Source organism: Phyllostomus hastatus, unplaced genomic scaffold (assembly GCF_019186645.2).
Source record: "Phyllostomus hastatus isolate PE091 unplaced genomic scaffold, TTU_PhHast_1.1 phas_contig_38, whole genome shotgun sequence".
Lineage (NCBI taxonomy): Eukaryota > Metazoa > Chordata > Mammalia > Chiroptera > Phyllostomidae > Phyllostomus > Phyllostomus hastatus.
Window position 1 is genome coordinate 26463315 of NW_025333869.1, and position 129669 is coordinate 26592983.

Genomic DNA, 129669 nt, shown 5'->3' on the forward strand with positions numbered 1-129669 from the left:
CTGATGGGTTTATCTGGTGCCACCGGGGCTTCTGTTGATCTCCGCAGATACTGCCTGAGAGGGCTGGGTACTTCTTGGTAGAGGAGGGATGTGGGGGTCCCCAGCTGGTCCCCCCAACCCACCTCACTACCCTAGTGTCTCTGGATGGGAGAGGAGAATCTTAGGTTGAAGGAATGAAGTCAGTCCTTCCTGAGTCAGTCCACCCGTTATTGCTGGATTTCTCCCCAGGCTCAGCCCACCCCCCACCTAGGTGACTCGTGGAAAAGGGCAGTCTCTGGCTTGTGGGGAAGGAGAGTGCCTCCCCTGGTGGCTTATTTCTGGCTGGGCTCCCAAGGATTCCTCTTGCCAGGTGGTGGCATGTTCACCAGAGGGACCCCCGTTCTATACAGGGGAGGTATAAGCCTGTCTGGGCTGCCTCGTCTTGCTAGGTCAGGGGTTGGAAGGACTCCCCTCCTTATGTTGGGGGGTAGGGCACGTCCCCTGCCACTCTGCTGTACTCTGGTCTGGAGGTCCCAAACCAGATCACCTTCTTACCATCTTTCAGAGTTCTCCTTTGCTTGTCTCTTGCCATTTCCTTGTGCATCATAGCAGTGTGCAGCCCAGAGAAGCAGGGAAAAAGGGTCTATGCCATCTTGGCTGGACTTTGAACCAAAGGGTTGCTGGTTCAATTCCCAGTTGAGGCACATGCCTGAGTTGTGAGCTGGGTCCCTGGGTGGGGGCATGCAAGAGGCAACCCACCAATGTTTCTCTACCTCTGTCTGTTCCACTGTCTAAAAATAAATAATTTTTTTCAAAAGAAAAGAAATGTCACCATTCAGATTTTAGTAATATTTCTCATTCCTTTTGTAAGTCCTATTTTTAAATGCCGCCTTGGTCATTGTAATGTGAGTTTTTTCTGTTGTATTTATTGGGGTGACATTGGTCAATAAAATCATACCGGTTTCAGGTATTGGATTGTCTCCAATCCGGAGACAAGTCACACCGGATTAGGGCCCGCTACTCCGGTGTGATCTCATCTGGAGTAACTATACCGATGGTGGCCCTGTTTCCACAGGAGGCCATGCCCTGAGGGCGGCGGGGGGGGGGGGTGGCGGGGGGTCAGGTTTAAGACTTCAACGTATGAATTGTTGTGGGACACAGCTCAACCTGTAACAGCTCCCAAGGAGAAGCTTTGCGTATTTAGAAAGCTCTCTGCTTTATCGATGCTGAATTGAATTTGCACGTGAAAGCTGAAAAGAAATCCTATCCCTGAAGACAACAGCCGTTCTACAAACATTTCATGAGATTTGACCTTGTGCCAGGCACTCTTTCAGATGCTGGGGGCAGTGTTGGGCAGACGAGGTTGCTCTAATAGGCTCACTATGCCCATTATGTTCGGCAAAGCCCAAACCTCAATGGCTTAAAGAAAGTCTACTCCTCACTCACACAGAGTTGGCAGCCGCCCTGCCCTCCATGTGGTAGCTCAGCACGGTGCCTCCATATTAGTGGGCTTTCTCATGCTGTCGCCACATTAGAAGAATGTGTTAGAGTCTTGTACTAGTGATGACATGCTCCTGCCAGAAGTGACATACGTCATAGATGCTTTCATTTCATCGGCTAACATGAGCCTTGTGGCCATGTCTGACCATGAGGTGAAGCCCTACCACTTACATTTAATGGGAATACCAAGTACTTCGAAACATTGTCTAATTTAATACACAGAAGAGTAATATATCTTCTTTCTCTATCTGTCCCCTTAATGAGAAGAGATTTGGAGGACCTACATAACTTGCCCAAGGTCTCTCAGATAGTAAGGGGCAGGGTAGGACTTAAACCTAGTCATCTAGCTTTAAAACTGAGGGTTTATCCATTTTACATTGCTTCTTAGTCTTCGCAATCATTATTAATGGGTACTTAATAATTCATCAAACTGATTATTTAATTATACCTCTTTGGTTAAACTTTGTCGTTTCTAATGTTTAGCTCTTTGTTATCTTTGGGCATAGCCTTTTTCCTTTGGGGTAATTTTCTAAAGATACATTTTCCAGGGTAATTGCAAGGTCATGTAATATAAACATCATTGTTCCTCTTATTTTCTGCAAGGTTTTTTGTTTCTTTGTTTTGGTTTTTTGCCAGTTTTTGAGGCAACATATGATTGTATTTGTTTGCCCAGGGGTTTGGAAGATACACAGAGCTGACTATTTTACCATGGTTAAATTACTATTTGAGCACTAACTTTCCCATCTGCAAGATGGTGCTAATATCATCAGAAGGTGGAGGGGATGTAGGTGAGGGGCTCGGCCCCGAGCCAGGCTCAGAGCAGGGGCCTGGTGAAGGCTGTTTGTTCACAACTGCAGTCTCAACAACACTGAGTGTGACCGGTGCATTTTTTCAGGAATGTGGAGTGCTGGCCCAGCTGTGTCAAGGCTCCGAGCGAGAACTCAGACTGGAAATTCAGAACTAGCTTTCGCCACCACCGAGCCCTGGCCCGCAGGTGCTGCAGCCACAGTGGCTGCTACGTCCTGACGACCCGCATGTTTGCTGTGCAGGGGGTTCCACTGTGCTTTTGCACGGAGTGTTCTTTAGATTTAGAAACAGCCGCCCCTGCTGCTTTCTGGGAGTCTAGGCAGAAGGGAATTTGCTTTTATGCTGACAAATGTTCTGTGCAAGTTGCTTCCTGGTGGACAACTATTTATTGAAAAGTTAAACTTCAGTTAGCTGTCACAAGTTCATTGCTTCCCCTATTGGTCTTTGGGATCTTTCCCTTAGTTATTATAAAACCTTTAAATTAATAGAAAACGTTCACCAGGAGTAAGACTAAGCAATGAAAATCACAAGGTTGTGACTATCTGAATTTAAAAAGAAGTGAGAGTAACTTGGTGATCTCTGTCAAAATATTAATACTTACCCTTTGAGTCAACAATTCAGCTCTAAGAATTCATTCCAGTCAACTAAGAATAGTCAGTCAACCAGGCATACAATATATGGCAGCTTTGTTTAACATAGCAAACCTGGAAAAATACTTAACTAGCCAATTGAGGAATGGCTAATGATATTATCTCTACCATGTAGCAGTTGAAGAATGAAGTCACTGCATGGGCTGATATGGAAAAGAGGTTCAACATATAGAAGTGGTAGCACTCCATAGTAATCAGCTACAGCTTGTGGGCCAACCCTAGCCTGCTGCCTGTTTGGTAATAAAATTTCATAGGGACATGGCCACACCCACTCATTTATGAATTGCTGTGGCTGCTTTCAAGCTAGATGGATAATTTAGTAAGCCCACATAGCTGAAAATATTTACAATTTGATCCTTCACTGAAAATGTTTGCCAAACCCTGTCCTATCCACAATTCTATTTGTGTTTTTCACAAAGGGAGCATTGAGGGGAGAGAGATGCATTAATGGACATGTTTGTTATGGGCATAGGCAATTCTGGAAACAAACAAAAACAAACCACAGCCAACCATGACTATCTCAGGGGGGCAGGAATATAGCATTAAGCGTGGGAGAAGTGGGGTCCAGGGAGTTTCCTTTCGTGTTGTAAGCCCTGTGCTCTGAATAGTTTTCCTAAAAGCACGCATGACTGGTTTTAAAGTGGGGTAGGAGGAGGCCAATGGATGGTGCTCAGCACAGCTGGTGGCAGAGGCCTGCCTTGGCTCAAGGCGGCCTCCCTCCCTGTGGCCCCTTACCCAGAACACTGAATCACTTGAGGTATCTGTGTGAAAAAAATAAAATAAAATTATATATCTATATCTATATCTACTTATATCTATCATCTTCTGAATTAGAACTGGGAGGGGTTGGGCCCTGAAATCTGATTTTTAACCAAGGGAGGGAGACGGAGAGAAACAGAGCTGTGAGACAGAAACATCCACTGGTTGCCCCTCCCAGTGCTGAACCGGGCCCAAACCCACAACCCAGACAAGTGCACTGACAGGGAATCGAATCCTCAGCCTTTCGGTCTGTGGGACAACACCCAACCAAGCCACACCAACCAGGGTCCCAGGTGATTTTAACAATGATGTTTGAAACCACTGCCCCAGTCATAAATCTCAGACATCAGCGGAAAATTTCTCAGGGGGTGTAATGTGCTCAGTTTGAACGTCCACCACAGCAGCAGCAGCAGCAGTAATGGCTCCCATTTTGGAGCGCTTCCTACGTGCTGGGCCCTGCACCACAGGCCTTACGCGCTTCATCTCACTTAATTCTGCAACCCTGAGCGAGGGAGACTCAGTGACCTGCCCGAGGTCTCCGAGCGCCCTGCTGCCGGGTGGAGAATGGGGAGAAAGAAACACCATCCCAGCTCCACTGCCCTCCCCGCAGGATGAGTTAGTTTTGTCTTTCACCTGGCAGGCCATGGAATGCTGGATACACTTCATGAGATGGTCTTGAGCCTAACCAGCTTGGTCGCCTTCGGCACACAACGTTCACACTCACAAAATGAGGAGCTTGACCTGGGCCCCCTGGAAGGCTTCTTCCAGCTCTGACACCCATGCCTCCAGCTTAAAGCAGCCCTGTTGCTCTCCACAGTGAGAGTGTTCCACTGTGACCTGCGGTTCCTTGCTGTTGCACCCCTGACCCCAGGCCCTCCTCCTCCGGCAGGCCCTCGTGGCCCTCACTGTGGAAGCAGATGGGGTCCCTGTCCTGCATCCTGCTCCATGCCTATTTCCCTGGCATGGCTGTCTCCTCCCAGCTTATACATGGTGAGCAGGGAACTTGGGTCCCTAAACAGCCTGCCAGCTCCTCACTGGCAGAGGCCTGGCCACAGTCATGTTTATACCGTTGTCCAGCATAGCACTGAGTCCATAGCAGGAGTTCAGTGAATAACTTTTGATGGCTTCTCAAACAGTCAGAAAAGTGACTGTGCTGCCCTCCTCAAGGGGACAGAGCCAGCACCTAGTGACTGCCTGCTTCTACTAAGAAGACGTCAAGTGTGCGCCATTGTGGAGTGAGGTGTGCTCTCCACGCAGACTCCACACCCCACAGGGACACAGTGTGTGCCAGGGGGTACTAAGGCCACAGGGCAGAGCCTGAGCAGAACCCTGAGGCTTCTGTTCTACCAGAGAGTGAATAATCACAAGGTTACACTATTCTGGGACAAATTACTATTTGTGGCTTCCATCTTAGGGCTGCACCACCAGATCCCCAGAGTCAACGTTGAGTCTCTTGATTTCAAAGTAAATTCAAAGTGTAAGGAAACAGCTCTATTCAGGGAGTCATGCCTCCAGCTCTGTGTGACGTGAGCAGATCTTTACACCTTTTGGGGCCTCATCTGTGCACTAAGGTAGGGGGCTCCCACCTTGAGCATGTACTTTAAGATGGAAGATGTAATGTCTCTATGATTCTGATATAGTCCAGTTGAGCAGGGATGAGGTAGAGAATCATCCTCTCCGTGACTGAAGGGAACAAGGTGGGCAGCTGGGGGACTGATATTAAGGCTCAAGTCTCATGGGCATGATTCTGAACTTGAACCTGCAGACCACAAAGAATGGTCATGACTGTTTGCTGTGTCAGGATGTATTCACAGCTTCTCTTGGAGGATGTGGCACGACACCTTGGAACCCGAGGTGTGTCTTGTTAAGATGAAGTGCTGTGGTCGGCTTTGGCATCCCCTCCCAGCTTCCTGCCAGGGTGGTAATGTGCAGTGACGGGAAGTTAAAGATTGTGGTTGAAGTCACAAGAATGAGAACTTCAGGGTGAGGAGGGCACCTTTAGGGACCCACTCGGCTCGGGCTTTAACCTCAGTTGCCTTCTGTGCAGCCTCTCTTAGGAACAGAGAAGGAATCTACCAGAAGGATTTGAGTAGGGTGTAACAGGGAGAATTGAGCTCCCTTATTTATGAAAAAAATCCTGTTCCTAAGGAACAATGGAGGGAAGTGGGAGGTCCAGGGGATTACCAAGAGTGATATGGATCTGTTTCCCCTTCACTTCAAAGCTTCACATGAGTGCTGCGTGCCAGGCGCTGACGTCCTAGGGATGCAGCCAGGAAGATGATGGTGAACTTTCTGTTATACACGATGTTCTGTATTTGTGGGCAAGCAACACGTTCAAAACATAGATTTCAAAAAAATAATAGATAAGCTCCCCCCCGCCGTTGGTAATGGTGGTGCAGTAGTTAGAGAAAGAGGATTCCATAAGTAGTACTTACTTATTTTACAAAAATTGAAAAACACACACAAAACAAATAAATATGATGATTGCATGTGCTTCAGCAGAAAAGGACCTGTATGTACTGTGTACATGCAGACACATATATACATATACACACCTACACACATATATATGTAATAAATAGCCAATCCTCATCATCTCTCATTATTCACAGATTCCAAATTGACTAATTTGCCTACTCCTTACAATTTATCTGTAACCCAAAACTCAATACTTGCAGTGTTTTCATGGTCATTTACAGACGTGCAGAGGGGTGAAAATTTGAGTCACCTGATAGGCACGTTTGCAGCCGAGGTCAAATGGAGACAGTCTGCTTTCTTGTTTCAGCTCTCACATTGTGAACAGGGTCCTTCTGTGGCCTGGTTAGTGCGTGGTTTTGCATTTGTGTGCTTTTTGTTGGTGACTCTGCTGCTTAAAGTAGTTCCCAGGTGTAGTGTGGTGCTCAGCGCTCCCTAATGTTCCTGACAAAGACTGTGGGGTTGGCGCGTTTGAGGGAGGAGACGCAGGCACCAGGTGAGCTTTGCTCAGGTGTGAGTTCCACTGCTGCTGGCCATGAGTCCGATATGAACGAACCAACAAACCATGTTAAAGAAGTTGTATCTAAGCAGAAACACACATAAAGTTATGTGTTGACCAGTTGGTGTACTGAAAATGTGAACAGAGGATTGCAAGAACCTGGTTCTTTATTTCCCCTAGGAGATGTGGTTCGGTACATGCTAGTTCAGTGTTTGAGGTGACTTTATAGAACAGAACTGCTGTGAATAATGAGAATTGCCTGAATATAGATACACACACGTGTGTGTATATGTGTGTGTGTGTGTATTTACTGATGAAACAAAATCGGGAAGTTAATTTATGCCTTTGTAATCTGTTATTTCAGCTTAATATGATGTAAGCTTTTCTCCATTTATAAAGACATTCAACACTATAGAAAGTGACTTAGACAATGAATTAGTTACATAATGAAGATATAGAATAGTTCACTTAACCAATCTCCTATGATTCGACTTTTGGTTTATTTCCAATTTCTTTTGGTTTTAAATAATTGCTACAATGAATAAACATTTTCATAAATAAAGCTCAAGAACTATCTGATTTTTCCTGAGGATGAATTCCAGAAAGTGGGGCTACAGGGCCACTGCATGTGCAGATTTACAAGGATTTTTGATGTGAGCTCAGGGGCCCTCCAGAAACATCTTACCAGTTTGCCTTCTTCCAAGCTGCTTACGAAAGCGCCTCAAATCTCAGGGTTTTGAACGCAATAAAAATATCTCTTAGTTAATTAAATGTACTTTCTCTTTCCTCCTCGTAATTTCTAACTAAGGCTCAAAAGAATGCTCTAACCTTGTGTGTTTCTAACTTCAGGGAACATCACGATCGCCTTGGGGGCTTGTTAAAACCAATCGCTGGCCCCACCCCAGGGAGCCTGCTGGCTCGCATCTGTGGTGGAACCTGAATGTTCAGGTTTCTCTGCTGGTCTGCAGACTGTGCTTGGAGAGCACTGCGTTGGGGAGATGCTGTCTTGATTCACGGGGAAAGCCAAGTTTTTCCTACAGGTCCTGCCTTATGCTGTCCTGTGGACTGTGCTAAGCATTGTCTGACTCTGTATTTGCTTCTTACAATATCACCCGGGGAATATGAACTTCGTACGCTTGCTAATGTCTGATAAGTGTGTGTTGCGAGTCGACCCAGTGGTGGCACTGAGCTATGGGACTAAGAGACAGGCTGACAGAATACCATAATTTCATGCTCTTTGCCTTCAAGAAGTCCACTGACAAGAAGACACATAAAAACTTTTTATAGATGAGGAGAAATTGGATCCCCTTGTACACTGCTGGTGGGATCGTAAAATGGTGCAGCCACTTGGAAAACAGGTAGGCAGTTCCTTAAAAAGCTAAAAACATGGAGTCACCCTATCATCCAGAAATTCCACTCCTAGGAAAATACCCAGGAGAACATATGTCTGCTCAAAAAATTGTACAAAAATATTCATAGCAGCATTATTCCTGATAGCCAAAAAATGTAAATTCTCCAAAAGCCCATCAACTGATGAATGGATACACAAAATGTGGTATAGCCATAAAGTGGGGTGTTTCTTCGCCAGGAAAGGGAACAAAGTACTGCTCCACGCCACAGCGCGGATGGGCCTCGAAAACATCATGCTAAGTGAAAGGAGCCAGACACAAAATGCCAAATATTGTACGATTTCTATTCACATGAAAGTCTAGAATAGGCAAATCCATAAACAAAGAAAGTAGATCAGTGGTTGCCAGAGGCTGAGGGATGAGGAGGAGGAAAGGATAGAGAGTGAAGCTACTGGGTTTGGGGTTTCTTTTTGGGATAGTGCAAAATTTCTAAAATTGGGGTGATGCTTGCCCAGCTCTGTGAATATACTGAAAACCACTAAATTATGCACTTTCAGTGGGTGAATTTTATGCAATTAGAATTATACCTCATTGAAGCCATAGCCCCAAAATGAGATGCTGTAATGGTAGAAATGAAGCAGAGGGACCAAGGGTGGGGGCCTACCTGGGAAAGGCTGACTAGGGAGCCTGCTTCACCTGAATCCTGAGCTACAAGGCACAGTAGAGACCAAAGGGTGTTCTAGGTAGAGGGAGTGGCCCCCGCAAAGGCTCAGAGACAAGAAGGGTCCCGTGGCTGAAGAGGATGTTGATGATAATACTTGACATTTGTTGAATGTTTGGATTATGCTACAAACTAAAAGTAAATAATCTTATTTAATCTTCATAAAAACCATTTCTTCATTCACCTGGTTAGTTTCTGAACAAATTTCACAGGAGTAACAACTACATGCCAGGCACTGTGCTAGCCGCCGCAGGCCCTGTAATGAGGTAGACACTATTATCTATTTTCTGCGTATTGAGGCTAAATAAGTTACTCAAAGTTACAGAGCAGTTAAGTGGGAGAATTGGGATTCAAATCCAGGCCATCTGACTACAGAGCCTGTTTCCAAAAAACATTATAATCTTATACACACCCATAAATACTCATAATTCAACTCAAATGCATAAATACCATCATACTTTTCTCTCTCTCCCCACCTTCTCTCTTTCTCTCACTTTCTTTCCATCTTTTTTTTCCAGCTTTGGGATAACACTGACATGTAAAGTGGTATAAGATTAAGGCATACCACATGTTGACGTGATATATTTATATATTGTAAAATTATTACCACCACAGTGTTAGCTAACACCTCCATCAAATCACATAATCACTGTTTCCTTTTTTGTGGTGAGAACATTTAGATCTACTCTCTTAGCAACTTTCAAGTATACAATACAGTACTTTTAACTAGAGTTACTATGCTGCACATTAGATCCCCAGAACTCAATCATCTTATAACTAGAAGTTCGTACCCCTTGATCAATAACTCCCTATTTTCCTCACTCCTCAGCCCGTGGTAACAACCACTCTACTCTCCCTTTCTGAGCTTGGCCTTTTTACATTCTGTGTGTGGTAGCCCCCCCTTATCCACGGGGTCACTCCAAGTCACCCAGCGGATGCCTGAAACTGCAGGTAGCACTGGACCCCATGTACATGATGTTTTTTCTTCCACATACACACCTGTGATAAAGTTTAATTTAGAAGTTAGGCACAATAAAAGATTAACAGCTAATAATAGAACACTTATAACAACATATTATAATAAAAGTTGCATGACTGTGGTCTCTCTCTCTCTAATTGTACTGTATTCACCTTCTGCTTCTTGTGATGGTGTGAGGGGATAAAATGCCAAACCTACCCCCAACTGTGCAACTATGCCCCTACTGGCAAAAAAAAAAAAAAGGCGGGGGGGCGGATGTCACTTATTTCAGAAAATTCCTCGCTGAAGTCTTCATGTGCTTTCTGAGTGACACATTGCTGTCAAGGGGGACACATTTTCTGATCGTGTTTTCTACCCACAAATGAGTGTTTCTTCTGTGTTAACTAGGCACTTTTCATGCACCACGGCTGTAATTTTTGCGGTTTAAGATGCAATAGCTAAACTAGCACGCAGTTCTTTTTCCTTCTTCACAATTTCATGGCTAAAAGAGTCATTCTTACCATAGATCTTAGCAACCTTGGCATGTGATTTTTTTTCTTTTCATAAGTTGAGAACTTTCACCTTTTCCCTTAAAGGAAGCATTTTACAGCTCTTCTTTGGCATATCCGAATTGCCTGCATCTCTACTCTTGCACTTCGGAGCTGTTATTAAATAAAATAACGGTTACTTGAATACAAGCACTGTGGTACCACATAGCTGATCTGATAACTGAGTGAGCTACTGAATGTCTAATGGGCAGGTACCATATGTAGTGTGGAAGCACTAGACATAGGGATGATTCACACCCCAGGTGGGACAAACTAGGATGGTGGGAAATTTCATCACACTACTCAGAACGGTGTGGAATTTAAAACTTAAGAATTGTGCCCTGACTGGTGTGGCTCATTGGGCATTGTCTTGCAAACCTTAAAGTTGCTGGTTTGATTCCTAGTCAGGGCACAGACCTGGGTTGTGGTCCAGGCCCCTTGTTGGGGGCATTCGAGAGGCATCAGTGTTTTTCTTCCTCTCGTTCTCCCTCCCTTCCTTCTTTCTAAACATAAATAAATAAAATCTTTAAAAAAATTGTTAAGACTTTTTTACTTCTGCTAATACAAAATAACATTGAATGTAAAGTTACTGTTTCAGCCCATGGTTGACCACAGGTAACTGAAACCATAGAAAGCAAAACTGTGGATCAGGAAGGCGCTACTGTATAAATGATATCTCACAGCAGGGGTGTCAAACTCATCTTCATGGGGGAAACATCAGCCTCGAGGTCACCTTCAAAGGGCTGGATGTAATTTTAGGACTGTATGCATGTAACTGCTCCTTAGCTAGGGGCAAGGAGCTCTACGTTCGGCCCTTTCAAGGTAACTGTGAGGCTGATGTGGTCCCTGGTGAAAATGAGTTTCACACCTCTGTTTATAGTATTTGTCTTTATCTGACTTATTTCACTTAGCATAATGGCCTCCAGTTCCTTCCATGTTGTTGTAAATGGCAGGATTTTCATCTTCCACATGGGGGAACAATATTTCATTGTACACACCACATCTTCTTTACCATTTAGCTGTTGATGGACTTCAGGTTATTTCCATGTTTTGCTATTATAAATAATGCTACAATGAACACAGGAGGGCAGATGTCTCTTCAATGTCTCAGGCTGGATCATAGGATAGCTCTGGTTTTTATTTTTTGAGACACCTCAATACTGTCTTCCACAGTGGTTGCACCAACTTACATTCCCACCAGCGGTGCACACGGGTTCTCCTTTCTCCACATCCACCCCAACACTTGCTATCTCTTGTCTTTTTTATCTATTTTTTAAAATTTTTATTTTAATTGTTGTTCAAGTACAGTTTTCTGTCTTTTACTCCCATTTCAGCGCCCCCCCAGCCCTTCCCACCTCCCTCCTGTTCCCACCTCCCCTAGTTTTTGCCCATGTGTCCTTTATACTTGTTCCTGCAAACCCTTCCCCTTTTCCCCTGAAATTCCCTCGCCTCTCGTCATTGTCAGCTTGTTCTCTATTTCAATGTCTTTGGTTATATTTTGCTTGCTTGTTTGTTTTGTTGTTTAGGTTCCTGTTAAAGGTGAGATCATATGGTATTTGTTTTTCACTACCTGGCTTATTTCACTCAGCATAATGCTCTCCAGTTCCATCCATGCTGTCACAAAGGGTAGGAGCTCCTTCTTTCATCTCTTGTCTTTTTGATGACAGCTATTCTAACAGTTGTGAGGTGATAGCTCATTGTGGTTTTGATTTGAGTTTCCCTGATGACTAGTGATCTTGAGCACCTTTTCATGTACCTGATGCCAGCTCTATGTTTTCTTAGAAAAAAGGTCTATTCAGTCGCTCTACCCACAGGTGGCAAACACAAGGCCCACAGGCCGAATCCGGCCCTCCACCTTGTTTTATCTGCCTGGCACCTTGTTTCTATCCTGTGGCAGCACCAAGCTCTCACTTAACTGTTAAGGGGTAGTCACATTTATACAGTGCTAAAATTATGTTCGGCCCTTTGAAGGCAACCACAAGGCTGATGTGGCCCCTGGTGAAAATGAGTTTGACACTCCTGCTCAAATCAGATCCCATTTTGAATCAGATTTTTTTTTTTTTGCTACTGAGTTATATGAGTTCTTTATATGTTCTGGATGTTAACCCCTTATCAGGTATATAATTTACAAATATTTTCTCCCATTCCATAAGTGGCCTTTTAATTTCATTGTCTCTTTTGCTGTGTGGAAGCTTTTTAGTTTGATGTAGTCCCAGCTCTTAATTTTTGCTTTTGTTGCTTGTGCTTTTGGCGTCATATCCACAAAGTTGTCATCAAGATCAATGTTGAAGAGCTTTTCTTTCATGTTTTCTTTTATGAGTTTTATAGCTTCAGTTCTTGTGTTTAAGTCTTTAATCCATGTTGAGTGAAATTTTGTGTATGGTGTAAGATAGGCATCCAGTTTCATTCTTCCACATGTGGCTGTCCAGCTTCCCCAGCACCCAATAAATATATATGTATATATATATATTTATTGAGCTCCTGATTCTGTCCATTTGGTCTATGTCTCTATTTTATGTCAGTTGCATACTGTTTTGATTACTACAGTTTTGTAGTATACTGTGCAATGATATCGTCATCTGAATAGATGCAGAAAAACATCTGACAAAACACAACATCCTTTCATGATAAAAATGTTCAACAAATTGGTTACAGAAGAAACATAACTCTCCTGGCTGGCGTAGCTCAGTGGATTGAGCACGGACTGCGAACCAAAGTGTTGCAGGTTCGATTCCCAGTCAGGACACATGGCTGGGTTGCAGACCATGACCCCCAGCAACCCCACATTGATGTTTCTCTCTCTCTCTTTCTCCCTCTCTTCCCTCTCTAAATATAAATAAAATAAAATCTTAAAAAAAAAGAAACATAGCTCAACACAGTAAAGATCTTATATGAAAAACCCATAACCAACCTTATACTAAATGGTGAAAGGTTGGAAAACTTTTCTGCTAAGATCAAAAACAAGCCAAAGATGCCTACTCTCACCACTCCTATTCCACACAGCACTGGGAACCCTGGAGAGGCCAGTCGGGAAAGAAGAAGACATAAAAGGCATCTAAGTGGGAAAAGAAGTAGTAAGATTGTCTTTGTTTACAGATGATATGATCTTATTATAGAGAAAATTCTAAAGACTCACCCAGAAACTGTTAGAACTACTCATCAAACTCAGTAAAGTTGCAGAATACAAAATCAATACACAGAAATCAGTAGCATTTCTATACACAGACAATAAAACATCTGAAAAAGAAATAAGGAAAATAATCCCATTCACAATAGCATCAAAAACAATAAAATACTTAGGAATAAAGTTAACCAAGGAGATGTAATATCTGTACACTGACAACTACAAGACTTTGATGAAAAAATTGACAAAGGCACAAATATTTTGTGTCTATGGATCAGAGGAAGATGTTACACTATCTATACTACCCAAAGCCATCTAGATTCAATGTGACCCTGTCAAAATTCCAATGGCATTTTCCACAGAAACAGAAGAACAATTCTGAACTCGTGTGAAACCACAAAAGACCCTGAATTGCTAAAGTGATCTTGAGAAAGAAGAACATAGCTGGAGGTATCACGTTAATGTCAGTCATTTCCTTCATCTGTCTGTGCCCCTCTGCCCCTGCCCTTCCCCCCGGCAGTCCTTACCCCCCGAACTCAGATTTTCTGTGGGGGAGGCTTGAGACTGAAATAGTTTTATTTATTTTTAAATAAAATTTTAGTTTAAAGGTATTTTTAGGTTGACAGAAAATTGCAAAATAGTACAGAAAGTTCCCATATATCCTACACCCCACTTCCTTGTTATTAACATCTTACATTACTATGGCACATTTGTTATAATTAACAAATCAATATTGATACATTGTTTTTAATTAAGGCCCACACTTTATTTAGATTTCTTTTTTTTAAAGATTTTATTTATTTATTTTTAGAAAGAGGGACAGGGAAGGAGAAATAGAGGGAGAGAAACATCCATGTGTGGTTGCCTCTCATGCACCCTGCATTGGGGACCTGGCTCACAACCCAGGCCTGTGCCCTGACTGGGAAACAAACCAGTGACCCTTTGGTTCGCAGGCCCGCGCTCAATCCACTGAGCCACACCAGCTAGGGCCAGATTTCTTTTTTTACCTAACATGTTTTTCTGTTTCAGGATCCCGTCTGGGATGTCACCTTGCATTTAGTTGCCATGTCTCCTTAGGTTCCTCTTGGCTGAGACAATTGCTCAGGCTTCTCTCTCTCTCTCTCTTTTTTTTTATGATCTTGACAGTTTTGAGGAGTACTGGCCAGGTGTTTTGTAGAATGTCTCTCACATGGGATTTGTCTGATACTTTTCTCTTTGATTAGACTAGGGTACTGTGTTCCAGGGAGGAAGATCACAGAAGTACAGTGCCATTGCCTTCACATCATATGTGGGGCACACACTAGCAATGTGAGGGATCACTGTGGCCGTTAAGCTTGATCACCTGGCGGAGGGCCCTAGGTACTTTCACCACAGCATCTTTGCCATAGACATTTTAGTGACAGGACTAATTGGCTGTGAGGCAATTCTGCTATAAAAAAAAAGGATAAAATAAGTGGTTGACAGCTTGGTGGTTGGTTTGTTTGGTTTCATTTCTCCATTGACTCGTGGACTGCCCTCAGCAGATTTAATGTATTTAATTAAGCCAGTTTTTTTTTTATAGTATATATTTATTTATTTATTTTTAAAGATTTTATTTATTTATCTTTAGGGAGGGAAGGGAGGAGGAGAGAGAGAGAGATAGAGAGAGAAACATCAATGTGCGGTTGCTGGGGGTTCTGGCCTGCAACCCAGGAATGTACCCTAGCTGGGAATCGAACCTGGGACACTTTGGTTCCCAGCCCATGCTCAATCCACTGAGCTACGCCAGCCAGGGCTTAATTAAGCCAGTTTTCAGTTAGGTTTCATTTCTCTACTGATGAATCAATGACCTCCAACATATTTAACACGTTTAAACTGTCAGTTTGGTTTCATTTCTCTATTGACAAACTCGTCACAGCTATTCCCATTTTTATAGTGTATATAAATCTCAGGTAGTCTTCATCACGGTCTACACAGTGACAGGTAGACATGGTGCTGGTCTTAAAATAGTTAGCGATTCTTCTAGATGGTGATGATTTGGCCCAAGAACTGTCTGATGTTGAAACATGCTACACCAGGAGTACAAAGAGAGGCTGGGGCCCTCTTTGAGGCTGCAGAGTTGAACCCCTGTTTCCCATAGAACAGAGACGAGTGCTTAGGTACAATCCGTAACATAAAATGAGCTATTTGTGTAGTATTGCTGTGAATCTACACACATTTCAAATGAATTCAAATATTTTACACTTTATAATAAACTGTTTTTAATTTTGCTAGATCCTTTTTTAAAAAAATACATATTTTATTGATTATGCTATTACAGTTATCCCATTTTCCCACCTTCATTCCTCTCCGCCCTGCACACCCCCTCCCACCCATATTCCCCCCATTAGTTCATGTCCATGGATCATATACAAATGTATGGCTTCTACATTTCCTATACTATTCTGAATTCCCCCTGTCTATTTTCTACCTACCATCTATGCTACTTATTCTCTGTACCTTTTCCCCCTCTCTCCTCCTCCCACTCCCCTGTTGCTAACCCTCCATATGATCTCCATTTCTGTGGTTTTGTTCGTGTTCTAGTTGTTTGCTTAGTTTGTTTTTGTTTTTGTTTTAGATGTGGTTGTTAATAACTGTGAGTTTGCTATCTTTTTACTGTACATGCTTTTAATCTTCTTTTTCTTACATAAGTTTCTTTACCATTTCATATAATAAGGGCTTGGTGATGATGAACTCCTTTAACTTGACCTTATCTGAGAAGCACTTTATCTGCCCCTCCATTCTAAATGAAAGCTTTGCTGATAGAGTAATCTTGGATGTAGGTCCTTGCCTTTCATGACTTGGAATACTTCTTTCCAGCCCCTTCTTGCCTTCAAGATCTCTTTTGAGAAATCAGCTGACAGTCTGATGGGAACTCCTTTGTAGGTAACTGTCTCCATTTCTCTTCTGCTTCTAAGATTCTCTCCTTTATTTTAATCTCGGCTAATGTAATTATGGTGTGCCTTGGTGTGTTCCTCCTTGGGTCCAACTTCTTTGGGACTCTCTGAGCTTCCTGGACCTCCTGGAAGTCTATTTCCTTAGCTAGAATGGGGAAGTTCTCCTTTATTATTTGTTCAAATAACTTTTCCACTTGTTGCTCTTCCTCTTCTCCTTCTGGTACCCCTATGATTCAGATGTTGGAACGTTTAAAGATGTCCTGGAGGTTCCTAAGGTTCTCCTAGTTTTTTTGAATTCTCATTTCTTCATTCTTTTCTGTTTGGTTGTTTCTTTCTTCCTTCTGGTGCACAATGTTGATTTGAGTCCTTTATTGCACTTAGGATAGCCTTCATTTTTTCATCTAATTTGCAATCATGTTCAACCAATTCTGTGAGCATCCTGATTAGCAGTGTTTTAAATTGTGTATCTGATAGGTTGGCTATCTCTTTGTCACTTAGTCATATTTTTTCTGGAGCTTTGATCTGTTCTTTCATTTGGGTCATTTTTCTGTTATCACATAACAGCGCATCTGTTACATAGTAAGGGGCAGAGCCTTAGGTATTCACCTGGGTGGGGAAACCCACGTGGCTGTGTTGTGAAGCTGTATGTGGGGCAGGGGTCTGAGAGTCTGAGAGGGAACAATGGCACTTGTTACTCTCTCTGCTGGTTTTCAGTCACTTCCCCTGTTACCCACAGTCAAATTGGGCCCTTCTGGTGCTGATTCCCGGGTGGGTGGGCTTGTGTACATTCTAGACCCTGTGAGTCTCTCCAACGAACTCTCCTGTGAGGCTGGGGTTTCTCCCACTGCTGCCTCAACCCCCACAGGTGTTCTCAGTCAGAGGTTTGAGGCTTTATTTCCCCGCACTGAAACTCTTGGTTGTACGGTCTGTCTTGCTTCCCAGTTGTTCCTTCCCGTTTATCTGTAGGTGAATGTGGGACCTCCCAGTCTGCAATCTGCAGCCTTGCCACAAGTCCTCTCTGCCTGGCTGCCTGACTCCGCCCCTCCTACCAGCCTCAATGAATATTTCTTCTTTAATTCCTTGGTTGTTGGACTTCCATACAGTTGGACTTTTTTTTTTGTCAGTTCTTGTTTTTTTCATTTTTTTTTAAATTGTTGTTGTCCTTCTTTTGGTTGTGCTAGGAGGCACAATGTGTCCACCTTCGCCTCCATCTTGGCCGGGAGCCCTTGCTAGGTCCTTTTTAATGTCACTCTTATTTCTGTGACTTTATCTTTCTTATGGCAAAACTGCCGTGTAGCCAGGTTAGTTATGCAGCGAAAATGTGGCAAAAATGCTTGCAGCAAAGATGTGTGTGACAAAGGTGCCTATAGCAAAGATACTAAACACACAGGTAAAACATTATTTCTGGGGATGTCTGTGAGGGTGTTTCTGGAAGAGATGAGCTTTTGATTCTGTAGACTGAGTGAACAGATGAGCCTTCCCCATTGTGAGTGGACATCATCCAATCTGTTGAGGGCCCAAATGGAACAAATACACAACAGGGCAAGTTCTCTCTCCCTCTGTGTTTGGTCTGAGGTGATGCGGACACTGGCCCACAGTGGCCACGGCGTTATGGATGAGACAAGACAAATTCACATGGACTACTGAGTCCTGTGGAAGAAAAGGGATGGCACGGCCACTCTCTCAAAAGGAGAGCACCCCCACCCTTGCCTTGACAAGCTTTAATTGGCTTAATTTGCATAGGAATACAGGGTATATATGGAAGGCTCATCAATCATTGTCAGGCAATAATGATCAAACAATAGATAACATTCAAAGAACTTTGAGGGCTTATTCTGAGTCAGGGTCAGATAGCTAAAGGGCCATAAAACTTTGGGGAAACAAACTCATTTCATGCTTGACTCCTTATCATTTAAATTGAGGGTATTAGCAAAGCAAGTTTCACAGGATTTTATGCATTCTTTCTTAGGCCTGATCATCCTGGGAGCCCGCCCTTTCCAGCACAGGGAGGTTTCCTACCCACCTCCTGTATTGTTTCAGGCTTAAGTTGGGTAGGGTAATTAAGGCAGGCAAGAGATTAGGAGACTTCTTGCAGACAGAATGAGGACTCAGGCTATGTCAAAGCCGAAGGGCAAGGGTCCATCACCCCCTTTTGCTATAGCTCCCCAAGTTCTTCCCTGAGCCTCTTTGTGACCATTCCTGTCTTAGGTCATCCCTCCCTTGAGGAATCTTACCTGTCATTGCCTAACCAGTCATCCATTTGGGGCCAAACAGGGTGAAGTAAAGTGGGCAGAGGTGGTCCTCCTGCCAGGGAGATAAGCTTTGTTTCCTTAGTGGGTTAGGGTCCCAAGATCTCTCACTAAGCCTTAGCCATGGGGGGTTACAGTTTCTGAAACTAGGCAGGGTGGTTCCCAGCACTGAGGTATCTACTTTCCCTGCCCCTGGACATCAGAGCTCCTGGTTCTCAGGTCTTCTGACTCCAGGACTTACACCAGCAGCCCCCTCCCCCAAGTTCTCAGGACTTTGGACTTGAACTAAATTATGTACCACTGACTTTCTTGGTTCTCCAGCTTGCAGATAGCAGATCATGGGACCTCTTGGCCTCCATAACTGTGTGAGCCAATTCCTTTAATAAATCTCCTAAGATCTATATCTATATCTTTATATCTATATCTATATCTGTATATCTATCTATATCTAATCTCCTATTGGCTCTGTTTCTCTAGAGATCTCTTGACTAATGCATTTGCATTTCAGTCTCCATTTTCACTTCTGAGTGCATTTCTAGCTAATTTGAGCATGTGTAGGGATATAAGAATAGGGTGGAGAGAATAATTACACAAAACTCCTCTGCTCAGACCCTCTATTGGCCCTCCAGATCACTCACAATAAAAGCTAAAGTCCTCATAGTGACCCACAAAGCTCTAAAGCTTTTCCCCCTATTGAGAAACAATCCTCTATGAATCTCTTCCATTTCTGTTCTTCTTGGAGCAGTGTGCTGGTAGTCTTTGTTTGGACCTGCTTTTCAAGGATGCTTATATTAGGAACAGCCTTGGGAGACAGACTCTGCCTCTGGGGCAGGGGAGTGTTTGTTTACTGCCCAGTGTAATAATGTCTCCCTCTGGGACAAAGGTCAGGCAGCTTTGCTTGTAGTCCATTATGAAAGATTTCAGTTCCCTAACTTACGGGTTTCTCAGGTATGGTGCAAACCCATTATATGGGTGGCATCCACCTAGAATGCTCTGTGTCACCCCAAAGGACTTGGGTGGGGGAGGCAACTGGAAAAGACATAAACATGAATCTTATGCCACTTGCCCAGCTTGAGGTGGTAAAATCCTTCATCTCTGCCCCAGGAGTCCCGCGTGTCTCGGTATCCACAGAACAGTACTAGACTAAGTTATTAGCTTGCAAGTGAGGTAAAATCTCAGAACCTTTCCAGTTCTTAACTGCCTACCAGCATACATCTCTCACCACATCTGCTACTCCTTCCCTTGTCATCCTGCCTGTCTATACAGTTCCTGGAACCTGCCAAGCACACTCCTGCCTCAGGGCCTTTGCATAAGCTCTGCTGTCAGCCTAAAACATTTACCCCCAGATGTCCTTCAGATCTTCTCCAAATAACACCTTAGTGGGGTCTTCTTTGACTTCTCTATATAAAATAGCCTTGCCACCAGTACACGGATGGACTTTTGCTAACCTGATGGTTGAAAATGGTATCTCAGTAAGTTTTAAATTTATCTTTATTATTTTCTATATCTATATACATGGTGGGGCAAAAGTGGGTTTATAGTTGTTCATGTGGAAAATAATAAAATGATTAATAAATAATATTACAAGAGTAAACTCTGTTTCACATACAACTATAAACTTATTTTTGCCCCATGCTGTATCCTGTAATATTTACTATATTTCTATTATTAGTTTAATGGTTTAAGAGCCATATGTGTTTCCTTTCCTCTGAGCTGACTGGTCCTAGCCTTTGCCTATTTTTTTAACAACAATTAGTCTTTTTCATAATTTTTCACTTGCCTTGGATGTAATTCCATATAATTTTCCTCAGCTTGTTTTATGTTGAGTTTATGGTATCATCATCATTATTGTTTTAATATAAAAGTTTTCTATTTTTTGTACTTATATTTATCAATTTTTTATGGCTTCTGGATTTTCAAACAAAACCAGGAAGGCCTTGCCCTGGCTGGGTGACTCACTTGGCTGGAGCATTGCCCCATACATCAGAAAAGGCTGAGGGTTCAATCTCCTGTCGGGGAACATGCCTGGGTTTCTGGTTCAATCCCTGGTCAGGGCATGTGTGGGGCGTGTGCAGGGCTGGGGAGGGGACAGACAAACGATGTTTCTCTCTCTCAGTGATGTCTCTCTCTCTCTCTCTCTCTCTCTCTCCCTTTCCTTCCTCTTGCTCCAGAATCAGAGAAAGGCTCAGGTGAAGATTGAAAAAAAAAAAAAACAGAATTAGCCTCTATGAATAGTCTGGTACAATAACTACAGGCAAGAATATATATTTTAAATAGTGTATTTGTTTATTTTTAGAGAGAGGGGAAAAAAGGAAGAAAGAGAGGGAGAGAAACATTGATGTAAGAGAGAAACATCAATCAGTTGCCTCTGGAGCACGCCCCAACCAGGGATGAATCTGCAACCCAGGCATGAGCTCTGACTGGGAATCGAACTGCAGGATGATGCCCAAACAACTGAGCCACACTGGTCAGGGCAAGAATATTTTGAGGGAAAAAAAAAACCCAAGAAGGTCTATCATTTCAAGATTATAAGGAAGTCATCCATACTTTCTTATATTTTTCTAGTACTTTTATGGTCTCATTTCAAAATATACAAATCTTTGAATCATTTGGAACTTACTTGATGTAATATGTAACTTATAAATTCAATGTTTAGGTTTTTAATCTTATTTTATTTAAAATTGATTTTACCTGGCTGGCGTAGCTCAGTGGATTGAGTGCAGGCTGTGAACCAAAGCATCAAAGATTCGGTTCCCAGTCAGGGCATATACCTGGGTTGCAGACTACGGCCCCCAGCAATGGCACATTGATGTTTCAATCTCTCTCTCTTTCTCCTTCCCATCCCTCTCTAAAAATAAATAAATTTAAAAAATTAAAAAAATAAAATTGATTTTAGAGAGGGAGAGAGAGAGAGAGAAACATTGATTTGTCGTTCCACTTATTTATACATTCATTGGTTGATTCTTGTCCGTGCCTTAGCTGGGGATGGAAACCTTAACCTTGGCGTTTCAGATGGTGCTCTAAACAACTGAGCTACTTGGCCAGGGCCTCTCTTAGGTTTTTTTTTTGACTACCCAATTGTCCCAACCCTTTTATTATTTATTTAGTTTAAAGCACATAATTGAAACACTTATTGAAAACATACGGTAGAAAAACTGCCGTCGTGAACAACAATGCCTCTTTCACACACTTCAGTGGTGGGTACACTGCGGTTGGAGTGCGGGGCGGGGTGGGGGGGCACTTGTCAGTGTGCCAAGGCTACCCAGCTGAGAGATAGTTTTCAGATCTCCTAAGAATCCGCCTGTGTGCTCCCTCCTTCCTCGTCAGACTCCTCCCGGCAACCATCCTTGTGGTTTGAGAACCCTCCACCTCCTGTAGCCAGATTTCTATCAGGGCCAGTAATCCAATACCTTGGGTTGCACTGGGGCAGCCCTGTGCCTCAGGATGTACACATTGGGATTTCAAGCTCTATGGACACAGTCCCCCTGGTTTAGCCAAAGCTGGTGAGAAGTCTTAGAACATGGACTGATCCCCTTCTGTGTCTTGCAGGATTCAAACTCAATGTAGAAGACCTGCTGGATGAAATTAGAGAAGGTGGTGAGTTTGCCCACCCAGCCCCCTTTAAGTATTGCTGGAGTAGCCAGGTGTCACTTTAATTTTATTTCTGCATGTAATTGGGTCTATTTCTGTACTTGGTTCCATTCATTTGTTTGGCTTTTTGTGTATTAGTACCAAACTGTTTTAATTACTGAGGATCTGTAGTATGTTTTACTATCTGATGGTGCTAGTTCTCTCCTCCTTGTTCTATTTTCTCAGAGCTTGTTTCCTTACCGGTATTGCTATTTTTCCATTGCCATTTGAATTTTAGTAACAAATAGGGTGGTTTAAAAAACACTCATATAACTTATTAATCCTGTTAGTACTTTTTACGAATATTAAAAGAGATCTTTATGATATTGAGTCTCCCCACCCATAAATATCATTCATCTTTCCATTGGATTCAGTTTTCTTATTTGTATTGATAAAATGGGAGTATAATTTATGAGATTATTAGTAATCTCAGAATTAAATGAGGAAATGCATGTGAAGGACAAGAACATGCATTAGTAGAGTCAACGTGTTGCTTTGCCGCTCTCTAGTGTATGAACTTGGGCTTGGTTATTTCGGTCCTCTCATTTGTAAACTGGGGATATTAACGGTATCCTCTTCACAAGACTGTAATAAGGGTCAAATCAGACGAGGCATGCCATGTACTCAGTGCACTGCCTGGAACACAAGTTTTTGAAGAATATTAGGTATTCTAAAAAACAGGCTGTCATGGTGCAACGTGACTTAAAGCAAAAGCTTGCAGGGATCCACCTTAGATCGAGGGCTCTCGGGTTAATTCTTTCCAAGAACCTACGTAATTGTCGGTCACCCTTTGCAATATTCCCCTTGAGCCTCAGAAAGCAGTCGGATTTGAAGTCGGGATCCCAAGCATCTAAGTCCACCCCCAGACGCCAGGACGCTGCCCCCACCCTTTCGGCCGCTGCGCTGCCACGTCTCGCGCGTCAAACAATCCGAGAGGGAGGAGGCGTGGCCAGGTCGGGCCAGCCCCCACGCCTGAAGCCCGCCCCTCCGCGGTGGAGTCGCTGGTAGGCCGTCCGCTGGTTGCAGAGCTCCGTGATGCTACGGATGGGCGGGGCAAGTACGCCTCCGGAAGTCCCGGGGGAGGAGGTTACGTATATCCGGCGAGTAGCTGGCGTTCCCGGGTGCTGCTGGGCCGTGTGCTCAGAGAAGGGTTGAAGCCGCCCGACGCTGCTGGAGGAGCCGGTTGGGCCGTAAGTCGGGAGGCTGCGGCAAAGGAAAGAGCCAGGGTCGGACAGGCTGGGGCGGACGACAGAAGGGTCGGGGCGGAGACTGGCGCAAGCGGGGTGGGGGGCGGGGGAAGTGACACGCAGGCGGTTCTGTGGGGCCGTGGGACTGGTTCTGGGCGGGGATGGGCAGACTTGTCTGGGTCAGCTCAGCCTTGTGCCTGCTTCTAGGGTAGCAGGTCGATCTGCATTCCTTTCGGGGGTCTTGCAGCTACTTGGCGGGATAACAGTTTTCTTGTTTGTACTGTGCACCCTGGTTTACGAAAAGGCTTCACATCCCCTGTCTCAGATGAGCCTTGCATTACAGCCCTCAGTGAGGCCGATGAGAGACCTTTGTGATTATCCTTGTCTCGCAAACTGGGGACTGAGGCTCTCCGAGGCACAGTGAATTGTCCAAGGCCCCAGAGATAACAAGTGTGAGCGTTGGAACCAGTCCTCCTGCCTCCTAGTCCTAGGATCCACACCGCGCACCGCCCGCCCCCCCCCCCCACTTCAGCTGTTATCCGATGGCCTTGGTTGAACACCATATTTTCGCCTTTCACTTCCCACTTTTAACCCCCACTCTGTTTTCAGTTCATGGAAAAATTTCTTCATGTTCATTTGATATAGATTAATGTTTACTTCATGATTCCAGCCAAATGGTCAGGAGCGCACTTGTGAGCATCGCCATTAGATTGTCTTGTTAGTATTCTCTCTTGCTCTTTTCTCCTTTACTTTGCTTCCATCTGCTTAGGTTGGGGATTTATGGAACTGTGCAATAGGTCTGGCCTTTGACATATACCCTGTAGGTAAGCACGTTTCTTAGCTAAAAGCCAACTGCCGTATCTGAATATGTAGAAGAAATGATGCATAGACTCTTTATTGGCTAATGGTGGGCCTGGTGCTTTTCCTTTTTATTTATTTGATCAGTGAGTCGTGAAATTTGCAGATTTTAGTTTTGGGGACATTGACAGTGCTTTTGTTGGTAGTTCAGAGCCCTTAAATTTAGAATACTCTTATTTGTCATAAGATGCCATAAGGTGGTAGAGAGGATCAAGGATAAAAGATATTATAAGTGGAATGCTAGTTGTTAACATATTCAAAATGTGTGATGCATTGTAAGGAAGAAAACTTTAGAAGATTATCATGAGTGTAGTTGGTGTGGTTAAGGAGGTTTTATGTTTTTTAAAAAGCAATTCAGTGATTTTGATTTGAATTTGATGTGGTATTAAGAGGAAGAGCTGTGACTTTGGTATTACAAAAGGAAGGTTGAGTTCTGGCACTGTTACTTTTTCAGCTGAGCAGTCTTTGTTAGGCCAGCTAACTTAGGAGCGTCAGCATTCTGATTGTTCCTGCCTGGTGGGGCGGGTGTGAGAAGGAAATGAGGCGTGTGTGCAGCCACTGCACACCCTGTAAAACAGCACACGAAGGGGTACAAATCCTAAGATCTCAAAGATGGAGGTGCCATGAAATTAGGGTAGCAATGCAACACAATTCTTTGTGTCCAGTTATGGCCTTTATTATTTTTTATAACGTCATCTGAAGGGTTTCTTCAAGCACTCTCCATAGATCATTCTGATGGGAAGAATCATAGGACCTTTAAAGCAGGTTATGTCAAGGGAAAATAAATTGAAAATAAAAATAGTTCATTGACCATGAAAAATTCCTTAAAATGGGGTTTTCCTCTTGTCGCCTTCTGAGAATTCATCTAGTTGGGAATACTTCTAAAATGATGTGCTAAAACTTTACAAAGAGTCTGTGAAGTACTAACTGCAAACCAGGGTAGTGCAGATGAATGCATGTGTTGGAGTTCAAATGACTTATCAGGCTGGAAGTGACCTAAATGAGAGGTGCTTTCTAAAGGCGATCTGCACTTTTCTCAGTGGTAGACTGAGCAGAGTAGGGGAGGGCAACTGGTGTGTGGGGACTGCAGAGGAGTGGCCTGTAGTCCTTTTAGTGGAAAGTTAAGCATAGGAACATTGAACGTTTATGGAAGTCACTCGACTTCTTAAAGTATAGGACAAGTTTCCAGACAAAACTATTATTTAACATGCTAAATTTGTTCTTTCTGCCAAAGTGTATTTACATATTACTAAAAGGAATAAAACCTTATGTAGTGTCTTCTTATAAAAGTTTTTGCTGTCAGTCTCCACCCTCACTCAAACCCCTACTTTTCATCTTGCTGTCCATAAGAGCCATGGGAAATAAGCATTAAGCAGTCCCTAAAGTTTATAGGTGAGGCCACAGGCCTCATTAAAAACAAAACAAACAAAGCAAAAGAGAAACAGTAATTGGATGGAAAAGAACAGTAACTAACATGCATTGTCTCCATTTTCCAGTTTATTATTCATTTAGCATTCTTTCAATGAAGAATATATAGGTAGGCTTTCCCCTGTCCCCCAATCCTCACCTGAGGACATGCTTGTTGATTTTAGAGATAGGGGAGAGGAGTGGGGTGGAGAAAGAGAGAGAAACATCCATTGGTCGCCTCTCGTATACACCCTGACCGGGGATCAAACCCACAACCTAGGTATGTGCCCTGACCTGGAATCGAACCCGAGACCTTTCAGTTTATGGGATGATGGTCCAACGAACTGAGCCACACCAGCCAGGGCTAGGTAGGTTTTCATGGAATACCCCTTTACAAGTTAGTAGTAAAAGTAACACAACTAAATTTTGTTAATTTTCTTGAAAAAACAAAATGTCATGAAAAGTTTTATTGTAAGCAGGTGGTCACATCTAGTATAAAGCCATGTGTTCAGGTGCTGTTGATGATGGACAGAAATGAAAATGGGTGATCTTTCTATTTTTTTGTACCAAATCTGATACTGAGGCAAAAGTTCAGTGTGACCAGAAAATGCTGCCTTTGAGAAACATTAGCACCTACCATTGGCTCAAGATCCTCCTCTCTCAACTTTTATTCAGAGGTCCTCTTGCTTATTGCCAATGTATGTCGACCTTTCTGTAGCTTTGGATCATCTTTGGTTTTGTTTAGGCTTATGGGAAACAGTAGATGGTAATATCAGTACTAATTAAGGTATGTACTTGGCTGGGAAGCTACCACAATGCCCTGAATGGATATTGTTATTTTAAGAAAATATATATTTGTAAAGTGTTGAGATCTTGGTTGTTGCGCGTGGGTCACCAGCCAGCAGTGACCACGGAACGCTGTGGATGGCTCGACAATACGCAAGAAAAAACACACATGCACAGAGACAAACTAGTTTCTGTGGGGAAGTAGAGACAGAATGGCCACTCCCCCTAGTGGGGAGCGCGCCGATTTACAGTCCATACCTGCTTTTATTGGGCTCATGCTACACAATAACTCAGGTAAAGTACAATACTCATTAGGGGGAAGTAAGGAACTATAGAAAACAAAGAACTCTGCCGGTCTATTGAGTTGGGGGGTCAAAGAGCTGTAAGACTGAGGAACAAACTTCCTTCCTCCTAAGACCCTTCTCATTCAACTGAGAGCATTCCAAACAAAGAAGGTTTCACAGTAATTTACATGTTCTTTCTTAGGCCTGATCACCCCGGGAAATCCGCACTTCCCAGTACCGAGCTGTACTACCCTGTCATTGTTTCAGGCTTAGGTGGAGCACAGGAACTAAGGCCACCGAGAGATAAGGAGATTTTCTTCCAGACGCTGAGAACTCAGACTTTGTCAAAGCCGAGGAGTGAGGGTCCATCACCCCCCTTTTGCTGCAGCCCCCCCCCCAAGTCCTTCTTTAGGGGGCCTCCCAAAGTGATCGTGCCTGGCTTGGGTTGTTCCCCCCGTGGGGAATCTTACCCGTCTTTGGCTAACCGACCAAGCTTTTTGGGGTTCAGCAGCAGAAGCAGCATTCCTGCCAGGGAGATAAGCTTTTATCTCCTTGCCGGCTTACGGTTCCAAGGGGGGTTTCGGCCTCTGATACCAGTCAGGGCGGTTCCCAACACTTGGTTATTCACATTACAAAAGGGTTCTCTTATTACTGCTTCATGGCTTTCCAAAATAGTGGTATCATCTCTTTTATAAGTTGATACATATCTGCAACAGGGACTAAACGAATATTGTTTAAGAAGAGATAGCAAAAAGGAAATGAAAGCAAGATGAAAAGAAAAACAAAAAGAAGAGATAGCATTGATAAATCCAGCAGGGCAAATTGTGACTTTTTAGAGCAGTTTACAAGGATGGGTTAATGTGCTTTTCATTCCAGTTAATATGCCTTTTTTTCATTCTTATTTTCTCCTTAATGAATTGATATGAAATTTTGATACAGATAATTGATGGGACTGATTTCCTAGAGGTTTTGTTAACTGGTGGACAGCAGTGGTGTATCTAGGGAATGTGAATCAGCAGCTTCCGGGAGGAGTGAGCCACACAGTAAAAGAGGAAAGTATATCTTCAATTCCTAGTTTTCTGAGTATCATAGATTGGAAACTGTTAGAAAATCAGGAGTTTCTGCAGAGCAAAGACCCAGAGACTTCCCTCCAGGGTGCAAATCCTTTGTTTTCTCATTCCCAAAAGCATGGGACTGTAAATGTGCATCAGGATCAGGGAGTAAGAGTTAACTTCTCCAGAACTGTATAGCATTCAGAAAGCTAATGTTTGCTCTTTTCATATTTTACACAGGTAGTAAGCATTAATAATGTCTTTCATCTTTGAGTGGATCTACAATGGCTTCAGCAGTGTGCTCCAGTTCCTAGGTAAAGCCACTTTCTTTGGAATATATCATAGGTTTTAAACTTTTCTGCATTTCCTCCAACAGTTTAAATACAAGCAGCATTTAATATCTAGAGAGGAAAATTACGTTAATTTTTGTTCTCTTTTAGGACTCTACAAGAAGTCTGGAAAACTTGTATTCTTGGGCTTGGACAATGCAGGCAAAACCACTCTTCTACATATGCTCAAAGATGACAGATTGGGCCAACATGTTCCTACATTACATCCGAGTAGGTTTGAAAATACCAGGTGACCTTTTGATATCTAAACGTTAGTGTCAAGGTTGGAGGATGAATCCCCAATAGATGTAGTTTTTGTCTTAACCAAGGTCCCAGAAGACAGCTCACTTGAAAAAAATTCCCTCCAGCACACACTCAGGTCACATACTCGTAAATCTCAACCTCTGGAACACTGTCACTCTCTGTTCTCACTAGTCCTTAACAGGACACATCTCCCTTATCTACTTCTAAGTAGCAGCTAATTAGAGAAAAAGAAACTTGGCTTTTAAAAATAATTTAAGAATGTTTTCACTCTTGTATTCTTTACAAGGTGAAAGCTGTGTTAAGTTTTGCATTTGTATTGGCTTGCAATACTTGTAGCTGGGCCTTGTTTGGAGGTAGGAGTTTATTTCTTTCCTCACTATTGATAATTTTTCAGCATCAGAAGAGCTGACGATTGCTGGAATGACCTTTACAACTTTTGATCTCGGTGGGCATGAGCAAGGTAAGAAATGATTCAGTGGAAGGATGGTATTGACTTATGGTTCATTTTGTACCCCTCCTCTTTTTTTTTTTTTAAGCAGTGTATCATTTTTACCTTTTAAATTGCTTGCATTTAGGATTGAGATCTTATTTAACAAAGTTGATTTATTCACTTATTTTAAAGTAATTACCAAATTTTCAAAAGTTTCATAAATAATAGAGAACTCCACTTCTTTATACCCTTTGTCCAGATTTATCAGTCTCCCTTTCTATATAATACACATTAATATTTATTTTTCTTGGACCATTTATGAGTTCTTCATTCTCTCTGATTAGTTAATATTTAGTGTATTTTCCAAGAACAAGAATGTTCCCTTATACAATTTTAGTTTTCAAACCCAGGGAGTTGTATTTTTATCTACTTTATAGTGCATAGTCCTTTATTTGTTTAATTGTCCCAATAATCTTTATAGAATTCTTCCTTTTAAACATGCTGCAATACAGTATCACATTGAACTTAATCATGTTTCTTTTATATCCTTTTTTCAATGCAGTGTAATTATATAGGAAATTGAGTATTATTTGTAAGTTATTTCAAGCTTGTCAAAAGTTGTAAAAATAATACACAGTAATAACTACTTGTGATCACTCTGGTCTCAGTTGATATTTTGTATGCTTTGCCCATTTTGGGTCATTTTCTTTTACCCTCTTGTTCTCAGTGCATTCTGCTCTACTCAGGCTGTGTCTTTTGGTTACCAGCTTCCTGTCAGGTGTCTTGTATGTATTTTAGAGGCATACAGTGTGAGGCATCTTTATATGGTACGCACTCACTTTACATTTGGCCAGACTCCAGGCTCAGGAGTAAAACATTTAAGATGTGGGAATAAGTATTCTGTAAAGGTAGAAGAAAGAGCCAATTAAGATTCTTTCAGATTTACTCAATAGTTATTAAATTGAGTTGAAAAGTTTCTTATTGGAGCATTATGTTAGGTAGACTCTTAATAAAGCTTTTTAAAAGTTTATTAAAAAATAGAATTATGGTAACTTTAATCGTTCTGCCAAAAAATTTTAGCTGAAAGGCCAGAAGCAATCCAGATAATTTTATAGTCACTGATTTTATTAGCATATAATGCTTTATTTAATTTAATATTTATATGCTACAAAATCATATATATAGTATGATTTTATAAAATATGTGAACAGAAAAGAAATTTTGAAAAAATATACAAAACCATTAGGAGTGTGTGTTTTGATAGAGGATTACAGATTATCTTGGGGTTTTTTTTTTTAGTTCCTGTAATAAGCTTTTATTATTTTCATTTGGGTAGGAAAGGGTATATGGTGTCTTTTCTGCTTCTTTTGAAAAGATTTGTAACTGCTTACAAATTTAAACCAGAGGTGACACAGTCATATAGCTGAACTGAGAACATTGGGTGAATGCAGAACAGTAGGTATTTTTAGACACCTGAACTAGGAATTGTGTATCTGGTGTGATAATTTAACTTTCAGGTTTTGATAGAGTAAGAAGAGAAATGTGTTTATGTACATAGTTTTGTTTGAGGAAAATTTATTTAACAAAGTTTTCCGTAGTAACCTAACTGCTACTGCTATTATACAGAAGTTACTAAAATACTGTACATTTGGAAATTTCCATGTATATATCTCTCCTTTTTTATATGTATATAACTTAAAAATTTAACTTAAAAAAGTAGTCTAGACTCACTGTAACAAATTCAGTATACAATCAGTATACAAATATGGAAGGTAAAAATGAAAGTTTCAGAGGTTAACCATTATTAACTGTTTGATGTAGAGGTGCTTGCTTAGTCATTCCATTGAAAGAACTAGAAATGCATGGCTTAGAGATTATAATTCAGGTTAAAGCATTGCTTCCTAAACCATTAACGTTTTATGTTATAGACATAAAAATAAAATGTATAGGGCATACTGGGTCAGATATGGGAGATCGAGGTGGTTGGCCTGGGAACTTCAACCACCTGTCAGCCCAGACTCTCTGAGGGCTGAGTGAGTGTGTCATACACTAACACATCAGGTAGTTAGAAAATAACTTTGGACTAAAGTTTTATGGACAAGTAATTTGCATCATGATATTTTAACTCAGACGTTGCAAAGTAAAATGGCTTCAGGGCGAGGAAGGTGATTTAAGTGAGTGAAATTGGGTGTAAGAAGGTGGAAAGTGGTGGAAACTGAACAGTGGTGGAAACTGAACAGCCAGGTCTCATCCAAAGGGGTGTGTGGGTACATAGGCAAGGGACTGTCAGGTGTTGCAGTTTTTAAGAAAATCAGGCCAAAACCCCTTGTTTTTGTGTTTTAAAAAATCATTCAGTTCATGGACCATTAGTTTATGCCTTCTATACTGACTTAATAGTGGCTAAGAGTTAGAAAATCATGTAGAGTTTAATGCTGTTGAAACCTGGCTAAGATTTGACTATTTCATAGACCAGGTTATTCATTTTCAAAATACATATATTTTTTATTGATGCAGCTTTGAACTTTTTTTTTTTTAGCACGTCGGGTTTGGAAAAATTATCTCCCAGCAATTAATGGGATTGTCTTTCTGGTGGATTGTGCAGATCATCCTCGCCTCATGGAATCCAAAGCCGAACTTAATGTATGTTTATGTTTTTTCCCATCTTTGGCCTGTATTTATTTTAAGGAATGCAGCTCAATAGTGCCAATATTTGATCATTCCAGTTAACATTTGATAAAGGTCCTAGTTAGGGAAGAAACTTTCAAAATCTACAACATTGCTTTTCAGTGTCCTAAGGAAACAGCTTGAACTTAAATAAATTAACATTATTTATCATAGGGTGAGTCTGTGTCCAGTTTGCTCAGGAATAGTCCTTAGTTTATGTCTGTTGTCTTCGCATAATTGTCTTTCCCTTTTACATATCACATATGACCAGGTGAAACCTTGGAAGAGATTAGTGTTCTTTACATTTGAGTCTGCCTTCTCAGGTTGTGCTGCCCACCCTTGCACTGAGTGACCGGCCAGACCTCGAGTCTGTTCTCCGTCTTCAGTTTTGGTTACGTGCAGGGTGCGGTGCTGTCAGGGCGCACTTCAGGCTTTCATCGTTCTCAGCAGTGCAGTTCCTCGGCTTGATAACTTCTCTCCTGTCGCCTTTGTTATTTTTACTGCCCTGTGCCTCCTTTCTCTTTGACTTATAAGTCTCTTGTACTCTTGTTCCTGGCAGTTTGAACATGCCTCAAGTTTATGTTTCTTGAATCTATCTCATATATAATGCCCTACAGGGTAGTCCTTCCCTTACTTGACCCCTTGGCATTGGCCATTCTCTCTCTTTTTGAAAATATTTTATTTATTTATTTTTAGAGAGAGGGAGAGAAACACCGATGTGAGAGAGAAACATCAATCAGTTGCCTCTAGTGTGCACCCTGACTGGGGACTGAACCCACAACCCAGGCATGTGTCCTAACTGGGAATGGACCCATCAGTCTTTCACCTTGTGGGACGACACCCAACCAACTGAGCCACACTGGTCAGGGCAGTTCTCTCTCTAAACCCCTCTTTATGTTCTTGGTTTTGGTGTTTCTCACTGTCTCTGGCTAATACTTCTCAGACTCTTTCACAAGTACCATTTCCTCTGCTTAGCCCTTAAATCTTGTTTTTTTTTCCCCCACCTCCAGGGTCTACTTTCTCCTAGGCTGGTCCGTGCTATTTGCATTCCTTCATCTGCCACTCACATGTCAGTGACTCTCAAATGGGTATCTGTTGTCTATGCCTCTTTTGAGCTTTGGCCTCATACATGATGCTGTCTGTTAGACAACTCTCCCAGAATGGAACTGTTGAGCTCCCCCACCATCTACCTGGGCGTGCAGCTGTGTCCCTGTGAATTACTGTGGATTCCACCACCACCCTGCCGCACTTGTTATTGCCTTTATATTCATTAATAGATCTCTGTAATCCTCGGGATACAGTCCACAGATCTGCATAACCCATAAGCTCTTTCATGAGCATGCCTCTGTTTATTTCTCTGGTGTCTTTTCTGTCACCTTGAACTGCATTTCAGACATAGAGAACAATTTGCCCTTCCTTGAGTATGCAGAAGTGGCTATCTCTGCCTGGCTTTCTCACCTGATCCCCTACCCTCTTTTGCTGGTAAATTTCAAAATGTCATTTAAGAGATCTCAGACTTCAGGTATGCTCACGTCTAGGAATCCTTCTATTACCACTCAGATTGTTAGGCTCTCCGCCTTATCAATGTCTGTTGTCTTTACTCTTTATTTTTTATAGGTCTGTGAACTTAAATGGAAGGAACCTTGTCTTATGTCTTCGAGAAACCCTTGTACCTACCAAGACATTGGCCACATAGTAGGCACTTTGTTAACATGAATGAATGACTTCCTTACTTTGATTTTGTCATTTTCTGGAATGTAAGGTGGTCAGAGCATATTTCCCTTTGTTTGTTTAACTGTAGTCTCCTTTCCTAGCTTTTCCTGTCAGTGAGTGCTAGATTCCCTGTGCAATATTGTGATTCATAAGAAATACATGTTCGGTCATTCAGATGATTAAAAGTATATTTCTCATGTGTATTTGGTCTTCATCCATGGTTCCAAGTTACACAGTTCCTGGAATTGCCTAAGTGAGAGGCGCCCCCTTAGGTGTCCTTTGTTATGTTAATGACAAAAGGGGTGGGGGCTGGTTGCCTGGATGCACCCCACCACAAAGAGGTCGGAATTTCAGCCCCATCTCCTGACCCCCAGGGAGGAGAGCAGGGCTGGGGGTTGAATAAGTTGCCAGTGGCCAAGGATTTAATCAGTCATGACTGTGTAATAAAGCCTCTACAAGAACACAAATGACAGCAGTTGGAGAGCTCCTGGGTTGGTGAACACGTGGAGATTTGGGTAGAGCAGTGTGCGTGGATGCTTCAGGTCCTTTCCCCACACCTTGCTCTGTGCACCTTCCATCGGGCTGTTGGCCTGACTTAAGAGCTGTTACAGTAAACCAACACTCAGTAAAATGGTTCTCTGAGTTGTGTGAATCATTCTGACAAACCTGAGGAAGGGGTTATGGGAACCTCTGATTCACACCTAGTTGGTCAGAGGTACACGTGATAACCTGGACTTACTACCGGCATCTGTAGAGAAGCTGTTAGCAGTGTAGGACTGAACCCTTAACCTGCAGAATTTGATGTTTCTGTCCAGGTTGATTGTATCAGAATTGATTTGGATTGTAGGATACGCAGCTGGTGTCCCAAGAATTGCTTGTTGGCTGGGGAACATCCCCACACACTGGAATTGGTACCAGAACTGATTCTCCCGGGCTTGAAATCTCTGCCAGCTTTGATTCCTCTTTCATTTGTCTTCTACTTTAAACGTCAGTCTCTTTGCTCCTTTACTCCAAAATGCTGGCTGCACTATTCATTATGTGCTGCCACCTTAGGCTAGGTTATCATCTCTTACCTGAGCACCACAGACAGATACTATTTGTGAATTCATTGTATTAAAAGCATATAGATTTTTTCCTTTAACTTTTGGATTTGGAGTCTTGAGGGTCTATTGCAGCTAACCCCTCAAACTGTCACCATAATGTTGGTCATCCCTTGCTATCCCATTTCTTCTGTCACTGCATGTCAGCATAGATGCTTTAACCCAGCCAGGTGGTACCCCATGCGGCTTCCTGAATTCTCGTCCTACTGTAAAGTTGTTGCTTATATTCTACCTCTCCAAATGTTGTCCCTCCTTCAGAGCCCCATTGAGCTTCTGCATCTTCGCTAAGACTTTCCTCAAGTCCACACTGACAGTTCATTCCTCTGATTGCCTTTTAGTTTTTATATTCTGTCCCCATTCATTGTGACACTTAATCATCCACTTGCCTTGCTTTGTTGCCAGAGGCATGAACATAGAGGGCAGATTTCTTGAGGCTAGGGATGTGTTTTACCCTTCCCTTTGTAACCCTGTCAGCACCTGAGGTAGCATCTTGAACACGTTGGGCACTCAGTGAGCACTTGGTGGGGGGGGCGGCTCCTGTGGTCATTCTTGAGACTCTGTAGCCCAAACATTCCTGCTTCTAGGACTGTGCTCAGTGGATAGCCTGAGGATGTTCTGTGTCTGAGTGACTTAGCTCGGAGTTAAAGTTGGGCTGGTTCTGCTGCCTTGTAAAGTAGATACAGCCTTAAGTTGCCATTATTTTGAGGCCATTGGGGGATTTTTGTTTAATGTCAAGGTATTTTTACGGGCCTCTTATCTAATATTAAGAATGTTATATATAATGTCAAGATGAAACTTTGAGTCAGTCACTCAGGTGTAAAGGTGATTAGATTTTCACTTTACATTTGATACCTTGTAGCTCAGAGGTGTCAAACTCATTTTCCCCGGGGGCCACATCAGCCCTGTGGTTGCCTTCCAAGGGCCGAATGTAATTTTAGGTGTGTATAAATGTAACTGCTCCTTAACTTTTAAGTGAGAGCTCCGTGCTGCCGCCAGAAAGAAACAAGGTGCCAGGCCAGATAAAACAAGGGGGAGCGGCCTGCGGGCCTTGTGTTTATCACCTGTGTTATAGATAGTGAACATCAGTGATTTTCATGATCTGGTGAGCTTTTATAGATTTATCACTTATTTTTTCTTTTAAATCTTGTCTTTAGGCTTTAATGACTGATGAAACAATATCCAATGTGCCAATCCTTATCTTGGGTAACAAAATTGACAGATCAGATGCAATCAGTGAAGAAAAACTCCGTGAGATATTTGGGCTTTATGGGCAGACCACAGGAAAGGTAAGAGAAAAATCTTCAGGGGACATATTACGAAGGAAATTCACAGGTTTTGAAACAACTTTTTTGCATAGTTCCTCAGTCTTGGCTCTTGGTTATCTCTTTCTTCCCAGAAGTGCTTTCTTTAATATGTTTAGTTTCCCTTGTTCTTCATGAGTGTTACACATGCATGAATTCTTAATTTCTTCAGTATAATCTGCTATTAGCATGTATTTCTGAATGTTTGCATTAGTGTGAATATCTTTATTTCTAAAAAGTCCCAGACCTCTTTTGTCCATCAAAGACCATGCTGGTTCTATGGGTCGCAGTGGCCTTTTTCTCATTTTGCTGCATTAGCTGGCCAGTGAGTGGAGGTGTGTCCAAAGCAAATGCTCTTCATAGAGAGAGTGGCTGGGACTAGGACTGAGCTGTCCTGTAAGCATGAAGCCCTGGAGAGGGCACCTGTGTTGCCTTGACCACATTTTTTGTAATTAATCCCTCCTTAGATTTGCTTTGGAGAAATGAAGAAAGTTATCTTTGTGATCACCCTTTCATATTTTGTCCTCATGAGGGTGTTCACAAGCCTTTCTTGGTTTTTGTCTCCCTTAGGGGAATGTGACCCTGAAGGAGCTGAACGCCCGCCCCATGGAAGTGTTCATGTGCAGCGTGCTCAAGAGGCAAGGCTATGGCGAGGGCTTCCGCTGGCTCTCCCAGTACATTGACTGATGTTTGGACAGTGAAAATAAAAGAGTTTTACTTCTCTGGACTGATCCTATTCACAGCTTCCTCACGAACTTTTCTAATAGAACAAGGAAAGCTCTCCACAACCATGTCTGGCGTCGAGAAGCCAAGAATCTCTGTCAGCTCTCTCAGCGCCCAGTGGTGACGCGTGCTCTTTCCATACTGTCGGGAGGTAACCCTGCCCCGTGCGCGGGTGCAGGTCGGCACCCCGGGACTTGGAAGCAGGATTTGCTGGGGAAAGCTGCATGCCCTCATGGGACACTTGTGAAGAAAAACACGTCTCACCACTGTGGTTGATTTCAAAAGAAAGTGATTCTATTTTTTAAAGAAAGTGTTGTTAATGTAATTGGTTTCCCTTCTAACTTTTTCAGTTTGTAATTTACTTGGTCCAGAGTTTTCTATTCCTTTTTTTTTAAATCTAGTGAATGGCATATAGATACGTCATAAAATTATGCACAGATACATGTTGGAGGCCAGCGCTCAGTCAAGCGAACCCAGTCCGTGGAGTTAGCAGGCTGGGGAGAGAAGCCCCCTGTCTGTCTGACTGCCTCATGGCAGTGGCAGCACCTTGTGCGCAGAACAGGAAAGAGCAGAGCCCTGGCCTTGCAGTTGCAGCAGTTTCCACCGCGGCGAGCTAGGGTCATTCCTCATCACGGAGTGTGTAGCAGATTGTTCACGCGGAAGAGTTAATTACAGAGTGGGTTATTATTATTATTATTATTATTACTTATAAAGTTACAGATTTCAGCCAGTCTTTGCTTTTAATGAACTGTTGTGAAGTGTTATTTCTCACTGTAGCACCTTTTTCATGTTCGGTTATCAAAAGTGACTTCTGCCTCATGCACGTGTCGAGGACATCTCCTGTGTCGTCATGCACTGCTGGTGTGTCAGTGGCTTTTGCACAGATTTTGGGGGGATTTTTCTGAATAGGAGAGTCATACAGGATAAAGTTAACGGCTTAAGGGCTCTTAACTCTTTGATTTGAGGACTTAAAAATCTGGTATTGTAGCATTTGGTTGAATCTAGGAAAGATTTACTCAGTGGACTTTAAATTTTCCACTGGCAGAATTTGGTCTCTTTATTGGACTGTTCATGAGCTTTTTTCTTTTTTTTAATCAGTTACCAGGTTTTTTTGGTGTTTAAAGGTTAACATCTGTAGCTTTTCCAGATTTGTTTTGCATGAAATTGTCTTTCTCCCTAAGCTGGGGAAACTCTAACCCAAAAACTTAGTGTGGTGCTGTTGTTTTTGAGCCAGCATCACTTACTGTCAGGCAGCAGTCGGTACTGAAGCCACCATGTCCCCGGGAGTGTGATGAGGATTATTTTTACAGCTTTCCATTTTCTTAATGCCATGTGTGAAATTGGATTTTCATTATCTTAACCAATTTTCTATCCTTGCAGTAAGAGTGATGGGATCGGAGGTGGTCTAAAGATGGGAGGATATCTTTGTTCATTTTTCCTTTAATGAAAAATCAGAAGTAGTTTCCTCAAAATTGAAAATTGTGATAATGGTGCTTATTTTGCAGATGATTGAATTCAGTGGATTCTTGCTTATAATGTGAAGGAAGGAAAGTGTGCGTAACATATTTTTGGAGTGAGAGAGTATTGTTCTTTAGTTGGATTTCTTATTGTTAGCAGCGTCTTCAGGACTATTAGGCAAGCATATTTTTTCGCTGCCATGTACCAAATGCAGAGGCTCAGTGGAGTATGAGTCTGGAGTGAGCATGGCTTTCATTTATGAGCAAGCATAGCTGGAGTAAGATCGTTGTTGGTTTGGAAAGGGGTTAAAGCCTTAAGTGAACAAGTCTGTCTAACCATGAATTAGTTAACTTGCATACTTTTAATTTACTTTGGCTAAAGGTAACCCATACTTTCCTATCCAGAGACATGAGAAGTATGATTGCTTAACTGTTAGTTTTCTTGTTTTCTTCTTTTCCATTTTCCTTTAATCCCTTCGTAGCAAGCTAGAAACCTCTGGATTCTATGCAGAGCAGCTCTTTGTGAAAGTGGTTTGTTTTGGCTACTGGAGAAAGAAGGGATTGGAAAGTCAAGTAGCACCTGTCTGTTTCTTGCCCCACAGAAAACACCGTTCCCATCATAACAGAGTAGGAAGCAGCTGCCAGAAGGAGCTCAGCCTCTAACAGGATCAGAGCTTGTACAGGAACTCCCATGGACTGAGACTTTCCATTTCTGTTTTACCAGAGTGTGTATACGTCCTATTTCTGGAAGAGTAAACAGTCATTTACAAAAGAAAGTCAATGTGTAGCCTAAGCATTTTAATAAAAAGTTAAAACAAAGTTGCTGTCTTGCTACCCCCCCCCCTTTTTTTTTTGCATTGGGTTGTGAATTTCAACACATCATGACATTTGTTGTGCTGGGAAAAGCCAAAAAATTTTCCTATTTATGGGAAGAAACATATACAATGGGTGTGAGAGATTTAAATCTTGGTACCAGAAACAAAAGGCTAAGCCAATTTACACATTCTACTAGAAGCAGTACATTAGTGCTGTCTGAGAGCCTTGGAGCGTGCTGTGGTCCCAGTGATGTGGACTCCGGCCCGCGAAGTCCGTGTGTTGTGGCTGCAAGAGACAAATTCACACAGGCTACAGAAGTCCAGTGGAGAAAAAGGGACAGCGTGGCCACTCGAAGCGAGAGAGAGAGCCCCGGCCCCTACCTGGACAGGCTTTTATTGCTTTTCTGGGTATATTACATTGAGGAAGGTCCTCATTTACTATGCACAGGTTCGCTGTAGGCGATTACCTTTTACAGATAACAAAGGAAAGAATGTTACTAATTACTTCAAAGAGAAGGATGTTACAGATCAAGGGAAAAGTGGTTGAACTGGTTACACTCCATACTTGGGAGATTTAGCACAGATTTTAGGTGACAGATACGCCATTAAGCATTTGCTGCCTCAATCCAGGGTGAGGGAGTCTCCATACACTGCACAAATCTTTGTTTTAGTTGTGTTTTTATCTTTCTTGAGATAATAAAGCATAATATGCTGAAAATATTGCGTGTTTTCTTCCAACTTAAGTATTAACATTCGGTATTAAAATAGCTGCACAAAATTTCACCAATTTTGATGTGGTTTTTTTAAAACGCACGCTGACATGACAGCTGTCACAATATAATCTAACAAAATTGTTTTGAATGAAGTCAAAAGATAATTAAGCACTGCTAGAGCCATCATATGGAGAAAACGAAACACTTTGGCCAACCCAAAAGAATGGGAAGCTAAATGTAAGGTTATTTTTGACTAAGTATTAAAATTATTGGAGGTGTCCTGTGATGGAAACTGATGTCCATGTTACTGTGAAAGGAGGCCGTGGGTTCTATGTTCATATGCATTTGTGTTGCTTGAGTTGGAGTGGAACAGAACGGCTGAGTCAATGAGCCCAGTACTCAAGGGGGCCTCACTTCGGCTGTTGGCCTAGACTTGGGACTTTGTAGTGTGATGTGCCATAAACAGAAGAACCTACCATACAAGATTCTGGAGGCTTGAGCGTCACTAAGGGAGAATCAGTGGACTCCAGAGAGAAAGAAACCCCTTAATTGCTAGGTAGTTGGGATAATTGAGAGAGTTCACTGTACTCAAGCCATCTGTGTCACAGATCCAAAACAAACACAAAAACAAACTGCTTGCTCTGGGAACTGCTCATTCCTCTCCTGCCTCCTGCTAAAATGGATGATTGTTTCCCTTTCTCACCCAGGTTTGGTACTGGGAACACTGAGCATTACCCTGTGCTGTGCTGGGGCCAAACCAACCAGCATTAGCTTTATTCAAAAATGTGAGGCAGAAATGTAGTATAGTTTCAGTAGTTGAATAGTTTTCATTAATGCTGACAAATATGCACTAAAATAATATTACTAAAGTGTGTATTTTAGTGATAAATGTCTACCTTGTGCTGACTGCTTTGGGGATATCCTGAAGCCCCTCAAAACATACTCATGCTCCTCTGCCCTCAAGGAGAACTCTGGGAAAGTGAGGATGTTTCATGTTTGCTTACAACAGTGATGGCAAACTCTAGCTCCTGGGCTGGACCTGGTTTGCTGTTTATGGCCTATGAGGGAAAACATGTTATTTTGTGACATAAAGATTGTATGAAATTCAAATTTTAGTGTCCATAAAGTTCAGTTAGAACACAGCCACCCCATTCCTTTGGCTTTTGCATGCTACAACTGCAGATTTGAGTATGTGTGACAATGTGTGGCCTGTAAAAACTAAACTACACTCTGGCTCTGGAAAGAGAAAGTGTTTGGCCCCTGACCCAGATAAATATTGGTGGTGGGGGCGGTCATTATGTGATAGGTGCATGCTGCAAAAGATAGGCTTGTATAATTAAGATTTTTTGCTTCAACCACTGTCATAGCCTATTTTAAAAGGCAATTTTATTTGGAGCAAATCCAGGTTTCATGGGATTTGTTGTGTTGGGCTTTGGCCTCAAAAGACCTGAGGTGTAATAGTAAGCTCCATGTTCCTAGTGGGTTGCTGTAGGGTGTACTTAAAAGGTAAAAAGATTGAAATGGCCAAGTATTTCTTTGCCGTATTATCCCGTCAGAGGTCGAATGTCACCTAGACCTAGGCAGATGCTGACAGTTGCTGTCACGGCCTGGGCAAGTCTAGCCACGTCAGCGCATATATATTTTCTTCTCTGTCGATTGAGACTAAGGCTCGGAGGGATCCGCCCCCTGTCCCTCCCCTCAATCTTCTGGTGAAGCCGAAAGCCGGTTACTCCCCTGGGGCTCATCCCAGGGGACTGCAGCGTCCTCTAAAAGGCACAAGTGGCATTAATTTACAGGGGCGGGGAGAGGAGGAGGGTTCAGCCTCAGCATCCAATCAGAGCTTGGCCTCATGTCCAGCCAATCACGTTAGTTGGGTTTAGCCAATCGCCCGGAAGAGGAAGACTGGAGTCAGTGATTGCGCCTCTCGCTTCCAGCTCGGGGTGGCGCTTGTGGGGGTCACAGGTGACCGTGGGGGTTCTCGCTTGCTCCCTAGTTATGGAAGCCCGGGCGCACCTCCCGGAGGCATGAGGCGACAATGGGAGCCTGCCATGAGGGTAGCCGAGCAGGCGGGCTGTGTGGTGAGCGCCTCTCGGGCCGGGCAGCCCGAGGCGGGCTTGTGGAGCTGCAGTGGGGTGATCCTGAGCCGAAGCCCGGGCCTGGTGCTTTGCCATGGCGGCATCTTCACCCCTTTTCTGCGGGCTGGCAGCAGGGTGCTGACTGAGGCCGGTGCCAGCTTCCTGCCCCGCGACAGTTGCGGCGATGACCTGCGCCTGCACGTGCAGTGGGGCCCAACGGCCGCGAGTCTCTCAGGCCGCGTCGAGCGCGGCCGCCTGGGGTTGTGCACGCCCCAGTGCGCCGGCCTGGAGCCCAGTCCCCCAGCCCGGCACCGCGGCCGGCCCCTGGAGCCCCCGCACCCTGCTGAGCTGCTGCTGTTGCTGAGCTGCCCGGACTTCCGGGCACACTTCGCGAGCCTCTTCGGGAGCGAAGCGGCCGAACAGTGGCGCTTCGCAAGCGCTGCACGGGAGGAGGAAGTGTCGGAGGAAGAGGAGGAGGATCAGCTGAGAGCTCTGAGCTGGTTCGCGCTGCTGCGTGTGAGGCACGGCCTGGAGGAGGAGGCAGACCTGCGCGGGCCAGCAGTGGCCGTGGTGCCTCTCGGGACCGTGCCCAAGGGCACTCCGCTGCTGGCCTGTGGCTCCCCGTTTGGGTCCTTCTGCCCTGACATCTTTCTCAATACACTCAGCCGCGGTGTGCTCAGCAACACTGCGGGCCCGCTACTGCTCACCGATGCACGCTGCCTGCCGGGCACTGAGGGTGGTGGCGTGTTCGCAGTGCGACCTGCGGGGGCACTGGTGGCGCTGGTGGCGGCGCCCCTCTGCTGGAAGGCCCACGAGTGGGTGGGCCTCACACTGCTCTGCGCTGCTGCTCCTCTCCTCCGCGCCGCCCGTGATGCGCTCCGTTCCTTGCACCCCAACACGACTTCCCTGGCCGCTCTTCTGCCCCCCGAGTTGGGCGCCCCGTGGGCCCTGCCAATCCAAGATCCCGGACCCCCGTGGGCAGCCGCAGCCGTTCTGGTGGAGTGTGGCACCGTCTGGGGCTCTGGAGTGGTCGTGGCGCCCCGCCTCGTGGTGACCTGCCGGCATGTGGCACCCCGCAAGATGGCCAGAGTCCTGGTGCGCCCCACCACCCCCAAGTAAGACCCTCAAGCGTGCTCCCACTCGAACCCCTCGCTAGGTCTGAGGTCTGAATTTTATGTCTTCTGTTTTAATCCTCAGGATTATGGAGGCCTTTTAGCGTCACGCTGATGATTTGAAATCCTCCCCTCATCCTTGGTATCCAGTACCCCGGTATTGGGGATCCTGGGCCTCTTGGCAGGGACTGGATGGGGCTTGGGCAAGATGATAAGCAACTCTGGATTTGGAAATTATGGGGCACACCTGCATCCCTGCCTGGGCATCTTTGACCTCCCTCTCCCAGTCTGGCTTCCTTCTGTGCAACTTCTCAGTCTCATACCCCTGCACACACCCATCACTGGGTCCTTTGAATGGGGACTTCCTAACCATGCCCCTCCATTCCCTTGATAATGGTAGTGAAGTCCCAGGGGCCCAGGATGCTGTTCTCCATGGATGATGAGTTGAGCCTGTTCATCTTACTTATCTTGTAGATCTTAACCAGTGCTTCCCATCTGTATCAAAAGGATAGGTGTGGGGTTCCAAATCATTACACTGTGGGAGGGGGGCCCAGGCAGATAGATTTTGAACAATCTGGGTGATCCTGGTGGATAGCCAGGTTGGGACTTTCAGGCAGTCATTTGTTCCCTCTCTGCAGGGAAGGGCACGCTTGCCCTTCTTCCACTTGCTGTGACAATGGGAACAGCGACCTTGGCTTACTGGTTGATTTTTTAGCACATGTTCTTTCTATTTCCTCTGTAGTTTCAGGTGATTCACTGAGGCCAACACCAAACAGCAGATACTACCTTGGTGTTAATGCCTGACAATCTCTTGTACCTGCCGGTGAGGCCTGGCAGCCCAGGCCTTTCAAAACCCTTCGGCTGAACATCCGAGGTTAACCCAGCCTGGCTTTGCCATAGAGGTAGCCACTGGTGGCTAACAGGACAGCCATGATTGATGAGAATTTCCTTGTCTGTGTACTCCCAAGTACCTCACCACCCCCCGCCACTCTTGGCCCTAAGAAAACCAGCAGGTCTGCTGGAAGCTATGCGGGCAGAGTGTGCAGCAGGGAGCCCCTATGTGACCTAGCGCAAGTCACTTAATTAAGCTGCCTCGCCTTGAGTTGACATGTGAAGTCTTGAAACAGAGCCTGGCACATAGTGAGTGCTGTAGAAGGGCTAGTATTTATGTGAACAAGGACCCAGAGGGGTGAAATCACACCTGACCCACCGATTGACAGGACTGCCCATATCCAATGAAGCAGTGAATGAAAATGCTGGGCATGTTTGCTCTGGCTTCTATTACTTATGTGACCTTGGGCAAGTTATTTCACCTCTCTGGGTCTCAAATACATGATCTAAAGTGGAGATGACATCACTGCCTAGTTCATAGGGATGCTGTGAGGACTGAATGAATGATGTTCATAGAGCGTTAACACTGGGCCTGGCCCACAGTGCTCACTAAGTGTCAGATCTTTATGGTCGTGGTGACGTGCACGAAACTTTGCAATTGGTAAATCACATTTGGAAAGACCGCAGAATGATTAAATGACCTGCCTGGAGCTGTCGGCCAAGTAGGTTTCAGGGCTGAGACCAGATCTTTTGACTCCCAAGCCGATGACTTTTACTGTCACTCATGCCCTTGCTTCCTCCCAGTACTAAAGAGCCAGAAATCCAGCCTGTCATTTTATTTCCCTTGCTTCCAGGAGCGCCAAGATCTGGGGACACGTGGTGTTTGCCACTCGGGAGACATCTCCATATGACATAGCAGTTGTGAGCCTGGAGAAAGAACTAGAGGGTGTCCACATGCCTGTGCCCACTGAGCACTTCCACGAAGGTAAAGGACAGAGGGGCCCTCTGATCTGGGGTGGACCTTTGGAAGGAAAGTCAGTGTTGGATCAGGGAGCCAGTCCCCCAGGCCAACTCCCCTCCCACTCCTGCTGGACTAGTAAGTCAGGGTGGCATCATGCTGGCAGGAAATCTTCCTGGTTACAGTGCTTTGGCCAGAGATGCACTTGGGGGCTTCCCTTCTTGTGTCTCATGTGCCACGGTGTTGAGAGACAGGTGGAATCCTCAGCTATGGAGAAGGCACGTCCCTTTCCTGCAGCAGTATAGCAGGGAGGTGCTGAGCCTTGAGGGCTCCTTATAACACTGCAGGCTGGTCAGAGAGATGTTGCTCTTTCATAGCTTCAGTGGCATGATTTCAGTAACAGGTTTGTGATGCTGCCACAGAAGCGCCAGAGGTCTCCCTTTGTGCATGCAGTGTGACATAACTACAAAGAGCACACGCTCTCTGAGCTGGCATCTCTTCTGCCACTTACTAGTCCTGTCCTCACACAGGCAACTTGATGCTCTCTCAGTTTCCACAGCTGAAACTGGGGATCTCGACCTACTCCTGGGCGTTGTGAGGTGTGGCTGAGATGTTGCCTGGAGAACACTCAGCCCCATGCCCTGTGCATTCAAACCCTTGGTAAAGGAAGGGTTTCATCACCATTTTTTTCACCAAGAGACTTCTTAGCCCCAGGAGGAGAAGGATGTTAATTCTAAAAACATTTGTTGAGCACCTAGCTAGGTTCTAGGAACACCAAAAGGTGACTCCCCAGTTAGCAGGGGCCAGAGGGCTGGGGAAGGGCCTGATGCTGAGTAGTGGTTGAGCAGGTGCAGTGCTGGGAGCTCAGTGGAGGCCCCGACCACTTCCCGTGGGGCCTTCGGGAAGGCTCTCTGAAGGCAGGAGTATCTGAGCAGAACCCCGAAGAGCAGAGTGTTGGGGACTTTGGAGAGGGCAGGGATGGGATTGGGGAGGAAGAGTCCTGCCAGACAGAGGAGGAGGCTTTGCAGCTTTGTCCTCCTTCCTTCTCTGGCAGGTGAGACCGTCAGCGTGGTGGGCTTTGGCGTTTTTGGCCAGGCTTGTGGGCCCTCGGTGACCTCGGGCATCCTGTCAGCTGTGGTGCAGGTGGATGACACACCGGTGATGCTGCAGACCACATGTGCCGTACATGGTGGCTCCAGTGGGGGACCCCTCTTCTCTACCTCCTCAGGGGATCTCCTGGGTAAGCAGCTCCTTGGCTCTCTCCCAGGCTTCCCCTTGCCAGAGCCTCAGTCCTGTCTAGAAAGGACTTGGTGTCCACCCCTGTCTGGGAAGATGGTGTCATTATGCCCAGGAAGCAGTTAGCCAAGGTTTTCAGGCCAGTCTGCTTCTGAGGGTGAAAGGTGACGGATGCTGGGCTGCAGGGGAAGACAGCTGGGTTCTGGTTCCTCTTCTGCCACTGAGCCACAGTATGGTCTTAGGTAAATCACTTCACCTCATTCAATCTGTGAAACTCGGGAGCTGGATTAGTTTAAGGGTCACAAACTCCATAGCTTACAGAGGCTGAGCACGCAAAAGGAATGGACGAGTGAGTGAAGACAGTTTGGAGTGGAGGGTCGAGGTAAACGGGTGAGCGTCACTCAGCTCCCGCCCGTTGCTGCCACATTATGAAGGAATGTGAGCTAACGCTGGCTGATCTCCAGTTTTTCACAGGAAGCTGTGAACACCCCCTTCTTCTTTAAAAAAATATGGTGGTTAAATCAATTTTTAAATTTTTGTATTCAGGTTTTTTTTTTAAGGAAGGTCTATTAAAAAACAAAACAAAACAGCGAACATGAATCTATGTGGCACCTGCACTGCCCAGTGGTAGCCCAGCACACAGGGGGCTCACGCGTGCTTCCGCTCCTCTCATTTCTGATTGCTCTCTCTCACAGCAAGAGATCTTGCTCTTGCTGGCTACAGTTGATTTACTTATTTCTTCAACTATAGTATACAAATAAAGACAAATCAGCATGACTTTAAAAAATACATACAGATAAGTGCATACAGAAATGAATATATATGTGTATGTATGCACAAGTTAATATAAGTATATATATATATATATATATATATATATATATATATATATATATATATATATATATATATATATCCCAGCTCTGTCTGCTGTGACACCCTGGTTGCAATGAGCACGCCGAGAACCCAGATCTTGGTTTCTAAGAGCCATTCTTGAATAAAAGGAACTGGGAACTGGTTGATAACCAGGACAGGGACAGGGAAAGCCCAAGCTGAGTCGGATCATCTTGTACTGGAAAGGCAGGAAGTACAACAACGAGATGACCGGCTCTGTCGAATGCTGAAAGAACCAGAGCCGACTTGAAGGAGCTCCCGTTGGAATGACTTGAGCAACAAAACAAATAGCAGTAGGACTAGATTATAACCCAAAGAGAAGAATGAATATCTGCATGTCTACACTGCTATGAGTAAATAACCAAACAAATGTTAAAATGGAGACAACTGCTCTTACTTACAGAAGATTTCCAATTAATAAATGCAGAAATGAGGGGAACCGAAAATCACTATTGGGTTACCACAGTAGGAATTGCTGCAGACAGAATCCACCAATGGATGCTAAAGTTTGTGGGCGAGAGTTTAAATAGAAACAGGATATTTGCCTAACTCTAAAACATTTGGTGCTTTACACAGGGGGAAATAGTAAGTCTACAGTGGGGCAACCTGGGAGATAACCAAAATAACTACTCTTCACAGTGGCAGGGCCACAAAAGGTAAAGAAAGACTATGGAACTGGCCCAGATTGGAGACTTAGGAGGTGCAACAACTAAATGCCCTGTGGGATCCTGGATTGCCTCCTAGAACAGAAAAAGGGCGGTAGCAGAAACATTGGAGAAGTCCGAGTGAGTCCTGTGCTTTAGTTAATAACATTGGCTAATTTGTTGGTTTTGATCAATGTGTTACGGTGACATAAGCCGTTAACAGAAGGGAAAGCTGGGTAAAGGATCTACAGGAACTCTGTACTATTTGGCCAGGCTTCTGTAAGTCTAAAATTGTCTGAAAAATGAATGCATACACGTGCGCACACACAGGCACACTAAGCAAGACAAACAGAACGTGTCTGTGGGTTTGATTCATTTCTGCATCCACTCAGCAAGTATTTATGAGGTCTCCTCTGTGCTGGGCACTGTTGTAGGTGTGGGGAGGCTGGGTGAACAAAACATGGAAGCCCTGCCCTTGTGGACCTGACACTAGTTAGAGAGATAACAAAATAAGCGAAACATAGTGTGTTAGATACTGACAATGTTGAGAATTTTAAGGCAGGAAGGGGGACCAGGGTTTGGAGAGCTGGTGTCCACAAAAGAAAGCCTGGCATCTGTCATCATGAGGGGCCTTCAAGTCTCTGGTAGGCCTAGGGCCTTCGTGATGGAGATGAGCCTCCCTTTCCATCTGTCTGTGTCCTGACTCACAGCTCCTTTTCCTCTCTGACTCCTCAACAGGCATCATTGCCAGCAATACCCGGGACAATAACACGGGGGCCACCTACCCGCACCTGAACTTCAGCATTCCCATCACGGTGCTCCAGCCGGCCCTGCAGCGCTACAGTCAGACTGGCGACCTGGGTGGGCTCCGAGAGCTGGACCACGTCGCTGAGCCTGTGAGGGTGGTATGGCGGCTGCAGCGGCCCCTAGCAGAGACCCCGAGGAGCAAGCTCTGAGTCTGTGTCACCCTTGGGAGAGAGGAGTAACCATTTTATGCCTGGGGAGTGCCAAGGTGATGGCAGCCTCAGGATCGTGGCCTGGCATGCCCCAGCTGAGCAGACCAGGTAGGCCTGGTAGTACAGGCCTGGGGTAGGCCAGGTAAGCACCCCATCACCACCTGCCTTGTTTGGCCCTGGATCAAACTCCAGCCCCGTGGGTCTCCAGGCTGGTGGCCCATTTTGGGGTGCTTTCTTCAGCCCCCACCTCTCTGCCCCTGGCACTAGACTCAGCTCTGTTACTCCCCAGCTGGGGAGCCTGGCACAACAGCCCTGGTCCTGATGACAGACGCGTTGGCGGGCAGGCAGGCCCAGCCCTGCTCTCGAGTCCCTTCCCTGTCACCCCATGGCCGCTGGCCACCCGAGTGGTTGCTTCCCTGGGGCCTCGACTCCTGTCGCTCTCTGTCAGAATGGGCGGCCGGCAGGCCCCTGGCACCCCCTCAGAAAACCTCGGCAGAGAGACCCTGCCCTGAGGACCAGAGACAAAGGAAAGGGAGCTCCTTGTTCTTCCTGACCTAGGGGGAGGTAGAGTCCTCGGAAGTCAGGACTCCTGGGTCTTCATATGTCAGGTGTCACTGACCTGCGGGGGCACTCTGACACAGTGCCTTACTTTTCCCAGCCCATAAATGGGTCTCAGGAATCTTGGTGGGGCTGGGGCTGGTGGTTAGAGCGTGTCTGGTTGGGGTTTGGGAATAAACGGGACCTATGGGAGGAACTCTTTACCTGTATGTATCACACTCTTTTTTTTTTCCTTTTGGTTTGGAGAGTCCAGTTGGTAATAAGCAAACACCAGGCACAGAAACATACCTTTTCTGTCCCATGTTCTCAGTGGGGTTCGATCTCACAGGATATTCTCAAGCCAAACGGTTCCTGTCACTACCCCTGGCTCCTGGAAATTCGGACAAAAGTCCTTTGTTAGGACTTTTGTCCTAACAAAGGAGCCCTGAAAGGAGCCCTGAAGTTCTGTCCCCGAGCCGGGGCACTGTGGAGTGGGAAGAACGGAGAGATGTGGGGTGGACTGCCTCGACCAGGGTGTGCGAGGAGTCGCACCAAGGCCCCCTTCCCTCTCGGATCGAGGTGGCGCCTTGTCACCAAGATGTTGAATGGCAGTCGGACATCTTCTTGGTTTTGGGGGTTCTGGGTAGGTCTTTGGAGATGGGCCACCAGCTCTGATATGCCAGGCCCCAAGCCCGGTGTAGGGTCACTGCACACCTCTCTCTCCTCCCTCCTGGCTCCAGGTTTGGGCTGTGGTTTTTTTAGAGCCTCGCCCTTGCACTCTGCCCATTGGAATCCCCTTCATCTGCCGGAGCCCAGAGCTACCAAGAAATCTTCCTTGACCTTCCCATGCCCCAGGGCAGGCTGTAGCGCTGTTTACTTCTGTCTCCCACAGGGCCCCGGGCCGGTGCCCAGTACATTTCCAAGCCTCTCGATTGGCAGTTGAGAGTCTTGCCTGCTCAGCGACCTCCGGCCCCCTTAGGAATCATGCCGGACAGAGGGGTTTCCCTGCAGTAACCTCAAGGCCCAGCCCCTCCGCTGTACTGGCTGCATGACTTTGCCAAGTTCTTAGCTTATTAGCCTCAGTTTGCTCACGTGTGAAACAGATGAATAAAACTGAGCTTACAGGGCCCATGTGAAAATTAAATTTGAGAAGCTATTCAAAGCACTTAGTTTGTTTTCAATAAATATTAGCTATTGTTTTTCTAGACTACTGGTAGGATTGATTAATCAGAAATACATCATTCTGGTTGTTAGGGGCTGGGTGGGGGAAGGAGTGGGGAGTGGGGTTCTGGAATTAGATAATAATGGTGAAGGTTGTACAACCTTCATATCACCGAATTGCACACTTTGTAATAGTGAATTTTATGGCGAGCAAACATCAGTGACCTAGGGAACCAGGTGCTGCGTCAGTGCCAGATGCTGGGGGCCCAAAGTCCAGCAGAGTGAGGTCTCTGCCCCAAAGAGCTGGTCAAGGGTGACTGTTGCTCTCTCCTCAGTGTCAGAGTTTAATCCCTACCCTACTTTCCTGTGGGGGTTTCGGAAGGAACAAAGGGAGATAGAAGCTGTTTGGAAGTTTGTTAAGATCAGGACAAACACAAGGCTGGCTGTGCTGAAGCAGCAAGCCCAACCCACAGCCCTGGGATGGACCCCTGTGAGCTGGTTTCGGACGGGGAGGACCCCGGAGCTCTCCGCACCCACACTGTGACACCGTTGCTCTCTTGGTCCCCCGGGGCTGAGAGAAGGGTGTGGAGACTCCCACACCCCTCAGTATTCCCTCCTTCAGCCTCCATTCATGGAGCAGAGAGCCAGCTGGGACAGGAGGAGAGGCAAGGATTTCAGAGAAGTGGAAGCTGCACGCTGGGCTTCTCAGGCTAACAGTGAGACTGATGCTCACGGGAGCACCCCAGCTCTTCTCCCCGCTGAGAAGGTTCTGGGCACCAACTTCCAGGTGGGATTGATCACAATGCCCCCTACACCAGCAGTAGTGGACACAAGGTCTTTGTCCACAGCTTTTGGAAGAGGTACAGGAAGGGCCATTTCTAGTATAAACACACATGAAAACCCAGGAAGGCGAAGAGCAGTATTCAAAGGGGCACTGGGGCCCTGGCGGGGCGGCTCGGTTGGTTGGAGCGTTGTCCCATACACCGGAGTGGTGCGGGTTGGATTCCCTGTCAGGGCATATGCCTAGGTTGTGGGGTTTGATCCCCAACTGATTTTTCTCTTTCATGTGGATGTGTTGCTGTCTGTCTCTATAAAAATAAATAAACGTGTCCTCGGGTGAGCTGGCTGCTATGTGTTTGCTGCTGCTGTGTGCCAGGCACCACACTGAAACACTTCTCACAGATGATCTCACTGAATCTTTTTCTTTCTAAAATTTTTAAAGATTTTATTTATTTTGAGAGAGGGGAAGTGAGGGAGAAAGAATGGGAGGGAGACATCGGAGTGAGAAACACTGATCCATTATCTCTTGTTCAGGCCCTGACCAGGGACTAACCTGCAAGCCAGCCCTGTGGTCTGACTGGGAATCAGTCGGCAGGTCTTTGTTCCATGGTACGATGCTCGACCAACTGAGCCACACCCGTCAGGGCTCATTGAATCTTTCAAAACTGCTAGGGCGGGTGCTAATATTTGCATAAAACGGAAGATGGCTTTTCTGTCACCAAATGAGCCCGATCCTCCTGCCAGGCTGCAGCTTGGCCAGCCCATTTCTTTACACATCCTACTTGGTCCAAGCTCCTTTTCCTCCACCCCCTCCGTGTTCCCCAGTTTCAGGCTGCCCATCCGATCCCCCATCCTTTCACCACAGAACATAACTCGGACATCACTCTTTTGCTTAAAATCCTGCAGGCAAATCCCATTGCCCTAGGGATGACAGGGCAGTCTTCACCAGGGCCTGTAGGACAGGCTTGTATCAGCCTGCCCACGCTGGCCGCTGCAGTGCCCCTGCCTTCAGCAATTTGTCTGCCTCTGACGAGCACGTGCCTCCTCTCTGCCCCGGGGCTAACTCCTCTTCCTTGCAGAGAGGCTTTAGCAAGCTTCCTTTGCCTGACCTCCCCCTGCCCTGCCGTTTTTCTTATTTGGATGGATGATATACGTTTAATATATTGTGTTATCTTTCCTTACCACTTCCCCTGACATAAGGCAGAAATCACGCCCATTTTGTTTTCCATTTTATCTCCCAGTGCCTAGCCCAGGTCCAGGCATACAGAGGTGCTCCAATGGATTTGCGGGATTATTATTTATACGTTTAAAGGCAGGAGGTTGGTAATCTGCCCACGGTGGCAGAGCCAGTGCCCGGGAGCCAGCCCCCTTTAGTCCGTGTGGCTCTGGCAGACAGTCGACCAAACTTTGTACGGAGTCCGAGGGGCTTGTGCCGAGCCAGGCAGTGGTCTGTTTCAGGGTTGGTGCTGTTCCTACCGCCAGAGGGCGGGCGGGGACCGCCAGCACCAGTCGTTTTTCCCCAGGCCCCACGCCGCCTGGGGCGTGTCCAAAGGTCCTGAGAGTCACGTGGCCGGGACTGGCCTCCGAGCAGTTGCTACTCAGGCGGCCGGCTAGAGCTACACCCGTGGTGGGAGGCTGCCCAAGCGTGAGGTGGCGAGCGGGTGTGCTCTCCGGATCTTTGGAACAGTAACCCCGGGGCCTGGAAAACGCAACGGCCAGCTAGGAGGTCAGTGCGCGTGAGTTGCGGCTCTGGGAGGAAGGCGTGGTCGTCTAGGACAGGGATTTTCAACCGTTTTCAACTAGTGGCACACAAACTACTAAAATTCTGCAGCACAACAACAAAGTTTTTCTTTATCTGACTGAAAATAGGTATAATTTTGATTCATTCACACCAGACGGATATTGTTGTGTTGGCTGTTGTCATTTTTTTAATTTGACAATCCAAAGGAAGAGACATCAGTGCCCCTGACTAAATAGTCAGGCACTGCATGTTGTAAAAATCCTTGCAGCGCACCGGTTGAAAATCGCTGGTCTAGGACCTGGGGCTTGGGGCTGTGCCACCTCAGTTCCCTAAAACACAGAAGGGAGCTTTACTCTAGGCGAGGGCACGGCAAACTCTTTCCGTGACCCCTACCCCCAATTTATGGCTAAGTCTTCCCAGGTAAGATGGGCTCCCTCATTCACCAGCCACCCCGCCACTCCCACCCCTCCCCAGCCCCAAGGGTCGCTGCTGGTTGGAAGCGGAAGCTGCTGTTCTGGGGAAGTGGGAAAGCCTCGTCTCTAGGAGACAAATACCCGGTTACTCCGAGCTCACAGGCTCTGGGCTGCACTAGGAAGTCCTCTTTTCTCCACGAAGCCCCAGGTTCTGCAGGGACAAAGGCCAGCGGCACTGAACTAACTCTGACGTGGCTGGGGGAGCCCAGGACCCCTGAAATCTACCAGGAGCTGCTTTTAGTGGGTGATGGTGGGGTGCCTTCCCCTCCAACAACGGTCCCTGTGTCAACCTCGGTGGAGAGGGGAGAGGCACTTGGGCGCTGATTATCTCACAGGACACCAGGCACAGCACAGAGGGTCTGACAAGTTTGGGGAAGGTGTGTCTTGTGTTCAAAGGTCACTTGTAAAATATGCAAATGTCAAGGAGGCCGGCTTGGGTTTTAGTGTTTGTGTGTGTGCTCAAGAATACGTGTGTGCAAGCCCTGCACTCTCAGACCCCACCCACGTTTGCCCCAGCATCTGGTGAGAAGCCCTTTAAGGGCACTGTGTACCCCAAATCTGGAGGGCCTCCCTTGTAGGGGGAGATTGCTGCTCAGTTGGGCTGGCCTTGTTCAGGACTATCCAGAGTAAGTGGTTGGTGCAGCTGACCAGGGCTGGTGTACTCCAGGCCTGTGTGGTCTTTGGCTGGTGGTGAGATAAGAAAGTGGGATCCAGACACAGGAGGTGAGCAGACCATGGGGGTGTTACGGGAACCACAAAGTGACTGGCTCCCAGGAGGAGGTATGAGTTTTGTGGCCGGGGGTTTTTGTACAAGGAGCGTGTGTAACACTGGAATGAGCCTGTCTGCCTAGAGCTGCCCTCTTCTAGGGCATGAAATGATAGCCCCTTTGTTAAACTTTGAGTCCCTTTCAGAAATTGGTCTTTTAGGGTTATAGTTACCCCGTGTATTCCCAGGGGAACTGGCCATGGACTGCCCACTCTCAGCCTATCCTCTGGCAGTGAGTGAAGCTGAGGGCCTCTCCCTCTCCAGATGGATAGGGGACATTTGTAGTGCTCGGAGTCACACTCTACTGGCCCTCTCATCCCGGATGGCCACTCTGGAAACGGCTGTAGAAGTCCACCCTGGGCATAATCAGCGAGGACTCATAAAACTGCGCGTTGTATTCATAATCTCTGTGAAGTGATCCTGGACCATGTCTTTGCATTGCTCAGAGCCCGCATGGTTCCTGCTGTATGTCTTCTGAGGCATAACCTCTCTACAACTTTGGCATAAATGTAACTTCCTTGTTTTTCAGTAGATTCCTGAAAGCCTCTGTCTGTTTTATTACAGAAGAATCCCCCAGGGTTCAGGCTGAGTGTCTGTGGTAAGTCCTGAGAAAACAGGATTTACTGAGAAAATTCCAGTGCAAACCAGATATGTGTGTGTATGTGTGTGTGTGTGTTTGGGAGGGCCAGAGGTAAATTTCCATAGGGGTGCTGGACAATTAGGATTTGTTCTCTTGGGCCTTCTTTTATGCTAACCTTTCTAAATCTAGGCAGGGTAATTAAGGTGCTCTGTGCTTTCTCCCTTGGCTGGATGTTCAGTTCAAAATCAATGATATGTTTGGCAGTTCCTCAAAAAGTTAAACCCAGAGTTACCATAGGACCGAGCAATTCCACTCCTAGGTATGTGCTTGAGATAGTTAAAAACGTGTTTACAGAACAACTTGTGCATGAATGTTCATAGCAGCATTATTCACAATAGCCAAAAGATGAAAACAACCCAAATGTACATCGACTGATGGATGGATAAACAAAATGTGTCCTAGTCACCCAATGGAATGTTACTCAGTCATAAAAAAGAAGGAAATAGTGATACATGCTAAAGCTTGAATGAATTTTGCAAACATCTTGCCCAGTAAAAGAAACCATGCAGGAAGGCAGCACAGGTGTGGAGTGGGCGGACGTGCGGCCTTGGAGAGCTGAGCGGTTGCTGGGGGCTGTAGGGAGGCGGGATGGGGTAGGATGGCTGATGGGTGTGTTTGTGTTTCTGTTTCCTTCAGGGTGAGGAAAATGTTCTGGTGTTAAGTCATGGTGACGGTTGCACAACTTTGTGAGTGTACTAGGAGCCACTGAATCATACACTTTAAAACAGTGAATTTTAGATGAATAACATCTCAATTAAAAAATTAGTAGGAGGTCTGCCCTGTTACAGCTTTATTATTTCTGTAAAAATGGCACACTTGTTTAAAAATATTCAAACAATACAAAAAAAAAAAGCCCAAAGAACCAAATAAAAACATTATCTGGGACCACTGTGAGAATTTCGGTTTAGGGCGCAGGTCTCTTAGACTGTGAGGACTGAACTTGGGCAAGTTACTGACTTTCCAAAACGGGGAGGAAAACTCACACCTGTTCCGTGCAAAGATGTGGGTGAAAGTGCAGTGCATGCGGGCCGCTGTAATCATTACATGCATGTGTGCACATAGCTAGGCACACTCGTCTGAGTGCCCGGAAGAGGGATTGGCTCTCCATGTTGTTCTAAGTCTCTGAGTTTTTCTTGGACAGACTTTCTTTTCTTAAGGACTTTATTGTTGTAGTTTTAGGTTCAGAGCAAAACGGAGGGCAAGGTGGAGATTCTTCGCATGCCCCCATAATCAAGCACACACAGCCATCTCCATTGTCAGTGCTCCCACCAGACTGGCGTGTTGTTACAGCCGATGGACATGCATTGACTCACTCACCAAACCATAATTTACGTTAGATTCACTCTTGGTCTTGTACATTCTATGGGTGTGGGCAAATCATGGACAAACTTTTCATGTCCATGAAAAAATCACCCACTCTAGCCCAGGCCAAATGGCTCCCTTGGTTGGAGCATTATCCTGTGCACCAAAAAGGTTGTGGGTTTGATTCCCAGTCACAGCACAGACCTAGGCTACAGGTTCGATCCCTGGTCGAAGTGTGTACAGGAGGCAGCTGATCGATGTTTCTCTCTCTCTCTCTCTCTCTCCCTCCCTCTCCCTCTCCCTCTCTCCCTCTCTCCCTCTCTCCCTCTCTCTAAAATCAGTAAAACATGTCCTTTGGCGAGGATTAAAAGAAAAAGAGAGCGTTGTGTAAAGCAAGAGACCATTGTGTAAGGGAGGCTGCTGAGGAGGAGGGGGGAATCAGCTGGGGAGCCGCCAGCCCTAGGTCCCCAAGTGGGAATGTCAGAGGGAGGGTCAGAGGTCAGTAGAGGAGAGAGAAGAGCAGGTTCTAGGAGAGGCCTCAGGCAAACTGGAAGGTAAACAGACCTCCCCTCTCCTTACACAGTCCCTCTGGGCCGGGTGCGTCCTCAGGCCCCAGACCCACCACCACCTTCACTGAGGGCGTGCTAGGCTGGGTAGGCCAGGGTTCGCCCTTTGGGGAAGCCAGTTGATCCTGGGCCAATTCACTGCCTCTTGGGCCTATTTCTTCCCCAGGAAGGGGGCCCTGTGAGGGGCCCAGGGCAGACCTGGTGGTTAGAACTGGTTAGCATGTAGGCCAGAACACAGCCCTGGTGTGACAGGCACCCTGTGTGTGCTGGCCCCTGTCACCTGCCCTCCTGGCCAACCCACCTTGTCCCTTGAGCTCATTCCTTTCTGCCAATGGACTTGGTCCAAGTTGTTACTTCTATGGAGAAGGTCCCTGGCCCAGGTATTTTCGAAGGCTATTTCTTGAGCTTCCCTGGGTGGTCCAGTGTGACCTGACCCATAGTAGACCCCCCTCTCTTGGGCCTGTGCCCAGCCGGCTTGAAGCAGAGCCCCCTGGGAGTTTCCCTGACCTTGTTGGTTGCTGGACCCAAGAGCAGGTTGGCCCAGAGGGAGCTGTGCTGAAGGGGGCAGATGAACGTACCCCTCCCACAGCTGCCCCCTGGTCTGCCATTCTCCCAGGCTCTGCTCAGCTGCAGGTGTTGACCCCTGACCTCTGGCTGGGGCCTGGGGCCTCTTTGGTTTTGGCTCCTGGGAGACATTCTCCTTCTGGCCTAGTTGGAGATTCAGCCTGAAGACCACTCAGGGGGCTGCCTCTGGACAACCTTTCTGAGGGCCTGGGGCGGTGAAGGTGGCACTGCCTGCTGGGGACCTGTCCTGGCCCCAGCCCTGCTGAGGGCTGTGTCCTCATCTGGAAATGGGTAGAATGCATGTGCCCAAATGAATGGGGGACCATTTAGTCAGTGAGGAACAAAAGTTAAATCCCTTCCAACCTGCTCTACCTCCCTCACCAGCTCCTCCCTCCCCCAGGGGAAAGTTAGGCGGTAGGCATTTAAACACCAACAAGAATAGTGCCTAAAGGGCCAACCATAAGCTGCCCCCATTTCTGTGGGGACCACCTTGGGGTCCACTGTGTCTTGAAAACCTATGTATGTAGGGACACCTTGGGGTGTCCCTTCCCATTACAAGGGGTAAATGGAGACCCAGAGAGGGGAGTGCTTGTGCTCCAGGCCACACAGACGGTGCAGGACAGAGTGGCGGTCTTCCAGCAGCTCTCAGTGCTGCCTGAGAGGGCCCCAGGTGGGCTGGAACACGTTTCCGTATCAAGCCTTGGGCAGCTTGCTGTCTGCCCTTCAGGGTTGGCCCGACCCCACTCTCCTTCCCTGCCACCCCCCACCATGCCCCTCTGTGCACTTCCCCTCCCTGAAGCCTACCGCAGCTGTTGGGCCCTCTTGCTGTCTTCTGTGCAGCGTGAGCTTTGCTTCCTCCTTTAGAGTCTCTCCTAGGCAGCCTGGTTTACTTCTGCCTCTCCTTAGAGCCCAGCGTAGGCAAGAAGGAGGTTTGATGGCCTGTTGCCTCTAGCCAGCATCTCCCAGCAAACCCTCACCTCTCCCTGGACTCAGCTGCAGCGGAGACTGCTGTTCAGCTGGCTGCTCCCACCATGGAGCCCTGAGACCCTGCGCCATGAGAGTCCTTCTCCGAGGTTAAGATGGGCTGGACCAGGCCTCTGACTGTGGCCCCAGGCCAGCCCCTCAGCCCTCAAAAGGGACAGACTCTGGGATGCGCCAGGTGACCCAGGCCCTTCGGAGGGCGCGCCTGGTAGATAGCTTCTCAGGCTGGCTGGGGAAGTCCAGGAAAGCTTTGCCACCTCCTCCTTTTTCCTCTGTGCTCAGCAGTCCAGCATCTAGTGGCCCAGGCCAGTGCCATCCTCTGCCTCAGATGTCCTTCAGTGTCCAGCTCCTGGCCAAGGGGTTTTGAATTTTAACTCCTCAGGAACTAAACCAGGTTTGCTGGGAAGTGGCCAGGCTGCACCAGGTCCTGTGTGAGCCTGAGCCTGGGGCATGCTTGGCCCTGCGCGCTCTGCAGATACTTACAGCAGCTCGCCTGTCCCTGGCATCAAGCAGGACTTGCTCCACTCGCCCCCCCAGAACCTGTGTGATCAGCATTCTCCTGAAGTCTTTCTCACCAGCAGGCATTCCTTCTCAGTCTTTAACCAGCACCATTTCTTTCTTTTTTTTTAATTAAATACTTTTGAATTTTATTGTTGTTCAAGTACAGTTTTTTGCCTTCCCCCCTTCCCCACCACCCCAGCCCTCCCCACCTCCCTCCCCTATTTCCACCCCCCTTGTTTTTGTCCATGTGTCCTTTATAGTTGTTCCTGGAAACCCTTCACCCCCCCCCCCCCCCGCATTATCCCCTCCCCCCTGGTTACTGTCAGTTTGTTTTTAATTTCAATGTCTTTGGTTATTGCTTGTTTGTTTTATTGATTAGGTTCCAGTTAAAGGTGACATCATATGGTGTTTGTCTTTCATTTCCTGGCTTATTTCGCTTAGCATAATGCTCTCCAGTTCCATCCACACCTTTGCAAAGTGTAGGAGTTCTTTCTTTCTGCTGCATAGAATTCCATTGTGTAAATGTACCACAGTTTTTTGATCCACTGATTTACTTATGGGCACTTAGGTTGCTTCCAGCTCTGTTTCTTTTCACAGCAGATGTTTCTTCTTCCCCGTGCCTCCTGGGGGGTGTCACCCAGCAGTCCCCGGGTGCCTCCGCGCTCCCAGGAATGCTCTGGAGAATGGCCTGCCCTTGCAGGCCTCTCCTCCCCACCCCACCACCAGGCCCTTGGTCACACCTCACTGTGTTTTGCAGGTGTGTTGTCATAACCTGTCAATTGATCTTAGACCTGGGGCTCAAGCTGGTGATCCATGAGTGGGCAGAATCTGGCCGTGGTGTTTGCGTTGTGTGGGTCTTGAAGAATTTGTTTGGTTCCTTTAATGTGGCCTGTGCTTGCCGTTCCCCACACCTGTGCCTGCCTTTTCTGTTACTGTGCCCCTGGCCAGCTTCCCACTGGGCGCTTGACAAGGGCAGGGACCACTCTGTCTGTCTGTCTGTCTCTGACCATGGATCCATGGCACAGGGCACATTGAGGAGCAAGAGCTCTTCAGGTTACGCGGGTGAGTGAGCAGGTGTACTGAGCAGGGGAGAAAAGTGCAGAACGGTCTAATGTGCGCAGAAACAATCAGGATTGCAGGTGCACTGGGTCTCTCTGGGAGAGTTTGTAGGAACTCAGCAACAGTGGACGCCTTGGAGGTTAGAACTAGGTGGTTGGTGACGGGATGGAGTTATGATACCTCTGTTTCTTTGGCATCCAGATTTTATAGTTAAAATCTTGATAGATGATTACAAAATGAAAAGGGTCAAGCTTTGGCATGTGAGGCCTTTCTCGCTGTGGGCTCGCCCCCGCTGCCCTCCGAGCCTTGTGCCCCCTCTGACTCCTATGTGGTCTCTCCTTCTGTCCCTGCAGGGCGGGTTCGAGATGGGGTCCCAGGTGTCCACGGACGTGAGAGGTGTGCACGTGGTGATCGTTGGCGGAGGCTTCGGCGGGATTGCAGCCGCCAGCCAGCTGCAGGCGCTGAATGTCCCCTTCACGCTGGTGGATGCCAAGGACTCCTTCCACCACAACGTGGCAGCCCTCCGGGCCTCCGTGGAGAGCGGTAACGGGTTCTTTCCGGGGCTTTCCTGCTGGAAGTGGTCTTCGCACTCTGTGGGCCTGGTGCAGGTTTCTTGACTTAGGGCCAGGTGCCTAAACTCTACCACTAGACAAATTCTGGAGAATCTTAAACAGCTACCATACCAAGGCCCCAGAAGTAAGAGCCTCCTGAGGGCCCGAGGCCCAGTCTGGCCCCTTAGGGGTGGTGGGTACCCTGGTATACCACTGGCCTAGCTGTTTGGCCAAAGGGTCCCCTGCTGGTATGCAGCTCAGGAGAAGGTCTGAGTTATTCTGGCCTCCGTGGGCCACCCAGTTTTACACTGTGACCTCCTCTGTGTCCACTCCCCAGGGTTTGCCAAAAAGACATTTATTCCCTACTCGGTGAGCTACAAGGAAAGATTCCGGCAGGGCCTGGTGGTTGAGATCGACCTAACGAATCAAACGGTGCTGCTGGAGGATGGCGAGGTGAGCAGGGGCTGAGCCGTGTGTTAGCTGGCTTCAGGAGACCCCGGAGGACGGGCTGCTGGCGGGAGGAGACCCGGTGCTGGGCAGATAGCGGCTTCCTCACGCGCAGAGGCCTGACTGCAGTGGCTGCAGGGGTGTGGTGCAGGCACCGCTTGAGCCTTTGCTGCATGTGGGGCACTGTCTGAAGCCCTGCATGTTCTTGTTTAATGTGCGTGAGACTCCACAAGGGCGGTGGTACAGCCTCCTTTCACGGAGAGGATAAGTGGCTTGCCCGGCCTCCCACAGCTGGGAAGACAATCAGCTGTGATTTGAACTCTGGCAGTTTCACCCCAGAGCCCACACTCTGAAAGTCTGTCCTGGTCCAGCCCCAGGCCCAGGCGTCCAAGGCGGAGTCAGAGGGTAGGCACACACATCCGGGTCCCTGCACTGGCAAGTCATCAGGGTGGGGCTTTCTTCACTCCTCTTTGCATTCCTCAGCCCCCGTGTGTAACACAGTACCTGGTACGTACCTGCAGTGACGTGAGCCCCATCCCTGAGCTGCCACCAGCTGGCTCGTCCTACTTCGGGTCCCCTCCAGCCTTGCCCTCCACTCTGTTCAAAGCCAAGGGGGAACTGGAAAAAGAGGACACAATTTCTGTCCTCAATGAGTATGTGATTTAGTGGGACTTGATCTTCCTTAAATTAGTTTTAAGGCTGGGGAAACTGTTGGTTGGAAAGATTACTGGGTCTCCTTGTTCTGTGGTTTCAGGCCAGACTTTTCAGAGCCCTGGAGGGGCCCACGAGGGCACTCAGCCTCGGTGGGGGCTGAGTGGGACACGCGGCTCCCGTCCCTCCCCCCTCAGAGCAGCACTGGTTTTGTCAACTGTGTATATTTAGGCTCCAAACAGGGTCTACCTCCCTTCTTCCTTCCCTCTCTGTTTTTGTGGGCACAAGGGTAGTTTCCTCTAAAACACTAGGACAGTCTAGATTAATTTCATATTGGAAGATGGAACCCTGCTTATTCCCCACAAGCAGTTGTCTGCTTACCTGCCCACACCCCTGAGTGTGGGGAGCTCGCCTGTCTTATTTCTACGCTGGGTGGCTCTGGCAGGAGGTGAAATCTGTCTCCTTGGGTGTTACGGGGCTCTAGTGCCACCCCTTGGCCTAGCCATGTGATGGTTCCGCTCCCCTCGAGGAGGGCCGTCTCAGAATGCCCGAGGGGCCTTACCACCACGCTGCTTGCCCTGTGGGCCTGGGGTTGGGTGAAGAACCCAGGCCTGCCCTCACACTTCTTTCCTTTGCCCCTCGCAGGCGCTGCCCTTCTCACATCTCATCCTGGCCACTGGCAGCACTGGGCCCTTCCCTGGCAAGTTGAACCAGGCTTCCAGCCAGCAGGACGCCATTCAGGCCTATGAGGACATGGTGCAGCAGGCGAGCCGCCCCTGACTGGGCCAGGGCGGTGAGGGCGGGGGGGGGGGGTGGCCCCCTGGAGAGCAGCACAGCTGTGGGGACACTTGGGGCTGCAGCAGGGAGACCCCAGGAGGTGTTCAGGGGTGTGACAGTGGCAGTAAAGATGGAGAGTTACTAGAGACTCCTGGGAGGAGATCCTTGGATCTGTCATCAAAGCCTGGGCATGGGGGCCCAGACCTGTTCACACAGAGAGATGGGTGAATCCCCAGCTCCTCCCTCTTGGGGGTTCTGGGTACACCAGGCCTCGTGATCTGTAGCACAGGCCCGAACCCATAACCTCAGCCAGCTCTCACAGCCATCCTGACCTGAGTGGGGGTCGGATGGGTCTGTCCCCACTGAGCGGATGAGGAGCAGAGGCCCAGAGAAGGGCCTGAGGTGAGCGCTGCTACATGACTAAGCCAGGTCCTTCCCTCCCTGCAAAGCTCCGGAGAAGTGGGGAGATCATGTTAGTGTAGAGGCCAGGAACCCGGCTTTGAGCTCGGACAGACCTGGGCTGCGGCCATCTGCAGGGGGGTGGGTGGCGATACCTGCCTCCTGCGGCTGCCATGAGAGTCAGGTGAGAGAATTGGGGGGGGCGCCAGGCCCAGGGAAGCACATTTGGACCCCAGGTTTGGAATGAGTTCTTCACTCTTTTTGGGCAAGGACCTCTTCCCACTCCCGCCCCGCCCAGTGTGCACCCATGAGGTGGTGTGAATTTGAGGGTGTGTTTTTACATTTGCCTCTGCTCCAGGTCCAGCGCTCGAAGTCCATCGTGGTGGTGGGTGGAGGCTCCGCGGGAGTGGAGATGGCGGCAGAGATTAAAACAGAGTACCCCGAGAAAGAGGTGTGTGAGCAGCCTTGGCGTTGAGCTCAGTGGTCGGCTTCTTTCTGTGTTGTGCAAGGACAGTCAGGAGTTTCCTTGTGCACGGCCTGGGAGGTGGGGCTCCCTTGATATTAAGTGGGAGCCTGTGCTTCCCATCTCCTGCTCTCTGCTCTGAGGGGCCCCCTGCAGCCCCTTTCTGCTGGGTATTTTTCTGGAGATCTGGGGTGTGTCCTAGTTCAGTGAGGGGTCCTGCCTTCTGGACCAACCGGGAGGATCAAGCTCAGGGGAGACAACTTACAAAGGAGTAACTCCCGTGTCCCCTTCAGTGTCCCAGCTTTGTGATGTAAACGTAAACTTTGCCTCTTTTTGCTGACAACTAGCTTGGTCAAAGTCTTGAGCAAGCAGTGACTTTTTTGGTCTTTAAGAGACTGTAGCCCTTGCCCTGGACAGCCACATGGGGGAGCCCCTCACGGCTGTCCTGGGGAAGGACTGGCCAGCACCGCCTTCTGCCCAGGGGAGTGGGGCCCTGTTCCCTTTTAATGAGGGGATAGCGCACCTGCCTGGCGCCCTGGAGAGGAAAAGACAGCCTGGCAGGCTGGGCAGGCTCAGCTGAGGGCTGAGCGGTGATTGGTGATTACGGACACCAGGGCGTGTGTGCAGCTGATGCCAGATCCACTTCTGAGCAGCACGCAGAGCCTGTGGCTGGTTCTTTTTCCCTGGGGAAAGGCAGGTTGGTTTCCAGAAGTGAGATCAATGTGGGCTAATTTAATTATACAGTTGTTCTCTGACAAATTGTTGGAAATTATTATGGGTAATTGATGTATTATAAGAGTTCATTAATTTTGATTTATCGGGTAAAGACCAGTCTGACGTAGGAAGTAATTCAGTGTAACTTCCGTATGTTGATAATCAGCAGACAAATAAGAGTAATAGTAGCCACCGTGCTGAGTCACATGCTGTACACACGCTCTCATTTCATCATTACAAAACTTCCGAGTGGGACTGCGGTCCCGCCTTACTGAGTTGTCAGGCTGTGTCCCAGGATCTAGATGGGATTTCAACCCAGGCAGCCTAAATTCAAAGTCCCAGCTTTGGACACCATGGCAGGCTGCCTCCCGCAGCCCCACCGCCCCAGGTAGCGAGCAGGCGTGCCCAGCAGTGCCGGCGTTAGAGCCAGCTGTGACGCGGCTGTCGGCCTGACTTACAGTTGGAATGTCAGTGGCTTACATATAGACTGTAATCATAAATGCCCATGATGCTTGAAAACCATTCTCCCCCTGGCACTCAGTGTCAGGTGTGGAGCACTGGCACCTCCTGAAAGAGTCCTAGGCCAGGAGACCTGGGCTCCAGCCCGGCTTGCTGTTAGCTGGTTCCAGTGTGGGCACTTGTTCACTTGCACCTCTGTCCCCGAACCTGTAAGCTGGGGCCAGGGGAGGAGGCGGGGGAGACAGACTGATTTGTTTTTCAGATTCTTCTTTCGAGCAGAAGACTCAGTGACTCCTTCTCTCTTATATGGTCGTTTGTCCCCAGGTCACTCTTGTTCACTCCAAGGTGGCCCTGGCCGACAAGGAGCTGCTGCCCTGTGTCCGGCAGGAAGTGAAGGAGATCCTGGTCCAGAAGGGCGTGCAGCTGCTGCTGAGTACGTGCCAGTCCCCTCCGGCCCTGCCCCCCTCCCTGCCTGAGTGAGATTGGGCTCTGAGACTTGGTCACTGCCCCCTCGGAGCATGACGGTGGCCACACACTCTCTGTGTCTGGGGGCTGAGCATCAGAGCCCGTCTGAGCCCTGGCAACCAGTTGGAGGCTGTGTGTGTCCTCGGGCAGGACAGAGGTCCTAGTACTTATAGGATTTCCGTGTCTCGGAGGCAGCACTGTCCGGCTACTGCTTTGGACAAAGTGTAGGTGGCACCTAGTTGTTGAATGACTTAAAAAAAAAAATCTAAAGGATTTGACCTGAATTACGACGCCTCTGTGGTGGAGAGAATATGTTTGTTTATTGGTTGGTGTTTTCAGGGTGGTGAGGAGAGTGGCTTTTGTCTGGAGCAGGAGGGAAGAGAACCATCCGGCATGTTAGAGAGCAGGGCTCTAGCCCCACTGGTGTCCCCCACACTCTGTGGGGCTCAGCCTCTGCTTTGCAGGGAGTGGTAGGGGTCCACTCTGCGAAAGTGCATGCTGGCTCTTGGTCTCCTTGTACCTGCTCTGCAGGCCCTGAGCCCTTTACTTTCAGGCAGCAAGGAGAGCAGGCTGGCTTCCTGACTTTCCTTGCCTCACCTTCATCGGTGTGCCTGGGGCTCGTCCTGCCTGGTTGGGCTGGTGGAGCCGACAGGCATGCGAGAGGTCTTCCTCAAATAGCTTTTCTCAGAATTTCTTGGGAAACTCAGCCTCAAACTGCTTCTTGGAACTTTCCTCTCATTGGATCCCTTGGGGCCTGATTCCAGGGGCAGCGGATGGGCTGGGAGAAGAAGAGCAGGGAGGGAAGCGGGGAGTGGAGTCATTGCCTAGCCGGGTCACAGCGTCTAGGCCTTTCCTGGGGCCTTCGGGGCTCTCCAGCCTTCCCCAGGGGAGCCTTGGCTGGGACCCCAGCCCTGTCTGCCCTCTGCCAGCCCCCCGGTCACAGACCTCCCTTGACAGGCGAGCGGGTGTGCAATCTGGAGAAGCTGCCTCTCAACGAGTATAGAGAATGCATCGATGTACAGACGGACAAAGGCACGGAGCTGGCCACCAACCTGGTGATTGTCTGCAATGGTATCAAGGTCAACAGCTCTGCCTACCACAGTGCCTTTGGTAAGCAGGAGGCCGAGCCATTGTCTATTCCCCAGGTTGCCTCTTCTCTGTCCAGCCGTCTAAGAAGGCCTTTCAGGCCCCTTCCCAAGGAATAGGCACCACCCTGCCTTCTCCCTCCTTCTGGGGACCTCATTTGTCTCTTCTGAAGGGTGACGCCCAACTTTAAATTCAGGTTCTAGTTCACTGTTGCCGTCCTTTCTTCAGCTGTGATGAAGATGACTTAGTCCAAGATGTCCAAAGTGACCAAAATCTTCCAAAGTTGGGGCCCGCCCTCTAGTGGTGAGAGATGAGAACAGGTTTCAGAGGGATGAAACACCCGTTTTTCTGTTCCTTTCCTTGAATCATGGATGCAGAGGAAATCTGCGGTCAGGCCTTTCTCTGTCCACAGGTATGCTGCTCTGTCCAAACTCTGACCCAGATGTTTGGCCACTTGAGCTTGGAATGACCATTTGGGGAGTAGGGGCCATATTGGGCCTTTGCGTTCTTAAAGCTCAGTATCGATCTATCTAGGTAACCAGAAGGTGGAGCAGGTGGGCTAACGGACTCCATGTGTGAGCTAGGGACTCAGTGTCTCCTTGTCAGGCCCCGTGGTTGCTGTGCCCCCAGGTCCCCATCATTTATTCCCTAGTACCATTCCTGCCCAAGGAGCTCCTACTTCGGGCCCTGCAGAAACGACTCATCCAATTCCAGCGGAAGGCAGCTAGTCCAGGCCAGGCATGGGGGTGGAACTGAGGGCTTATAATGGACAGAGACCCTGAAAATTTAACACTTAATTGGCCTAATGTCATATTTCAAAGATAAACTCTTTTAAGTCCCTTGAAATGAAAAGTTTATCATTTATTAAAACCCCATGTTTATTTTAAAAATCTGATCCATGTTCAGAAGAAAATTCAAGACTTGGCCAAGTTGCAAATTTAAGCACTGTGAGTTAATCACAGTAACTTACAGAGTTATGCACATTTCATAAAATGACACTCGCTGCCTTTCTGACAGTTTCCACCCTGGAAGAGTAACTTGCCTTTGCAGGAAGAGTTCTGGGGTGGGGGCTTCAGGCAGAAATAAATGAGGTGGTGGGAGGCTTGCCTCCGGAGGGTGTGCCGTTTGGCCAGCACCAGAGCTCCTCTTCCTGCGTTCTGGAGGCCACTTAACATGGCAGTTCAGGGGCTTGGTCTCTTGTTGGTTTTGCCTGGCAGATAGCCAGCTGGCCAGCGATGGCGCCCTGAGGGTGAACGAGTACCTCCAGGTGGAGGGCTACAGCCACATCTATGCCATCGGCGACTGTGCCGACGTGAAGGAGCCCAAGATGGCCTATCACGCCGGCCTCCATGCCAACATCGCCGTGACCAACATCATCAACTCCATGAAAGAGAGGCCCCTCAAGGCCTACAAGCCAGGTAAGGCAGCCCACGTGCTTCACAGTCGGAGTGAGACACGGTGCAGCCTTTGAGACGACTGACCACTAGAACGAACCTTCAAAGCTGCCGACAGAAACACCCCATAGAGCGCTTTACCAGTGGGGAATAAACACGCAGATCTGGGGACTGCAGGCCCACAATGCCCAGCAGGTCCTAGCGTGCGCCTCTGCTCCACAGGTGCACTGACGTTCCTCTTGGCCATGGGCAGGAACGATGGTGTGGGCCAGATCAGTGGCTTCTACGTGGGGCGCTTCATGGTTCGGCTGGTCAAGAGCCGGGACCTGTTCGTCTCCACAAGCTGGAAAACCATGCGGCAGTCTGCACCCTGAGGAGGAGGCTGGGAGGGAGACGAGGCACCGCTGTTGCCAGCTGAATGGATTGCTTGACAAGTGGTACCCGCCTGACAAATGCCAAGGACACTTCTTCTGGAGTAAGATGCTAGTGAGGTACTCACCAGAAACACAACTTACAGATAACCAAAAATGAAGAGAGAGAGAGAGAGAGAGATTAAAAGGACACCTCCCCAGAGGATTCTCTCTGGGTTGGAAAGGTCTGCTTGCCATGTGCTGGCCCACTGCTTCACTTGGTCCTGGGAGGGCAAGGCCAGCCTCATCTACCACAGGCTCCCCTTGGATGTGTGTGCGTGCATATGTGTGCATACGGGTGTGGTGTTCAGAACACGCACAGGCAGAGCTGGGGCTCCTCATGGCTGGCAGCCTGTCTGGAGGGCAGGAAGGGGGGACCTGCCAGGTGAGACTGGCTACGGAAGGGGATCTGCACCCCAGCTTCTCCATGGTTTGGGAGGTGGGGAAGCCCACACATCCCACCACACTCAGGTTGTCAGTAGGAGCCCATTTTAAAACTCTTAGTCCCTACTGTCTTTAATCTTAATGAAACTGCATTTCCATTTTTAGATCCTGATTATATACCATAGGTTACATTTACGAAGAAGGAGATAAAAAAAATCTCCCCCTTGGTCAGTCCGTTGTAACAGTGAGTTTTTACAGAGCTAATGGAAGTGAAGACCGGAGGGAAGGCCGCCGAGCTCATGTGACCTCTGGGCTGGTTGCCATCTGGTTCACATTCAGGGAGCAGACAGGGCTTCCTCGGGCGACCCCCGTGGGCCTCCAGGCTGCTGTCGTGGGCAGACTTCTAAGTGGCAAAACTCTGATGCTGGGGGACCCTTGGTGGTTTTGTGCTTCTGGTTTCTTGGCCAACCCTAATACCATTTACCTGGAGACCCAGCCATGCAGCAATAACGCCTGCCACCAACTCTGTTAAGGTATATAAATGGCTCTTCTATTTGGGAGAGACCTTCTAGTCTGGGGGAGCCTGTTCTGGACCACGTGAAGTTAAGTCTCTACCGCCCGAGTGGTTGACGAATTCATCTGGATACACGGGTTCTGCCCTGCCCACCTGCCTCTCCCTGTCTGCTTTTGATGGGTGTCTCTGGCTACTTGGCCAGAGTCCTTGGACACCAGTCTCACTGGGGTTCTCAGTCCATCCCGCTGGGGCTGTGGCCTGGGCCCGACTGGGACATGGTCTCTCTTCCAAAGCCTGGCAGTCCCTCTGGGGCTTTGCCCAGGGCTGTGTTCCTGTGAACCAAGGCTGGCCAGGCCCCGCTGCTGCCTGAGAGACGGGCCATTTCGTGCTGTCTGACCTGGGGCGTCGCATGGCGGGACTCTCAGCCGGTGAGAGACAGGCCTTGTTCTATTTATAACATTCTAGACGTGTCCACCCATGGGGACAGTTTTCTAAACTGACGAAAATGTTGCAATAAAACAGTATGTTGTAAGAAAGACACTGGATGCTTTATTTTTTTTCTTTCATTTTCTTTTTCTTTAAAAAACAAAACAAAACAGAAAAAAGCCTGAAGCAAAACCTTTTTAAGAGTAGTTACAGATATTACAGGGGTGAGGGTGGGGGCACTAAAACAGAAAATAAGCACCAGTGAGATGCCTTCTACTGCTCTTCTCCCCGCCACTCAGTACAGCCAGCCAGCGCGGCCTGAGTCATGGCTGCGCCCTCCTCCCTTGCAAAAAGGAGAAACAAGACTTAAGAATTTTGAAAGGATTTTTTTTGTGTGTGTAAAAGTCAATGCTATAAATCTAAAATGAAGTCTGTTTTTAAAAAAAGTTCTAAAACAATAGGAAGAAAACACATGGAAAGAACTCCTCACGGAGACCTGGTTTTAGGACTGAGGCTCTTTTTAACGAGAATATAAAACGCAGAGGGCTCCTTCCACGGCGGGACCTGCTCCCGCAGCCTCTGCCACCCGCTTCCCCTCAGCCGCCCAGCGCTTCCCCGCATCGCCCTTCCTCTCTCCTTTTAAAAATAAAACCCGCTCCTGTGACTTGGATCCTCCTCCAGCTGCCGCTGGACAGTGTAGCCATGGCGGCTACTTGGTGTCGAGCTTGGCCATCTCCTGCACGTAGATGCCGATGCTCTCACTGTCAAAGAGGAGGAAGTAGACGTTCTTCAGCGAGGACGCGCTCGAGTCGTCAAAGTGGGCCGAGATGGCTTTGAGGGTCACCTGGGCGGCCGTCTGTTTGGGGAAGCAGTTTCTGTGCCAAAGGAAGAGAACAGCCTATGTCACTTGGGTCGCTGGGGCCCATGGGGTAACTCAGCTCAGGGTGGTGGCACTGCAGGCCCTTCTTATCCTGGCACTGGGCCCCGGTTTCTATTGCATAGGGGCTCACCATGTGCCGGCCAGTCCACACGTGAGCTCCTTCAGTGCCAGTCAGAGGGACAGCCTGGGGGCCCCAAGTGGGGGACTCACATCCCCACTCTACGGGTACCACACGGACTCAGAGTTTAGCCAAGTTCAGGGGGCTGGCTGGTGACCGGTGCCCTGTGCTGGAATCTGTAGCCTGACTTAAGTCAAGTTTGGTTTTAAAAACACCATTCAGCATTTCAAATACCTGGCCTTCAAAAAAGCACATACAAGTTTTGTTAGCTCCTAACCCCCGAAAGCAAACCCTAGGTGACAGGCTTTCATTTCTCTGGGTGTGCGTGGCACAGCCTCGGCCTCCTGGCCCTCCCACCATCACCCCCCCCGCCCCGGAGGAGCACTGGAATCCCCAGGGATTCTGAGGCCGTGGGCGTTGGGTGGGTCTGAGACTCTAACATGGGGTGGGGGGGTGTCGCTGCTGCCGAGCTGTTTTCTGGTCATGTGTACTCTACGGGGACAGCTGGTGGGGACATGGGCTTTGAACTCGTGAAGAACCCGCCTCTCGCTCCTCCCTGCTGCCTCTCTCTGAGTGCTTCAAAGGATGGAGCTGGGTTTCTTGCCCTATCTCCTGGTCAGCACGCTTGGCTGTGTTGGCAGCCCTTGGCCATGTCATCGGGAATGGCCAGGTGTGGGTAAGTGGGAGAGCGCTGGCCCCCAGGGAGACGTCTGGACTCGGCGCCTCCCCCGCCCTCCTGGAGAAGTGCCTCTTACCTGCCACTGGGGAAGGGAGGAAAGGCCACGGACTTGAGCTTCTTGTCCTCTGCTGCGGAGAGGCAGTTTTTGATGGTCTCTTCAAGCTGCTCTTCACATTTGTCGGAGCCCCACTGAGGGATGTGACAGTGGATGACAAATTTGGCTGCAAGTCCGCTGGATTGGCTGACGGCAGCTGGGACATGGGAGAGAAACGCTGCAGGTTATTTCCTAGTCTTCACCTTAAGCCAGAGGGTTAGGCCGAACCCCACATGTACCTGTTAGGTGTGTGGGGGACAAGGGGGCGATAGAGGAGTTTACCAGACAAACTCTGTGCTTTCCATGGGGACCGGATGTTTACAGAGAGCAGCAGCCATGTTGGAATTGCTTTGGACGGCAGGCACAAGCTTCTTTTAAAGTGGATGTGACAGCACGTGACTTTCACGTGGCCTGCCACCTAGTCACTAGGTTGGGCTACCTGTTCACCATGTTTGCCCCTCGAAGGCGCACAGCAGAATCATCTCTGGTGGTTGTGGTGGGCTGAGGCATGGCCTCCCTGAAATGGGCGCCCCCTCATCCCTGGAACCGGGACTTTGCAGGTGTGACTCGCTGAGGGTTTTTGAGATGGGGAGATAACCCTTTAAGAGGGAGGCAGGGAGGTCATGGTGGGAGAAGAAAAGTGATGACGAAGCAGACACAGGGCAGACCATGCGTGAGCCGAGGGACGCTGCTGCCCAGTGCCGGCAGGAGCAGCTTCTCCGGGAGGAGCCAGCTCTGCCAGCACCTTGATTTTAGTTTTTGAAAGACTGCTTGTAGACTTCTGACTTCCAGAACTCATAAGAGAATAAATCTGTGTTGTTTGAAGCCACAGCATTTGTGGTGATTTGTTATGGTAATGATGGGAAACTAATACAACGGTTTTTAGACTTTTAACAAATAGACACGTCCACCCCCCACCCCGAGATCCTGACTCAGCAGGTCTGGGACCGGCGTGTGCTGGTGACTAGGGTCCTCTGTGAGTCGGGGGCCACAGACTTGGCCATGCACTCCCTCAGACAGTGGTGGTCTTTTCGACCACCTGAGGAACCTGTGGGGAGAAGGCGCTCACACGGCTTGTGGTGTGGGCCCTAGGTCCAACATGCACCTGGTGAAACCACTCACTCTGGAAACACGGTTCCCCTTCCCCGCCTTTGTCACAGGAACGCCAGCCGGTTTCCCCAGCCTTGCCTCATCCCAGTCCCGTCTGCTTCATCTCCACACTGCCTCCTGCGCTGCCATCCCACCCAGTTTCCATCCCATCCAGCTTCCCGGCGGAAATCAGGATGTGCCTCACAACCACCACCAGCCTGGACCGAGCTGAGTTCTCTCAGAGACAAGTTGCAGAAGTTGCACTCGCTCCTGTCACCTGGGGACACTACCAAACCAAGGCCACACCTCCCAACTTCCCCGAGGGAGGTTTGTGGGCCGCCCTGGGTCTGGCTGCAAATCTGCGGGAGTACCAGCTCATGGTTCAGACTCTCTAGTGAGGCTTTTTCCCCTTTGCTTAACCCAATGCCAAGGTCAAGATACATGCCTGCTGCCCTTTGTGCACGGTGGGTTCATGTCTTGCTTGCTCTTAAACTGAATGTGTTCTGGCTTTATGTGGGGTCTGCTACTAGACACCCTGTCTGGGAAATCTATTCTTTCTTGATGGAATGTACAACAGGGCCTGTCTTACAAGTGACGGTGTTTGAAACTAGAGGGAATATGGTTGTTAGAACTTTTTCAGACTCACCCCAGCAGCCCCTTCTTCCCAGGGAGACACCGCTCCCAGGCCGCGGAGGTGCAGACCTGACAGACGTGCACCATTTCTTAGCGCACGGCCATTCCCGGCAGCCGTCTCCCGAGTACACTTGCTTCTCCCTCACAGTGAGGCCTCCAGCGACCCTTTCGGTGAGGGCCTGGGGGCTCTTGACTCTCAGCTCTCGAAAGTCTGAAATCGTGCATCCTTTGCCTTTCCTCTTGAATATTAACAAAGCAATGTGTGTGAATCCTTGGTTGACAGTCTTTCCCCTCAAGTGCTTGGAAAACATTTCTTTCCCGTCTCCAGGCAGCGTCCTCGGTTGCGGACGGGAAGCCCGCTGTCAGGGGACGGCCCCCACAAACAGTCTGCCTTTCCTCGTGGGCTGCTCTTCTGTTTTCTCTTGAGTTTTGAATTTCTGAAGTGTCACCACGATTTTCATTTATTATACTCAATATTTTCAACCTAAGAACTCGTGGGTTTCATTCTGGAAAATTCTCAGCCGTAATTTTTTAAAATACTGTTTCTCTACCTTCTGTTCTCTGCCTCTGGATCTCTGGAAGTGTGCTGGGGCCCCTCGTTCATTCCATGCAGAGCTGCTGTGTTTTCCTCGCCTCCCCGCGCTGACGGGCAGTTTGCTGGGTGCCTCCCCCAGACCCCCTGGGGTCCCCGGTCCAGGTTCAGTCTTTCATGGCCGATTCTGGGCTCTGTCTCATGGTGATGCAGGGGTACGGTAAGTCCAGACATCGAGCCAGTGGGCAGCGTGGCCTGGGTGAGGGGCTCCCTGCTCCCACTGGCTACCCCAGAGAACAGATTTCACACAAGCCACAGTCCCGGGTGGCAGCCGGAGCCGAAGATCATGGGAGGCCTACCTGGCCCTCGCTTTCAGCTCCAAGCCGGGCTTTGGCTCCCCCTGGGGGTGAGGCGACTGGGTCTCATGGCCCCGTAAGAGTCATCCTCCAGATGGCCTGCATATTTCCACACCTGGAGCCCAACACAGAGCTTAGACCTTGCCCTGCGGCCGCCACACGCAGCTCTCCTATGCCTGCCCACACATATGTCTGTCTCATATTTCAGTGTGGCTCTGTCTTGAAGTTTAAAAAAAATTTATCATTGCTGTATGTAGGGGGAATGGCGACGTTCATACTGGAAAGTGTGGGCTCACACACCTTCTTGTCTGGGAGCCCCCATTACTCCTCTAGCCACCCAATCTGATCATGACCGTCCCTGGCTCAAACTTTCAGAGATGTCCCTGTTGTCTACACAGGGTCTCCCTCTACCTGCTGCTCCCTGCCAGCCTTATGGCCATGACGTCCCTGCCCTCAAGTGGGTCTCATTCCCTCATGGAGCCCCGCTTTCTCCCCCCGCCCCCCCCCCCCCCGCCCAGGCAGAGGGCGAGCTCTGCTGTCTCTCTCTGCCCCACTAGGTGTCTGTCTTTCCTCCCAGACTGTCCAGGGCTCGAGGGCAGGAATGGGATTCACTGTCTCTGGAGCCCCAGCACCAGGGCAGCGCTTGGCACCGACCAGACGGTCACTGGGGGTGGCATGTGCTGGGACACAGATCTGCAGTTGGACCCGCTCATCAAAAAATGACCAACAATTTTAAAAACAGGTGTTCAAACAAAACTTGTGCACAAACACTTATAGCAGCTCTATTCATAATAGCTAAAGGTGGAGACAACCCAAGTGATGACTGGGTCAGCAAAATGGAATATTATGCAGCCATGGAAAGGAATGAGGTTCTGATACATGCTACCATATGACGGACCTCGAAGAAACTGTTATGCGAAAGAAGTCAGACACAAGAGGTCCCATGTTGTAGAGTCCGTTTATATGACGTGTCTAGAACAGGCAAAGTCGTAGAGACAGAGGCAGACTGGTGGCTGCCAGGGAGAGAGGGAAAAGAATGACTGCTTGAAATAAAGTTACCCAATAGCTGCAGACCTTTTTTGGGTGACCTGATGCAAACTGACTGGAACTATCTGGATATTTTATAGCCTCCAAGGCATATGAAATGATCGATGTGGGGCTGCTCAAATAAAAAAATAGCTTTCTGATCAGTTACAGCATAGTTTGCTTTGCACAGGATGGTGTGAGAAGCAGGTAATGCTGGAGAGGGAGCGGGAGAGTCTGTGCTGGGAACACGGGCCCAGCTCCTCACTCACCTTCAGCGACTTCCAAAGGGCCCTGGGACTTGCGGAGCTCCTTCACCGTGTCCAGGAACTCCTTCCCCCCAGCCTTCTCCAAGGCCTTCCCTGTGCAGGAGAACAAGGGGAAGTCACTGTGGTTGTTCTTTTCAGTGTCACTGATTATACCGTTTGACATATGTTTGTTAGGCCAGAAAAAACAACCAAACCGTACTTAGAAAGCTGGGATAAAACTTTGCAGCTGAAACCCAGGTCAGCCAGTGGGCACAGGGGGCCTCTGGCTTCTATGCATCGGGACTTAGATTCTAACAAACTCTTTATTTAATTTTTATTTTTTAAGCCTCATCTGAGAATGTTCTTTTCAAAAATTGATTTAAGAGAGAGAACAAGGGAGAAAGACACAGGGAGAGAGAAACATGGATTGCTTACCTCTCCTGTATGTGCCCCAACTGGGGATCGAACCTGCAACCTTTTTGTGTATAGGCTGATGCTCCTACTGACTGAGACACCTGGCCAGAGCTTTAGTTTTTTTTAACGTACTGATTATTAGAGAGAGAGAAACATGGATTTGTCGTTCCACTTATGAAAGCATTGACCGGCTGATTCTTGCATGTGCCATGGCAGAGACTGGACCCACCAGCTTTGGTGTGTCGGGATGGTGCTCTCACCACTGCGCTGCCTGGCCAGGGTCTGTAATAAGCTCTTAAAGAACTTTTTTAGGGGGTGATTTGGCTGTAAATTGTCTCATGATGTGAATCCTGAAGGTGATTTTATATTAAAGAAGTGAGGCTCTAGGGTTCTGTTCTCTGGGCTCAGTCCCTATTGTGTCAGTTAAATCCAGTGACTTGATTTGATGGCAGCTCCCCATACTGGGGAGCTGTTCACAGACCCTCCTGTCGCCAGTTTATAAACCTGGTTCCAGAGCCACAGTGTGTCCAGGGGACACAGCCACAATGGTGAGCCCAGACCTGAGGTGAACGATGGCTCAGCAGAAACCTCGGGTAGAGTACTAGGGTCCTGTTCCCCTGTCACCACCACCAATGTGTTGTAAGTCCTTGGGGTCAAAGGACAGGCAGGCCCTGGAATGCTACTCCCCATGCAGGCCTTGATTTTCAATGGAAAGATGCAGAGCTTTTTCCATTGAAAAATGCAGATCTCCACTGGGAGATCCTTTGCGTCTTGGACGTCGGGACAATTCCCTACTCAATATTTCAGAGCTGTACTTCTGCAGAGGCCAGGTGGAGTCCCCAGCAGATGGCAGGAGCCCACCTCTCACCCGCTGGGAACCCGAGCTGTGTGCCTCTGAGACCCATGGGCGCTTTGTCCAGGCCAGGATGACGGCTGCTCTCGGCGGGAGACGAGGTATTTCCCCTCATGTATGTCCATCTTCTTCTGAATTTGGTGATCTGGATGTCTGGGGCAAGTCTCAACTCTCTATATTATTAATAGTTATTATTTTGAGTTCACTGGCCCCCCTAGAAGCTGGATGAGGGCGCCTCCCTGCTCCACATTCGCACACTGAAGTGTGTTTGGAGAGCCACAGGGCACGTCAGTCAGAGAAATGCCATTCCAGCAGCCGCTCTTCGCTTTTTGGAGGGGGTTGGAAGGGGATTTCTTCATGGATGTACTTGGGTTTCAATGACACAGTTTGGGAACAGTGATCATGGGCTATCCCTGGTGCCTCTACCTCTCCTTTCCGGCCCTCAGATGCCTGGCTGTGCTGACCTGCTGGGGCACGGAAGCCTGTTGCCACGTTCCTGCTGAAAGCAGGGGAAGCGGGTCTGCGCTGCTGCACGCTGCACTCAGGTCAGGGGCCAGATGGGAATGTGCAAAAGGCAAGGTGAGTCCACCCCTTCCCCGAGGACTTCTGATGAGGGACTTGCCCTCTGTGGAAGTACTCCAGTGAGGACACGAGGAAGGGGTGCTGGAATTACAGCACGTCCACTTTGCTGCCCCTGACGAACGGACAAACCTAGAGACATCGACGAGAGACAACCAACCAACCAGGCATCGTGTGCCCCTGGTGGACGAACATTCCGTCACTGACCGAGTCGTCTTGTCCAAGTCTGTGAACCTGAATCTTATTAAGCCTCTAGATCAACTCCCAACTTATGAGCAAGACAGAGAAGAAACATATTTAAGGACACCAGGAGTATGCAAGCCACAAAATCTGGGCTGTAGCCTGCCTTCCTCCCCAAATAAGTTGCAAAAACAACGAGAGAGAGAGAGAGAGAGTGAGATCTCGGAAGGGGCAACTATGGGCTACAAGAGACTTAAGAGACTTATTATCTAATTGTGATGTGTGGACTATTTGGATCCTGAATCAAATTAACAAATTTAAAAAAAATAATTGACATTTATGATGCAACTGGAATTTGAACACTGATACTTGATATTAACTTAAAAGTTCTGGTTGTGATACAGTATTGTGGCTGCATTGCTGAGAACTAGCCCGCATCACTCTGAAGTACGCACAGACAGAACGCCATGACACTTGGAGGGGTGGACATGGGGGCAGAGCTGCAACACACTTGGTCACAGGTTGGTGATTTCTGCAGCCAGGTGCCTGGGGTTTCATTGTACTCTTCTGCTATGTTTATGTCTGCCTGAACTTTTCTGTCATAGCAAACGGTGTTTACAAGGAATGAATGAGGGTCTCATTGCATGGAGTTGCTGAGTTGGGTGCTGGTGGCAGAGACTGGAACACGGTGGGAGGCCCCCTCTGACAGCACCGCAACGGTACAGAGACCGTTGTTCATGAAATGCTTCTGGGCCCAGCACTGTGCGAAGCACCATCCACGTGTTATCTTATTTGATCTGCACAGCACCCCCATGAGTCAGGAACTACAGTCACCTGTGCTGACAGGTGAGGGAACAAAGGTGCAGAGTGCTCAGAAACCTGCTTAAAGTCTCAGAGGTAGGAGGTGAGTTGCAAAAGCCACTGGCGCAGGCTGCCTCCAGAAGCTCTGCCGTTGGGGTCTGAACACTGGCTTCCCTCCCACACCAGCACTCTTTCTATTCTGCCACCACCCTGCCACTTAAGAACTGGAATATCTCTAGTTTTCCTAAAATAAATATGCAAACTATGCAAATAATAAAGTAGGACACTGTCACTCGTTTTGCTTGTGAGAAGCTGGGACTCACTTCCAAACAGAGCTGGAGATCAAAGCCTCGAGGGCGTCCTTCCCGGATGGGGCACTGGTGTCGGTAGGGCCTGAGCTGGGTTTGAACAGTGAGGCAGGCATTTTCACCACCTCTGTTTCTGTGCCAGAGCAGTCCTGCTTCTCTGTAATGAGTCGCCGCCTCCCCAGTGCTGCCCTACCCCCTTTTCTGCAAAGCAAGTGGCTCCTGCTGCCAAGGGGGGAACAGTGAGCCCAGCAGCTAGGGGCCCTGGGGCCGCCATCCGGGGCTGAACGACTAGAAACTGCCTGTAATCACCCATCTCAGAAGGGAGCCCTGCAGCCCAGAGACAAAGGCCTTTCTTTGCTCACTTCACTCTTTCAATGAAGAGTGTAAGGCACTCCTGTCTTATGAAATGGCTAAGATGGTGATCACTTAGTCTGCTACTGCAGTATTTCTAGTGCCCATGATAGCTTACCTTCCCCAGCTCTTCTACTGAGCCTGGTCCCACCCCCACCTTAAAGACAGCTAACTTTTCCTAGATGTCTGTCTCCTTTTTACCAATGGTGTTCTCACTGCGTACGCTTAAAACATCGGTAGAGTTTTACCCAGAACATGCACAACAATGTTTCTAGCAGTATTCCTCGTTATTGTCTAAACTGGAAACTCCCCAAATGCCACCAATGGAAGAACAGACCAACACATTGTGGAATGTTCCCACAGCGGAACACTACACAGCAAAGAAAATGAACGAATGGGCTTCAACAGCATGGGTGGATGTCACAAATACAGAGTTGAGCGAAAGGAGCCAGGACAAAAGAAGACATACTGCATGATTTCATTTACATAAACTCTAAGACAGATGACACTATGGATGCCTTAGAGAACAAGACAGTGGTCGCCATGGAGGGAATGGTAACCGCGAGTGGGGTGGGGGGGCGCTTCCGAGGCGTCAGTAAGGATCTGCCTCACGATCAAGGTGCTGGTTAGAAGATGTATTCGCTTTGAGAAATATTTACCAAGCTGTGCACTAATGATCTGTTTTTATATAGCACTTCAATAAAAATTTCAAGAATACATGCAGATTTAAAACAAAATGAGTTGCTCTCTAGGCATGCTATTCAGCTACACACACAGCGGCGTCTGACACAGTATGCCAAGCAGCGCACATCTAGATGACAATGGCCAGCTTCACAAGAACTTGCCTAAACAGCGGGCTGTCTGTTGGGGACCGCTCTGCCTGGTCCCAGGAAGCTGTAACCCCCCCCGCCCCGTGACTTAGGCTGAGTGAAAGACCTCTGGACCAGAAGCCACTAAGGAGACAAAACTTATTTCCCTGGCATGATCGGTAATCAATGATGGGTAACAATTCTCTAAGAAAGAGAATGAATCTAAGACAGACGCCATCACGTGGGGATGCCCTAAGGGAAGAGACTCGGGGCTGTGGGTAAGAAGGGGTGATGGCATCAACACCTGCCCCCTGGCTTTGTCAAAGCCTGAGTCCTTGTGAGAAATCCAAGTCTCCTGGCTGCCTTTGTCTTCTCTGTTACCTCAGGCCTGCAGGGCGGTGCAGCCCAGGACAGAAATGGAGGACCCCTGGGGTAATCAGCCCTGGGACATAGAATATGTAAGATCCTGTGAGATCTGTTTGCTGGAGGATGTTATTAACTTGGAATTTAAAGGCACAGACAAGAAACCTTTGGAACCTATAGTCCTTTCATATGTTAAAACTCCAATCTCTGCCCAGAATCACAGCAGGAGTTCTGTCTGCACCTTTGTAAGTCACCTACTTCTTTTTATCTTTTCTGCCAGAATGTGAATCCACAAACTAAGTCTGTATTCTCAATAAAAATCTGCTTGGGAATGGATAAGGCGCACTCTCCACGAGAGAGAGTGTCCCTTCTGTCCCTATTTCCCCACAGGACCTGGTTGTGTCTGTGTATGTTTTTCTCGTGTTTTGACGAGCATCCACAGCCAAGATGGATACTGCTGGCCAGTATCCTCCACAGCTGCCTGATGGCACCACTACCAAAGTCTCAGGACCTTACCTATATCTTCCTTGAGGTCTATTTCAGCTGTGGTTGGGTGGACGATGCCCTCCACTCTCATGGAGCCAATGTGGCTGATGTCACTCTGGGTCAGGGACAGCTGTGTTTGGAAGAAAAGATGGAGGGAGCGTGCGGGAAAGATGAAATCCTGTTGAAAATCTTCATATTTTACATCGTTTCCGTTCATTCTCCCAATCATTAATACTAACTGTCAACAGCAAGGGCTGCACCTGGAGCAACCGTCTCACGTTTCCCAGGCATTTGGTTTTCACTGGGCTCTTCTGAGCTCAGTGGATTTGATTTTCACTCTGAGGGTAGTAGCAGCATGCAACAAATCTCCTCCTCTTCCAGGAGCAGAAATGGGACCCCCCTTCTCCTTTCTCTATAGCCCCTGCCCTCGATTCCCAGTCCCGGCAGCCTTGGTGTCTGGTGACATATTCTCTGAGTAGCTCTTGCAAGGGAAGCCTGGGGCGTGCTCTCTCCTCTGCCTCTGCTCCTTGCACCTTTCCCGGAGCAGCACAGAGCTTTGGAGCGGGGACACAGAGCTGACAGCCTTGTTTGAGAAGTAATGGGCTCCAGGACCCTGACCTGCCTACGTCTGGCCACCTTGCCTTCACGGGACCACATTGTTGGGGCTGCACTTGTGAAGTACCGCCCTATGTGCTCATAGCTTAGTACAGTGAAGGCATTATCCACGTCTCCCCATGTGAGTAAGAACTTCATGTTCCTCTAGAGAAGTGAGAGAAAGCTAATTATCATGTAACTATGGGTGGCCCCTAGAGGGGACATAAATTCTATCTCTTTGCTCCTGGCTTTCATCAGTGATGAATTAGGGACCTGTCACATTGCGCTCTTCTTCTAACATGCTCTTCCCAATTGCTTCGAGAGAAGTTCACACTCTATTGTTGCCAGGCTGCGAACATTCAACGACCAGGGATTTGATTAACTGTTTCCTTGTGGATCTTATTGCAGCCCCAGTTGAGTTGATAGATAAATTGTCTGCTTGGTAAACTTTGATGTTGTGGGAATGAATTATTTGCATGTCTGGCTGGGCCTCTGTTGTGCTGGAGACTGTTCAAATCTCTAGCTCTGTTTGTTTTCTTCCTGCCACCGGGAAAGGCGGGCAGACTAAATTATTGGCAAATAATTCATTTCTAACACCAAGGGTTTTCAGGAAACATATTTCTAGTTTCTTTCTTTGATAAATTACATTGAATCATGTAAGGCAGACCTCCCAAAGCCTGTTTGAGAAAGTTAGCTGTGAGGGAGGGCACGGAAATAACAGGGGCAGGGGGATTTTCAGCAAGCCGGTAGTGCCATCCTCTCTGCGGTCCAGACGGAATCTCTAGGCTGACCAGCGTCAGCATGAACAATGCTCAGCACTACAGAGCCTGTTTGCCCTCACAACACAGACACTGCCCTTACTCTTTAGTTTAAAAAGGACTAATTCAAGGCCAGAGTGAGAATTGGATTAGGGGAGCCAGGCACTGAAGGGAGGCATCATTGCTTGTAAATGGTAGGTTATAAAAATGCAGTCATGTTTTACTGCGGCCGGCACAATCTTCTTTATTACCTTCTGCCCTAGAACAAGGCTCTTGGAAGAGAGGATGGTGAATCCATCCCCTGGCCCATCTTCAGAGGTGGCATTTGAAGTTCCTTCTTTGTCGCTGTCCTTTGGTTTGGACTGTGGGTAGAAATCAGAGGGACAGATGTGGAATCATTTGGAAGAAGCCCAAAGTGGTCTGACAAAGCCCTTCCCATGGCTCCCACCGACGTGGATGTGAGGGCAGTGGTCAGACGTATGTGCTGCTGTTCTCAGTGGAGAAGCGAGGGACAGCAATATAAGGGAAAGAAAAGGGTGCTGCCAAAAGGGTTCAAGGGTTCAAAGTGTCTGTAGTCCTCACTCACACCTGGACAGGTAGGTTGTTCTTGCTGTTTTCGATGCCTACCGCTTTATGATGACAAGCATCAGAACCAAGTGGGGTCATTCTAGCACACTGCTCAACCCCCCTTGCCCTGGGGTTTCCCTGGGGCACTGTGGCAGTGTGGCGAGCTCTTACATAATCTCTGTGTTGTCACAGAGGTCTGTGGGTGGGAACTTACAAGCTGCGCTGTCCAGTAGAGTCTCCCGTGATCATGGGACTGTCCTGCATCTGTGCTGCTCAGTGTGATTGAGCACTCAGCTGGTGCAACCGAGGAATGAATTTTGAATTTGATTTAGTTTTAATTAAGTGAAATTCAAATCAAAACAGCCACACGTGGATCGCGGTTACTGTGCTGGTCAGCTTGGGAAAGTATTGGTCTGCGAAGGGCGTCTCTGCGCTGTAGCTACTCAGCATATCAGGTAATCCAGAGCACCGGAAATCCCACTGGCTGGACTTAGGCAACTATCTAGGGGAGACTAAAGATATTTTGGTGTGCAACACGGAGTGCTGGAGAAACGAAAGGCAGAGTCCCAGGCTATTAGCTCTCACATAAGATTTTGGTGGGGACAATGGAAGGGATCTGGAAACATGGAAACCACCCACATTTGGGGTTTGGAAACCAGCAGCCCTGCCTGATGACCTGGGCTGTGTCTCAAGGGCTGCTGCTTCCTCTCCACAGACACTCGTGTCATTTTCTCCCGGCACCAAGCTGTGGAGATGCCCCAGTTCTTTGGAGATGCCGCTACACCTTCATCTTTTGAACGTTCAACTTTCCTCCTGTTCAGAGAGTCCCTGGCTCACCTTTTTGGACGTCCGTGGTTTGGCAGCCTTGGATTTCTTGCCCCCCTTCTTGCCTGACGTGGCCTTCCTTCCTCTCTTCTCTGGGGGAGGGGAGAGGATAGTTTCCGACTTGCCTTTGGTCCCTCGCTTTTTGGCCAGCAGTTCGGGGTGAATTCTGGGCAGGACGCCGCCACTGGCAATGGTCACTCCTTTTAGCAGCTGAAGAAAGAAACACGCAAGTTCAGACAGCTAAGAGCTTTCCAATTATGGATTTAATACAATTCTAACCACTTGCAAAACAAGGTCTAACTCTGGTCTTTGCATTCCCAAAGAAATGGCACAAAACACACTCTAATTGGCTTTCCCCATTTCTATTGCAGAGCGTGTCTCTGTAGTTACCAAGGCCCCCTGTGGTCTTGCACAGAAAACAAAACAAGCGAAGAAACATGAAAGGGTACAGAGGTTGAAACCAGTGATGGACTCTGAAATTCCAGAGATAATAGAGAATAAAGAGCTTCACAATGGAGAGCACAGCTTGACAAAATAAGGTTCAAAGGTCAATGAGAGGACTAGACCCAGTTAACAGCAGACCAGTGGTCCCTGCACCCTTTTGATCACGTAGTCCATCAGTAAAGTCTGTTTGACCAGGCCTCTGCCACCTGCTGCCTGTTTACTTTAACGAATGGGCAGGTTCTACTCCACCGACACATTCTACACACCCCAGGGCGGCAATGCCCTGAGTGTGGTCTGCGGCCAGGCTGGTGCACAACCACCCAGTATCCACCTGTGCCAAAGTGCAGGAATCACGAGGAAGTCTAGAGACCTTTACAGTAAATTGACAGAGTTCTTGTATATCTATTGGATATAATAATAAAACTCTGAGAGCTTGTAGATTGTATTATTTTATTTCTCTAGTAATTATTTTTTATCATATTTTTTGAAATTATCAGCTCACAATGGATTGGAAATAAGAATCACTTTACCACAGACAGTTTGAGGAAATGAGATTAGAAAATAAATACAAATAAAAATTCCTTTTAAAAATGTAATCTTTATTATAAATTTTCCATTACCATTTAGTCCCCATATACCTCCCTCCCCTGAGCAATCACCATACTGTTGTCCATGCGCATGAGTCCTTTTTCCTTTCTGCTCAATCCCCCCACCCGCTAACCTCGCCCATCACCACTAGCTGTCATCCTGCTGTCTATGAGTCTGTCTCTACTTTGCTTGTTAGTTCAGTTTGTTCATTAGATTCCACATATGAGTGAAACCACATGGTACCTGTCTTTCTCTGACTGGCTTATTTCATTTAGTATGTTCTCCAGGCCCATTCATACTGTTGTAAAGGATAAAATTTTCTTTTTTATGGCCAAGTGGAATTCCATTGTGTAAACATCCCATAGTTGTTTTACACACTCATCTATTGATGGACACTTGGGCTGCATCTATATCTTGGTGATCGTAAATAACGCTGCACTGAACATAGGGGTGCTTGTGTTCTTTTGAATTAGTGTTTTGTCTCCTTTTACATCCATTAAGATTTGCTTTACATATTTAGGTGCTCCTGTGTTGGGTGCATAAATATTTATGAAGATTATATCCTCTTGTTGGATCATTCCCTTATCACTATGCAGTGTCCTTCTTTGTCTCTGACTACAGCTTTGGTTATAAAGTCTATTTTGTCAGATATAAGTTCTGCTACCCCAGTTTTTTTTTCTTTTCCATTTGCATGAAATTTCTTTTTCCAACCCTTTACTTGTAGTCTGTGTGTGTCTTTTGATCTGAGATGGATCTCTGGGAGGCAGTGTACACATGGGTCTTGTTTTCTTATCCATTCAGCTAACCTCTGTCTTTTGGTTGCAGCTTTCAAGCCATTTACATTTCAGGTGATTATTGATAGACACGTATGTCAGTGCCATTTTATTGTTAGGCTGTTTTCCTCTGTTTTTCTTTTTTCTTTCTCTCTTCTTCTCTCCCCTTCTTTTTGTTCTACTTCCTCCTCTTCCTCTCCCTTCTTCTTCTTCTTCTTCCCCTTCCTCTCCCTATTTCTTCTTCTTCCAAGCTCTCTACCATTTGTTGCAGTACTGGTTTGGTGTTAACAAACTCCTTTAGCTTTTTCTTGTCTGGGAAGCTCCTTATTTCTCCTTTGATTTTTTAAAAAAGATTTTATTTATTTATTTTAGACAGAGGGAAAAGGAAGGAGAAAGAGAGGGAGAGAAACATCAATGTGTGGCTGCCTCTTTCGAGTCCCCTACTAGGGACCTGACCTGGCCTGCAACCCAGGCATGTGCCCTGACTGGGAATCATACCAGCGACCCTTTGGTTCGCAGGCTGGTGCTCAAGCCACTGAGCCACACCAGCTGGGGCTCTCCTTTAATTTTAAATGATAACTTTGTTGGGTAAAGTAGCCTTGGTTGTAGGTCCTGACTTTTCATCACCTTGAATATTTCACGCCACTCCCTTCTGGCCTAAAATATTTCTGATGAGTAATCAGATGACAGTCTAATTGGTGCTCCTTTGTAGGTTACTACCTGCTTTTCTCTTGTGGCTTTCTGGATTCTCTCCTTATCTTTAAGTCTTGTCATTTAATTATGATGTGTCTCTGTATACGCCTCTTTGGGTCCAACTTGTTTGGGACTCTCTGAGCTTCCTGGACTTGTGAAACATTTCCCTTCACCAGATTAGGGAAGTTTTTGGTCAGTATTTCTTCAAGTAGGTTCTCAATTCCTTGCTCACGCTCTTTTCCTTCTGGTATTTCCATGATGCGGATGTTGTTATGCTTCATGTTGTCCAAGATGTTTCTTAAGCTCTCTTCATTTTTTGTTTAAATATGTAATCTTTATTATGTGTTTCCATTACCATTTAGTCCTTTTATATCCCCCTCCTCCCAGCAATCACTCTGTTGTAATATCTATGAGTCCTTTTCTTTTTTGCTCAATCCCTGCACCCCCAAGATCTCCTTATTTTTAAAATTCTTTTCTTTTTTGCTGCTGTGCCTGTTTTTTTCTACCTTGTCTTCCAAAACACTGACTCGATCCTCTGCTTCATTTAACCTACTGTTAATTCCTTCCAGTGTATTATTTATCTCAGATAGTGCATTCTTTATTTCTGGCTGATCCTTTTTAATGATTTCTATGTCTTTTTCCATGCTGGTGAGTATCCTTTTTTGTTGTTGTTGTTGAGCATTTTTATAATCATAATTCTAAACTCTGTCTGAGAAATTGCTTACCTCCATTTCATCTAGTTCTTCTGGAAATTTCTCTTGTTCTTTCATTTGAGTTCTGTTTCTTTGCCTTCCTATTTTGTCTGCTTTGTATTTTCCACCTTAGATGTTAAACTAATCAGCTGCTAAACCAATCAGTTGTTAATCTGATCAATCTGTACTCAGCAGTCAGGCTTAAGCTCCACAGGGTGGGGCAGAGTAATTCCTGCTGGTGGGGCTATTGCTTCCCCTGATGCCAGTCAGACAGGAGTGCTCTGCCTGAGAGAGATGGCCCCTGCAGTGTGGGGAATGACTCAGCACCTGGATTCTGGTGGCAGTTCCCTCAGTTCTTTCCCCAGAGCCAACAACCCCAGACTTTCCTCAAGCATCTCTAGTCCAGTCTGCCCTCCCTTTGCTGGTGCCCAGAGTAAGTGGCTGCAAACAAAATTTTGTGCATTGGCCCTTTAAGAGGCTCTCTGTGTCTCTAGTTGTCTCTCCCTGGCAGACAGAAACCCTGCTGCTTTTCACAGCTGGATGTTATCTGGGTTCCTTTCTGGCTCTGATGCTGTAGGCCAGCAGGGCTGGGCTTGGGTTTTAGACCACACACTTCTCAGGGGATCCCCCTGGCTGCTGAAATATCCCTCTGGCACTTCAGCTGCCACCCGTGGGAGCCCAGCCAGCCCTCTGTGTCTCCTCCACACTCCCTCCAGTCACATTGTGGGGAAGTGTTTTCTTCTGTCTGTCCGTGGTTATAAGCTTCTGTCCAGCTAGTGTTCAGTTGGTTATTCAAGATAATTTCTCTACAATTTAGCTGTAATTCCAGATTGGTCCTGGGACAGAACCTGGGAGGAGGTCAGTGTAGCTTCCACTTCCTCCTCCACCATCTTGGATCCTCTTTTTCAAAAATTCTTATACTATTGACCTGCCACCTTGCACATCCTTGAGGGTGGGTGGGAGCACTCACTCCACTTTGGAGTCAGTTCTAAAATATGAAAGGTCGGTTCTAATACGTGAAGAAGGGTTCTCTTGCCCTCATCAGAATATATCATCAACAAAGTTTGGGGGAAGAAACTGTGAAGAGAGTAATAAATGTGCACTGCACCTTCCCAGCAACACACGAGCTTGCTTTGAAAGAGGAAAAGAAGGTCTGATCAGACCCAGAACATACAAAGGGATCTATTCCAGAGGCAATTTTATTTTGAAGCTGAATAATACAGCTAGCAGAATTCATTCTTCTCTTATATGATCAAAGTTTTTTGGTATAAGTGTCACAGGTTTGATTCCCAGCCAGGGTACATGCCTGGGTTGCAGGCCATAACCCCCAGCAACCACACATTGATGTTTCTCTCTCTATCTCCCTCCCTTTCCTCTCTAGAAAGTAAATAAATAAAATCTTTAAAAAAAGTTTTTTGGTATAAATGCAACTAGGAACTGTAGCAGGAATGATTTGTAGCCAGCCACAGCCATGTGCAATAGTTTGGCAAATCCATTTGGTGGCATGTGTCCATGCTGCAGACATACCTGATTGAGCTCCTCGTCATTGGCAACTGCCAGCAGGATGTGTCTTGGGGCTATCCGGGCCTTCTTGTTGTCCCTCGCTGCATTGCCGGCCAATTCTAGAATTTCCGCTGAAATTACAAGGAGGAGTTAACAGGTAATCACAGAATGGGGCCTGAACTTTCTAAAGCTTTTTTCTGGGGTGTGGGGATGTGGGGAATGGTCTTTGAGTTTGATCACATTTATTCATTTGTGATTTTTGTCTGGGCCTGGAAAGAAATTCAGAAAGCTGAAAAGAATTCAGGTCATAGGCAAGTAAGATATTTTAACAAGACCTGGTATATGATCCTATAGTAAAGTCTCCCAGTTATCAGTTGACATTAATTCTTCCCCATCTTCCTTGGTATATGGACCTCTGATTTTTTTTTTCTGATCTTATATCCATAGGAAGAAATAAAGACAGTTTTCCCCAACATCCCTTGTTGATTAGTGTGGTCATATGACTAAGTTCTGGCTAATGAAAGGCAGTCATGTTGTATGGTATTCCTTCCTTTTCTACTGGTGGACTGAGGACGTGATGGTTGGAATTTGAGCAGCCATCTTTGACCAAGAGGAAAAAAGCTGTGGATGACAGAGTAACAAGATAGAAGGAACAGAGGTATCTTATGACTGTGGAGCTTCCTTATCAACCTGGACTATGTTCTATAGATTTCTTTTGTATGAAAGAGAACTAAACTCATTTCAGCCACTGTTGGCAGAAGTTAATCTTGACCAAAACAAAACCCTAACACAGGACCTGAGCTTCTTTTAGCCAACAGACAGCAGGGCCATCTATGAAGAGAATAGTAATGCAGGTAAAGTCTATCTTCGGCACCCACTGGGAACCATTGCAGAATCTCGTTTTCCTCATCACTTGATGCCCCAGGTCCCTCTTGTCCTAAAGGAAAGTAGATGGGAAGAACCGAGGAGGAAGGTAGGTTGGGACCCAGGGGTTTCCCACATATCCCTCAGAACCTACTAATGGCCCTGAGTTTAACAAACATGTCATTTGGTAAATGTGATAGAGCAGAATTTTCCTAAAACCACTTCACATTCTATCCAAGATGTTGAGTCAAAAATATTTTAATCTATATAGTTGTTTTATACCATCTGTAGGCTTTCTCCGTCCTCCTGTTTTGTTATTTTTCCTTTTTCCTCAATCTTAGAAGGATGTTCTGCTAAATCACACTTGTCTGCCTTCAGAAGTATGAATGAGCCTACAGAGAAAGACTTCTTCCTTTACAAAGCTAACGGCAGTGTGCCAGGGAGGTGCTCTACTCCCACGGGGAGGAGACACTATGTGCATGTGCGTCTGTGTGTAAGTTTGCTGTGCACCCTTCGCTCAGGAGTGTGCCTGCATGGTGGGGGTTTGCTGTTCCAATGGCATAAATACTAAACCCCCAAATTAACAGGCGATTCTCTGTCTTTACAATTAACCTAATTTCAAATAAACTAGCACATGAAATTGCCATCATTTATAAAATCCATGGCAATAAAATAAAAACTTGGCATTAAGTATGCCATATTAACTAAGCAAATGTAATTAACAAAAATTAGAATAAAATAAGCATTAGAGTTAAATATTTATGTGGCATTTCCATAATGAAAAGTGCTAAATCACTGCAAATTCATCTTACAACATCCTTTCTAGGTAATTAAGCAATGAATATTGTGTTTACCAACAATTCCTTTATGCAGTGGTCATGTTTTCTGAATCAAAGATTGGGGAGTGGGCACTGTAGTTTGAGGGGTATGAGCATATATATCTGCTGGGACATGAGATAGAGCACTTGCAATTATTATATAGTAATCTGATTTGTTGTATTCAGACTGCTGCCAAGCCCTTTATCTTAAAAAGTGTACCCACGCAGAGGAAACGTAGTCATTCTGCTGTCACTCACAGGCTTGCTGCATGACTCCAGGTTAAAATGTGCACCTCCCACTGTGTGCAATAAAAAGGAGTCTCCTGCCTTGACCGGGTGGCACAGTTGGTTGGAGTGCCGTCCCACACACCAAAAGGTCGTGGGTTCGATCCCTGATCAGGGCACGTGCGGGAGGCAACCGATTGATGTTTCTCTCTCACACTGATGGTTCTTTCCCTCTCTAAAATCAACTGTCATCCTTGGGTGAGGATTTAAAAAAGGAGTTCCCTGCACTTGCTCAGCTCAGGGGCCCCATGCCTGGGTGGAAGGCACACTCCACTCACCCTTTTTTCTAGATGGGTGTAGGGGCCAAGGAGCCTCCCATTTTAAGCTTCTGAGCAATCAAATTTAATTTAGCATCTTGATCATCACTCTCCTGTGTCTGTTACCTGCATTTAGAGGAAGAAGTTAAGCATCCTCCTGAGTTCATTAACTTAGTGGTCATACGAGAAGCAGGGCTAATGGGAAGCCCTACATTCTTGGAGCCTTCAAGAAGCCCCTGAAGGTCGGTTGTTTTCAGTTTGACAGACAGATGCACAGACATGAAATTCACAGAAAGAAAACCTGCTGGAGTCAAATGCAGCCCAGAAAAGTAAAGGCAGTGACTCAGCAGATGGCACAACGCAAGGTGCAAGGTGAGGCTCACGTGTGGCTGAGTGCCAGGACCGCTACCCCTTCCAAAATCAGGTACAGAAAGAAGATTTCGATTGTGTGCTCTAGAGCAAAAGCGGAGGCAGAGCTTTTTTTTTTCTTTGAAGAGGAAAACTTCTTAATAATACACAACAGAAAATCAAGACCTAGGAGCTATTTTCTCTGATGAATGTTTAATTTGAACATTTCTTGGGACAGAAATGTCACCACTTAAATGTTTGAAATAATATTAATCATTATTAATATTTTTAAATGCTTTCTGACAAATGCATTGAGTTGCATTTGTTCTGAACTATAAAATAAGCATTAGAGTTAAATATTGATATGGGATTCCCATAATTAAAAGCACTGCATCACTGAGAATTCATTCTCACATCTTTTCCACATTATAGTTGCTACATTCTTGAGTGACTTTATCGATCTTGGGAACACAAGTATCTTTCTATTGGCAATCAGTAGAAAAACTGAATTATATAACACACATTTGTTTCATTGGAAATTCTGCAGGAAGATCATTACTCTGTTAAGTGGCGGAGACTTCTACAGAAGTTTATAGACTTCCATAGTAAACCTCTCACTTCTTGGAAGTCTCGCTTCCAGCAATAGTAACCATCTGGAATGCAGCTGAGTATCTGGTAGTAAAAAAATAATTTCTGCAGCCAAAAAGGATGTTGGAAAGCTCACTATGCACATTATTTTGGAAGAGATTGTCCTCAAATTTCATACACAATTTGAATCAACACTGGAAATCCCAGCCCCCAGCAGATGGGTAATACCATGTTCAATGGAATGCTAGAACAGAGGGCACGGAGTGGCCACTCCTTCAAGCCTGTCTCCTTCCCTGGCCCCTGCTTGCTCGTACACTTGCCCACTAGGTGACAGTGCCCCTGGGGCTCTGTGTGGGCCTTTTGCTCTGCTCAGGCCATGCAGTCTTTGGGGGGAGTCACATCCACTTGTGGCTCCAGCTTCCACCTACGTGGCCATGTGGTCAGATTTGCACCACCAGCTCTCCTGTGATGTCACCTGGGACTCCCCACATCGGTGTCCCACAGGTAAATCAAACTCCCCAAATCCAAATTACCCCTTTCCCAAACCTGCTCCTCCCATCGCCCTTGGGTCTGGCACAGACCTGGGGGTCATTTCCTCCTCCTCCTCTTCCTCCCTCCTGCCTCCCAGCCTCATCAACTTCACACACCTTTGCCCCTCTTCTCCACGCTTGTTGCCATTCTCTTCCAGCCCAGAAAATAGTAATGGCCACCTAAATGGTTTCTTTGTCTCCAGTCTTGTCCTCTAGATCCATGCCAAAAAGGCCACTGCTAGGTCATAGGTGCCTTTGTGCAAATTAGAAGATGTACTGCCCCTGGCTGGTGTAGCTCAGTGGATTGAGCATGGGCCTGTGAACCAAATAGTTGCTGGTTCGATTTCCAGTTAGGGCACATGCCTGGGTTGTGGGCCAGGTCCCCAGTAGGGGGTATGTGAGAGGCAAACACACACATTGATGTTTCTCTCCCTCTGTTTCTCCTTCCCTTCCCCTCTCTCTAAAAATAAATGCAATCTTAAAAACACAAAAACAAAAAAGATGTACCGCATGTCCCTTCCTCAAGACACTTGACCTCCCTGATTTCATCAGAACCAGACCTTTTACTGCCATCTGCTGGAAGTCCTCATAATAAATATACGAGGAGGTACCCCCCAAACCAGAATTTATTTATAAAAAACCGTGTATTTATTGTTAACATGTTTAAATTCCAGTCACCTTCAAAGTGCTCTCTATTTGATGCAATACACCTATCGAAATGTTTTAATGCTCAAAACAGCATTTGAATTTGTTGATTTTGATGCCTTTTAGTGCTTCTGCTGTTTCTTGTTTCACCTCTTCCACATTAGCAAAATGTTTCCCTTTGAGGATATTTTTCATCCAGGGAAACAAAAAGAAAAATTGTTCAGGGCGAGATTGGGTGAATAGGGAGGGTGGGGCACGAGGGATTATGTTTTTGGTCAAAAACTGCTGAACACTCAACGCTGTGTGGGCAGGTGCGCTCTAAATCTCCCATCATGAAATGGGCAAACATGTTGAGTTTTTAAAAAAAAATCACTGAAGCCGAATGCAGCCTCTCACAACACCACCAGGTGGTGCACTGACACAGATGGGTTCCTAGAACACTCACCTAGCAGGGGAAGCCTACACTACAAGGGGCCTGCCCTTCAGAAGATAATTCCGTTTTGTTTTTGTTTTTGTTTGTTTTGTTTCCCACAGTTATTTTGAGGTCTATGATGTGAATGGCTGTCCCTTGAATGTGTGTCCTTGTGCAGGGTACAACCTGCACAACCACATGCCTTTTCAAAACACAAATGTGAAAAATGAAAATTGTTCGATAAGGAAGTGCTTGGTGTGAAATGGAGCGCGCCGACCGCCTGGAAACGATGTGTAGTGATGGGTTTCTATAGTGCACGGTGATTTCGTGAGGTGCCCCGAAAGTCAGTTCTGTTTGAAGACCTGCTTGTCTTCTCAGGTAAAAACGCATCACAAGACATTTTCTCACCATAAAATGGTAAATTATTCATCTCTATATCTTATATTTATGTTATATCTATTGCTGATGAATACAAAATTATTTTTCCAGAATTTCGGGCTTGTTTTTCTCAGTCCATTTTTCTCAGTTACACTGGACATGTGAACTGGGTTAAACACTTGGGTTGCTCCCATTTTGGGGCTATTGCATATAATGCTGCATGAACATTTGTGTGTAAGTATCTGTTTCAGTGTCTGATTTAAATTCTTTCAGGGCATATGCCTAGGAGTGGAATTGCTGGGTCATACCATAATTCTCTTAACTTTCTGAGGGACCATCAAACTGTCTTCCACAGCCGCTATGCCATTTTTCATCGCCACCAGCAATGCACGAGGGTTCCAATTTCTCTACATCCTCGCCAACACAGGATAAGGTTTGAAATGCCCAAAATACACAGGATGACCAAAAAACCCCAATTACACTGAAATACAGTTTTCAAAGTGTTGAAAAATCTGGGATAAGGTAGGTTATATGCTTCTTTATTAACACATTAAATAAGAAGATCCGGTGGCAGGTCTAATGAACCACTGTACGTCTGAAGTAATGATGAGTGTAAATGACATTCTAGATAGCTGTAACGATGGGATTATAATTTAAAAATGTCAGTAATTTCAATTGGTGAAGAAGTCCCTGGTGCTGCTGACACCACTGTGGTTTGTTGCCCACATTCAAAAAGGAAGGAAACGCTAAATTTCAGGTCTGGTGAGTGACACTGAAGCTAGAACCTGAGGACCCCAGGCTCAGGCGCCTCCTGCGTCACACCCTCTCCCGCCCTCCCAGCCGCTGCCCCCCTCTCCTCCCTTCTTCTGGGCCAAACTCCCTAGAAGAGTCCTCACCCCCTTGGCCTCCTTCCTACACTTCCTGTTCCTCAACCCACTGCAGTTTGTCTTTGACCATCCACACTGTCCTTGCCAAGGTTGCCATGACCTTGAGGTGGCTAGATCTGCTGTCCTTGCCTGGTTTCATCGCCATCACCCCTGATGGTTAGACTCATGCCTTTCTCCTTGACCTCTGGCTGCCCTTCTCAGCCTCCTTTGACACCCATTTCCCTCTCCCTGGCCCATAAACCCAGGCACGAGAACGCCACTCAGGCTCGCCCTGGGCTCTCCAGCCCTCTTACTGCGCTCTATCTGGGTGACCTCACTCGCTCCCATGGGCTTCACTACAGTCTGCCCAGGAGGCCCCACCCGTAGCTCCAGCCCAATACTCCCTCCTGGGAGCAGCAATTGCAGCAATTGCTGCCTGGACCAAATTGCTACCATGTGCCTGGAGCGATGCTAAGCGCTTTTCATGTATTATCTTGAGTAACCCGCACATGACACTAGAGAGTAAAGCAACCTGTCTCACGGTTCTTAGCTGATAAGGGGCAGAGCCAGAATCCAGCGTCCCTAACCTCTCCACCTTCCTGGGCATCTGGCAGACAGCAAAACCGTCCAGCCCCAAACTGAGCCCCTTCCCCTGGACCCTGTGGCTGCTCCCATTTCCTGCTTCAGCTATAGGCACCGTTTGCCACGCACCAGCTTCTGTCCTGCCTTCCCTTCCCCTGGGCCGGACTCCTTATACAAATTCCTCATCCTCTTGTCTCCAAGTCTTCATCTCCACAACTCAACCCTCCCAGCTTGGCTTGAGAGGAAGTGGCCAGCCAAGGCTGAAGGACAAGGGCCGACCTTGATGCCCCTTCCCCACTCTGCTGCCCATAAGAATCGTTCAGGGAGTTTGAAAAAGCCCTGGTGCCCAGAACACACCCCAGGATCTCTGAGGGTGAGACCCCGGCATCCGGATTTCCAATCCATCAGGGTTTCCAAACCCTGAGAAAAACCAGGGTTTAGGTCTTAAAACCCTTGCCTGACATTAGGAAGCCACCCCCGTGCCTGTCCCGCCCCTTCCCGAAGCTCCGTGACTTCCCTGCCCAGCGTGCGTGCTGTCTCCTTGTGCTGTGCTCCCTGCTCACTCGCCCTGCTAGGGCGCAAGCCTGGCGGAGGCAAGATTGTGTCTCTCTGTTTCCTGTTGTGTCTTCAAGGAGAAATTCAGTCATATTTGTGTCTTGAGTGTTGAAGGTCATTTCAAGGGTGACAGGAGGCTTCCATATTGTGAACACCCTTTCCTAATGAAAATCAACTGACGCTTCCTCCCAAACAACAAAAGGACACAACTAACAAACCCGGCCCCCGGCTTTTACTTGTTCAACTCAGCCTGAAATGCACTAATAATGATTCACTACTTTGGCTTAAAACTCCTTGTCTAATTAAAATGCAAATACAGCCCCAAAATACAACACTTTAACAGAATTAGTCATTGTTATTTTGCCCTGAATAATTTCATCAGCTCTTAATAAAAGGGCGAGAAGAAGAATCGCCACATATTGAGTATATCTTATGCACCAGACATTGCTACACAATCTCCAGAGAAATTCAGGCATCAGCCCAAGGTAACGGAGCTGGTATACTAATAAACCAGATTTAAACTGACATCTAACCAAGCCAGCACTTTCTCTTAACTCCAGCCTGAGCTTGGAGGGAGAAAACGCACAAAAAGAGGGTAAAGGATACAGAGAAGACAGGCCTGGGCCTCACAAGACCAACTTCACCTTCTCTCCTTGATCGAGGAAGGTGCTGGATGCTGGGACTGGCTGGGGGTTGGGAGGGAGGACACTAATGGCCACAGCATCCTTCCAGGAGCACGTTCTCTCTTCTACTCCAGGTGCAACCCCTGAGCAAATCCGGTTGGTTTGCCTTTGAAATGCAGCAGCACTCCGACCACGTCTCTGTGCCTTCACTGCCCACTCGCACCACGTCTCTCACTGGATCTCTGCAATAACCTTCCAGTTGCTCCCCCTCCCCCCACCCCCCTTCCACCCTTGTACCGCCCCTCACCATGAGATCACTTCCACTTCTGCCCAAAACCCTGCAGAGCCCCCATTGCTAGCTCTTATTCCTCCCCCCCAACCAAGCCCTTTCTCCCTCGCCCTCATTTACTGCCCAAAACACTTCCCTCAGCTCCAGCCCTCTGGCCCCACCGCTGTTCCCCTAACACGCCCAGCACCCGCCTCCCCTCAGGTTGGGGCACCTGCCCACACACACCTGCAGGCCCACATACTGGCCTCCTTCAGAGGCCACCCCCTCAGTAGGGCCATTATAACTCCCCTCCCCCTTCCCCAGAACACCCTTATCCGTCCTTCCTTTCTGCTTTATTTGTCCCCTAGTGCTTAGCTCCTTCTGATGCAGCACAGACACTCCGTTATCTGTTCCCATCTCCCCTCCAGAGCACATTCCGCGGGAGGGCAGGGATTCCTGTCTGTCCTGGTCTGTGCTGCATTGTGGGCATCTAGGACCCTGGGCATGTGGTAAGTGTTCAAAAACTGTTGGTGGAGGGAGGAGTATGAGAACTCAACTGAGAAACAGGGATGGTGCTGTACTGTGGGAGACACTATGAATCTTTGAAGACCTGCTGGTGCAAAGTCAGAGTGTGACCTTCAGGCCACAGCAGGCATTGCCGTGGAGGCAGCTGGGGGCTCTAAGCCAAGACAAATGAAACGTCCTATCAGTGGTCCAGTTCTGTCACCAGAGACAGTCTGAGGACTGAGTGTGTGCACTGACATGTAGATGCTTAACAGGTATTTGCTGAATGAATAAATAGGAAAATGTAAGCTTTTATCTGAATCAAAGGTGAACAGAGATGCCAGTGATTCAAAAGGCCAAATTTTGTTTTATTACGCATGAAGCTTAGGCTTTTGCCAAGTGGAGACACAGGAAGTATTTAATTACTTCAGTTACACAAGCATTATCATGGAGCAGCGCAGTATAGCAGAAGTGCACGGTGGGGGTTGAAGGGCCACGGGGAACCCCACCCAGCTCCCTGCTCAGAGGCTGTGGGATCTCTGGGTTACTCAAGTGGTTTTTAGTCTCAGGGGGTGACATGGGCCTAACAGATTACCTTAAAATCTCATTCACCTTTTTTCAAAGTCCTTCCTCTCCATCCGGAGTCAGCAGATTTTTCCATCATATTTCTGGGTTCTACCCCAGACCCAGTGGATCAGACCACTGGGGGTGGAGAGCAGCCAGGTCCTTGCATTTTATTTTTTTTTTAAGTTTCATTTTTATTTTTTACTTTTATTTTAATGATTTAGAGAAAGAGAGAGAGCGAGAGAGAGAGAGAGAGATAAATATCAATTTGTTGTTCCATTTATTTATACATTCATTGCTTGATTCTTATGTGTGCCCTGACTAGGGATTGAACCCGCAACCTTGGTATATGTGGATGATGCTCCAACCAACTGAACTACCTGGAACTTACATTGCAAGCATTCCCCAAGCCCTTAGGCCTGTTGCTAAAAGAGAGGCTGCCATCTTGCTCCTCTGAGTGGTCCTTGAACCAGCAGCATCAGCCTCACCTGGGAGCTTGTTAGAAATGCAGAGTCTCAGGCCCTGCCCCAGACTTTGTCAACAAGATCCCCGGAGTGACCCCTCTTTGACAAGCATTGCTCTATCACACTTGATTCAGTCCACTTTCAGAGCCCTCCAGCCTTTCTTGCCAGTCTCCCAAAGGACCCTCCTGAAAAACTTTCAGTCCAGGAACAAGCCTTTCATTTCACAATACAGGACAGGCTTACAGCGCTGAGGTCTGCCTGCCTGACAGAAGGTCCAGGGGGACAGGTGTCCACGTGTCGGTCAAGGCAAACCTCTCATCAGTGACATTGCTCCGTGAGTGACAGGGACAAAGATGGCAGAATAGAACCATACACTCAAAGAGGAAGAGACTGCCCTTGAGGAAGAAGCAGGATGGGAAGAGTGACCTGGGACAGACACTGGGTCTAACCCTGCCGCACCTGGGGGCTTGCGTGCTGTGGCTGCAGGGGCTCAGCTTCCGGGCGGGCAGTGTGGGGAGGTTTGCTTTTCTCCCCAGTGCGCTTCCCGAGGACTTCACCCTGGTGCCTGTGGAATCTGTCACTGGTGGGCAGAGTCTGAAGCATTGCTGCTAGTGGCTGAAAGGACCCCTTCAATGAACTAATCACACTGATTGAGATAGATTTTTATTTTGATATATTTATGTATATTTTTAAAGCATCCTTGAAATTGTGAGTATGGTTTCTGTTTATGACACAAGAGTACAATGACAAAAATGAAGTAGAAGGTTACTCTAATATATAAAGAACACACACAGCAAAAATCACCTCTTCGTAAAAAACAATAATAATTTAAACAACCAATACGAGAAGCTATTCCCTATGCACCCACTGTAGACAGAGAAGCCCCGCTGCAAAGGAGCAAACTCAGAGTGCTACTGGCTTCATGGAACCAACTGAAGATGCTTCCGGTGCTCCGGTCAGTGCCCTTCACGGGCGGAGTCGCGGTCTCAGTGCACCAGGAGAACTGATGTACAATGAGGCCTTTGACACAAAGTGATGACCTCTTTCACAAAATGAATAGCACCAACCCCTCCCCTCTCCTCCATCCACCCTCCCGGTAGTTTCTCTTCTTTGGGAGCCTAGATTTTTACACATTGCGTTTGCCTAAACAAGACAGACCTTTTTCAGGGCTGGTGTGGAAAAGCCGCTCTATTGTGGGTTCCCTTCCCGCCCCCGTGTTATCATCTGTACCCCTTACGTCTCTTCTCCCCACTTTAGCCTGCAGAAATGGAGTTGCGCTGCGCAGGCAAGCTGAAACCCAGGTACCAGCTACAGTGGCCTTGAGACTGCACCCTTCCCAGCCTGTAGGGGGCGCCTGGGGGAGGGTGCGATCTGGGAGTGGGCTGGCTACCTGGCCCTCGAGGTCACATTACCTGCCAGGTACTCGATGACTGCCGCCATGTACACGGGAGCGCCCACGCTGATCCGGTACTTGAACGTCCCTTTCTTCAGGTAACGCATCAGCCTCCCCACCGGGAAGATGACACCGGCCCTGGCTGAACGGGACAGCTTGGACATTTTCTTCTTCCCGCTCCGGCCCGACATCTTGCTTCAGTTTCCCTCTCAGCTTGCTGACACGGTGGCCTCCCGGCACTAACACAATGCTGGAAAGGAAAGATAACCGGGTGAGGAAGGGTGGCGCACAAGTATCTTGGGGACAGTAGTGTGGTCCTAGAGTGCTGTGTGCACTCTAGGTGCTGACACCTGACTGCCCCGCAGGGAACAGCAGGCAGGAAGCTGGGCCTGGGGTCTTTGCAAGGGGCGTTGGCAGGCCCACTTGCAAGCATCCCCCCACCCCATCAAACTGGCCCAGAGGAGCTGTCCCTAGAGAGAAAAGTCATAGTCTTTTAGGCAGCTGAATAATGGCTTCCAAAGATGTCCACTTCATTACCCCCAGAACCATTGGTGAATGTAAAACCTCACATGGCAAAAGGGACTTTGCAGATGTGATTAAGTTCAGGATCCTGAGATGGGAAGATTATCCTGGATTATCTGGGTGAGTCTGATGTGATGCAAAGGGAGGGGGCAGATCAGAGTGAGCAGTGATGTGAATGAGGGAAATGAATTCTCCCCTCAGAGCTTCCAGAATGAATCAGTCCTGTTGATACCTTCATTTTAGCCCAATGTAACTGATTTTGGACTTCTGACCCCCAGACTCTAAGAGAATAAGTCTGTATTGTTTTAAGCCACTAAATTTGGGGGTAAAGAAGTGACTGTTTTAATACACAGTAATTAATTAATTTATGTATTTTTATTTATTTTTAGAGAGAAGGTAAGGGAAGGAGAAACAGAAGGAGAGAAATATCAATGTGTGCTTGCCTCTCGCACACCCCCTGCTGGAGACCTGGCCTGCAACCCAGGTGTGTGCCCTGACTGGGAATCGAACACGGACACTTTGCTTCACGGGCTGGCTCTCAATCCACTTAGCCACATTAGCCAGGGCGATCACAGTATTTTATTTATAATGTTGGCTTTGACCTACAGCTCACAGCTGATTTTTCAGATGGAAACACTTTTTTAAATTTCCAATAATTTAAACAAATAGAAACATGCCTGAAGATGCAGTTTTATTGAACATGCTAATGCACAGTAACCAAACGTAGCAAATTAAAAGTCAGAATGCAACCCAAGCTTCTGCTGCTTGGAATGCGGGACCCAGGTGGACCTGGAGGAGAAACCTCAGAATCAGCACAAAGAAGTGACTGCAGTACGACGCACAGAGAGACGTATTTATAACCCACTGTTATTTCAGAAAGCTATGTTTTGCGTGAAGATAAAAAATTATATGCTTCTGAAAGAGTCTCTGTGAGGCTAAAATTAATTCAGAGAATTGTAATAGTGCTTAACTTTTGTTGGTTGAGGGAGTACTGTGACCAAAGAATGGAATATAATTCAGAATAAGTAAAAGCACATTATAAAGGATAAGCAAGCAAGAACAAAGAAAAGAAACCAGAAAATTTCTAGGAAATGTGTTAATGAATGAAACTTTCTGCCCCCAAAGTAACGTCATTCTCAGTGGCCATTTTGTTTGGGGATGAAAAACGAGAAAGTAAAAAATAAACTGAAATTGGTTCTACCTGTTGAGGCAGCCATTGCAAATTTTGGCCAGGCTAGCTTACCAACAACCCAGGCGGCAATGAAAAGGCCTAAGAAAGTGGCTAAAAATATGACGGGTGAAAGTGGTTAATGAATGCATGGCTAATGCGAAAGGTACCAAACTGGGATTAATTCAATCTGGATAAAAGAATGAACATCAAGTTCAATTTTCTAAAGTATCTGGTAACTCCATTATGACTGAGGAGTTACAGAACACCATGGAATTAGCAACAAACTCCCTTCTCCATTCTCAGCACCCTCCTATCCCCGAGATGAAGGATGCGAGTTGGAGGCATTTCATTACATGCCTCACATACATTCATTTTAAATGTTTATATGTACCTCTATGCTCCCATTGTATGTGTAGCTTTGCCACCAAAGGATGTAGGTATTCATCACAGTTAAGCACAAACAAAGATGAGCAAATAGCCTCAGAATACTCTCTCTTTCACAGTAAGGTGCAGGAATAAAGCCATCACTGTGTTTAGGACTTCTGCATTTTCTGTGCTTCGGCTGCCCACGGCTGCTAACTCTTCATAAATAGACTCACAGATGTCCTCTCTTGGAGGAAGCGAGCAACTGCACATTAGAAACTTAGGTCAGGCATCAGTAAATGTTCTGAGTGCCTGTTGTTGGCCATCACTGTCCCAGGGCCAAGGGACATGTAAAGCAATGTGAAACGATGGTCCTTGTCCTCAGATCGAGCTACACGGCACATGTTTGCTAGCTGGTGGTGGAGTTCAGAATGGAGGTGGCTCCTGGTGCAGCGGAAGGAGCCCAGCACCAGGAACAGACTCCAGGGTGTGGTCTCACTGCTGCATGACTGGCTCTGTGAGCTCTGGTCTCATCTGTAATATGAGACAGTGACTAACAGGTCCTGAAGATTCTTCTGGTCTTAAACATTCCTGTTTTTTTCAACTTTCAAATGATTCTGGAAAAGAAGTTTACGCCTTTTAAGAAATGTGTTTTAAAGCGTTAAGTGCTGGTGCAGGTTCACAAAAATGTGTTAGTATTGGTGACTCCACTAAGCCAATTATGTACTTTTTTTCAGTTACTAGTAAATGGAGAGAAGGGGGAGGATTAGTAGGTCTGGCTGCCAAGGAAACCCTAGAAAGCCCACCCCAGGCGGAGCACACTGTGGGTAGATGTGCGCTAGGCGGTCACGGCCTTTCCTGCCGACAGAGAGAGCCCTGCGCAGAGGACAAACGCCACAGGGGCAGGACTCCCCCTCCCACTCCTCCAGCCTCCTCAAACGGAAGAGCCACAGAGTGAGCAGGTGTGCAAGATAAAGCTACCTAGGGACTTTCCCAATGTCAGCTGAGAAGAGTCACAAATTTCCCTAAAAATTGGAAATTAGGACCAGCGGCAGAAGAAAAACAGGTGGCTCCAGGGGACCGAGGCCTAAAACACTCATGAAGATAAAACAGCCAAGCAAGGAAAACAGGGTTAGGTGAGACAGACAAACATATCAGCGGAGTATTATAAAATGTAGGGATCACCCAAACATAGCATCTGGAACAAGACTTTCTTTGGCTTCCACCCTGCCCTCCATGTTGGGGCCTTAGGACAGAGCTGAAGATGCAGCTGCACTTGAGGTCTAACTGTAACAGGACCTGTTGCATGTGCTCCCGTAGCGCCAGAGAGTTCTTTGTACCTGGGGAGTCCATCTTTTCAGACACTGGGCTGAGTTCAAGCAGCCAGGCGCTTACCTCCTGGGCCCCAAGGACTGGGGGGTTCCCTGAACACTGTAAGAACAGGATCGTATCAAGGAATACCTGGCAAGGCAGGGAGGAGGCATATCCTGCCTACTGCAACCCACAGATGGAAGCAAGGGCTGTGCCTCCCCTCCTGGAGCCCCTTGAGTGCTTTCCAAAGACCACCCCCGTCCCTCAGCCTGAGCTGGCTCTGCCCGGAGCTGTAAGAAATTATAACCCCTGACTTCTTTCCCAGGCCAGCCTTTCCCCTGACTAGTCCATTCTTAGGAAGTCAGGTGATGTAAAAACTTGATCGGGCTGTTATCTGCCTTCTGTGAATTTGAGTCTGTGTTGGGCCACTCGTCTACAGAGAAAAGAACTATTGCAATGTGCAATTTCTGTCCATCAGACAGTTCTTTCCATCCAAACATTAATATTTAAATGTTTACATTTATTTTCCTTATGCTCTACAAAAATTTTTACTCTAATTAGCAAAGCTTAAGGACTCTAGTTTATTGAGTCTGTTTACATGTTTGCAGAATAGAGTCTTTGAGTGGTTATAGGCACTATGTGGCGCCCCCTGGGGGCCATGCAGCCATGCTTGGGTGGCTCCATTCTCCGGGTGGCTCCATTCTCCAGGCGGCTCTGAGGTTCTTAAGAAAAACTGGGTAGACCAGAAACATAAAACCTAAATCTGCAATACATCCATCCTTTCATACCTGAGAGACCGAGAACGCCAAGGTGTAAAGTCTCGTAATTACATGCAGAGTGAATGGGAGAGTTATCAGTGTGTTAACTGTGGGGGACAGGAAAATAAAACTCAAAATTCAAGGAAAGAAGGGGGAGGAGGCAGTGCTGGCTGCCCATTCCCTTTCACCTCCAGGAGGGCAGCAGCAGGAAGAACAGACTGGTTTTGTGTGCACTGGGGAAGAACACATATTCGAACACCGTTGTTTGAGGATTTATTTTCATGATCAGGTTTTCAGCCCATAAAGATAGTGATGAGGTTGATTTTACAGGTATCACAAGGGCAAATATTAAACTGCAGCACTGACTCAGACACGGGTGATAAACTCACACCAGCCTATTCACATAACTACTGTATTTCATTGATTTTACAGTGGTCTTTTTAAAAAACATTTTACTATCTCTAGAAATCAGTATGCATCTTGCAACCTATGACATCATAGATTCAATGAAAGTACATATTTATGGAGCATTTTCTATTGAACAAGAAACTACACTAGACATTGCAGAATGTACACAGGACCTTGTCCTCAAATGTTTTCCAATAAAGTTTTATGATAGACCATAATACAACTTCAAATAGACGTGAGAGACTTGGTTCCCAAACTGTGTACCAAGGCACCCTGAGACATAACAGAGGGTGTTTAAGATTTCAAAGAAAATACAGTGCTACTCACCCTCCGTTGGACCCCACAACCACCAGCTCATAGTGGTCTCGCCAGTTGTTCTCGGGAGTTTGCACTCTTTTCCTTTTGATGACACCGAGTCTTTGCAAAACTGAGTTTTTGGCTGTTGCTCTGATTAAAAGCAAGTGCTGGGTGAAAATTGACATGGAGCAGAAAATGACAGTGGCAGTCTCCAGTCTGACCCTTAGGCCTGAGAAGCTGTGCAGTGTCCACCAGGCGCACACGTCCTGCGTGTGATTCATTGTGGTTACTTAAGAATGGGATATAAATATTCTTTTTTCTTTTATTTCATGTATTAATATTTTCTTAAATAGCTACTACTGTTAGGACATATATACTTAAGTTGTTTGGACCTAACCGCTCAATAAATAGAGCCAGTAGGCATTTCTTTTGGCTTAGAAGCTCCTGAAAACATGACTGAGACACTTAGTTCTCTGTGGACTGGGGAAGTTTGAAAACTCCTTTGTTGGTGCCCACCACCACCAACTCAAACATATAATTATCACCTGTGTAAGGTCACCCTGAAGCAAGGAAAACAAGAAAGTTAAGTTGTTTAAATTTGTTTTATTTTCCTTTTTTAATTTAACTTTTTATTATATTTTTTCCATTACCATTTAGTCTCCTTGCACCCCCTCCCTCCTGCAATCACCGCACTGTTGTCTGTGTCCATGAGTCCTTTTTCCTTTTTGCTCGATCCCCTCACCCTCCAACCTCCCCAGCCTTAGCTGTCATCCTGCTCTCCATCTATGAGTCTGTCTCTATTTTCCTTGTTAGTTCAGTGTTTATTAGATTCCACGTATGAGTGAAACATGAGTTTATTTTATCTTTACATCTAAGTAATACTTGCCCATAGCAAAGTGAATCCAAAGGTAAAGAAATGCATAAAACAAAAAGCAACAGTCTCTCACTTCACTTTTCCCACCCCCGGTCTCACTTCCAGAGGCCATTTCATGTAACAATTTTTAATTGTACTCCTGGTGGTTACCTCCCAAACTCTAATGTTTATACTTCTTCCTAATTTATTTTCATTTTTAGAGTCTCTATCAATGCTGTCTAAGGATTAGAACTTAATTCACTTTCTCCTTCCTTTTCCAATTGTTGACAGTGTATTTCCTCTGTACTTACCATGGAAGTGTTAAACAATACATTTCTATCCGTTTCTGACTCCACCAGCTTCAGGCATGATGTTCTCGAGTCATCCGTACATAAGACATATGTGCCTCAGTCTCCCCCGGTCTGCTCCTCTCCACGCCACCTCCTGATTTCTCCCTCTGTCTGCTATACTCTCAACCATCCCATCAGCAGCACTTATACATATGATTAGAGCTTTGTAAATACCATTCCCTGCAGAACTGAGAGGGGTGCTAGCCTCACGTTTCCTCTTCTGTGTTCCCACACTAGGACCCTTGTGCTTAGCATCAAGAAATGGATTCGCTTTGTTCTGAAAGACTGTTGTTCGAAATCATTCCGTTTTACTTGGCTTCACGTCCTTCTTGTATAGCAACTCACCTCAAGTTACTAATTACAGTTGACTCATGTTATGTGTAATACAGTAGGCCACCCCTCCCCGGTTTCTCTTTTTGCAGTTTCTGTTACCCATAGTCAACCTCACTCCGAAAATATTAAATGGAAAGTTCCAGAAATAAACAATTCATAGGTTTTTAATTGTGTGCTGTTCTGAGTAGTGTGATGAAATCTACTTGGTTTTTGCCTTCCTGTCGGGGACGTGAGTCATCCCTTTGTCCAGAGACTCCATGGTGTGTATGCGGCTCCCCACTTGTAGGCAGTACCCACAGTCTTGGTTATCTGACTCACCGTCACAGTATCACAGTGCTTGTGGTTAAGTACCTCTTATTTTACTTAATAATGGCCCCAAAGTACAAGAGTAGAGATGCTGGCAATTCAGATATGACAAAGAGAGGCTGTGAAGAGCTTTAAGTGAAAAGGTGAAAGTTCTCAACTTAAGGAAAGATTTTAAAAAATCATATGCTAAGATTGCTAAGGTCTATGGTAAGAATTACTCTTCTATCAGTGAAATTGTGAAGGAAATAGAACTTCATGCCAGCTTTGCTGTCAGACCTCAAACTGCAAAAGTGAGGGCCACAGCGCGTGGTAAGTGCTTAGTGAAAATGGAAAAGGCAGCACATTTGTGCACGGAAGACGTTAACAGAAAATGCGTCCCGACTGACGGCAGCATGTTGCATTGGAAAGCACTGAGCTTGTACGGAGACTTCTGTGAGGGTTCAATGCACAGGTAGGACCGTAGTTCAGCAGGTCTTTGAGTACTGTCATTTGACTCAACATCGTTTTTTAAAAAGTGTATTTTGATTATGCTATTGCAGTTGTCCCAACTTTTCCCCCTTTGAGCCCCTCTCCCCTGTAACTTCCTTCCCTCCAGCAATCCATCCCTCCTTAGTTCATGTCCATGGGTTGTGCATATAAGTTTTTTGGATTCTCCATTTCTTATTCTGTTCTTAACAACCCCCTGTCTATTCTGTACTTACCAATTATGTGTCTTATTACCTCTACCTTTTCTCCCATTCTCCCCCTTCTCCATTCAGCTGATAAGCCTCCATGTGATCTCCATATCAATGATTCTGTTTCTGTTCTGGTTGTTTGCTTAGTTTGTTTTTGTTTTTTAAATTCAGTTGTTGATAGTTGTTTTTTTTATCCTTTTAATGTTCATAGTTTTGATCTTCTTTTTCTTAGATAAGTCACTTCAACATTTTATATAATAGTGGCTTGGTGATGATGAACTCCTTTAGCCTTACCTTGTCTGGGAAGCAGTTCATCTCCCCTTCCATTCTAAATGATAGCTTTGCTGGATAGAGTAATCTTGGATATAGGTCCTTGCTTTTTATCACTTTGAATACTTCTTGCCAGTCTCTTGCCTGCCAAGTTTCTTTTGAGAAATCAGCTGTTAGTCTTATGGGAACTCCCTTGTAGGTTACTCTCTGCTTTGCTTTTGCTGCTTTTAAGATTCTCTCTTTAACTTTTGACAATTTAATTACCATGTGTCTTGGTGTGGCCCTCTCTGGGTCCAACTTGTTGACTCCCTGTTCTTCCTGGACTTGTATGTCTATTTCCTTTGCCAAATTAGGGAAGTTCTCTTTCATTGTTTTTTCAAATAAGTTTTCAATTTCTTGCTCTTCCTCTTCTCCTTCTGGTATCCCTATGATTTGCATGTTGGCACTTTTGGAGATGCCCCAGAGTCTTCTTATTCTCTCCTTGTCTTTTTTGTATTCTTGTTTCTTTGTTCTGCTCTGGTTGACTGTTTAGTTCTTCCTTATGGTCCAATTTGTTGATTTGAACCCCTGTTTCCTTCCCTTCACTGTTGGTTCCCTGTGGATTTTTTCATTTCACTTAGTGTAGCCTCCATTTCTTCCCTTATGCATTCGCTGTACTCGATGAGATCTCTGGGCATCCATATCACCAGTGTCTTAAACTCTGCATGTGACAGGTTGGCTATCCTCATTTCGCTTACTTCTTTTCCTGGGGTTTTGTTCTGTTCTTTCATTTGAGACATATTTGTCTCCAATTTGGCAGCCTCCCTGTGTTTGTTTCTGAATATTAGGTAGAGCTGTTTTGACTATCTGTCTTGGTGCACCTGTTACATTGTATGGGGCAGAGCCTTAAGTAATCACCAGGTGGAATAGCCCTCTTCAGTACTTTGTGGCTCTGTATGTGGGGGAGGGGCCAGCAAGGGCACCATGCTGCTGCCTGACTGCTAGAGGCTTGTTCAGCACTTGACCTACTTCCAGTCACTTACATGAGTGGCCCCACTACTTCTTGCCCTGGTAGTGATTCCCAGTGGGTGTGGGTTTGCGTGTTCTAGGACCCTGTGGGCCCTTTAAATGGACTCCTTGGAGAGACCCACAGTTTCTTCCGCTGCTCCAACTCCCACTGGTTTTTACAGCCAGGAGTTATGAGACTTTATTGTCCCGGTGCTGGAACTCTGGGCTGCACTTCTGACCTGGGGCTTGCTCCCCAGGGATCCCTAACATGGGACTGCCTGTTCCACTGGCCCCTGCTGCCACCTCCTCACTGCCACCACATCACGTCCCCTCTGCCCCGGCTCTCCTGCTCCATCCCTCCTGCCTGTCTGGGTGAATATGTCTTCTTTAAATCCTTGGTTGTCAGACTTCCATACAGCTTGATTTTCTGGCAGTTCTGGGTGGATTTTGTTTTGAGGTTAGTTGTGATCCTTCCTATGGCTGTGCAAGAAGGCGAAGCGTCTCTATATACATCTCCATCTTGACTGGAAGTGTCCACTCAACATCGTTTTGTTGTTAACGCTGATGAGAACAAAATCAACTCCCAGCGCTGGGCCACTGTCTGTGTGGAGTCTTCACATTCTCCCCATTTCCGTGTGAATTTTCTCGGTGGACTCCAGTTTCTTCCCACATCCCCAAGAGGTGCACGTGCGGTGAACTGGCGTGTCTGAGTTGTCACATCTGAGTGAGCGTGGGTGTGACATGCCCGGTGAGGAGGGTGCCTGCCCCCGGACCCTGAGATGCGGGGAGAGGCTCTGCGACCTGTGACCCCGCACTGGAATACGCGGGTTGGAAAATAATCACCTTACTTGTTTTCATTAATTTTTCTTAATGTATGTAGAGCTCACATTTATTTTAATGTTTAATACTAGAAGTGTTTTGGGTCTTTATTTATAAGTTTGGTGATGTTTTTGTGACCAGAAAGATGCTGTAGGAACTCAAGTCTTGTTCATATCACGTAGCCTCTGGTGAAACTGGTTTCATCATATGTGATCATACGCTGTTGCCCTTAACGTTGCAGTTTCCAAGGAACCCATGGACAAGGTTCCATGGGTTTACTGTATATGCAGGTTTAGTATTATCTGCGGCTTCAGGCATCCACGGGCCTTTAAAATATATCTCCAGTGGATTAGTGGGGGCTACTGCAGGTCTGTTCTGCAAATCGGCCGGAAGCACCGGGCTCGTGAACAGTGAACGGCTGCTCCTCGGGGAAACGGGGAGAGGCTGCTGTGAGTCTCTGGTCACGAGTTTTTCAACAATTGATCAATACATAAACTTGTTTCATGTGTATTTCTATTTAAAGACACCTTACTTAAAACGTATTATTGATTCATTAACCTTGAACTCACGGCGAATAGCCCTACAACTTACGCCTGAGCAAACCTTATGTAACACAAGTGCTTTGTCCAGAAGGCGCATCCCCTTCTCGTGCTGAGGAGCACTACACAGCACCTCAGCACTACAGGTGGGAGCCATTCCAAACAGCGAAACCGAAAGAAAGCACGAAAATGTGAAAAAATGACACTAAATAAACCACGGAACAGACACTGGTTTGCAGGGTGAGATGCAATAAGGCCGAGTGGTCTGGTTCCACCTCAGCAGGGAAGGTGTGTGCTGTGTGGCTCCCGTTTTTTGTGGCTTTGTGCATATCCTTGAGCGGCAGCACACTGCCACGGGGAATGTATCGGTGTGGGTGTTACAAATAAATTTTATTGAGTGGGTGGATTCACACATATGGGATCTGTGAATAATGAGGATCAAATGTGTTCTTCTTTGTTCTTGTCTTGACCAAAGGGAAATGTGCCTTTCCCAGGTGGTGAACATCACCCAGCTTCTCCATCACACTGTTCTTTGCGCGGGGCCGCTTCCTGCCCAGAGGCCCTCATCCGGAAGCGCTCTGGCCTCCAGCTCCCAGCGGAACGGTGGTGCTGCCCTCTGGTCACCCCAGAACCGTCTTCCCCACCTATCCGTGACCCTGACTTCCTCTTTCTTGGCCTTCTCCGTTGCTTTCTTGCTATCCACTTCAAGAAATGATCCATAGAAGTGAACTTTGTTTTACAAAAGTAAAGATGGTTACAAAATGGAACCGTCTTCACTGAATGACCTTTGGATTATAATTTGATGGGTATATAATTTTTAGCATCAAAATCATACTGCTTTGGCATCGTGAAGCCATCAGCCCACTGCTTTTATTATCCTGCACTACAGAGGAGTCCGGTGCTCCACGCCCTCAGGTTCCAGATTTTGTCTGTACGTGCTATAATTTCACAAGGACGAGCCTAAGTGTGGATCCTGCCCACCGCACTCGTCCTGCTCAGCACTGGCGATAAGCCTGTTCAGTCTGAGGTTCGTTTCTCTCGTAACTCAGGGAACTGTCTGTCCTTGCATTTGCTTGCATTCCCTCACCTGTTCATTTCGCTCATGCTTCCCTTTACTTGGCTCTTACTGGGCTGCCTGTAAGCCAGGTGTTGGACCTTCTGAGTGTTCCTCAGAGTCTCACACTTTTCCTTCTATTTTTTCATCCTTTCAATATCTAATTTTGGTAATCCTATGATTAATACCCAAGAACTCTTTCTTGTTCTTTGTTCCATTTTCACAGCATCCCATTCTTTTATAAATGCACCGTACTTTCCAGTCTCCCTGAAACTAGTTACGTTTCTGTTATCTTCTGTTCTCTGAGGTATTTCATCCAGTCAGTCGTCCTGTGGGTGTGTTCTCATTTTCTCTTCCACATTGGCTTTCCTTAAAGGCCCGACGATCTTCGGTTACACATTCATGCTTGAGAACTAAAGACAAGGTAGGCACGGTCCCTGGGAGCTTCTGCAGGCCATGCCAATGAGTGGACACCACCTCAGAGGGCCCCTCGAGAACTAGGAGCCCCTGAAAGCCAGAATGAGGGAGCTTTACTGCATGGAACTGCATCCATCCCAGAAGTTCTAGGCCTGCCTGCCCTGTAGTTGTTTGATTTTTTTAGAGAGGAAATCTCAGATTTCTAGTTTGGGGGAGAAATGCCAGATATGCCAGAGTGTCAGACTAGGAGCAGGGAGGGAGAGAGGCCATTCACCTGTCTGTTCTGGAGAGAGACCTTGCACGACTCCCCACTCTCCACCCTGCCTGTCCTCAGTGCAGCCCCTCTTGCTTTCCTTCTTAGTTGTGGCTTCCCTGTGAGAGTGCCCGTGGCTTCCCTGTGAGAGTGCCCATGGCTTCCCTGTGAGAGTGCCCGTGGCTTCCCTGTGCTAGTGCCTGTGTGGCTTCCCTGTGAGAGTGCCCGTGGCTTCCCTGTGAGAGTGCCCGTGGCTTCCCTGTGAGAGTGCCCGTGGCTTCCCTGTGCTAGTGCCTGCGTGGCTCTGTGCACTTGCAGTCTTCCAGGAATTTGCTGAAATCTCCCATCTGTTGAGGGCCAATACCATCCCTGCCCCCTTTTAAGTATTTATTTTTTATTTTTAAAGGTTTTAATTTATAGAGAGAGGAGAAGTGAGGGAGAAAAAGAGGGAGAAAAACATCAATGTGTGGTTGTCTCTCACATGGCTTCCACTGGGACCTGACCTGCAACCCAGGCATGTTCCCTGACCGGGAATCAAACTGGTGACCCTTTGGTTCTCAGCCCACACTCAGTCCACTGAGCCACACCAGCCAGGGCAGTATTTATTTTCTTTGTGCTTCTTTACCATTATTTTGGAGGGGCCCCAGAGATGGAAAGCACATGTGTGCAAGGAAGGCCATGATTTTGAACTGGAAACAAAATGTCACTTTAATTTAACATCTTAACAAACATCATTTGGGAATTAGCCTAGAAATGAGTATGCTGGCAAAGAGAAAAAGCTCAACTGTTTTATAATTGAGTAATAATGTCATATTAAAAATTTAGATCACTTTCATTACCAGGTGAGTCAATGGAAACTAATTGGTCTTGAGATAATTGAGGAATATAAAATTTTGTATCAAGAGATTGTATAAGACTAATTAATATAATAGAATCAAATTTGGTGTCTCTGTATTTGTATGATTATAGCGTACTCCTGTAAACAATATTTAAAATTATACTGTAATCCCAGAAGGAAGGAGAGAAAAGAAAGGAAAAATCTTAAGCATTTGCTCTGACTGGATGAACTGCCGTGGAGGGGAAACAGTGTGAGAGGACAAAATAGTCTGGTTTCTTTAGACCAATATTTTCTCTTAATTTCAATAAATTCTTTCTCAAGCATAAAGGAGCTGATAAAAAGTAAACCACTTTTTCTGTGCCTCAAACAACTTCTTGAAATTTTTCTTATATGCTAACTGATCAGAAACTTGACAAACTCTAGCCGATCAGCAAGGTGTCTCATTAAGAGCCGTCAGCAGTTTTAATTTAAATGACCATTTTTCTGCTGTCAGGCTTCTGCAAAGCGGCTTTAACAAAACAGAGAGCAATCGTTTGAGGCTGGGGGCGGCGGCTCCAGGCCAGTGTGTCAGAGGTGAGGGTGAGTCCGGCTCACGGGTGCCTCCACGAGGGATCTGGAATTACAAGATAGCTGATTTTAAAGTTCTCTCTGAGATCGAGCTCTTCGGAAGAATACAAATCAAAAGGCTTTCATATATACATGATCTTAAATCTAGAAATAACAGGTCTTATTGCTTTTTAATGATGTAATGAATTTAAAAAGGACTTTATTGCTTTCTGAAATGTATATAAACATGGAATTCATAGTGTCATCCCCTAACGGATTCATGCAGTGTTTTAAAATTGTTGAAATTTATTCGATTTATTCATTTTTAGTCCCATGGTATTTCCCTAATCTGTATAGTAAGTATTGTGCTTCAGAATATTTTATATTGTAAATATTTATGAAAGAACGAAGTAGACACTGCAGTGAAGCATCTTTACTCTGCCAGTTGAAAATTATCCTTTGGGAGAATAAAATGAGATGAAATAAAACTAGGTAGGGCATAAGGGAATTCAATATAAATAAATTAACTATATGTAGAAATATATTTTTAAAGGGTATGAAAAAATCTTTTAGCCTTGCAAGTAATAGAATTCTAATATATTTTGGTGTGTTACCCTAAGTGCTGTATTAAAATAATAATAGTTTGTTAGTATTATTTTGTAGCTGTGAAAACCACTTTCAGTAATCCTGGCTAAATCACTTGCTCTATTACACTCCCATTTATGAACTCCAAGGGCAAATCATTATTGCACAAGTAATACTTTCCAAACCATTTTCTTCCAAGGCCACCTTTAAGTGAATGAGAATAGTCAATAATTTTATCGTCGTATCTGTTAAAGCACATTAACAATTTATAATGTAAAGAGCTCTATCAAATGCAATTTCATCAAAATGACATGCGGATCAAATTAACCAAATTAACCATCCATGAACGTTAGAACCAAGCATTAACCCAATTTATTTAAATTATACCATTGGGTTACAAATCATTCCCTTTTTAAAATGTATTTCAAGTCATGTCCTGGAGTAATCTAGTGGGAAGCTCAGCTACCAGCACATTCTTCTCATGCAGAGGCAGAGCATGTGTGGCTGTCTCGGGCCCTCAGCAGGGATGGCCATCCCAGAGGGCAGCAGAGCACAGGGTGGGCACGCATGATACGGAATGCATTTAGGCTATCTGCCAGACTGCAGGATGCAATGACTTAAAAAAAAAGATTTTATTTACTTATTTCTAGAGAGAGGGGAAGGGAGAGAAAACGAGAAGGAGAGAAACATCAATGTGTGGTTGCTTCTCGTGTGCCCCCCACTGGGGATCTTCCCAGTCAGGCATGCACCCTGACTGGGAATTGAACTGGCGACCCTTTGGTTCACAGGCCGATGCTCAGTCCACTGAGCCACACCAGTCAGGATGATGCAATGACTTTTAACACATTTTGTCTTCGTTGAACCCAAGCTAAAGTCTTCTCTTTTTTTAAAGAGAAAAGTACAAGCTGTTGATCTATATTGTATTTCCCTTTTATTAGCCTTATAGTATTTTCTACTATAAATATGTTTGGCCACGTGTTATACTAGTTGGATAGGAAATGAATGAATAAAAATAACTTTAGTTCTCCTTGAATCTGAGTTATAGCAATGCATCCCAGAAGAAAATTAACAGGTTTGCCTTCCTGAATCAATTTATTCATGGAAAACAAAATAAAAACAAAACAACCTTTCACTAGGTCCAGGCTGGTCTCTTGTCTTTTTGCTTTTGGGGAACTGGCAAATAGGAACAGTGAGCAAGCTATCGTGTTTCCTTAAAGTCTAAGTTTCAAATTGTTAGTGAGGTTTATTGGTATAAACAGTGGCCCGTCTTGCTTCTCTGAGCGGGGGACTGGCTTTGTCTGAACCAAGAGGAGCTTCTCAGGTGGGAGTTCGGGGACACGGGCACTCCCTCTGGGGGTGGGAATGAGTGGCCGGCACCAGGCTGCAGGTGGGCTGTAGTCCAGACACCCATGACTGCTGGGCCACTGAGTACATAGTGGGGACCAGCTGTGGGCTCCCAAAGCTAGAACATACTGTGCTCTGAGCAGAGGCAGCTGCCCGTTTTCGCATCTCCTCTCACCCTGTTTTCCTTACTGTCAGTCCTCAGGCAGAGCTTGAACCCTGGAGACAGGTAGCTGGGGGACTGCAGCTTCAGCTGCACTGTTTTATGCTAGTGATGGGCTGTGTTGCTCATGTGGGGTCCCCCATAGCCCCTGGGCCCTGGCACATTAACCACTAGCCATACCATGTTATTTCACCTGTGGGTGGAACTGGCTGGACATCTAGGGGGCATCACAGTGGCAGAATGGAAGGTGCCATGAACCAGGAGGTGTGTGTGTAGTGGGGATGAGAGGGGGTCCAGTTCTGCATTGACCAACAAATTAGCTGATTTTCCAGACCTTCCCTTTTGTTCAAAAGATACCTTTCAGGGGCTCTAATACATAAAACAGATGGAAGGAAGGGCTCTGTGTTGGTTGGAATGGGGAGGTGCCTGGGAACCTCAAAGTCTTGGTCCCCACCTTTCCAGCCCTGGGCCTCTGAGGAAGTCTGAGCTCTGTGGAGCTCCCCCTGAGAACCACTGCCCCCACTGACCTCTGAGGTCCTTTGCAACCTGAAAGATGATGCTTTTCTACAAAGGTGCTCAAAATGTCACTCCTTTTGACCTCTCCTCCTCCCCCAATCTGTTACTTACATTCATAGAGATGGAACAACCGGGTAGAATTATGCCACATGCCAGTGAGCCTTCCTTTGAAGTCAGTATTTTATCACCCACAATAACCACAGGAAAGAAAAACTGGGCCCGAGAACTCTGTTTTGTTGTGCTTACGGGACTGTCTCTTCTCCACCTTGAGATAAGAACCTACACTGTTCACCACATACCAGCGGAGGTGAAAATCCACTTTGGTGGCAGGGGGGCAATACTTGAGTTTAGTCAATTTCTGGAAGACTGATCAACTTGGAAGTTTAGCACTCTGGTGGGGAAGCCAGTGAATTATCATCTGATCTAAAAGTTTATGGTATGCATTTTATAAGCTGCTGGAGTTCACTTTTCATAGTCCTCCACCACTATTTAACCTTAAATAACCTTTAACCCCCTTAATGGTTTTATTGAACAACGAAGGCAGAACAAAACCCAAGTTACACAATTCTGTGTCTATACCATCAGCAGGGCCAGGCCAGTCAACACAGGGCCTGGGCTTCCTAGGGTGAACTTGATTTTATTTTGTTATATGTTTGTCCTGTAGTCATGGAGACACCCCAAATTTAGGCATCTAAACTATATCTCAGGACTGCCTCTCATCCAGAAACAACCCCCAAATCTTTGGTCAGGCTACATGTTGCAATTTTGGGCTAAACAATATAGTTGCTGTAGTGAATTCTTCTGACATCACAGAATTATCTGAAGTAAACGTCCCTGTACCGAGCCTGGTGGTCCTACCCATATTCACGCACAGATTTCTGTCAAAGCATGAGAATTCGGACTTGAATTACTTACTCTATTCCAAGCCCAAATTGGCAATGTCAGTCAAATAAATAGGGCAAAGTATGATGGATGGTGAGATGGATAAATGAAGATTATAGGCTCAGAGAAACCACCAGATTTATCTTATTTAATACTCTGTAACAAGACTGTTTAAAGTACAGTGTTATGTGGCTCAACTTGATGCTCTTCATCTTTTATTTGACAAAGGTAAAATGGTGATGCAAATAAGGAATTTAATATAAAAGTTTGCGTAATATTAAAATGAACATAATCTGAGAGTTACCGGAATGCTGGCACCAAAGGGATGTAAGGATACAGGGCTGAGAAGTAAGGTCCCCTGGGCTGGAGTCCTCACTCCACTCCCACCAGTTATGTGGTGGGTGACCTTGGGCATGTTCTTAACCCTGTTTTTCTGTAAAGTGGGTATCATAATAGTATCTACCTATACTACTAGGTATTATTTAATAAGTATCTTATTTAATACATTTAATAATATTAAATAGACTTCCAGCCAAGACAGAGGCATAGGTAGCTACTGTTCACTTCCTTGCACAACCTAAAGAAGGATAACAACCAACTTAAAAACAAAAAGCAACCAGAACTGCCAGAAAATCAAACTGTATGGAGGTCTGATAGCCAAGAAGTTCAAGAAACATTCATCCAGACCGGTAGGAGGGGCAGATTCAGGTAGCCAGGGGGTGGGGAGGACACATGGTAAGGCAGCGGCTGGTAGACGAGGCAGTGGACGAGGTGATCCCACATTTATGTGTTGATAAACTGGGAGGAACAACTGGGTAGCGAGACAGACCACACAACCTGGGGTTCCAGTGCTGGGAAAAGAAAGTTTCAAAAACCTCTGGCTGTAAAAACCTGTGGGGGTTGCAGTGCTGGGAGAAACTCCCAGTTTCACAGAAGAGTTTGGAGGGGTGAACAGGGTCCTACAACGTCCACAAACCCACCCACTCAGGGATCAGCACCAGAAAGGGTGATTTGCTTGTGGGTAGTGAGGGAAGTGACTGAAAGCTGGCTGAGAGCCATGCAAGCAGCATGGTTCCCTCTTGGGGCCCTTCCCCCACATATAGCACCAGAATGCAGTGAAGTGGGTTGCCCCGCCCTGGCAAATACCTAAGGCTCCACCTCTTATAATGTGACAGGTGCACTGAGACAATGAAATATGGCCCAAATAAAAGAACAGATCAAAACTCCAGAAAAAAAACTAAGCAACAGAGAGACAGCCAATCTATCAGATACAGAGTTCAAAACACTGATAATCAGGATGCTCACAAAAATGACTGAGTACAGACACAAAATAAAGGAAGAAGTGAAGGCTATACAAAATGAAATAAAGAAAAATATGCAGGGAATCAACAGTGACAGGAAAGAAACTGGGACTCAAATCAATGATTTGGAGCAGAAGGAAGAAATAAACATTCAACTGGAACAAAATGAAGAAATAAGAATTCAAAAAAATGAGAAGAGGCTTAGAACCTCTGGGACGACATTAAATGTTCCAACATCTGAACCACAGGGATGCCAGAAAGAGGAGAGGAAAAGCAAGAAATTGAAAACTTATTTGAAAAAATAATGAAGGAATACTTCCCTAATCTGGCAAAGGAAATAGACATGCAAGTCTGGGAAGTTCAGAGAGTCCCAAAGAAGTTGGACTCCAGAAGGAACACACCAAGACACATCATATTTAAATTACCCAAGATTAAAGATAAGGAGAGAATCTTAAAAGCAGCGAAGAGAAAAGCAGAGAGTTACCTACAAAAGAGTGTCCATAAGACTATCAGCTGATTTCTGAAAAGGAACCTAACAGGCAAGAAGAAGCTGGAAAGAAATATTCAAAATCATTCAACTGGAACAAGGATGTAGGTCCTTGAAAAGCAAGGACCTACATCCAAGATTGCTCTATCCAGCAAAGCTATCATTTAGAATGGAAGGGCAGATAAAGTGCTTCCCAGATAAGGTCAAGCTAAAGGAGTTTATCCTCACCCAGCCCTTATTATATGAAATGTTAATGGGACTTATCTAAGAAAAAGATCTAAACTATGAACAGTAAAGTGACAACAAACTCACAACTATCAAAAACTGAACATAAAAAAACAAAAACAAGAACAAACTAAGCAAACAACTAGAACAGGAAGAGAATTACAGAAATGGAGATCACATGGAGGGTTATCAGTGGGGGAGTAGGAGGGAGAGAGAAGGGGGAAAAGGTACAGAGAATAAGTAGCATAAATGGTAGGTACAAAATAGACAGGGAAGATTAAGAATAGTATAGGGAATGGAAAACTTACATGTACAACCCATGGATATGAACTAAGGAGGGGGAAGGCTCGAGGGGGGTGCAGGGTGGAGGGGGATAAAGGGGAGAAAAGAAATGGGACAGCTCCAATAGCACAATCAATAAAATATACTTTAGAAAACTTAAAAAATAATTATCAAATAGGTTAGTACATATAAAGTACTTGGAACACTACCTGGTATGTAGCAGTCATTTAATAAACATTAGCTATTATGACTTATTTCCACAAAAGACAGTTACAGAGAATTATTTTTATAGAATGCTAACACTGTCCCTCCATTTCAAAAGACACTCCAGTTGACCGTTAAATGCCAGGGCTCAGGGTGCTGGCCTCCCAGCGTAGTCAAAAATCGTGTGACACTTTCACTCCCCAAACTTAACCCCCCAGCCTACTGTTAACCAGAAGTCTTACTGATAACATAAATGGTTGATTAATACGTTTTTTATTAACATGTTTTGTATGTTATGTATAGTATATACTATATTCTTACAACAAAGTAAGCTAGAGAAAAGAAAATGTTATTAAGAAAATCATAAGGAAGTGGGACCAGAGTGTCTGCAAGATCTACTGGATCTTGCTTCCAGGCACGTCCTCTGTTTGGCTCCAATAAACTCTCACAAAAATCCTCTACAGCTTTGGACGTTCTTATGTCAACAGAGGAGAAAATGCACTTACAGTATTTATTGAAAAAATCTGCATTTAAGTGGACCCCACAGTTCAAACCAGTGTTGTTCCAGGGTCAAAGTACTGTAATACTGTAGTGCTTGACGCTGCGTGTTTGGTGACAGGAGACTTAAAACTCAGCAACATCGTTCTGCATCGCTGATCTTTGGAGCCGGTGTAAAGAGGCACAAATGAAGTTTTAACTCCGGAAAAACTCTGAGAGACACATAATCTACCAAGAACACTCAGGGCAGCAAATACTTCTGTTTTTCCCAAGGCTGGAGGACACTTTTGGGCCTTTCCTCGTCTGAGCCTATATCCCACAAATTCCACCTGCCTGAGAATTCACAATCATCAGTGTTAGAACCACAGGATTTCACAAAATCACAATCTAATATTGACAGGGACCTGAGTGATCCATCAGTTAGCTCCTAATTTTAGCCGCAATTCCAGGTGTGGCACGGGAGGGGCAGCAGTCACTAAACGACGACGCGTCAATGGCCACGCAGTCTGGGTGAGATCAGACCTAGAAGCTGCAGCCTCACCTCCACTCCTGCAGCCGAGGCCCGGGGCTGTTTTTCCCACACTCTGTTGTCGCAGGTTTCACTCCCCCAGTGCCTAAGGTGCCTAACACAGTGTGCTGTGCGCAGCATTCAATAAACATTCCCTAAGCGAAGGGACAAATCGATGAAACCAGCCTTAAACATTTGTTTCAAAAGCAGTTTTGGGTTCTGTTTCAGACTTTTTTTTTTGAAAATGAATTATCTTCTCAATACTTACCTTACTCTCTAACCTAATTTCCAATATATATGCCAGGGTGCATCCAGAAGAAAAAAAATCCTCATCCTCAAGTTTTCACTGCATTCCCTCTAAAAATCACCACCTTCCAAAATGACTGTTAGAATCGTTTTATGCTCTCCTGGCTCTTTTTTCCCCCTTCTAAGTCTACTTTAAGACATTCATAGAACGACAGCAATGAAAGACATTGTGAACTGTTCATTTAGTTCACTCCTCAATCTGATCCTTGGCAGGGCAGGGCAGGAATCAGCCTGGCGAGGGGATTTACACAAACCAGTTGAAGGAAGAGAGAGGCAGCACACTAGAGCTCTGAGCCTGCATCGGGCTGCCTTTCACCCGCCTGGTCCCCTTCGCCTTCTCCCTCCGAATCCCAAAGCCTTCTCTGTGAAGCCTAGTGTAAGCCCTCCCTTGCAGCCTAGAATTCTCTTCTCCCTTTAAAAGTTGTTGTAGCATTTTATTTGTGACTTTTATTACACACTATCAGTCACTTTTAAATTGTTAATTATATTTTGTTATCCAATCAACTTATAAATTAATGCAAATTTCAAACATTATAACCACGGTTATGGATGGGTATGAACAATGATATGACTAAATGCCTCCTTGGCAATTCCTCCAATTTTTGTCTCTTAGTGGGTGTCTTGTTCCACACACCTCTATCCATTTGTGTTATACATTTTTGCTTATAGAAATGTATAGCTTTATTTTGTTTTTAAAATGATGCCATACAGTATATATGGTTCTGCAATGTGCTTTTCCCATTAATACTATGTGTCGTTTCTGTCTCAGTATAGATAGACTTACTGCATTGCTTTTAACTGCTGCCTAATTTTCCAGAAGATAGATGTACTGGTTTACTTAGCCATTCCCTGTTGTTGGCAATTAGATGTGTTCAATTTCAGAACTACCAAAACTCTGCAATAAAAAGGAATTACATAATCTGTGCACGTGTGTGCCTGCTTCTCTAGGATACACACCAAGAAATGGAGTTGCTAGGTCACAGAATATGCATACTATGTATTTTCATAGAGCCAAACTGCCCTCCAAATTAGCTGCATCAACTTACACACCTGTCAGCAGTGTAGGATAGTATTCGTTTCCCACTAGCTCGCCAATATTAACAACTTTTTACCTCCTCTTACCTGCACACACTATTTTATCTCCTAGGCTTGGGTTTGAAAGCTCTCTAAGAACAGACCCTAAGCGCTAAGAATATGACTACCTGATATTTGCGTATCTTCCCTCATTCAGAGGTGTTTAAAAACCGGTGTTCAACAAATGCTGAATGATCTCTAACCATAAGTTCTTTGCTCTTCTCTGTGCAATACACACTCTTCAAAAAGCATCTGCCAAGACTGCATCTAACTTTGAGGTTATTTCTTAAGAATGAAAAACATTCTTAAGAAAGTTGGTTGCATTTTTGCACATGCCTCCCCCTGAACAAGTTACAGATATCTTTCATTTGAAGCTGCCTAAGACAGAATTCCCCCCTGCTTTGCTGGCAGGAGGCCGTGAAAACAGACCTGGTTGTCTCAGACAATAGCTAGCAGGGTGTCCCACCCACTGGGGAAGAGCAGACTACAGGCGCCTTGGAATTCCTGGCAACTGGACAGAAGATAGAATGATGAGGGAGTAAGGACAGAATCTTTGCAACATTCTGGATGCAAGGAAATAAATTCTTTTATAGAGTTTTGAAATAGAGGAAACCATTAATAATGTCTAAAGCGTGGCGATAAACGGATTCAGGTGAGGACGAACTCCCACAGGGTAGGGGAACTGAAGTGGAGATTCGGGCACAATTTTTAAAGGAAGTTTAGAAACAGGGCAGGTTTTAAAGGTGTGAATTACAGGGTTCAAGGTAATTTTCTCCAGGCAGTGCCTTTATTTATACGATAATCTTGAACTAAAGTATTTCTAAAAACCCACAAGTGTAGCTCCAAATCACAGCACTCTGAACATTATTTATAAATAAGAGTTTTCCGGGGGGAGAGGAGATAAGAGGTAACTTTCAGTTAAATACGAACAAATTGAGAATTATAACTAGCTTAGTTTGTGTTTCACAACGGAACTGGTTGTAGATAAGAAACAATATAAACGAAGACACATTTCCATTCTTAAGAATGTTTCTTTTTCTCTCACCCACTGTGCAGCCTAGTGAGGGTACAATTGCACTTCAACACAAACACAAATGAGAAAAGTGAGGAAACCATTTGCTCTGGCAGATTAACTGCCCCAAAGGGAATAGGCTCCTGAGGTCTGGAGGGGCTTAGATCTGGGCCCTGTTTTGAATCCCCCTGCGCTGGACAGAGGGTGGGCCGGTACCTCTCAGTTCACCAGGTCTGTTGGAACACCGGAAATGCCTTTACCATAGGGCCTGGCTGCACCCCCTCAAACACACATGGACCTGCGCTTTGGTTTCTCAGCCCATTTCCTCTCTCCCTTTTTATTAGCTGTTACCAATGAACCCCAGCAGTGAATGGGCCTACATCACGCCCGTGGTGGCCCATATCTACATCTGGAAACCCCTGGAGGAGGCGCATTTGACTCTTTTGGGGGCTCAAAGCCCTAAAGGGCCATTGTTGTGTGGAACAAAGAGGGCAGGAGCAGAGGGCGCCCCCACGAGGAAAGGCGGGGAAAGACACCCACGAGCACGATTTCGGAGGCGAGCGAGGCTGTAACTAAGGCACTCCAGGAGAGCGGGCTGGGAGCCCGAGGAGGTAGGGCAGGTCCTCGCCCGCCGCGCCCCGCACGATTCGCGAGGCGACTGGCGCTCGGCGCAGCCCTTTCCTGCGTCGAAGCCACTTTACTTTCAAATCTCCTTTCCTTATTATTATTGTTTTTTCCCGCGCAAAGCCGGAACCCGGGGCCGCCCAAGAGAGCCGCGCAGGGGCCGCCATTTCCCGGGGAAAGCTCGTCGCGCGTTGGCACCGGGCGCCCCGGAAAGGGAACCGGAGGGGAGTGCCCGTCCCCGAGCCCTCCTCCGTGCCGGCCCCGGCTCACGGGCGCTCGCGGCGCCGGGCTCCCCACATCCTCGCATCCGGGGCCCCGGTGCCTTCCCTCCGCCCCGCGCCTCCGCGCCCCTTCCATTGTCAGCCTGGAGCAGCCGGTGCTCAGCCCGGGCACCCTGGAAGGCCCCCGAACGGCCCTCCTGGGCTCCCTCGACCCCTGCGCAGCCCCCTGTCCCCGAGCCGGTTCCCCTCGTCGGCTGGGCGCCTCTCTCGTCCTTCTTCGCCCCAAACTCCGCATCCCTAGGAGCTCTCCACTTCCTCCAGTTCCAGCCTCGCCCGGGGCCCACCGCTGGACTCCGCATCCCTCCTCCTCCCTCCCTCTTCGCCCAAGATGCCCCGGCTCCTCACCGGCCGCAGGAATTTTACCGCTTCTTTAGCAACCCCCCTTTATTTCCCGAGGAAGCAAGTTGGGCAGCTTGATTTATTAATTTTTCTTTTTCTTTTTGCGGCGTGGGTAGACTATCCCGGGTGCACCCGCGGGGGCTGGGCGGCGGGGGAAGCAGGGGGTTCTCTCTGGCCCCTGCACTGTTCCCGCGGCCGGTTTTGTTTCCAGACCCCGAAGACCCCTGAACAATAATGCCATCGCCATGGCTGGCTCACCTGGTGCTGCGCCGCTTGCTCCGGGCGCCCGGTGCCCTCTGCGCGCTGCTGCCCGCGCGCAGGTTCGGCCCGTGCGGCGCCGGTGCCGGGCAGGACTCTTTGCCTTTCTTTAGGTTCTATCTGTGCGTGTCAATGGCGGCAAGCAGCAGTTCTCAGGGCCGCGGATAGTAGCGGGGGGAGGAGGAGGAGGGAGAAGGGATTGCTCCTTCTCCACATAACCACCTCTAGGAGGAGTTGCTCAGCCTCATCCCCCGCCAGCCCAGGCTCCGCGACGGGTCCAGGGCTTTCGGTGGGGCTTGATGAGCTATTGTCCTTCAGGGGCATTAATGATGAAACCGCGCGGCCACCGCGTCGCTGGCGGATCTGCTGGGTGCACTGAGGGCCACTTGCTAAGATCAGGCTTTCCCCAGAGGCGGGGAGAGAGGCGCTATGGTCGTGATCCAGAGTCTGCAGGGTCCACCTTTGGTGGAAGTAGGCGTGGGCGATCATTGGGCAGTTCTGGGGAAAGCCTTGGAAGGTGAAAGCGAAAAATGTCACCCTCGATGGTATCGTGTCCTTAATAATAACACATTAACGTTTGTGTCCACCACTGGGACGAGAGCATAAGGTGGCCACAGCCACAAGAACTGAGAATTTATATCCAAGCCTGTGGGCTTCTTATAAATTCAGACCGATTTAGAATCCAACGTTGCGTAACATTGGGAGCTGCAGATGCACGTTTTGGTGGTTAAGACTGTGCATGGACACAATTTTTAATTAAGTTGTTTTACAGTATGTTAATTTGTAATGTTTCAGCTCTTAAGATTAACACGAGGCTATTGTCTTAAGGACCTGTTTTTAGTTTCTAGAAAATATATTTCACAGCAATGTGGTGGACAATATCAGATGTGATCGTGGGATTAGTAGTTGCTCTATTCCTATTGGAAGCCAACAGTGTCCTTTGTAACCCGAGATGTTGGCCGGGGCGAGATGGCTAGTGGGGCAGGGCTGGCGGTGAGTCAAAGGAATTTGTTTAATTTCAGTGGGAAATGCTACTTTGTTATGGGCCATCCAGGCTTCCTCTGATTTCTCCCTGATGACTCAAGGGATTGTGAGAGGCAAAATTTTGATCTTCCACAAAAGAGAAATCCACAATTCTCCAGCATTGGCCAAATGGTTGCGTTTCAAAGCTCCTCCCTATGGTAGTATTCTGTATAGTTTCCCCTATAAATTTATAAATGTTTAGGCAATGGGGAAGCTTGGGGTGACTGAGAGCCTCTAATTATGTGAGTAGGAAGAACCCAAATGCCTCCTTCCTTCTGGATTTATATTCATCAGGGCTGTTGATGTATTTAGTAGTAGAGCTTTCAACCATGTGCATTTTAAAGAAGTGTTAGGGAAGTCAGTTGACTTCCCAAAAGATCATGGATGTATCATAAAGGTATGAATAAACCTCTCTCTATTGAAGCCTCATATGGCTTTTCAAACTATCTTGGACTCAGTGGTCTCAGTTTATTGGGGCTTCCTTTACTCTTCCTACTCTTTTTACCCTTTGTCTACATGACCTCACTGTTCTTTGTCTTTGAAGGTACTCTCTGGGTCAGAAATCTAGTCAGGGTAAAGTTCTTGTTTTCCAAGACATATACTTAAAGGGTTTCAAATGATCCCCTGGGTCATCTCATAATAGTTTCAATTTCCTCTTCCTATAGGAAGCACCCATCTTCCTTCTTAGAGAGGTTTCTTGTGTCCATTCTTGATTAGCAATAGCCTCCAGGCCGACATTCAAGAGGGCTCAGGAGCCTTCTGGGAGTGCTTGAAAACTATTCCTACCTTGTGATCCAGTCAGCCAGGCTGGCTGAGATATACTGTAATACTTTATCAAAATATATTAGGTTCACATTCTCCCTGTAACTTCTCAATAAAAATGGTAGGTGTGGTCCTTTTTATGTGCATTTTATGTATCTCATTTCATCCTGGCATTTTGTTATGTGCTGTTCCGAGAAACTTGTCAGGAATCTCCCATTTCCTACAGGTTGGTTTCTTCAGATAGGTTATACAGCTGCAACTCAGAGAATCCAGGGGACTATCAGCTTCCTGATACTCTTGTTCTTCGAATAAGAAATCTGGTCTTCGGCTGGGTGAAGTGACTCACCCAAGGCCACCCAGGTGATTAGTGGCAAGACTTCAGAGGACAAATATGCAAGCTAATATGCAGATGTAGTTAAATTATAGCTATTTAATATTGACATTTAACACATGAACACGAATTTAACACAGATAATATTGTGTAGTTAAAATACATTAAAGATAGTCAACATGGTTATCAATTCATTAGTCATCTTGAGTTCTGCAGTGGCCTCCAGCTCAGGGAGCCTCTGACGCGGTGAGCAGTAGTGACGATAAGAATTTACATTTATTGAATACTGACATGTGCACTGAGCATCCCCCTTACTAACTCATTTAATCCTCACAACAACTTCATGGGGTGGCGCTCTTTTCTCGCTGTTACAGATGGAGAAACAGGCAGAGAATGGATGAGAGAGAAACTTGCCCACAGTTACAAAGTTAGGGAGGGGCAGGTTCGTGCTCATAATCCCTGCCTTAGTCTGGTGATATGAATGTGTTTATTCTATTTAAACAAAGGAATTCTGTGATTAGTCACATTTTTGAAAGTCCCTTGGACCATTCCCAATACATATCCTCAAAAGGACTCAGTGAAAAGCCTAATTACAGGAGGTTTGCTTGATTACTGTTGGACTGAAAATATTTTCTTAACCTTTGACCCGTATGTGTGCATATTATGAATAAATGTATTGGTTGTGTGTTGATTCCATTAGTGACAGGGATGCCTAGTAAACATTTTGTTGGGATGCAGGATGAACTGCTTCTTCACTCAGAGACTGGCATGTAGCTTCATTTAGACATGAAAAAATTAATCATCCATGCAACTAGATTCATGTTCTATTAAGTCTACTAGTAATTCCATGAAAACATCTATTTTAAAAATAGCTTTGTGATTTTTTTGTCCTTCAAAACCTTTTTACTTTCTCATGATCCAAATGTATGATGTTGCGTGAAGTGAGTGGGTTTTTATTTTCCATGATTAGTTCTAATCTAGTTTATGACACCTATTATAATTTGTGATCATTGTATCCTTCTGAAATCTTGGTACGCAATCACCCTCTTAATTTCCTGCCCTGTGCTTCTTCCAGAAGGACTATGTCATGTGGGTATATATTTATATCTGACATATGTGTATAAGATTTACTTATCCAGATTAATTTTATTTGAGATTTCTGATCTTCTTTGAAGTAACCTGAGATTCCCTGGGAGTATTCCAAAAGCAGATGGAAATCATTCATTGGTTTAGGCTCTTCTTTGAATGTAAGTTAGACAATTCCTAGACGCTGTATTAATTCCATCAAGGCACCAAATCTAAATAGCAAGTTGGGGGCCTAAGGTTATTAATGCCGACAAAGCACCAAGATAAATGGTATCCCTTTATTCTGTGAAATAAACACAGCTTCTAAATGTTCCTTACAGCCTGGAAAATACTAGGCCATCTGACTTTAAAACTGTTTACTAGCTAGAAATATGCAAAGTCTTTCCCATTGTTATATTTTACATAGTGAGTGTGGTTAATACTAAACATTTATTTTCTCAATCAGAATTGGTGACTTTAGGGTCTTAACCATTTGTGGGAAGGAATGAGGTCCTTAAAGAAAGGGCACATAGACAAGTGTTTTGCCAACGAAGCCCATTCTTAGCATCCCCTTGCTAAAATGAACATCTTCCTCTCTAACAAAGAAACACTTTACTAGTCCTAGTTCTTAAAAATAACAAAAAAATATGTCCCTTTGTGTACGAAGTCCTGACCCTTCGGTTCTGGAAAAGGGGATTTGCGTGAGTGGGAAGACTATACTTTCGGGGATCGTTCCTATAGTCCTATAGCCACATGAGTGAGTATGTGGGTGTGTAGATGCAGATCTATGTATATATTAATACATATGAATAAATAAATATTTGACATGTGTATTCCATATGTGCATTATAAGATGGGTAGTAACTCTGTATTAGGCTCATAGTTAAGGCTAATTTGGATTTTAAAGAAATCTACCAAATGTCTAGTGTTTAACCAATGAATTGCTTTGTAAAGGAAAATGAAATGTTTTAGGCCTTTAAGAGAAATATATTGTCAGCCCCAATTACACCAAGCCGTGGTTGGGAAAAGAAGGCACATGATGTCGTTACATGAATGGAAGCAGAACCTGGAGCTAAGGGGAGTGTCAGCTGGTGTCTTGGTCTGCTCTGTGGCAGAGCCGGAGCTCTCTGGGAGGGCACCCTGTTACCTCCAGGCAGAGCTCTTTGCAACAGTTGCGATGGGAAGAGGCAGCGTGCATCTGGAGGGTTTGGACCTTGGCCTCTGTGTTGGGAGATCTGTGCAGTGTAGATTCACACCTAAACAAAATTGCTCCTTAGAATTTAGATCAATTCTAGAGAATGGGGGCATTGATTTTCCAAATCTACAAAAGCAGAATACCATAGTAAAACTGTAATTTATTTATACAAATGGTGTGTTTTTACAAAGGCCATCTGTCAGTTGACTCTCTGATCTAAAACAAATCTGTTTGTTCCCCAGAAGAAATAACGTATCTGCTGAAAAAGGATTTATGGACGGCAGGCTGCCCAATCCACCAGCCATTGGTATAATAGTAACTATTTATGATATATTTACTTCTAAGGGAGTGCTGTGAATGGAAACTATTACTTGCAAAGTATGGTAATTAATTTTTCATTACCTCAAAGCCAAGAAATAGAGCCCAGTTGCATTTGTCAAGATTGCTGCATAAGAAATATGTTTCTTCTGGAAAAAATATCCAAATAAAAGCATTCAGAGAACTGTGGCCACATGATAGGTCAGTGCTCTGATGGGCAGGAATAGGAGCATGTGTTTGAACTCAAGTCCTGAATTCACTTTTGGAAGACGAGAGGACAAATCACCATTGAATGACCCTGGCCACTTAATCTCTAGGCATCACTGATGGCCCTTATTAAAAATTAGATCTGGCCCTGGCCAGTGTAGCTCAGTTTATTGGAGCATTGTCCTGTAAAGCAAAAGGTCACTGGTTCAGTTCCTAGTCAGTGCACACGCCTAGGTTGTGGGTTTGGTCCTTGGTTGGGGCACGTGCAAGAGGCAACTGATCAAAGTTCCTCACATGTTTTTCTTGTCAATATTTCTCTCCCATTTTCTTTAAAAATTTTTTTTTTAAATTAGATCTTACCATTAATACTAAAAGAAAAAAGGATTCTAGGCTGGAAGAAATAGAAATGGAAGAGAAGGGAAAGCTCTGTGTTCTGACCCCACAAAGACTAGAAAGGGTACACACAAAGAAGACACTTGAGTGAATGTTTATTTAATTTTTAATATTTATTTTGGAATAGAATCTAATATGTTTTTTAACCCTTACCCAAGGATACATTTATGGACTTCAGAGAGAGAGGAAGGAAGAGAGGGAGAGTGGGAAAAAAAATTCCCATTGACGCGAGAGAGAAACATCCATCAGTTGCATCGTGTATGTGCCCGGATGGGGATCGAACCCACAACCTAGGTATGTGTCCTGACTGGGGATTGAGTCCACAAACTTTTGTGGTGTGGGATGATGTTCCAACCAACTGAGCCACTCAGCCAGGGCAAATCTAACATTTCTCAACACACACTCTCATCAAGAAACCGGGCTAGGTCATGTAAGAGGTACAAAGGGGCATGTTCTCTTTTCTCAGAAAACTTGCAATCTACCTGGCAACCTAGGGCATGGTAACAGGTATATAAATCACCTTGAAATTAACAATGAAAAATAGTTAACATGAATCAGGAGTAATCACTGAACACCTTTCTTAACACTGATTCTTACATTTTCATTTTCCAAAGCATTCATAAAATTCACTTAATCAGATCCTCCCTATCTCCATTTTATTTTATTTATTTTTAATTTATATTTATTCTTTAAACATTAAAAAATAGGTAATACTTGAATGTGATACTCGAATTAAAAGGTACAAAGGCAGATGTCCTTTCTCCTGTGTCCCCAGTGGACAGTTGCCTCTCCAAGGTGGCCAAAGTTAAGTTTTTCTGTGTCCTCTCAAGCATGTCCTTTTCTCCCATGTTTCTCTTTGGGGATGGAAATATTACTTGTCTTTTCCAAGGAACTCTGGAGGAGTCCTGATGTTCATACCCCAAAGGGGATAGATTATAAGGCAGCACACGGACTCCTGTGTGCTGAGGTTTCAGGCAGTGCGTGGACACAGAGGCTCAAAGGCAGGAGGCTGATGAAGGTACCCACGTGGGATCTGCTACTGTGGCATGGTGAGAAGTCCCATCTCCACGTGCAGGGAAGTCCCCACCTGGCACAAGTCAAAGCTGAGGGGCTCGGCTGGCACTGAGATGCATTTTGTCTCTCAGCCTGACAGTTCAGGGGCCCAGCTCTAAAGACAATGGATGCTCTTGATGGATCCGTGAAGATGCCCACCTGCCACTCTGCTTTACTTCCCACGAACACCTCCCAGCAGTTGGGTGGAGGGCCTAGTAGGGGGAGACTTTAAACAAGGGTGAGGGCTTGGTGCTGACCTGGGGAAGCAGCGAGATCTTGAAGCTTCTTATGAGTAGGGCGGTGTGTTCGGGAGGTTCCCCTGACACCTGTGCGCACACCATGGGTGGTTTGGTGGGGGAACCCTGGAGCAGAAAGACCAGCCCTTCCCCACCTGCTAGAGCAGGCTCCCCTTAGTCAACAGAATCACCTTTGTCTTTATATGGGTAGCATTTTTATTTCCCCTACTGTATAGCAGGACAGCTGGTCACATTTTTTAAACTAAGGACATGCATAAAATCAGGATTTTGAATGAGAAAAGATGAAGAGCAACAAATCATTGACATTCACCTGGGGCACCTCTTCCAGCCTCTCCTCCAAGAACATCTCTGGCAAGAGGCTGCCTTGGAGAGACTTGTCTTCTAACCTTGTCTTGTGGGGCCCAGGTCCCAAAGCCAGTGGGTGACCTGGCAGGTGTCAGAACTGGGACTTTGTGGAAAGGCTTCTAAAGTTCTTCCCATTGCACCTCACTGCCCAAGTTAATCTCACTGTCACTGTATGTGTCTGCTGTGTGTGTATGTGTGAATACTGTGTGTACATCACATCATGTCACGTCACATCACGTCACGTCACGTCACGTCACATCACATCACATCACATCACATCACATCACATCACATCACATCACATCACAGGCTACAACAGACTCCCAAATATTCCAACATAAGAATCTTTGGACTTGGTTTTATGTGGAGAGAGAAAAATGGCCCAATCTCTTTTTTTAAACAGGTTTTTGTAAAACGATATTCTTCCAAGAGGCATATTAAATAGGCCTACCTAGAATCTTAGGCACGTTTACGGATTTATGATGGAGAGGCCGTGTCGTCAGCGGTTTACTGGCGAAGGTAGCGGACGAGGCCGCAGCAGCCTGCCTTGTCAGGAGGTTTGTTTTCTTCGGGCTCACCATTCTGCCTCTCTCTCTGGTGGCTCCTTTCATCCGGCTCACTAGGTGGGGGTGTGCTCCACTTTGTTCTGTGCTGACGATCATAAAATGAAGTGTTCTCCAATAACAAGTGAGCAAGAAGAACCTTACTTAGAGCCAGAGGGGATGGCCACAATTAAGATCTTTAGGAACTTCCAAAACAATGTCCCTGCAGAGTGGCTATGACAGCTGCTGCTCATCGAGATGAGAAACCATTGGCTCAGAACCAGCCAATTCTGAACAGCAGGGCTTCCTGCGCTGCTCCGAAGTGTTTATTTCTTTCCATGGTGGCAGCTGAAATGCAGGCTCTAGGAATCCAGCTTTAAATGTGCCGCTGGGGATCCTGGGCTATTAAGGGTTATTGCTAGTGGTCCTCTGCCTAGGAAATGATTCCAGTACTACACTATCCATCTTTGAGTTAGCTTAAGGGACTGCATATGTAACTACAGAGTTGCAGTGATATGTATGTTTGCTTTGGTAACCCATATGGTCATTTGTAGTGAAAATTATGTTCAGGACATTATGGTATATAACCCAAAGAAGCAAATGTTCGCCCATCAGAGGCTCTCACGTTTTAAAGAATAAACCGCAGACCAACCCTCACATGTATATATTTCTATTTTCCAAGCAGAACGAGTGTTCAGATTACCTTTTGCTCTCACTTATATTTCCTTAAAATGGTTATGTGTATTAATGATTCAACCGAATTCAATTGAAACTATTTAAAATTCTCCTGTATTGCTTCAAAGTTACATAAAACCCCTCTTTTTGAATTATGTCATCATGAACTCAGTGGCATTGTATGTAGTGAGAGCGCATGCCACCCCCT

The 129669-nt window shown here is 46.5% G+C and overlaps 4 protein-coding genes across 6 annotated transcripts; 3 read left to right on the top strand and 1 right to left on the bottom strand.

Annotated features, from left to right (window-relative positions):
- The first annotated feature begins 23224 nt into the window (after nt 1-23224).
- Nucleotides 23225-38537, top strand: SAR1A (secretion associated Ras related GTPase 1A). Of its 2 annotated transcripts, none has more exons than XM_045842193.1 (7): nt 23225-23353; nt 27978-28051; nt 28178-28297; nt 28725-28790; nt 31297-31400; nt 35392-35523; nt 36109-38537. In XM_045842193.1, exons 2-7 carry the CDS (start codon nt 27994-27996, stop codon nt 36223-36225), a joined length of 597 nt encoding a protein of 198 aa, XP_045698149.1. In that variant the 5' UTR covers nt 23225-23353; nt 27978-27993; the 3' UTR covers nt 36226-38537. The 2 variants fall into 2 exon arrangements, with proteins under 2 accessions (XP_045698149.1, XP_045698150.1); XM_045842194.1 differs by lacking the exon at nt 23225-23353 and adding an exon at nt 27665-27737.
- A 2606-nt stretch (nt 38538-41143) lies between these two features.
- TYSND1 (trypsin like peroxisomal matrix peptidase 1) lies at nt 41144-49696 on the top strand. The gene is made up of 4 exons (XM_045842024.1): nt 41144-42436; nt 44119-44249; nt 45277-45462; nt 47735-49696. Exons 1-4 carry the CDS (start codon nt 41271-41273, stop codon nt 47950-47952), a joined length of 1701 nt encoding a protein of 566 aa, XP_045697980.1. The 5' UTR covers nt 41144-41270; the 3' UTR covers nt 47953-49696.
- Nucleotides 49697-52006: 2310 nt separating this feature from the next.
- On the top strand, nt 52007-68275 carry AIFM2 (apoptosis inducing factor mitochondria associated 2). Of its 2 annotated transcripts, none has more exons than XM_045842259.1 (9): nt 52007-52166; nt 59377-59566; nt 59912-60027; nt 61318-61437; nt 62207-62299; nt 63809-63917; nt 64907-65059; nt 66253-66453; nt 66652-68275. In XM_045842259.1, the coding sequence occupies exons 2-9, from the start codon at nt 59389-59391 to the stop codon at nt 66801-66803; spliced, it is 1122 nt and encodes a 373-aa protein (XP_045698215.1). In that variant the 5' UTR covers nt 52007-52166; nt 59377-59388; the 3' UTR covers nt 66804-68275. The 2 variants fall into 2 exon arrangements, with proteins under 2 accessions (XP_045698215.1, XP_045698214.1); XM_045842258.1 differs by having other exon boundaries at nt 52007-52156.
- Nucleotides 68276-68285: 10 nt separating this feature from the next.
- LOC123821018 (core histone macro-H2A.2) lies at nt 68286-121606 on the bottom strand. The gene is made up of 9 exons (XM_045842261.1): nt 121296-121606; nt 97360-97590; nt 86421-86527; nt 81716-81913; nt 80563-80673; nt 78990-79089; nt 73840-73929; nt 69917-70091; nt 68286-69038 (listed from the first exon to the last, which is right to left on the bottom strand). Exons 2-9 carry the CDS (start codon nt 97529-97531, stop codon nt 68873-68875), a joined length of 1119 nt encoding a protein of 372 aa, XP_045698217.1. The 5' UTR covers nt 97532-97590; nt 121296-121606; the 3' UTR covers nt 68286-68872.
- Nucleotides 121607-129669: the final 8063 nt, after the last annotated feature.

Coding starts and splice junctions, on each gene's coding strand:
- SAR1A (XM_045842193.1), top strand. CDS start 27,994: ATGTCTTTCATCTTTGAGTGGATCTACAATGGCTTCAGCAGTGTGCTC. Junction 28,052..28,177: donor CAGTGTGCTCCAGTTCCTAG/GTAAAGCCACTT, acceptor GTTCTCTTTTAG/GACTCTACAAGAAGTCTGGA. Junction 28,791..31,296: donor TCTCGGTGGGCATGAGCAAG/GTAAGAAATGAT, acceptor TTTTTTTTTTAG/CACGTCGGGTTTGGAAAAAT.
- TYSND1 (XM_045842024.1), top strand. CDS start 41,271: ATGAGGCGACAATGGGAGCCTGCCATGAGGGTAGCCGAGCAGGCGGGC. Junction 42,437..44,118: donor GTGCGCCCCACCACCCCCAA/GTAAGACCCTCA, acceptor CCTTGCTTCCAG/GAGCGCCAAGATCTGGGGAC. Junction 44,250..45,276: donor CACTGAGCACTTCCACGAAG/GTAAAGGACAGA, acceptor CTTCTCTGGCAG/GTGAGACCGTCAGCGTGGTG.
- AIFM2 (XM_045842259.1), top strand. CDS start 59,389: ATGGGGTCCCAGGTGTCCACGGACGTGAGAGGTGTGCACGTGGTGATC. Junction 60,028..61,317: donor TGCTGCTGGAGGATGGCGAG/GTGAGCAGGGGC, acceptor TGCCCCTCGCAG/GCGCTGCCCTTCTCACATCT. Junction 61,438..62,206: donor ATGAGGACATGGTGCAGCAG/GCGAGCCGCCCC, acceptor CCTCTGCTCCAG/GTCCAGCGCTCGAAGTCCAT.
- LOC123821018 (XM_045842261.1), bottom strand. CDS start 97,531: ATGTCGGGCCGGAGCGGGAAGAAGAAAATGTCCAAGCTGTCCCGTTCA. Junction 86,528..97,359: donor AGTCATCGAGTACCTGGCAG/GTAATGTGACCT, acceptor TTGTAATTTCAG/CGGAAATTCTAGAATTGGCC. Junction 81,914..86,420: donor ATGACGAGGAGCTCAATCAG/GTATGTCTGCAG, acceptor TTCTTTCTTCAG/CTGCTAAAAGGAGTGACCAT.